This window comes from Pleurodeles waltl, chromosome 4_2 (assembly GCF_031143425.1).
Source record: "Pleurodeles waltl isolate 20211129_DDA chromosome 4_2, aPleWal1.hap1.20221129, whole genome shotgun sequence".
In the NCBI taxonomy this organism is placed as follows: Eukaryota; Metazoa; Chordata; class Amphibia; order Caudata; family Salamandridae; genus Pleurodeles; species Pleurodeles waltl.
Window position 1 is genome coordinate 154914772 of NC_090443.1, and position 144179 is coordinate 155058950.

Below are 144179 nucleotides of genomic sequence, written 5' to 3' on the forward strand. Positions count from 1 at the left end.
CGTGGTTTTTTTCCACGCACACCAGGCAGCGCCGGTCTGCTAGCGCCGGCTAACGCCATTCCATAAATACGGCGCCCGCATGGCGCTTCAGAATGGCGTTAGACGGCGCTAAATTTTTTGACGCTAAACTGCGTTAGCGCAGTTTAGCGTCAAAAAGTATAAATATGGGCCACAATGTCTCAAGCCAATGGCAGGAAATGGCGGAAGGTTCTATAGTCAAACAGGTTAATGGCTGAACCAAAGTCCCTTAGACACATCGTATGTTCACAATGAATGGTTCAAGTTATACATCAAAACTAGAAAGAGTGCATTGGATTGTAGGTTAATCAGTTACTATAAGCACAGTCTTAGAACACTGGACAGATTTTTTGTGAATGGTAGATTTCTGAAGAAAAGCATTAACCCCTTCGCTGCCAGGCCTTTTCCCCCTCAGGTGCCAAGCCTTTTTTTGGCTATTTGGGGCAGTTCGCGCTTAGGCCCTCATAACTTTTTGTCCGCATAAGCTAGCCAAGCCACATTTGCGTCCTTTTTTTCCAACATCCTAGGGATTCTAGAGGTACCCAGACTTTGTGGGTTCCCCAGAAGGAGATCAAGAAATTAGCCAAAATACAGTGAAAATTTCGTTTTTTTTTTTAAAATGGGAAAAATGGGCTGCAGAAGAAGGCTTGTGGTTTTTTCCCTGAAAAGGGCATCAACAAAGGGTTTGCGGTGCTAAAATCACCAGCTTCCCAGCTACAGGAACAGGCAGACTTGAATCAGAAAACCCAATTTTTAAACACAATTTTGGCATTTTACTGGGACATACCCCATTTTTACGATTTTTTGTGCTTTCAGCCTCCTTCCAGTCAGTGACAGAAATGGGCATGAAACCAACACTGGATCCCAGAAACCGCAACATTTCTGAAAAGTAGACAAAATTCTGAATTCAGCAAGCGGTAATTTGTGCAGATCCTACAAGGGTTTCCTACAGAAAATAACAACTGAAAAAGAAAAATATTGAAATTGAGGTGAAAAAAACATAATTTTTTTTCTATGTTTTATTCTGTAACTTTTTTCTGCAATGTCAGATTTTCGAAAGCAATATACCGTTACGTCTGCTGGACTCTTCTGGTTGCGGGGATATATAGGGCTTGTAGGTTCATCAAGAACTCTAGGTACCCAGAGCCAATAAATGACCTGCACCCTGCAGTGGGTTTTCATTCTATACCGGGTATACAGCAATTCATTTGCTGAAATATAAAGAGTAAAAAATAGCTAGCAAGAAAACCTTTGTATTTCCAAAATGGGCACAAGATAAGGTGTTGAGAAGCAGTGGTTATTTGCACATCTCTGAATTCCCGGGTGCCCATACTAGCATGTGAATTACAGGGCATTTCTCAAATAGACGTCTTTTTTACACACTGTCTTACATTTGGAAGGGAAAAATGTAGAGAAAGACAAGGGGCAATAACACTTGTTTTGCTATTCTATGTTCCCCCAAGTCTCCCGATAAAAATTATACCTCACTTGTGTGGGTAGACCTAGCGCCCGCGACAGGATATGCCCCAAAACACAACGTGGACACATCACAGAAAACAGAGCTGTTTTTTGCAAAGTGCCTACCTGTAGATTTTGGCCTCTAGCACAGCTGGCACCTAGGGAAACCTGTGCATTTTTGAGACCTAGGAGAATCCAAGATGGGGTGACTTGTGGGGCTCTGACCAGGTTCTGTTACCCAGAATCCTTTGCAAACCTCAAAATTAGGCTAAAAAAAACACATTTTCCTCACATTTCGGTGACAGAAAGTTCTGGAATCTGAGAGGAGCCACAAATTTCCTTCCACCCAGCGTTCCCCCAAGTCTCCCGATAAAAATGACACCTCACTTGTGTGGGTAGGCCTAGCGCCAGGGACAGGAAATGGCCCAAAACACAACATGGACACATCACATTTTTTCATAGAAAACAGTGCCTACCTGTGGATTTTGGCCTCTAGCTCAGCCGGCACCTAGGGAAACCTAGCAAACCAGCGCATTTTTGAAAACTAGAAACCCAGGGGAATCCAAGATGGGGTAAATTGTGGGGCTCTGACCAGGTTCTGTTACCCAGAATCCTTTGCAAACCTCAAAATTTGGCTAAAAAAACACATTTTCCTCACATTTCGGTGACAGAAAGTTCTGGAATCTGTGAGGACCCACAAATTTCCTTCCACTTAGCGTTCATGGGGGGCAGAAATGGCCTAAATTAAATTTGCCCCCCAGGGGAACGACCCTTGCCTAAGGGGTCGCTCCCCTTACGTGAAAAACAAACAAACAAAAAAAACTCCCTGATGTCTAGTGGTTTCTGCCCCCCTTGAGGGCAGATTGGCCTCATAAAAATAGGCCAATCTGCCCCCAAGGGGGGCAGAAATGGCCTAAATATAATTTTCCCCCTATGGGAGCGACCCTTGCCTAAGGGGTCGCTCCCCACACCTAAAACACAAAAGAAAACAAAAAAAAAAAGAAAAGAAAAAAGTATCCCTGGTGTCTAGAGGTTTCTGCCCCCCCTGGGGGCAGATCGGCCTAATAATAGGCCGATCTGCCCCCAGGGGGGGCAGAAAAGGCCTTCAAAAAGAATGCCCCCCTGGGAGCGACCCTTGCCCAAGGGGTCGCTCCCTTTTTGTCACTTTCCCCCCCAAAAAAATATCCCTGGTGTCTAGTGGGCGTTTCAAAAGCCGGATTGCAAGCAATCCGGCTTTTGAAACACCTTGGAGAGACTTCAAAGGAAAGGAAATACATTTCCTTCCCTTTAAAGCCTCTCCTTGCCGCCCCAACGTGATCGAAAGAGAAATGCTGAGCATTTCTCTTTCGATCGCGCTGGAAGCTCTGCTTCCAGCGCGATGGGGGAGGTTCTGTGATTGTCAGCACGCGCTCGTGCGCTGACGTCACAGGGGGGGTGGGAGGGGGTCGGGGGTTGAAGGGGAAGGGATTCCCCTTTCAGCCCTGACCTGTGGGGGTGGGGGGGGCGGCCCGGGGGCGGCCCTCTGGGGGAGCGCTAGCGCTTCTCCCGAGGGCAGCATGCAGGACGTAATGGTTACGTCCATGGCGCCACACGGGCGCTGCCATGGACGTAACCATTACGTCCGTGGCTGGGAAGGGGTTAAAGTAAATTAGCTTACAACAAAACAAATGATAACACTAAGGGGGACAAAAGAGATCCACCCAAGACATAAAGTGATATGTAGAAATGAAAAGCATAACAAAGCAGATGCATAAATGAAAAGCTCAAGGAACAGTACTCGGGAAGGCTTTTCCATTCTCATTTAGGCCCAGATTTACAAGAATATGCGCAGTACTGATGCACCAGATTTCTTGCGCCCCCCACCGCCACCTAACGACACCATGGTGCACCATGGTGCATGTTAGGCCAATAGCGTCAACGTTTTTGATGCTATTGTGTTGCCTTGCTGCATTAGCATAAAAAATTTTGACACTACTGCAGCAAAGTGCAAGGAGGCCCATTGACTTTGATGGCTCCATAATTTTAACACCAGTTTTGAGCATTAAAAATTATGCCAAAAATGGCGCAACAAAATCTTGTAGATTTCACTGCGCCAGTTTTTGAGGGCCCCTAAAAACGGAACGCCCAGTTCATGCATTATGCCTGGCGCAGGTATAATATGACGCAAGGGGTCGCAAAGTGGTGGAACGCATGCATTGCGCCAATTTGGAACTATGGCACAGCGATTTTTGCCTCCTTGAGCCACATTAGCGTAAAAAAATACGCAAATGTGGCACAAGGTGGCACTAGGGCCTTGTAAATTTGGGCCTTAGTGTCTCTATATCTAGACAACTAATATCACACGAAAAAATAAACAGCAGGAAGGAAACACTGTGGAGCCTTCTAATAAAAGCAACACCCGCCCCAATAAATACATGTATACGGTACTGTTCAACCCATTAGAATCTCACTTCCTTGCATCAGAGGTACCTAGTGGTGTAAAAGAGATATACACAGGCACAATAGTGATCCTCAGTGATCATTCCACGCATCACACTGGTTTAAGTTATGGTGAATGGGCAAGGTGCTGTACAAATTCTGATAAAAAACATAATATCCATGTCATGGTCTCTGACACCCCTCTGGTAATCTTCTCTGACCTCACTATTTGAAGAACCCCTTCTACTGAACAGAATCTTCACTGACACTCTCATCAGATAACCTAGATAAAGTATCCAAGATAGTTTACTCATAGACAATTAAAAAAGCCTTAAGCCAAAAAAGGACTTGTGCCTTCAACGTGTTTTAAAACCGTGAATGTTTCAAGCAAGCCCCTATACCATGCTGCTCCCTGCTGATGATGGGCTAAACCCAGAAACACGTGTACAGGGATAAACAGCACTTGCTGCGCCTACAGAGGTGAAAGACTTTATTACTTTCGGAATGGACTACGAATTCGACTGCATTTACCATGATGCATTGGGGTTGGAATTTGTTTCTGGAGTGTAGGCAGTGTGCTCCCTTTCTTTGTAATTTTGTCTTTGGACGGCTCCCTTGAGCCACGGCTGACGAGCCTTGGGAGGCACCTGTGCGTCATGAGAGGTACATAAACCTGAGAAAACATTTGGCGGCATTTCAAGCAAGCCCCTATACCATGCTGCTCCCTGCTGATGATGGGCTAAACCCAGAAACACGTGTACAGGGATAAACAGCACTTGCTGCGCCTACAGAGGTGAAAGACTTTATTACTTTCGGAATGGACTACGAATTCGACTGCATTTACCATGATGCATTGGGGTTGGAATTTGTTGCTGGAGTGTAGGCAGTGTGCTCCCTTTCTTTGTAATTTTGTCTTTGGACGGCTCCCTTGAGCCACGGCTGACGAGCCTTGGGAGGCACCTGTGCGTCATGAGAGGTACATAAACCTGAGAAAACATTTGGCGGCATTTCAAGCAAGCCCCTATACCATGCTGCTCCCTGCTGATGATGGGCTAAACCCAGAAACACGTGTACAGGGATAAACAGCACTTGCTGCGCCTACAGAGGTGAAAGACTTTATTACTTTCGGAATGGACTACGAATTCGACTGCATTTACCATGATGCATTGGGGTTGGAATTTGTTGCTGGAGTGTAGGCAGTGTGCTCCCTTTCTTTGTAATTTTGTCTTTGGACGGCTCCCTTGAGCCACGGCTGACGAGCCTTGGGAGGCACCTGTGCGTCATGAGAGGTACATAAACCTGAGAAAACATTTGGCGGCATTTCAAGCAAGCCCCTATACCATGCTGCTCCCTGCTGATGATGGGCTAAACCCAGAAACACGTGTACAGGGATAAACAGCACTTGCTGCGCCTACAGAGGTGAAAGACTTTATTACTTTCGGAATGGACTACGAATTCGACTGCATTTACCATGATGCATTGGGGTTGGAATTTGTTGCTGGAGTGTAGGCAGTGTGCTCCCTTTCTTTGTAATGTTTATTAGATCTTTAAAGTGCAATACAAAAGGCAAAATAAAAGTTAGTCATATTGCATGCTAAATCAACATAGGGAACTAGCATAACGCTCAGCTGCATCAAAACAGTCTGACATGCAGTCAGTCTGACAGCAAAAGTATTCTAAGTCAAAATCAAGAGACAGACTAACATGGGCCTGCTCTCTACAGTCGTGGCAAACCAGACTTGGCTTATCTCCAAAAAAACACTCCTTATATTAAAAAAGATACATAGAGGAAATCACATTGTCAGCATAAAGTGATTTGAGTCATAGCACAAATTGACAAATCAGAATACCAAATATAATGTAGCATTCTCTAACATCATCCTAACTCCATCCCCTAAATTAATTATGTCATCGCCATCCCCTAAATTAATCATTAAATCATGTCTATTGACCAAATGTCATTAAATAGTTACACACAAAACAATGGCAGTCTCATACATGAATAGCCCCACAGTAGCACAGGCAGGAAGTGAAATGTAGCAAAAGGCTTTGTCCAACGTTATTGAAGAACAGCATTTTAACACAGAGCATGGTTTTGATGCACATTGTGTTATGTGCGATGAGTGGAGAAATTAAATCACAGATCATGGCTGTATTGCTTGCAGCGCTTTAAATGGAAAAATAGAAGTGCGGGTACTCTGTACCAGAGTACCTGCTTATTTCTGAGGAGTACTGGTACTCTCCAATTAAAAGTATCACGTTTTTCTTGAAAAGTTCAGGTACGCTCCCTTTCAAAATAAACAAGCATTTGCAATGCAAAGGGTCTCGCATTTCGTCGAGTTGGAGTAAAAGCGTTGTAAACTCCTAACCAGACTTTTTTTGCCACATTAAATGGAAAAAACAAGCGTGATCGTGCTATGTAAAACACAGCGCGATCGCGCTGCAAAATAAAGAGAAAAAGTAGTCAAGAAGCCATATGGAAAACATGGAGCTTCAAATGTTTCCAGTAGTTGGTCGGTGCGCTTGAGGAGGGTGAAACACCGGAAAAGGCATGACATATGCATGCCTTACACTAATCAAAGCAAGAGGATTTTAAAAGGCAAGCTCACGAACCAATGTAAGGGACTGACGTAACATGGGTGTGGTTAGAAGCCCAAAGAGAGATTATGTCAGGGGAAGGAGCGCTTTGAGTTGGCCCCTAAAGAGTGCTGGTACCCTGTGCCGGACAGTACTGGTCCATTTAAAAGCACTGCTTAGGCCTATTTCGGACCTAGTTTTGTCAAACACAGAAGTATAGTTTTGCAGAGTGATGTGTTTCCGTTTTAGTGCAATTATGCCTATAACGTTAGGCACACAATTTTAATAGATCAAAATCATCTCTTTCACTATTTTCACACGACCTGCCAGTCAGAAGTGTCCTTCATTCACACAAGCCCTGTCCCTTCCAGAAAGCCCCATCTGGCTTCACATGTCCTGTGTCCTAGACACAGCCTTCTAGGTCTCCAGTACAGGGCCCACTTTCCGCACAGGGCCTGTGCAATAGCCTCTCCCTCTGTCCTTATGTGTCCAGACCCAAATACAGAGCTCTTCTGCTCTTACAGGTGTGCTCTCTATAGAAGACCATACCAGGCCTTAGGTGTCGTCAGAGTATGTTGTTTCCTTATAAAGGCCTTTCTCTAGCCACTACACAAAACCCTAGAGTCTAGCCTGACCTGGCCTGTGTCCTATAACGAGCCTCATCAAACGTCACATGCCCCGTCCTCTACACATGCCTAGCCGTCCTTATGCATACTGTCCCTGTAGAATGAAACCTCTGTCCTCCGATGCCATCTCCCCTAGAAAGGGCGCCATCTATTCTTGCATCCAGCACAGGACACCGTCTTCCCGTCATCGCCGCCCCAGCCGCTGAACAGGGCCCGAGTCCTTCTCCTCACATGGATGCCTTTGACAGTGACAGACCGGCTCCCTGGGGGCAGCTGAATCCATTAGCATCTGTGCAAAGACATTTAGTACGCCACCAGGAGGTCCCAATTCCAATTATCTTTACTGGAGAAGACAAACATGTTTGCATGCAGCCTCCTCCTTGTGATCTGACTAGGTCTGCTGCACTCTCTTCACTTTGTAAATCCACCCCTCCCTCGCCCCACTTCCTTTCGCCATTCCCTATTTTCCCATGCTCAGCTTTACCCCATCATGCTTCTAGAAGGGTTCATTTTCACCTTCACCTCGACCCTCTTGTCGTCCTCATACAGCTTCCCCTTCCCCCATTTCTTCATGTCGTTTCACACTTCCCTGGTGAGAACGTATCCCCTACACTCCACCCTGTTCTTGACTCTACCTCTTTCCATATTCATTCTATACTTCCATCTTCTTTATTGTCTTTTCTATTTGACATGTCATCATATTTGGTGTTTTCTGATTATTCTCATATCCCCTTATCCTTTCCCCCCCCTCCTTTGCCACGTTTCTCCCCTTTTTACCCTACTGTTCTGCTTGGTCGCGTTCTCATCTTCCTTAACTCCATTTGCTTCCACTTCTTTACTTCTTCCACGTCACTCCCCTATCTTTTACGTCTGCTATTTACATTCAACTTATGACCTTATCGCCTTATCTGTAGGGCCTGATATCGAGCTGACCTGATCGCTGCTGTTTCATATTATCAGTCTGCTATTGAGGAAGTGTTTTAACATTGCTGTCATGTGTCTCATGCACACAGCTCTCCGTGGGGACCTCATGGTATGCACACAGTTCTCCGTGGGGACCTCATATGGTTCATACCGCTTTCTGTGGGGCTCTTATGTTGCTCATATAGTTAACTCTGAGGACTTCATGCTACACACACAGCCCACAAGGAGCTTTACACTGTTCACATAGCTCCTTGTAGGGTCATGTGTTGCCTCGAGGTACATGGGTACCTCATGTTGGTCACAAACCTCTTTGTTGGCTCATCATATTGTTCACACAGCTCCCCATCGGGCCTAAAACTGGTCATTGATCTTACCTGGGGCCCTCGGTCGCTCAGTTCTCCATTGCAACCTCACGTTGTTCATGCTGCTCTTCGTGGGAGCCTCGTGTTGCTCACGCGCATCTCCATAGGGGAGTCATACTGTATGTGCAGCTGTCCTTCGGGAATTGTGTTGCTTACATGGCTCACTAAGTGTAGGAAAGTACCATCTTTCTTGGCATGTTACCCCCAATTTCTGCCTGTTTGTCACTATGTTTTGCCTGTCTCACTGGGATCCTGCTAACCAGGACCCCAGGGATCATAGTTTGTGGCCTATGTGTGTGTTGTCAGTATGCTTAACTGTGTCACTGAAGTTCTGCTAGCCAGAACTCCAGTGCTTCTGCTCGCTCTACATACTAAAGTTGTCACTATAGTGTAGTGACTCCATATTCCAATTCTAATTGGCACACTGGAGCCCCCTTATAAGTACCTAGTATGTGGTACCTAGGTAACCAGGGCACTGGGGTTCCAGGAGATCTTTATGGGCTGCAGCATTTCTTTTGCCACCCATAAGGAGCTCAGACAAACCTTTCTTCAGGACTGCCACTGCAGCCTAAGTGAAAATGTGCACACACTATTTCACAGCCATGTTCACCGCACTTAAGTAACTTATAAGTCACCTACTTGTCCAACCTTCATTTACTGAAGGCTAGGTGCAAAGTTACTGTTTGTGAGGACCCCCTTGAACTAGCAAAGGTGACCCCACATTGTCCAGGGCCAATTCCCCGAACTTCGTGAGTGCGGAGACACCATTACACACATGCACTACATATATGTCAATACATATATATAGCTTCACAGTGGTAACCCCGAATATGGCCATGTGAGGTGTCTAAGAAGATGGAATTGTCCACCCATTCCAAATGTGGTATTGGGGACCAATCCCATGCACCCTGGGGGCTCCTCCATAGAGCCCAGTACAGCCAAACCAGCTCTCTGAAGGTTCCACTGCAGCGCCAATCCCAGGAAGGGAAAACAATGCATTTCCTTTGGGAGGAGGGTGTTACACCCTCTTCCTTTGGAAATAGGTGTTACCGGCTTGGGAGGGGTAGCCTCCCAGAGCCTCTGGAAATACTTTGAAGGGCACAGATGGTGTCCTCCTTGCATAAGCCAGTCTTCACCGGTTCAGAGACGCCCAGTTCCTGCTCTGGCGCAAAACTGGAAAAGGAAAGGGGAGTGACTACTCCCCTATCCTTTACCACCCCAGGAGTGGTGACCAGAGCTCCTCCAGTGTGTCCCTGATGTTAGCCATCTTGGATTCCAAGGTTGGGGACACTCTGGAGACCTCTGAGTGGCAAGGGCCAGCAGGTGACGTCAGAGACCCATCCTGATAGGTTTATACCTGGGTAGGTAGCCAATCCCCCTCTCAGGGCTATTTAAGGTCTCTCCTCTGGGTGTTTCCTCAGATTCAGCTTGCAAGACTCCTCCAAGAATCCTCTGCATCCTCTGCTTCAGCTTCTGACCATCGGATCAACCGCAGACTGCTCCAGGAACCGCTGTAACTGCAACTAAGTATCCAGGACGACTCCTTTGACCTGCACCTTCAGCCATTATTTGCAACGGTTTCCAAAGTGCACACGCTCCGAAGACTACCTGTCTTCATCCTGCACCAGAAGAACCAAAGGAATCCCCAGTGGAGTGAAGAAGTCACTTCCCTGCAACTGCAGGCACCCTTCTGCGATGATGACCGGTACCCTGGGACTCCTTTCCTGACGACAAGCGTGCACCTTAGAACACAGGTGGAGGACCGACGTGACCCAGACTGTCCTAAGATCCAGCTGTCCAAATTTGGTGGAGGTAAGAGCTTGCCTCTCCATGCTGCAACAGTGCCCCTGTGCACTGCGTCTTCTCCAGCTCCTTGGGCTTTTGTGCACTTCTTTTAAGAATCCTTCATGCACAGTGTAGCCCAGGTCCCCAGCACTCCATCCTGCGATACACAACTCCTTGAGTTGTTCTCCTGCGATGTGGGGCCTTCCTTTGTAATGCTGCGACGACCGCACTTTGCATCTTCTTTGTCCCCATGTTCTGGGACTCCCGTGGGTCCTGCCTGGTCTTCTTGGGGCTCCATGGAGTGCTGAGAGCCTCCTCTGTCTTCCCAGTCTGAGTTGAGACCTCCAGGTCCCTCCTGGGTCCAGGCAGCTTCATTTTGATGCAAACCGCGTACTAGCGTGATCCAAGGCTTGTTGGCGGAATCCAGTGATACAAACAGCCTGCATCCAACAACTCAACGTGGTACTTCACCTGCACCAAGCACGAACCCGCAGCCATCTTCTGTGGTGCTCTTCTATACTCTTCTTCTAATCAGAGAATCCACTTTTGCACCATCTTCTAGGTTGGCAGGGGCTCCTGTCCTTCCTGGACTCTTCTTTGACTTCTGGACTTGGTCTCCTCTCTCCACCGGTCTTCAGGTCCAGGAATACATTGTTTGTTGATTGCAGTCTTGCTTAGTTCTTGCAAAACCTCTTATCACAACTTGTAGTGTGTCCTGAGGAAACTTGCTGTATTTTACTCCTACTTTCCTGGGCTCTGGGGTGGTGTACTTTACTTACCTACACTCCCAGCGCCCCTCTACACACTACACTTGCCTAGGGGGGAATTCGTGATTCGCATTCCACTATTTTAGTATATGGTTTATGTTGCCCCTAGGCCCATTGCAATCTATTGTATTTTCTACTGTTTGCACTATTCTATGACTGTTTACTTACCTGATTTTGGTTACTAGTGTATATATTGTGTATAATACTTACCTCCAGAAGGACTATTGCCTCTGAGATATTTATGGCCTTGTGTCACTAAAATAAAGTACCTTCATTTTTGGTAACATTGAGTATTGACTTTTATTGTGTATAAGTACTCTGTATCTTTAGTGGTATTGCAGGAGCTTTGTATGTCTCCTAGTTCAGACTAAGCTGCTCTGCTATAGCTACCTCTAGACAGCCTAAGCTGCTAGAACACTGTCTACATTTCACTAATAAGGGATAACTGTACCTGGTATAAGGTGTAAGTACCTTAGTTATCCAGTACATACCAGACGAGCCTCCTACACTAAGTGGTCTCATGTTGTTCACTTAGCACTGTACGGGACTCAAGTTGTCCTGAAAGCAGTGTTGTCTTAAGGATTTGGGGGGCCCTGGGCAAGAAATATTTTGAGGGCCCATTTAGAAGAACTTTGAATGTTATCACCCATTTTCTGCTAACTCATGCCCCATGGCGGTACACAAAACTGAATCTTATCGTAAAGGCTGAGCTATAGAAGTAGACAAATGTAAAACTGAATAAACGTTCACTTTCCCTTGGAAAGCAGGGGCCCTCCACACTTGCCCACTTCCTAAGACATGTCTGCCACAAACTTCCTTTCAGGATCTATTATTCTCGCTGCTCTCTGTAGCTTCCTGATGCTTGTGGAGTTCTGCTCAGGCCTCTCAACGGGAGGGCAGCGGGGGAGGCTCTTCATCCCAAACATTTTTTTTTTTGCATTATACACAGAGTTCACAACTTGGTGTGAAAGCTGAAGCTGCAAAAATGTAATATATTTTTATTATATTTAAGGTAACTAACTCTGCATGCTATTGTGTAAGAGAATCAAAGGTCATACTTCCCCAGTGCTATTCTTCTTTTTGCCGTTCTTAAAGTCCCTTCCAGGAATCAACCTTTCATCCCAAACCTGGATTTTGCACAAGTGGTTCAATCCCTTGTACTTTCGAGGTTGGACCATAATAACTCACTACTTCAAGAGTGTTGTATAAATCCACCTGACTCCTCTAAAACTGCACTCCAGCCAGCTGACAGGCTCCCAGGCTATCTCGGTGATTCGAGTCATACTGAAGTAGCTTTCCATGGACACAAGATATATCTTCAAATAGGTATACATTACACACAAGGCATTTCAATTTGGCATACTAACTTGTCTTTCACACAGGAATCCAGTTAGAGCTGAAGGCAGAGGGATTCAGAGCTGTGAATGTCACAATGAGCTACGCACGTTCCTTTGAAAGTGAGAAGTAGAGCTACCAGTGCAAAGTTAGAAGAGCAAGAGATAATGGAGTCAGGATATTCAGGTTATGAAGTGGTTTCACAATTGCATTCTGGGTGTTCTGTTGAGTGCTGCTCCAATGTGTTCTATCTGGAAGAATATTAGTTTGATAGTGGTTAGTACCCTTTGAGGGACAGTGAAATAAAGGAAACATCAACTCATTCATCTCATTGCATTAAATGATCTTCTTGTAACTTAATCCACTTGAGGAACCACAGAGAATTTCTAACCATAATCACATGCAGATTTCTTTCATGGCACAATGAGTATGAGAAAAGCCTAGCTCTTTTGGCCAGATGGTGGGGGGGGGGGCAGGAAAGGGGTGACCCATATACCACATGCCAGCATCTCTTTTGTAAATGTATTCAGCTTGCTTTGATTCATTAACTGATAGGAGGCAATGGATGATGGCACTGGTTCTCAAGCTTTTGGATATTTCAACTTGCCAAGTTTGAAGCAGTGAGTGAGTTCCAGTAGTTTGTAGATGTCCATGATGAACCCTCAGGAACTCTTGAGGGGAAAAGGAGCAAAGACAATAGGGGACAGTGGTCATGTGAGGGATCTCTTAGTAAGGAAGCAATGCAGCAAAGGATGGTGTTTAAAGTCCTTGTACAATCATGCTTTTGAAGCAAAATAGAATGATGAATTGTATCAAAGGTGCCAAAAAGATACAATAGCTGACATGCTATAGTTTCATTTAAGTCAACTCGTTGCCAGCAGTAGAACACTGCTTCCTTTCCACATTTGGCTGCTCTGCTCCCTTCACAACTCTGCTGCTTTCACATCTGATTTTCCTTTGCACTTCCCTATGTGCAGGGTCTACCAGCAGGGTCTACAATGACAGAACCACACAGCAAGTGTGCAATTAGTCACCAGCATGTCAATACAGTTGGAACGACCTCAAACCAACCTGAAGACCAGAGTGGTAGGCAGTGTGCTTTATATGTGTGCCTCTAAGGGGAGTCATGTGTTTGTGCTACTCAGAACTATAACTGGGCACCCCACACAGATTCAGATGAGGTGGACTCACCCAACAATTAAAAAAACAATATTTACACCTATGCAAATCAGTTCCATTTAGTTTAAATGCACCTATGTAATTTTGCTAAACAAACGATGTGGAACCAGCTGACCTGGACACGTTTAATTTATAAAATTGTATTGGGTCTTTTGAGGTCCTAAAAGAAAACTATACATAATATGCGATGTCAGATTGAGCTGAGCATCGGTGAAAATAGTATGCTCCATGACCGGGAGAGTCAGATACATGGCTATGTCGTGGAAATACCAAGACCCATGTAATCAGTATTACGGGAAAAGCGCCCTCCAAGAAGGGAGGGTGGGGCCCGTGGGGCCCGTTAGGAGACGGGGCCACCGAAGCCAAGAGCCCCTACGCACTAGTTGTGCGTTGTGCTGGCCTTTGACTTCCGCCCCCGAGCCTCACGAGGGGCAGGGGCGGAAGTCCAGGGGGCTTTGGTAAACGTCGCAGCTGTGTTGTGCCGCCGGCCGGTTTCAGCTGCCGCGTACTGGTGGGGGGCTACTTAAGCGCCCCCCCAGACGGCTCGGCCTTCTCATTTTTTTGGTGCGCGGCAGCTGGGCTGACGGACGGCCCGCAGTTGAGTTTCACGTTCGAAGGGTCGCATTTCCGGAGTCGGAGGTTCCAGGTTCCAGAGGTGTGATCGGGGCTTGGAACAAGGGAGCTGAGGACATGTTTGCCAGCGGCCGCACGTGAGTGTAACAAGGAGATTTTGGGGCCTGGTGAGTGATTACCTCGGGGTCCTCGTGTTTAAAGGGGGGCCTGAGGCTGGGTGCGGTGCTGATTTGGTTTCGCTTTTTTGAAGCGTTGTTAATGGTTTGCCACGCATAAATGGTGTGAGCTTTGGGCCCTTTTCAATTATGTCCCGTTTTTTAAAGGTGCTATGATCTAGTTACGGTGACCTTGCGCTTGTGCAGGAGAACGGAACAAGCACAGTTTGCTCCAGTCCCCGCCACTAAAAGATTTCTTTGTCACTTTTAAATTTAAAAAAAAAGTTATAGAATCTTTGTGACGTATACAATGTGCAATTTGTACTTAAGACTCATTTTCCCAGTGCTCTATGAGATTTTTGGCAAATAAACCCGAGTCGTGGATACCCTGTGTGAAGAAATAGAACTGATTTGTGCACTGTTTTCGCTTATTCCCTCACATTTTGTGACGGGCTCACTTTGATTATTGCTGAGGCGGTTTGGCTGTTGGGGTTATAGGTACGGGCTCATTATTCCACAGCTGGATGAGTTTGATTAATGTAACTGTGTGAAGGTGGTTTAGATCCGGCATCTCACCGGGAAGGTTATTTAAGGCATCATTGTTTCTCTTCAATTTGGTGTTACTAAGACAGTGACTGCAGATATTTTGGCCTGGTTTATTGCTTGGTAAATGCAAGCAGGTCGTAGTGTTTGGTAATGTTGAATGTAGAACGGTCCTAAATGTTGTCATTTTTAATTACAGGTACGTTGCTTTTACCTTTGCATACACTGCTTTCAGTATAATATAGTGTCTTCAGCATCTCAGTTAACTACTTGAGTGGAGGAAAGGCCACAATTTCGGTAGGGTTTAAAAAAAAAACATTAAAAAAATTATAATAATCTGCGCTGCAGTATAGGCGTTGTTCATTTCCTTAGCCATGCCATCTAACAGGGCTAGTGCCGGTAAAAGAAAGGGGAGGGACCCAGAGTTGTCCCAACTTTTGAAGCTGGTTCTCACAAAATTGGGAAATGACGATTCAGACAGTACTGATGCAGCATCTGATAATGAGGTTAATGAGGCGAGTAGTAGTTGCCCAAAGCGGTCTCATGTTGCTCCTCGCGCTACGTTCCCCCCAGTAAAACGTAGGACTAAAGGAAATGCGCTGGTCGCACACACTTCTCCTACAGTCGTTCTTACTACTGAGCAGTCTCCTATGCCCGAGTCTTTGGTTCCTTGCTGATGTGTTAGTTGATATACGCAAATCCCTGTCCTCCTTGGCTACATTTTCAACTGTGCCAGTAGTCTCACCGTCACCGATGTCGGTGATTTCAACACCAGCAGCACTACCCTTGGTTCCCCTTACACCTCAAGTAACCGCGCAGGCCACGTGGGCACAGGACCCAACCGCGCAAGCCTTAGGGGAAATCTCTAGGCTACTAGCAACTATTAATGTCCCAGCTAGTAGCCCCTCCGCCTAAAACTCCCTGGGATTTGCTGATTCTTTACAGAAATCATTAGCAGAGCTGAAGCGACAGGTAGAGGCGTTAACAGCGGCGCATAATGTTACGACAATGCAAGCAGCGGCCGGTAGCTTGAGTGTCTCCCCGGCACCAGGCGTGGTGACCCCTGCTGCTCCTCTGGATAAAGATAGGTTAAAGGAGTCTAGCACTGCTCCAGCAAAAGCTAATGCAGCAACAGAGGGATCAGGCATCGACGCACTGCTGTCAAGACCAGGTAAGCTGGCGGCGCATGTTAGTGCTGAAGTGAAAGAAAAAATACGGAAAGGAGAATTTGTCGAAATTTTTTCTCTGATCAGGGCAAAAAGGAGGGGAGTAGAGAGTAAAGACAAGGAAGCCAAAGCATCTTCAACTGGGGACAAAAAACCCAGGGTGGAGGAGAACATTACTAATTGGCATTTCAGTTTTAATGTATTTATGTCAGTGAGGCTGGAAAAGAAACCGGATTTGGGTATTGCCATGATTTGTTACTCAAACAAAATATTGAGAGCGCACCACATATATGGAGGTATCGCTTGGTTGGAATACGACAGGGATTTCCGTTGGGCGAAAGTAGAGGATCTTCGATTGGGTGGGATCAGACAGAGGTAAACGTTTGGCTAGAATGCGTGAACAACAAATGACCTGGGAGGCAGCCCTTTCGGGCACAGTACTCAAGTGAGAGGAAAGGGTCTTGCTGGGCTTTCCCATTTAGGGGTTGTTCCCAAAAAGAAGCCGGGACAGTTCAGGTTAATTCATAATCTGTCTGCTCCTCGGGGAGCTTCGGTGAATGAGGCTATCGATCCCCAACTGTGCTCAGTTCGCTATGTGACTGTCGACCAGGATTTAGTAAAGTTGAGGGCCTTGGGGAAGGGTGCCTTGTTAGCAAAAACAGGCATAGAATCAGCCTTCAGACTTCTCCCTGTGCATCCCGATGATTACCACCTACTGGGTTTCCAATTCCAAGGAGAATACTTCTATGATAGGTGTATGCTCATGGGTTGTAGTGTGTCATGCAGCTACTTTGAGCAGTTTAGCACCTTCTTGCAGTGGGTCTTCTCAAACCTTACCGGACATTTGGATGTGATACATTACTTTAATGATTTCTTGGCATTGAGCTCTCCAGGGTCAGGAAAATGCAGGTGGGCCCTTGAGGCCTTGACCGCAATGTTTAAGGACTTTGGGGTTCCGTTGGCTCCTGACAAAACAGAGGGGCCCTCCACTTGCATCACTTTCTTAGGAATTGAGATTGACTCTGTGGCAGGGGAGTGTTGCCTGCCTGGGGATAGTTGCAGGTTCTGGTGGGGTAGATTAATTTCACTCTAAGAATCATTCCCATGGCTCGCCCTTTTTCTAGGTCCATCGCTAGGTCAATGGCTGGTCTGCCTGAAAAGTACCATCACACCCGGTTGTCAGCTGAAGTCAGGAGTGACTTAAAATTGTGGGACGTTTTTCTGCAGGAATTTAATGGGACAGTAATTTGGCCTCATCCGGAGGTCTCCAGCCCTACATTGGGGTTATACACGGACTCAGCGGGCAGCATGGGTTTCGGTGAGATCTTGGGGCCATTATGGTGCAGGGCGGACTGGCCAACAGACTGGGTTAGCAGGGGCATCACAAGGAACATAGCCTTTTTGGAACTATTCCCTATCATTGTCGCTGTCACCATCTGGGTTGAGAAATTTAAGGACAGGGCGGTGATCGTCTGGTCTGACAACATCGCTGTGGTGGAGGCCTCCTCAAGCACTTGATTTTAACATGATTAAGGTACAACATTACATTTCAAGCTAAACATGTGCCGGGGATATATAACAATGCCGCTGATGCCTTATCTCATTCATTGATGCAGGACTTCCTGCGGTACCACCCTCAGGAGGCAGAGAAGATGTCGGAGTTCCCAGCATCTCTGTGGAAGATTGGTGTCCCGCCCTCCCATTCTTAGTAGCTACATCTCTGGCAGCACGTACCAAAGGGGCATATGAGAAAGCATTTCACCAATACAGGCTGTTCTTAGGATCACAAAAAATCTCAGACTTGTTTTCAGAATCAGCTATATGTGCCTTTTTACAGCATTTGAGGGACAGAGGTAGGCTGGTCTCTTGCGCAAAAGCTTCCCTGACAGCAATCCGTTTTTTCGCTAAACTCAGAAACTTGGAGTCTCAGCTAAACTATTTTATCATTAAACGGTCTATAAGCCAGTTGGGCTAGGGTGGACACTACTAAGGCAGACGGGAGGCACCCGGTAACAGCAGTATTATTAGTGAATCTTTTACACACTCTTCCTTCGGGGTGTTCCTCTCATTTTGAGTCAGCTTTGCTTGCGGCAGCATTCACGGTAGCCTTTTACGGTGCCTTCCACATAGGGGGACTAGTGGGCTCTTCCAGGGACTATCACATTGGGGCGCTTCAGCAGGGAGACATGCGGGTCAGTACAGAATTTTTGTCAATAATGCTGCGTAAGTCAAACACAGACCAGCTTAAAAAAGGAGCGGGAATCACACTCAGCGCTGCTAGCGGGTCATCCCTTTGTCCTGTGAAACTAGTAAGAACCTACCTGACTGTCAGGCCGCCGGCAGAGTCTACCACTTTATTTATTCACGCAAACGGGGAATGCCTATCTCAATACCAATTCTCTGAGGTTTTCAAGGTATCGCTGAGGGCAGCAGGGGTAGACCCACAGGGATACTCCCCTCATTCCTTTCGGATTGGGGCAGCTACATTGGCAGCCAGCGCACGGCTGCCAGTGACCAATATGAAGGGCATTGGGCGCTGGTCATCTAATTGTTACAAACGGTATAACAGGCCTGAATTGATCTAGGGGTACTTCCTTGTTGAGCCTGTTTTAGAAGTATGGTTTTCTCATGCAATTTTCGTTTATTTCAGTTCAATGGCACCACGTGTGGTATGGGTCTTGGGGTACTCGTTCGTTCGGTGGGCGGCCTACAGGGTGCAACAGCTCCGTATGCCGAATCCGGCGGACCAAAGCGTGGCTTTCAGATGGTGCGGGGTTGGCGGAATGGGAATCGCACTACTTCAACAACTCGTCACATTGGCCAGAGGATCAGAGGGACTCCAGTTCCCAGATGTCATCATTATCCACCTAGGAGGCAATGATTTGGTGCACATGGGCCGTAAGGCATTGAGAGAAGCGGTATTTGTGGAAATCACGAAGTTGGCAGAACAATACCGAACGCGGCCATTCCATGGTCTCATATGGTGCCTCGCCGCAAGTGGGGCACAGGAATTAAGTCAAGAACAATTAATGTGTCCGTGCCACGGCTTAATGCAGAAATGGTGAAATTATGCCCTGGCCCGGGGCGATTATGGAACATTCTGCACAGTCTTTTGAAGGGCCACAAAATGTTTCACAGGGACATGGTGCACTTGTCTGACGCCGGTACTGACCAGTTTATTTCTGACATGCAGTTTTTCGCTCACAGCCTCTTTGCAGGTGGGGAGGGCGAAGGACCTTTATGGCCCTGGTCGCCCTTGTGGCGGGAAGTGAGGTATTAAAGTAACCTGAAGCAACAGAGGGGTCCCCAAGGCTGGGGCCCCGGGAGAACACCAAGGATGGGATCCTGAAGTCCTGACCCAACCTGCAGATGTACACTCCAGATTAAGGGGGAAGGGAGCCCAGATCGCTGGGGGGGGGCCATGGGGCTCCCGCTCCTGGTCACCACGTTACACCCCGTGGCAGCTTGGTGTTTGGAGGGGGGGCCGAACCCTGAGCGGGTGGTAAGGAACGGTGTACTCAGGACAACCGCCCCTCCTAGGGATACAGGTTATGTATGGTTCACTTGTGTGGTCCAGTGGGAGTTCAGGACAGGAAGGGATCCTGCCAAAAGTAAATGATTTATGGTTACTGAATTATATCTCAAAGATGTGATTTATGTTTTTGTAACTATGACTAACGTTTTAATTGAAGTGACTTATGTTCTACATATGCATAAAAATATCATTAAAAAATTGATGATAAAACTTCTTCCAACAAGATAATTTGTCGGTCGGCGTGTAGCTGGTGTGGGGGTGAGGGTTGCTGGCGGTCTCCAGATCCTATGGTTGCAGGCAGTACTTGAAATGGAAAAATAGAAGTGCAGGTACTCTGTACCAGAGTACCTGTTTATTTCTGAGAAGTGGCGGTATTTTCCAATTAAAAGCATTACGTTTTTCTCGAAGTGCAGGTGCTTTGCCTCTAAAAATAAAAAAAAGTACCGGTACTCCGTACCAGACAGTGCCAGCCCATTTAAAGCACTGGTTGCAGGAACACCAAGTCGGTATTTCCGGTCCAAAAAGAATGAGGACCTAGCAGCAGGCGATGCCTCCATTTCCAGAGAACACATGTGACAAACCTTCCAACTGTAGCCTGGAAACAGAAGGACGGACACTAAACTCCCAGGTGAGCTGACCGATATTATTCAAAACATTCAACTCTTCTGATTCCATTAGCCCTTGGCTAGTGCCCCATAAGTTCGATTTCAAGTTAAGAGGGAGTAAAACATTTTCTAGCTTACGTGTCAAGAATTTTCAATTCTATTAAGGACACGGAGGCGAGGATTATGCTATCTCTTTCTTTACTGAAATAATCACAGCAGCCAATGAAATCACAACAAACAAAAAACTACATTTCCCAAGATGCTCAAGTCCTTGCATCACATGCACCAATCACCGAATGTGACCTTAGCCTTCATAAGTCTTAACCTCAAACGTCATATCCTCTTACTTTGATCAAACCAATAACTTTTAAACTCTTTTCCAACGAACTTCTTCTGAAATGGATGATTCGAAACTTCACCCTTGAATGGAACGTCCAACGAAAGATAAACCAGACTGATCCTCAAGTCGGCTTCTTACTCATGGAAGGAATGAACTTCTAAAGCGCAGATACCAGGATGAAACCATCATGAATTCTTCTGATCCGAACCTGGAATAGGTGATAAATAAAGGAAGGTAATATCTCACAGTGGCAGAAAAAATCAACCACAAAACTTTCCCAATTCAGTCCCCAATATACCACACTGGGAGGGTATAAATGAATAGGGTTCATAAACATATAAATACAAAAACCTTTATTCATTAGAGGGTAGGATAATCCTCGCCTCCGTGTCCTTAATAGAATTGAAAATTCTTGACGCGTAAGCTAGAATTTTTTTTATTCTATATCAGGACCGGAGGCTCGGATTATGCTAGTTCAAAGCTGACCCATAACAACAGAGGCCACATCCATCACAGGCTTAAAATAAAACTTACGAAAAGTACCTTCAGACGACCAGTCTGCTGTTTTCATAACGTCCTCCAGACTAGAACCTAAAGTAAATGATTTTGACGCCATGGCTCCTCTAACTGAATGAGCTCCGAAATGACTGGTATCAATACCTGCTTCATTCATTAACCACTTTATCCATCTCGCAAGAGTTGCAGAGGAAACTGGTTTAAATGGCTTCTGTAAGGCAATTAACACTTGTCCATTCATGTTTTGTCTAAACTCCTCTGTAACCAATTCATAATCTTTAAGGCATTTTACCACACATAACTTTGAATTGTCTGGAAACCAAGGATAGGATACTGACCTGCAATTAGTCTAGGTTCTCCTGGAAATATTGAAGGTAACACCTTCCGGAGAGTAAATTCTACCATATAAGTCTAATGCTCTAACATCTGAAACCCTCTTACATGAGACTAAACATAACAACATAGTCAACTTGGCTGAAAGCTGTTTGTGAGATAAATATTTGTTACTGGGCCAAGAATCTATAAATTTTAACACAATGTTCACATCCCAAAGAACAGAATATTTGGCCTGGGGGGGTTCGAAAAACGAATACCTCTCAACAGCTTACATACAAGGGGGTGTTCTCCTACCGGTTTACCATCAATGTGTTTATGACCCGAAGAAATCGCCGATCTGAAATTATTAATTGTCCTATAGGTCAGACCTGAAGAAGCTAGTTCAGCTAAAAAATTGAGAATTAAATCAATACCTGACTCAAAGGGATTAACACCCCTTCCATTGCACCAACTATCCCATCTCCGCCATGCAGATGCATACCTCTTGCGGGTGCTAGATGCCCGGGCCTGTTTGATATAGTTTTCAGCTTGTTGCGAAAGTCCTGGGGTTTTCCATCTTGTCCTGAAACCCTCCATGCTATCAGCATTAGAGTCCCTGATACAATCAAGGGATGTTGAAGGCCCTCCGGACTCAACAACAGGTTCTGACGAGGAGGAATGAGCAACGGCAGAGCACATGCTAATTGAAGTGCAATAGGGAACCAAGGCTGAGACCTCAACAATGGGGTCACCAAGATCAGATCTGCCTTCTGCCTCCGAACTTGAGACAGGACCCTGAGAATCAAGAGAAATGGAGGGAACGCATAACCCAGAACACGGCACCAATTCTGTAAAAAGGCATCTGTCGCTATAGCCAGTGGATCTGGTCTCCAACTGTAGAACTTCGGGGTCTGAGTGTTGAGGTGAGACGCAAAGAGATCTATCCCCATTCCTGGACTATCTGTTGGTAAATCATTGGATCCAGTCTCCAATCGCTGGGATCCGTCAGGTATCTGGAGTTCCAATCTGCTATTGTGTTCTGATCTCCCGGAAGATATTCTGCCAGTACCACTAACCTGTGACTCAAACAGTAATGCCAGAACTCCTTGGCTATCTCCGCAAGAACCCTGGATTTCGTTCCCCCCCAACTTCTCGACATAACGCACTGCCGAAATATTGTTCATCCTCAGAAGAATGCAGCAGTCTGTCTTGTGAGGGGATAAGCTCTTTATCGCAAAAGAGCCCGCTAGAAGTTCTAAGCAATTGATGTGGAGATCTTGCTCCTTCATCCTGTCACTACCGAGCCGCAGCGGGCTCCCCAACCCCACTGGCTGGCGTCTGATTCTATGACAATTTCTGGATGAGATCCGAATATGGCTCTGCCATTCCATGCTTCCATGTGGTGAAGCCACCACTGAATCTCTTCCTTGACCACCAGACGAGCAATGTTCCTTAGAGAAATTGTCGGACTGATTAACGCCGATCTCAACTCCCTCTTGATGTTGCGAATTTTTAACGCAGGAAGAATCAATTGCGAGTGAATCGAATCGATCTTGAAACCCAAAAACTCTATCACTTGGGATGGTTTCAACAATGACTTCTGCGCATTGATAAGGAAACCTAAATCCTGTAACAAACTGATTGTCCAATTCAAATGCGTCAACAAAGTCAGGGAGTCTTGAGCCATCAATAAGATGTCGTCCAGATAGATGATAAGGCGAACACCCTTGGTTCTCAACCATTCCACCACTGGTCTCAACAGTTTTGTGAAACACCATGGCGCCGACGAAAGGCCGAAAGGGAGAGCCGTGAACTCCATCCAATGATCCTTCCACTGAAATTGGAGAAATCTCCTGTGAGGGGAAAAAATCGGAATTGAAAGGTACGCATCCTTTAGATCTAACCGAACCATCCAGTCCCCTTCTAAAAGGATATCTCTCAACATGTGAATCACTTCCATCTTGAAGTGTCTGTACACTATCCAAGAATTTAAGTCTTTTAGATTCAACACCAGACGATGACTTCCTCCCTTCTTGTCTACTACAAAGATGGGATGGCAGAACCCGGAAGGGTGAGGGGTTGAAAAAAATTACTGCTCCTTTGTTTAGTAAAGCTTGCACCTCTAAATCTATAAAAGTCTGTTTTTCTCGGGAAAAACTCATATTTACAGGAGGGGATAATTGGATCAGAGTGCTGATAAACTCCAGATGAAAACCTGTCACAGTCTGAAGAACCCAAGGATCCCCAGAGATCTCTTTCCATTTGCCCACAAACCGTCTCACTCTTCCTCCAAGCATAACTTGAGAATGGTGAATAATGCTTACCGGTAAAGGAGGAGTCTTGTATAGCTCCTTGTTGACCTCTGCGGTGCCCCCTGCGGAATCTGGACCTCCCTCCTCTGGGGCGGGAGGGGTAGAAAGTGGCATCTGATTGGTCTCCAGACCAGTTACCTCTACCTCTCGGGTAATAGTTTTGGGGACTGACAAAACTACCTCGGCCAGGCATTCGTCCGCCATAACGCCCAGCCCTGAGAAAAAGGCCTCTCCTAAAAACGTTTATGAGGGACAACTGAGCCTTTTCAAGGGTGGAGAAAGTAGAGCAAAATTTCGCCAGTTCTTTAATGAAGGACGAGCCAAAAAGAAGGCCTTCTGCCGCCGGTCCCGCTTCTGAAGATGCTAAATCTACTAATTTAGGATCCATCCTCATAAGGATGGACTTTCTGCGCTCGGTGGAAATAGCACAATTAGGGTTACCTAACTGGCACACCGCTCTCTGAGCCCAGCCTAAAAGGACGTCTGTGTTAACAGGGGTGCCCGACTCTTTGGAAGCGACGGACAAATCTAAAATTTTTGTTAGCGGGCGTGATATGTCGAGCAATTTGTCTTGACAGAGGCGCCAAGATCTGTCTAAACCTTTTTTGGGATCCTTCGCGAATTTTTTCAAAAAGGTTACCATAGTTGGGTCAATTTCTGGAGTGTCCGTCACATTATTGTCCAGATCTGGTCTAGGGCATTCCGCCTTAAGGCGAGAGCGAACCTCCTTATCAAAGCTTCTTCTTATGTTTGCATGTGCATATTCACCAACTTCCGAAGTTGGAACCCAATTAGAGGACCTAGGGTGCATAATATCTGAAGGGTCAAAGTCTAACACATGAAGGGTCTGAGGTTGTTTTTTCGCTTCTTTACTAGGAGCTGGTTCGTTTAAGTCATCCGAATCAGGATCGTCAGAATCCCCAGAAGAGGAGGAATCCTGTCGAGTGCTATAGTTATGTTCCGCACTCCTTTTCTTACGCAGTTTTTCAAACATATCTGCATGTAAATCTCCAGAAGGATCATCCCTTACCAGGTTCTTAGATTTAGCCTTGGACTTTGAGGGTACCTTAGGAATAGTCTCTTCTGAGAGGGGGGAGGCATTGCCAGCCATCCAGCCCTGAGATTGGGCGTATTCTAACAATTGCCCTGAGAAAGGGCCAAGCGCTCTCACCAAGGCATCATTAACTGACTGTTGCACTCTGGAATCTAGTGCCTCAACCAAATTCACCTCCAATTGGTTGTCAGTATCATCAGGGTAGTACCCTGTGTCCTGGTCACTCCACTGAGCCATAGGTATTATTAATAAGCTCACCACACAGTCAGAATAAACAAAGGGGGAGTGAAAAAAAACCTTACAGGCACTTTAAAATATAAATATATATATAAACAGTGCTTTAAATGGGCCGGTACTGAGTACCGGCACTTTTTTATTTTGAGAGGGTGAGTACCGGCACATCTCAGGAAAAACGTAATACTTTTAATTGGAGAGTACCGGCACTTCTCAGAAACAAGCAGGTACTCTGGCACAGAGTACCGGCACTTTATTTTTTCCATTTCAAGCACTGTATATAAATATATATATATATATATATATATATAAATGTAAATGTGGAGGAAGCTGCCTGCAAATAACACTCTAGGCACAGCCTTATATAGATTTTACAACCCAGCAAGGATTTAAGCTGGGCGTCAGGGAGGTGCCTTAACTCTCTGTATGCTAATAGAAACAACTGTTAATGCCCAGCACGCTGCTCAGAACGAGCCGATCTCCTCGAAGAACACAGGGAAAGGATATCGGCTCGTCAGAAACGTGCGTGCATGCCAACCCTTGTTGCCAAAGTAAACAGACTACGCGTTAAGCGCGTAGAGCACTCCCGCTCCACAACAAAAGGGGCAATCAATCAATGTCAAAAATCGGCGGTGAGACGATTGAAAGTCAAGAAACAAAGCGGAAAGCGAGCAAAATCGAGTCGCTTGCACAGTAAATAAATACTAATATAAGATTGACTCAAAGCATACAATATAATATAATGACTCAAAGCATACAACATAAGCCAGAGATAGAGAAAATGTTACTTACCTGCTGCGAAGCAGCAAAGAAAGAGGATATGACGTTTGAGGTTAAGACTTATGAAGGCTAAGGTCACATTCGGTGATTGGTGCATGTGATGCAAGGACTTGAGCATCTTGGGAAATGTAGTTTTTTGTTTGTTGTGATTTCATTGGCTGCTGTGATTATTTCAGTAAAGAAAGAGATAGCATAATCCGAGCTTCCGGTCCTGATATAGAATTCTGAGGGCACTATCACTAACAAATAAATGTTTAGGCATACTCATTCTGAGACTCAAAGACCGAGCAGGAGACTAAATGGGAGCAGTGTTTATGATGGGTGGGGAAGGACAAGCTACACCAGGGGGCTCCAAACTGGGGGACCTCAAGTGATCCCAGTGGGGGCGCCAGGCTCTGTCCAAAAGAAGCAATATGTTAATAACTGGTTTTGTTTTGAGGTGAAAAAACGAGCAGCAGTAAACTGCTCTGTATTGGGCCATCACTCATACTCTTCAAAACCCTCACTTCTAATAATCACGCCGTGAATGCTTACATGTTAGTAAAGCCTACTTCACCAGAATAGAATGTTTGGCATTACAAATCTGATTGCATTTTTTAAAACAGTAGCATAACTTAACTGCAATGCTTAAATGCGTGTAGACATATTTAAACACTGCCAATTTGATAGAATAAGTGTGAAAATTGGGAGGGGGCCCTGATGATTTTTATGTTAGTGGCAGGCTACGCGGCATTAAAAAGTTTGAAAATCACTGAGCTAGACAGACTTGGTGGACTTCATCTGCCATCAACAGATCTCTGTATTATTCTACACCTATTATTTGAGGGCATCTTTATTTTTTTATTTTTTTTTAACAAAGATTAGTTTCACGTTTTCACTCCACTTTAAATACACTGTACTGGGCGGTTCCAGCGGAGGTACGCCACTCTCTGGCCACGCCCTAGCTCTAGGGAACGCACGCAGGGCGCGCGGCGGTCACAGGGTGAAAGCACGTCAGTATTGACAGAAAAAGCAGATCAATGCCAGTGACGGGCAAGGGTAATTAACCTGTCCATCCGTCTCCTAGGCAGGAAACCGCGCAGGCTGAGGAGATAAAGAGCAGTAGGCTAGGGTGGGAGATTTCGCCCGAGCGGAGATCAAAGTCATCAGACGACGGGGTTTGGCTCAATCCAGACAGGCTCCAGCGCTATCCTATTATGCTTAAATCTTAAATCTCCTTTCGGTGTTTCTGACTTTCCAGTGTATATTTGGCGTGTAATTATTTTAAAAGATTGAAAAAGCGGAAAATATATCACATGGTACTCTCAATGCTGTCTATTACGACTGACAAGCTATACTTGTGCTGAGTGGATGGCATGGGCGTTAAAATAGATATTTCTGTAGTAAGGTTTCATAGCTTTAGGTGTGCATACCCGTTAGTACTACACTGCTTTTGTCGAGTGACGGGCAGTGTTGCAATACATATGAATACTATACAAAGATGAGTGAACATTTTCTGGTTAAATAAATGTTAAAAATACTAATTGTGCCTTTTTTTTACAAGCACTCAAAATATACATGGGACCAGAAGTCAATGGCGCAGCACATGCACTGGTCCCGAGGCAAAGGCATCTGAGGGCCAGTTGCACCCCTAATTATGATTGGGAAGTGGGAGCTTTTTCCTTGCTTGCACTGTCCCAAGCTAGACCACTGAATATGAACACTTGTAGCTACAGAGAAGATCAGTAAACGACAAACATTAACTGTGAGAGGCTGCTATTCTCCATTACACTCAACTTTACTTTCACCCTTTCAGGAATCCTATTGTATAGGCCTCCTGGCCCCCACGCCCACTTCCTACAGGCTTTTCCTGAACGGGTCACTAGTCTGGCTCTGAACAGGGCCAGTTTTACATTGTTCAGCAACTTCAGTATACATGTTGGCAACACCAATAATAGTGCCTCTAAGAATCTTTTACTAGACCTAGCCTCTCTACAATTATCGCAACTAGTTGAGGGCCACAACCTTGATTAAGTTCATACTATTGACCTAGTATTTAGTAATATCACAAACTTACAGGTACAAAGCCCCCTACCCCTTAGCTGGTCACATCATTTTCTGCTCCCCAAAACCCTGTCTGCCCTTTCCTCCTCTATCCCACTCCCACCGGCCAGGCATAAAGAACAATGCTGGTCAGAGCTAAACGTCAATGACTGGTCAGCTGCCCTGGATACCCCCAGACCAGACCCTTCTTACCACATTTCCTTGTCTTCTCACAGGTTCAATGAGTGGATCAACAATTCTATAGATATGGTGTTACCGGCCAGGTGGCACAAGATTTCCCTGCAAGATAATAAATCTCCTTGGTTCAATCCCTGCCTCATGGCTTTTAAATAAAGAGTGCAGGCATTTCGAGAGGAATTGGAGGAAGTCCTATGATGATGCGAGCATATCCAAAAATAGGAAAGCTATTAGGAAATACCACACAGAAATCAAAACCTCACAGACTCCTATTACTCTGCAAAGGTTGAAAACGCCTCCAATTCCCCCAAAGAGATCGTTCAGATCCTCAAAGCCATCACTGACACGAACCCTGCCAGCTCCACCCCAGCAGCTTCCGTGGAGCACAGTAACAACCTGGCACACTTTTTCCAAAAGAAGACAACTGACATATACTCTGCCTTCTTTGATGCACCAAACCTGGCTGATCCTCCATATAGTAAGAGCCCCCTGAGCGACTGGAAGGTAGCATATTGGCCTTCCATGACCTCCTCTCAGATGTACTCAGCATGGTGAAATCAGAACCCCCCTTAGACCTGGCCCCTCTCCACATCCTTGCTCAAGAGTCAGAAAGTATTTTTCCTGTATTGCTGGACCTGCTTAACACGTCTCTTATTAGTAGACCATCTCCTCTCAATGGAAGCAGGCAGTGGTAAAACCACTTCTAAAAATGCCCAGCCTTGACCCCTTCTGTTTGGGTAACTCAAGGAAGATGTCCCTGCTGCCTGGAGCTTCCAAACTCCTGGAGAAGCACTTAAATAAACATCCCTCCACCTTCCCCGAATGCAAATAAGTCCTCCACCCTACTCAAATGGGGTTCACACTACAACACCTCTGCTGGCTGTGGTGGAGGAATTGAGACAGCTACTGGACCAAGATGGCTCTACAGCTATCATTCACTTAAATATCAGTGCAACCATTCTCACTGTTGAAGACCCCATACTCATTCAGAGAATATATAATGCTGGTATCGGAGGCAGGGCACTGAAATGGCTCACCTCTTTCCTAAAGAATAGAACCTTCCAGGTAGGAGACTATTCCTGCTATTCTGCCTTTGAGCTGTGGGGTGCAATGGGGCTCAGCCCTGAGCCCCACCCTCTTTATGATATATGTGCCCCTTGGCTGAAATTGTACATTCCTATGGGCTGTCGTTGGTCTCCTATGCTGACAACACACAGTTAGTCATGTCACTCTCCCCTGACCCTATCTCGAATCACCTCTCATTAGCCCCCTGTCTTTTGGTTGTGGCCAGCCGGGTGGCTAACTGTTGGCTGAAGTTGAACGAAGACAAGACTGAGGTCATTTTGTTGGGCAACATCAGAAGCCAGGCTCCGATTTCCTGGCCTGACTGTTTGGGGAACCGGCCAAACACATAAAGCCAGATAAAGAGTGTGGGGATGTGGCTAGAGGACAAGCTCCACAACAAACTGGTGTGTATGAAGCACCCAGACACCAAGGCGCCCAGCTGAAATTCAAAGCAATCTATTAAGAATCCAGTTTCATCCAGGTAATCCAATCTTCTGTTCTTTATTCAATGTTCACCATATTACGGCGTAGGCAGTGTATCCAGTCTTTAAATGAATAGGAAATGCACACGTTTTTTTCCTAACATGTTGGAATTCACTTTTCAAAACCCAGCTGGTGTAAACTCAATGCATTTTTGTCTGAAAACCCTTCGTCAGGGGTAACTACAAAGTAAACCCATAAGCAACCATTAACCTCTTCATTCTTCATCTCATTGCACATAATATCACATTTAAATGAGAACGACTTACACTCCGAAAAAAAAACCATAAAATTGTACTTATCTTCCCGATATGTAATAAAGAAAAAAAAAACATAAAATTTTACTTATCTTCCCGATATGTAATAAAGAGGTTACAGGTCATCCAAAATACCGCTGGTCGCCTCCTGATGAACATCCTGAGGCATCAGTCCGTTAAGAAGACTTTGTTGGAACTACACTGTTTACTGGCAGAGCAGCGGTGCAGTTTAAGGCCCTGTGCATCTTGCACAGAGCACTTCATAACAAAGGCCCCTCAATGCTACAACCTTCAGCCTTCCCCTTACACCACTGTTAGGCCACTCAGATCATCTTCGGCACACCTGCTGAATGTCCCCAACATTCTCGGAACTAGATGAGGAGGCCGCTCAATGGCCTACTTGGTCCCCAAACTGTGGAACACCCTACCAACAGAGCTCCGCCGACTGGAACATGAACTGTGTTTCTTTAAGGCCCTAAAGAATTGGCTATTTAAGAATTTGTCCCCCACTGCCTGTGACGGTTCTGCCGGTTCAGTGTTGGTTCTAGTGCTGGGAGGCCTCTGGGTAGGCATGTGCTTTACAAGAACTACAGAATAGAATCAAACATGCATAAATAAGTTAAAACATACAAATATAACCATAGGCAATACATATATACTGAAACCTCTGGGGTGTAAAATGTGCTTTAAAAGAGAGAGTGACCATCTTTGTCTTTTCACTCAGTTTCACTGGGAAGACGAGAGACAGTTGAGTCTCAACCATCTCTTTTTCTAGTCAATAATAATCTCAAAGATTCTGTTTTGCACCAACATATGAAAAGGGCTCTACCATCTACTTTGTCTGCAAAAAAGTCTCCCAAAACAACTTCTAGAAGAATGGAAAGCTCTTGAGTGATAGAAAGTACCTGGTGCCAGTGCACATCAGAACAAACCTTTGATAAATTACAGCTCAAACACAATGAATAATAAAAACCACATCTGCAAGCCAAAGGCTGCATTTTTCGGAACAAAAGTTAACAGGACAAGAAAATAGAGTTTTTTTACCTCATCAAGAATTCTATCAATATTCTGTTGATATACCCAACACTAAAGAAAACCAACATATTTTCCATAAGCTTTCAAAGGAAAAAAAAAACATTTGAGTTCTCTCTCCTGATAACAAAAGCATCGGAAGGTCCAAAGGTGGGTGGTCCTCTTTTAAACATACTGGTAAGAACTACCTCTGCAACCACACGATCTACCCATATTGCAGACCTTTCAGCCACAATTATGAAAACATATCATCCCACAGCACCTACCTAAAGTTGGTGATCAACTCCTCCATAATTCAAGGTGTAGTGCCCGGCAGCCTCAAAATCAGGCAAGTCACCCATCCTAAAAACATATGCTGACTCCTCTGTTAGCTACCTCCACCCAACATCAAAGCTTCAATTCCTAGCCAAAGTGCTTAAAAAGTGCTTAAAAGACCTGTTATTGAAACACGTAAAAGATAACCACCTCCTCGATAACCACCAATCAGGATTCAGAACTGGCTGCACCACAGGAACAGCAATGCTACATATGGTGCATGATGCACGACACACCCTGGACAAAAATGAACCCTGCCTACTATTAATTCTTGTCATTTCCTCAGCATTTTGACACCGTTAATCACACCTTTCTCCTAAATCTTCTTCAAGATCAGGCTGGAATAAAGGGCACGGTTTTTAGTTTGTTTGAAAATTACCTCTCAAATCAGTCACAACAAATTAAATTTTCACACTCTCTCTTCAGCCCTTTGACTTTTTGCCAAGGAGTACTCCAAGGCTTCACACTCTCCCTGTCACTTTTCAGTTTGAACAAGGAAACCCCTGGTCTCCTCTGTGAAGATCCACTATGTCCTTTCATCTCTACACAGATGACACACAGGTGAACTTGAAGATCTTTCTGTCAGAGGGCTATCTTGCGAAGACACAAGTGACCTCCAATCATGGACTTCACTCCAACATTTTAGGATAAACCACCAGAAATCTGAATCTCTTCTACTCTTACCACCACATGTGCAACCCTGGCTGAATACTTCAAACATACTCAAATGCAAACCATTCATCATGGAAAACGCAAAATCACTTGGCTTTACTCTTGACAAACACTTAAATCTATATGCATGGCACCAAATTAGATCCTCAGGGGAATCAATTATCTTATGCCAGATGATCACTTCAAAACAGTCTATCTAGTCCTATATAAACTTGATTATGGTAACTAGTTACTAACTGGCATTCCCAGGGTTTGTTATCTCCACTTGAACCTTAACCACTGCAGCACATTTAGGCCCATATTCTGAGAGGTGACAGGCAATGCAGTGCAGCGCCAAAGTTACTGCGCTGCATTGCGTGACGGGGGGAGCAGGAGAGCGCCATATTCACATAGAAATGGCACTCTGCTCCCCTCTTCCTAGCGCTGGCACTGATTTAATCTGCTGTGCGCCATGCACACACCTTAGTCCTACAATGCTCTGGTGTGCGCGTGTGGTGAGCATAGTTTTGGTACTGGAAGGGTGCTCTTCCTGTACAAACTACTATGCCTAGACAAATGGAAATGCTTTTCCTAGTTTGTTTGTGTGCTGTACAGTGCAGCACACATGCAATGTTGGAAAAGCACGCAGAAATAAAAACATTTCTCTGTTTAAGGCCTGCTTTTCAATTGTGTTAATTTTGGCGCTAATCCCTTTCTACTGATGTTTCAGAATAGGGTTTAGTGTTATAAAGCATGGGTGGTAGCACAGGTATGCCAATGTACCACCGATGTTACACCCCCTTGATGCAAAGTAATGCAAAACAGCGTTTGGTACTGCTTTGCGTTACTTTGCCACACAAATACCAATTTGCTTTGGTTTGTAAATCCCCAAAAAAGTTTAGCGTTAGTTTAGCCTAGGAAAAGTAACGCTAAAGTGCCGCTAAATCTTTGAGAATCTGGGCCTTAGTCTCCAGCTCCAGTAGATCCATTTCGCTTGTTGATCTCTCTAATCATTTCCTGCTAAAGTACCATGTTTTTTAGGTTTTTGTGATGCCTATGTACAGTACTGTGCCATCTCAGGAGTCTGATTTACATTATATAAAGCTGCATAAATTAATGAGTGAGTGAATGAAGGTGAACCAAGAAACTTCCGAGAGGCCCTGCTTCATTTTACTCATGTCATTAGTGATGGCAGCTATTATGCTGGACTAACAAGCAGTTCGATGGTCCAATCAATTAACTACTTTTCCATCCAAGGTGGGTATAGGCTAGCGCAGGCCAGGCACTCAATTTTCTTTCACTCATACCCAAGCTTGGCAAATGGCATTTGTGGATGCGGTTATTCAGATGTGGTGCACTGTTCATTAAACCCACATTTAACCAGTTGTGTGAAACCGAACATTCTATGTAACTAACTTGTGTAAACAAATTCCCAGCATCTCTATCTTTCTGTGTGGACCTCTTCAGAGAGAATTTAGCTGGTAACACTAGCATAATTTGGGTTAATATGGCTTAATCTGAGGTCTATGTACACCCTACAGGCAAAAGGTCAGAACCGTGTGGAAGAGCTTAGACTTTCACATTTCTTTGGTGCATAGAGAGAACCACAGTTCTCTGTAAATTCACTGAAGTAAGTTATTCCTTACTCAAAAAGAAAATTTCACTTGAAATCTGTCAGCACTTTCTTGCTGACCACTGGGTTAGTAAACTCAAATAGACATCTGTCATGCCCCCCCAAGAAGCATGAATACACAAGGCACCCCATGTGCCTTTATACCTTTCTTCCTGACTTAGTGAATTTTATGGAAAGATGCTTCTTCGATTGGTTTGCACTCTTTTTTGCAGAACTAAACACATAAAGGCACACATGACTTCTTCTGCTCCAAAAGAGCTGCTATCCCTTGTAAAGCACCACAAAACTCAGTTTCTCCCCCAAGCTTCTCCAAGAAGCACGCATCTCTGGCTCAGATCAACAACTCATACAATAAAGGCTTTCTTGTGTATGCTGGCAACACAACAACAGCAAAAGCTTGAAGGAGGTTTTATTTCAAACAGTTATGTCGAATGGGAACAGAAGCCTGGCCCAGTACCTTCAAAAACTCTCGAACAAACAAAGGTGATGAGTAGAATGCTTGAAAAGGCCCCAGTTGCTGACAAATGCTTAGGCTGCATTTCAGTCCATCGTGTCTTTTTACCGTTGCTCTAATTCTAATCGGGGGCAACCATATGCCACACAGTCTTCGCCCTGTTCCAATAGGAAAAGTCCAGTCTGAACTGCCAGACAACATCCCCTCTGAACGAGAACCCTACACTGGTTTCATAATTGTTGGGACTCTTTCGTGAGTTACAGCTTGGATCCTAATGGACAGTGATCACATTTATTGTATTTAAGGCATCAGATTACAACAACAAAAGTCGAAAATGCTCATCTGACTATCCAATGCAAACAGGCTTCCTCTCTGTGTCTACTTTTAATCTACCTCCTTCAAGATCAACAGACAGGCTAGGAACAATTTTCAGTGAGCACGAAAAGGAATCATAGGAAGCTGAACACTACCTAACTTAATTGAAGTAGTCCTTTGAAACCTTATCCAGACTGGGATACTGCAAAGGCATATTCTTGGGATGGACAAATGTCCCCTGCATGTATTTGCACAGTGTGCCCCTGTCTATAGTTTGTCATAACAAGCTGCAGCTTTTTGACCCCAGCCTCAGAATACATAATGGTCATGCAAGTGCACTGAAGGTATTTTTGTAATACAGTAAGATACCCCGAGCAGCACTCTGTGGTCATGAGTGATCCATCATTTGTTTTGGCTAGGCGTGACCACTGTTAACTTTCTGGGCTGGAGAGGACTGACTGCGGTGACAGCAATACTATTCACATTGTCAAGGCAAATTTTCAAGTGCTTTTTCATTATCAGTAGAGTTGCCTACTAGCTTCTCCCACCTTTTGGTAAACTGGTCTACCAGTCCCCTGCAATGGGATCCATCACCTATCCATGTGGGACATGGCTGTTACATGTGTACACCTTCATGGGTGTGCAAAGAATCAGTTGATGGAGCGTATCAGATTATGTTGCCATGATTACTGGAATCTATTTCATATTTGTTAAATCCAAGTGGCACCTAAGATAGAGTGGTGGAGAGATACCAGACAGCCCACGGAGACTCCAGAGCATTCTAAGGATCCTTTATAGTCGTTAAGGCTTTTGGGTGGGGAGGTGAGAAAGATGACCCTTTGCAAGCAAGGGAGCTTCCCCTGCCCTTTACTGATTCATTGGTCTCTGTAACGGCTACTTCACACAGGTTAACAGGTAATTAATAGGGACAAGCTATCTTGCATGTCAACCCTTGATTTGGGTTTCTCCTACCTGAAGACTCACAGCTCCTCACACCATCCTGATAGCACCTCATAACAAAGGCCTTGGCTGGACCAGTTTGAGTAGAACAGCCCAAAAAACTGCCTAGAATCAGTCTCAGATCTGACTGTTGAAATACACAACTAGGGTCTGCAACTTATTAAGATGGGCAAAATGTCTAACCTTTGTCCCAGAATTTCTACATCAAAATCCGGCATTTCCACATCAGTGCTGACTAAGAAACCTTTTGTGCTTGAGGGTTGGGGTATTCATTGCCAACTCTCTAGCCAGGTTTGGGGTCAGAACCTAGGAAACGTCAATGAGGCTTCCAGCAGGCACAGTCTAGAACCTTCTTTGAGGGAAAGAGCTGACTGACATCTCAGGAGTGGTACTGGAGGTACTCTAACCAGAGAAAGATGCTGTTCAGCACAGGGTTCAGCAGGAGATCAGGCGGGAAGAACCAGTGATGCCCACTGCCTTAACAGGGAGGAGGTACTTGTACTGATGTTCAGTGGTGGAGCCCAGGGATCCCGAAGTGACATCAAAGAATAAGCAGAACTATGCACCCAAATGGGAAGAGGGTACTGAGGAACTTTTATCCAGTTGAGCTAAGAGAGGGGAAGCAGCACTGAAGAGGATTGACAGCAGTTTGTGGTAGCCACAAAATAAAAATAAGTGTACCAGATCACAACCATATCACATGCATCTAGAAGTTAGGGCCAGATTTACAAGACCCTAGCACCACCGGAGCGTCACTTTATGTGACGCTCCAGTGGCGCTATCCACTTCTCCATATTTACAAGGAGATGTAACGCCAATTTTGTGGCTTCATGCATCCTTGTAAATATGGGCCCCTCTGATGCAGTTTTCTGCGCCAGAGAAGAGTGCAATGGGTGTTGCTGTGTGTGTTCCACCGCAACACCCATTGCTTTTGACGCTGCCTCAGATTTACGATAAATCATAAATCTGTGACAGCGCCAAAAACTAAAGCCAGCCCAGGGATGGCGCTAGCTTGGTACAACAAGGAGGAATACTGTTATTCCTCGTTTTTTGCTTTTTCCACGTGTGCTGCAATCTGCAGCACACATAGAAGAAGCAAAATGCCATGGATGATTGTTTATGTGCAGGAAGGAGTATCTTCATGCACATAAACAATCATTAAAAAATGAAGCTTTGGTACTTCTATGTGCGCTGCATTTTGCAGCACACATAGAAGTGCCAAATCACGATTGTAGATTGTTTACACGCAGGAAGAAATTCATGTACATAAACAATCGCACCCCTCAACACAGACATCCTTGCACTGTGGTGCTAGAATGCCTGCGTTAGTGCAGGCTGCTTAATTAAGTGGAGGCGCAGGGGGAAACACAGGGGTTGTAACACATATGCTTGTAAATACAGTCTAGCCCTGTGTTGCAAAACTGGTGCAGCGCAACCCTACTGATTTTGGTGCAGCACCGTGCTGCAACAGTTTCTTGTAAATCTGTCCCTAAGTGTTCACCAAAACTAACAGGGTTGGGCACCTAGCGTGTTTTTAGGTTTTGAATTTTGGCTCAAGGAAGCACCCAAGTTGCAAGATCTGTGAAGCCACACTCACCTGAACTTAACCTCAGCCTCAACTACCCTTGTTCTGGTACTAGCTATGGTGATCATCCACCAATTGGTAGGCCTGGGGTAAGATCACAGCTCTTTGTGGACTGAAGGCAAATTACTGCACACCATGCCAAGTAGCACAACCTGCCAGCAAAACGCAGGCTAAGCCTGCACCTCCATCAAAGTGACAAGACAGAAAAAATGCACATGAAATTCAGGAGGAGGGGCGCAAGATCTCCATCAATGGGTGGAACAAATATGTCAGCACACTGGTCCACAACTTGGTCAGCACTTCACTGTGCCCCTCTGAAGAAGGCCCCAGACACTTGAACTACTGCACAAAGAGGATCATAGGAGGATGTTCCACAGGAGATGCATATGATGCCTCCCTAGAAGTTACTGAAATGTATTAGTATTACACCTTATAATTATTTGCTTCTGGAACATTATGTACAATATAACGTTGTGTGTCATTTGAGTAAAATACGTTTTTCCAAAAGAACAAACATTGGCTGGACATTGAATTATTGTTATTGGTTGTTTATAGAGTTCTCTAACCCCAGGCAGCCCTCCCTGAGTAAGCCTTGTACTGTTTGGCTTCACTACCTTGAGGGTCAATCACTAAAGGTATGTACTTGGTGCTCAGTTTTGGGCTCAACATTGAGTTAAATCCCTAGGAGACCAGTGGAAGACTGTGATTGACACACTCTGAGTCCGGTAACCCCTGACTGATAGGGACCACTGAAAAACATTGTAAACATACACCAGGCTGCCAGCTAAAAACACTTGTAAACTACACCAAGCTCAGAGCAATACTGATGGCCTCATTCTCCGAAAGTGGTGATACCATTACATTACATCAGCAATGAAGTATTTAAATGGCTACCATTTGGGGACCCGAAAAGCATTTGTCAAAAGGCTCTGTATGAAAGGACCACAATTTCTCCATTTTATTTTCTTTGACAAAGCCAGAAGGCATCAGATCACTTTACACAGAAGCACTGAAATATAAAGCATAATTATACATTGTCAGGATAAAGTAGATTCAATAATACAGTTTCAGAACCAAGCATGGCAAAATATGTGTCTCAGAAACTGAAGTACAGCTTAGAGTTGAATAATTAAATAACATATAATGAAGTGACACTTCAGGAAGACACACTTGGGACACACAAAGGTAAGTGTCTCTTATTGAACACCTCAGCCATCAACTGATTCCATAACTGTCAATCTCAACATTCCTATTCCAGGTTTCCTAGCAACATTAGAGATTCTAAGAAGGAATCTTGTGATGCTAGGTCCATATCATGGGACATCACACATTTCCCTTATTTACAAACAACAAACATTTACAATTTAAATGACATAAGGAAAAACTCACAAACCTGGGAATACTAATAAAAATTATGCTGTATGCTGATACAGATACAACAAACGTACAAAAAAATGTATTGAAACTGCCATCCCTCATTTGCTGACATATACGTCTAAATAAGTTGGTCCTCTACGCGATCCGGTGCTTCTCTTTACTGATCCCACACCATCCATCACTGAACCTTCATTTTTTTCACATCACTCAATTTCCTCTCTTACTTGCTCACTTTCGTTGCTTCCAGATCCACCAGGATTGAGACTCACCATCTGATTTTTGTTTCATATCCTGTCATCTTCCGTTTTGATAGCATTCTTAAACACTTTTGTGACTTTTTGGGCATTGGTAAACCTTGACCTTTGAGCACACCCACCCAGCGCTCTTATTTTTACCCAATCCCCAACCTGAACATCAACAAAGTTGACACATTTTTTAAAATAATACTTCCTCTTGTGCTGTAAGTCTATCCTATGCATTCTCTAGGTACCCACACCTTGACATTCACACATTTTCCCCAGTTCATCCAAACAAGACATAAAAAGGTATTGGGAATTGTTAGAAATTGGGTCTTTGGTTGGCAGTCAGGTTATCCCCTGTCTAAGCAAGGACCCTCACTCTAGTCAGGGTAAAGGAGAATCACACTCAGCTAACCCCCACTCACCCCCTTGGTAGCTTGGCACAAGCAGCCAGGCTTAACTTCAGAAGCAATGTGTAAAGTATTTGGACCAACACACACAGTAATACAGTAAAACACTTCAAAATGGACACCACACCAGTGTAGAAAAATAGGCAATATTTATCTAAATCAAACAAGTCCAGAACGACAAAAATCCAACATACACAAGTGGAGATATAAATTTTAAAAATAATAATAGTCTTAATCCTTAGAAAACAGTGAGAATGCTGTTAATACACAATTGCCTGGTTAGTGTTAAAAATAAAAATGCATGGGCGAGCGTGCATCATAAAAGGCAGTGATGGGTCGATTTCTTCCTCGCAAGGGAAGGCGTGCATCGTTTTCTTCTCCGGTCAGATCAGCGATGCATCGTTTCTTCTCCCTCGCAAGACAGCAATGTGTTGATTTCCGAACGGGGCACCTCGGATTCGCGCAGAGTTGGGTTGACTTTGATGCCCAGGGAGCATGCGTGGAAAATTCTGTTGCATGGTGTTAGAAAATTGTGCTGCGTGGGGCTTGTGTCGTTTTCAGCAGGTGCAAGCCGGTGTTGCGCATTGTTTCTCTAGCCAAGAGGCGTCAATCTCACAGCCAAAATTCAGGTGGAGTGTTGATTTTAGCCACGAGGCCGGCGGTGCGTCTTTTACCAGCCACGTTGCAGATGGTGCATCGTAAATTTCCATGCACGGCCTTCTGTGCCCGGATTTTCAGCTCTTGTCTGCCAACTTCACCTTTCAAGTGCTGAGGGACTGACTAGGCCACCAGTTGGCTGGGCAGGAATTTCAGCAGAGAGTCTAGTTGTTAGGAGAAGAAGTCTTTGATGGCCCTGAGACTTCAGCCACAAGCGGCAAGCTCAGTTCAAGCCCTTGGAGATTCTTTTCAAGCAGGAATACACAACAAAGTCCACTCTTTGTCCCCTTTCACAGGCAGAAGCAGCAACTGCAGGATAGCCCAACAAAGCACAGTCACAGGCAGGAGCAGAACGTATCCTCAGTTCTTCAGCTCTTCTCCTTGGCAGAGGAGAGATCTAATTTTCAGGGGTTTAGGGTCCACTACTTATACCCCTTTCTGCCTTTGAAGTAGGCAAACTTCAAAGGAAAGTCTCTTGTTTGTAAGATCCTGCCTTGCCCAGGCCAGGCCCCAGACACACACCAGGGGATTGGAGACTGCATTGTGTGCGGGCAGGCACAGCCATTTCAGGTGTGAGTTACCACTCCTACCATCCCTCGCAGCCGAGTTGGCTCGTTCGGATATGCAGGCTACACCCCAGCTTCCTTTGTGTCACTGTCTAGAGAAGAGATGCAAACAGCCCAACTGTCACACAGACCCAGACAGGGAATCCACAAACCGGCAGAGCTACAGAATGGTTTAAGTAAGAAAATGCCTACTTTCTAAAAGTGGCATTTCCAAACTAACAATCTAAAAACCAACTTCACCAAAAGATGTATTTTTAAACTGTGAGTTCAGAGCCCCTAAGCTCCATATTTCTGCTCTCAAAGGAATCTGCACTTTAAAGTTATTTAATAGCCCCCCATGTTAACCTATGAGAGGGATAGGCCTTCCAACAGCGAAAACAGAATGTAGCAGTATTTCGCTGTTAGGACATGTTAAACACATCAGTACATGTCCCACCTTTAACATACACTACACCCTGCCCATGGGGCTACCTAGGGCCTACCTTAGGGGTGTCTTACATGTATAAAAAGGGAAGGTTTAGGCCTGGCAAGTGGGTACACTTGCCAAGTTGAATTGGCAGTTTAAAACTGCACACTCAGACACTGCAGTGGCAGGTCTGATCCATGTTTACGGGGCCACTTGTGTGGGTCACAACCAGTGCTGCAGCGCTACTAGTAGCATTTCATTTACAGGCCCTTGGCACCTCTAGTGCACTTTACTAGGGACTTAATAGTAAATCAAATATGCTAATCATGGATAGACAACTACACATACATTTTACATAGGAGCTCTTGCACTTTAGCACTGGATAGCAGTGGTAGAGTGCACAGACTATCAAAAACAGAGTCCAGCACACATCAACGATCTGGGAAACAGAGGCAAAAAGTTAGGGGAGACCAGGCAATGGATGCCAAGTCTAACAGGAGTTCTCCCCTTAAATAATTCAAAAGGGACATTTACCTGTGGAAGAATGCTTAGTCATGCGATATGTAGTGACTCTATGTTGTAGCTCCTCCCTCCAGTCAAGACTGTTCACTTTGACCAGCTTTCAAAGTCCTAATTATTCTCTCAACAGTCCTATTTGTTTCTGAATGATAAATTGAACTTCTCTTGTGAATGACACTCCTTGAAGAAAATAATGTCTCTATTTCATGGGAACAAAATTGAGGTCTGTTGTCTTAGACAATGGCCCGTATTTATACTTTTTTTTAGCGCCGCATTTGCGCCGCTTTTTGACGCAAAACGGCGCAAACCTACAAAATACAATGGTATTTTGCAAGTTTGCGCCGTTTTTGCGTCAAAAAACGACGCAAATGCGGCGCAAAAAAAGTATAAATACGGGCCAATGTACTTATGTAGACTTTCTCACTATGACAGCTCTTCCAAAAATCTAAACCCACTAGAGGAGGCAATGTCTTGCACACACACCACTTCCACCAGCCTAGAATAAAGATCCAACAAAATACAGGGTACGATACGCACCTCTGACTGGTCTACCTAGTGGTTACATTTTTATCACTGTTCTTACATTCCTGACACTCACGCCCGTCCTTTCTACCTGTATATCCACTCCTGGCAACCAAAACTCTGCATGCAATCTTTCTTTGGTCTTAATTATGCCTAAATGCCAAAGATGAGCTTTTGTCACCAGTTTATTTCTCAAACTCAGAAGGGGCACCAACCAAGTGCCTCTTAATAATATATCTCTATCCACGGATAAGTCATCCTTGATCATAACCCGTTATTTGTCCATTGAACCAAAACTACCACCCTTACATGCTGTTACCACCTTTTATTAATTCTACGTCCTTCAACAATTCATCCTTCCATTACTCCTCAATTAATCACACCCAATGAGACTTCACAGACGTCCACTTCTCAAAAAAAATTCATCCTAAACTTCTTCCAAGTCTTCATTATTGACCAGTCTAGACAAACAATTAGTGGACACATTGTTGACTCCAAGAATATCCTCAACTTCAAAACAAATTTTTTGCAACCCCCGGATCCTCGATGAAATGGAACCTCCGGATCCTTGACAAAATGGAATACAAACCTTTATATATAAATACCTCCTTTGAAGGTTTAGGATCCAAACAAACCTTACATTTGGTATCGCAAATCAAAATCTGGAACTTTCTCAATGCAAAGGCCAAAGCTTCTTTTTCAATCATTGAGTGGTTAATTTCCGACCAACCCAAGCATTTGAACGCACATGCCATCCTTAAGTCTCCTCACCCTGAACATATGCATGTAAACATGGTGCAGTCTTCAATTCCCACTTTTTCACGCTTCAAACTCTTCCTGACATTCTTGACTTCACCAAAATTCCACATCCAACCCCACAAGAGTTCCCAGCTGTACGCTAACAATCAAAATTACCTCTTCCTTAGAGCAAGGTTCTTTCAATCCTACAATTGTTTCAACCAATCCTTTTTTGCAGCGCAATTCCTTTCTCGGAAATATCATGCCCCAAATAAGTCACCTCACGCACACCAAGCTTACTCTTATCCTTCCTAAGTGTCAAACCAGCCTCGAGGAGCCTTCGCAACAAAGCACGTACCCAATCTTGTTCTTCCACAGTAGATCTATAGATTAGCGCATCATCCTAGTAGCAACTTACACCTTTCATTCCGGTCAACACTTTAGCCCTGGTTTAGAGTTTGGCAGAGAGGTTCCTTCGTTGCAACGGTGACAGATATCTTGTCCTCCGAAATCTATATCCCATTACATCCAATGGGATTTAGATTTCGGAGGATGGGATATCCATCACCGTTGTGACGGAGTAACCCCGCCAAACTCTAAATCAGGCCCATTGTTCATCACACGTAGAAACAGTGGGGCAGCAGAAACAAGCCCAAAGTTCATTCTCAAATGAGTAATTTTGCATTGCTGTTATTAACTCAGTAAGCTCCTGGGAGCAGGAATCCACCTCCACCTGGTGATAAACTGCTGTCAAATCTAAAGTTGAAAAATACTTTGTACCAGCCGAGGTTGTATTAATTTAATCTAAGCTGGATAATGTAAATCTATCCACTGTCACTTCTTTATTGAGTGCTCTTAAATCTACACATAACCAAATACTCCCATTGGGCTTTTTGGCAACCATTAAGGAGGCAAGCCACTCAGTAGCTTCAACTGTTTAACTTACACCAAAGTCCATCAATGTTTGCAACTCAGATTCCACACAGCTCTGAACACTGACTGGAATACGTCTGACTTTTGCTGTCACCGACATGGCACCTCTCTTGAGTCTGTATTTACACCCTCTCAAACTTCCTAACTTGTCAACAAACAATTATTCATACTCTTTGATAAAATGTGTTGAAGGTGATCCCACCTCTTGTATCCAAACTTGAGGATTCACATTTGTATTCAGCATCACACCGAAACATTTCTGATTTGGCCAATCTATTATATCATCTACTTTTTTATATAAATACTTTCCCCACAATGTACCTTTTGCCTAATTCCATGCAATCCTCAAAGAACCCTAACATCTTAATAGGTTCTCCACCATACCCGCCAGGTTGCACATTCATACTTTTAAACTTGACCTTGTTCTGAAACATTTGATTGAATGTTCCCTTAGATACTATTATTAGATGAGAACTAGAGTCAAACTTAATTAGGATCCTCACACCATCAACTCTCGCCACTCATTTTGACCACTGGCCTTAAAAAACTATTTCCTGTGACACCTCTTTCATTTCTCTTCTTCCTTTGTTGCTACAGCACTTTAGATAATGTATTCTTTTCAGAACCCTGCCCCCCAGGATATTGCAATGTTGCAATAAGCAAGAGAATTGCAATATCAGCACTTTTGTAAAAATCACACCATTTTTACAAAAGCACCATTTAAAAAATGATGCTGATCTTCCTTTTATTGGTTCTGCCTGCTGCTGGATCAGTAAAAGGAGGGTGAGCAACAAACCAGAAGGCAGAAGAGGTGTTAAGTACTGTTGTTGCCTGCTGGTTATCACTTTACAAATGCCCAAACCTCCTCCCTGCAGACCTCCCAAGATACCGACGAGGGTATACCCAAACGACAGGGGCTTCTTCCACTTGGGTATGAGCATGGCATGGCCCTGAGGCAGCAGGCGTTCAGTGACTGTATCACTGGGTGGTGATTGCTGCAAACACAAAGTATCTCTGCTTTAATGACATGGTTCTTATGCAGCACATCATAGAGACAGGAATTGTAGACAGCCAATTATTTACATCTAAAAAAGACGCAAATAATCACCTTCTTCAAAGCCATAGGACATTAGTGACTGTGTTGTGCTGCAGAATAGCAGTGTACATAGCTGTTGTTCAAGCTGTGCTGCATAATCAATATCTGTGCTGATTTGCAGTTGGTAAGAACTCTTTGTTACAAAGCAGCTAATTAAAAAAAAAAACTTTTCAGGCCTCTATGCAACACCTCCAAACAGAATTTCAATCTCTCGCACGTGTAGTGTATACCCACACTAACTATAAATGGTGCACACATAGCCATATGATTTTGCGTATTCACAACTTTTGATTCGGCATTGATTCTAGACAAGACATTTTCTAAATCATGGCAGTATGTGATCTTCATGGTAAAGGGGACTACGTTGTTGGTGGATATCATGGAAAATGCTATACCCCATTTTAGCTTGTTTCTTATTTGAAGCTGAATTGTATTTTTTGTTGGTATAACGGCAGTCTTTAAACTTGAAGTTTGGATACCTCATGAGTGTTTATCAAGCTATCTAGACAACCAAGAACATGGCAGGTTTATTTTCTATTTTATAATTACTTCTTCCACCTCTATCACCAGGACACACTTCTGTTCCGTTTCCCCCTTCCTGAGTCACCTGTGGCAATGCCCCATTCCCACAACTGCATTCACCCCCTGGTGCTCATTTGGAATGAAAGTGATTGGGTGCCATGGAGAGTAGTTTTTTTAAATTTAAATCTGTACTTTTTGGCATCAGACACCATCCTATTCCAAGGTGTGCTGCAGCTGGATAATGTGTGGGGTCACAGACTGTGACTTCACAAAGTGTGCAGAAGTGTCAGACCAATGATGGAGCAGTATTTTCAGACATACCGCAAATTATGGTGTGTGGGACAACAAATGTTGGCTTTTAGTATCGCAAAATTTGCCATCCATGGCAGCAAATTCCTGGGGTAGGGGGGTTGTTTTTTCGAACAACCATTACAAAAAACCTTCAGTGTAGGGCATTCTCTAGCAAAGCCTAAAACGTTCTCTTATAACTTTAGTTCTCACATCTTCATTCACAGCCATGTTTTTACCTCATAAACTATTTCTTCCACATTCTTCGACAGCGACAAACTCTTGTTCTTATCAATGCTCAATTCACTTACACATTAAAACATGTGTTCAACCCTTTCCGCTATTATTAACACCTCTTCTAAAGGTGGCTCGGCCTTAATCCATAACTCCTCTTTCATTTCGTCACTCTTGCATTTGAGAACAAATTGATCTGTTCATCAAAAGAAACTTCAAAGCAGTAATGTAATACTCCACTGACTTCCTTTTCTTGTTACCTCATGCCAAAGTGGTATCTTTCCATGATGGTACTCACATGTGGAAGATAATGTCAATCTAGTTGTAGTAGACAAAGCTCATACTTATTAAGATCCCTCTTTTCTTCCAAGCTCATATCAGGCAAGGTCCCTACATCTTCCCGCTCTTCCCCATCTAGACAATGCAATAACAGACAGTATTTCTTTTCAGCACTAAGATTTGTTCCACATATCTTAGCATAATGCCCAAACATTATTTTCCACTTGCTCCACCTAATGTAATGGGTGGATCACCTGGACTAATCACGATAAACTGCGGTGATGTTATATTCTGCATTTTTTTAAACTAATTTGAAATTCCCACATATTAAACAAAAGACAAACTTGAAGGATGTTGCTATCCTACCACCAATACTGATAAGGCATGTAGATATATTATGTCCTTGACTGTTAATACTGCCCTTGACAATTAATCAAAACCTTCACATGGCTGGATTCAGCATACTTAATTCTACTTCTCAGAAGTGTTAAAGTCTTACATGGCTTGAGCTTGTACTGACCAAAAACCAAGTTCAGGAGAGCCTGTCATCGCAATAGACAGGACTTCCCCTCAACAGAGAGGAATGAAATGAATAAAGTATGACAAGTACCTTATTTCCAAATAGTTCAGTGAAAGCACTCTTCCCTTTGCGAATTTACATTATGAATGCGCTATATGCTGACAAAAACAGACCTGGAATCACCAAATACATTGGTTTGCCCATGACCATTCCAGACAAGCACCAACTTTCCTCATCCAAGAAAGACTTATACCAAGATAAACCAAATGGGGAGTATGTCACCATTTCAAACAGACACCATGGGCCTGATTACAACTTTGGAGGAAGGTGTTAATCCGTCCCAAATGTGACGGATATACCACCAGCCGTATTACGAGTCCATTATATCCTATGGAATTCGTAATACGGCTGGTGGTATATCCGTCACATTTGGGACGGATTAACACCTCCTCCAAAGTTGTAATCAGGCCCCATGTCTTCACCTATATTGGGCTGAGTTGTCCGACGCCGATGTGTACACCATTAAACCAATCACCAGAGATGGCCACCTAGACATCATTCTGCTTCAGTTTTTAGGGGCGATTGGTCTTGTTTTTAAACAATTGGACCAATGTCTATGGTGCTTGGGGCCAGCATCAAACCTTGAATGCATGCACATTTGATGAGATATTCTACCGGCGACTGAGCTGGTTTTTCTCATGCTTCAGCTGTTTTCTGGAGAAGAATGGTTCTTCAACTTTAGTGAAATGCAGAGGCACCCCACCAACAGAAGAGGCTCCTCATTTACTGAACGATGCACTTTTACTTTACCATGACCATTGCCGTAACTCACTTTTCATTGCCCCTCACTCTCTCACTCGTTTTTTCATTCATCCTCAGCAGCTGTGGCAGTATTTTCATTCTCCGAGCACATTTTCCTCAAAACGTCATGTCTTAGCCAACAACAAATACTCATTGAGACATCTCCATCTTGTGGTGTTATTCCTTCATAAGCAGCACCCCATCCTCCTCGCCAGTGTAACAAAGTGACACTTCAGGAAGACACACTTGGGACATACAAAGATAAGTGTCTTTTCTTGAACGCCTCAGCCATCAACTGATTTCATTACAAGACCAGAGGCTATCACCATGCATTAATATCCTTTAATGCCACTCCAAGCAGCAGTTTTTTAAAGAAAACAAAAAGTTCTGGAATAGCACCCTTAACCCATAAATAGCCCATTAACAGAATTTTCTTCCTCTTTTAATCGCTGTACCTGAACAGATAAGTAGCAGTTTTTTTCTGGTTAATTTATATGGAACTGTTAGCCTTATTAAAGTTTCCAGTTTTTGGAAACATGCTTCATAGGCATTGCTTTCTTACATAGGTATTCTGTGCAAGTGACTTTTATGATTTATTTATTTTTTTTAAATATTGTTTATATGGGTTTTAATATTATGTTGATTATTGTTGCATTCTTGCCAGTGGTTTTGGTGACCTTGAAAGGGGTTGCTTTTAGCAGCGGACCTCAGTTTAGGTTGGCGGTTTGTGGTGTGAATCATTTTTAACAGCCTCGCCCACGCTGAGGGTTTGCATGTGCCACCCAGAAATGTCTTGTTTTCCCAGGTCACGTGCAGTCTTAGTTTGAACATGCCGTTTTTTCACACCGCCTAGGCATTCTCTGTTGTACCAGGTCAGACGCAGTGCAAGTCTTGAGCATGCCGTTCTCACACACCACCGGGACATCAGTTCAGGTGCGGTTTTCCTTGTGAGCACACCGTTGTTTTCATTTTTAGAAAATATTTTTCTGCCCCTGGACACAGCGCACTGATGATTAGAGGAAAGTTGTTAGATGTAACCTCTGTTTCTATCACAAGATTGCAGCCATCATAGTTTGGGCCAACAATAATTCATTTTTAATAGATATACGCTAGTGTTTTAAAGTGATTCCTTGATGACAGTTGATCGTTTTTATTGTTACCTTATTGTACGATTGGTTTGATTTGCATGTCAGGAGATGTCTGTTAAAGACGCATTTTTCTTATTAATTTGATTTGGTGGTTCTTATTGACATTTGTATTAGAATGTCTAATTCTGAAGTAGAGACCATGGAGATTCCTGAAGGAAAGATCAGTGAGGAGATAATTAGAAAACAAATTTAATCTGAAATGAGAAGTTATATTCAAGAAACTATTGAAAAGGTAATGGATCAGAATAAGAAAAAGGCAAGTTCGAAAAATGAGTTTTGGTCTCTGTGAGATGAGGATAGTGACAAAGAAGTAAAACAAGGCAAGAGAAAGATGAAGTCTAAGCATTTGAATGAGTAGCCAAGAGGCTCAGGTAGATTGGTTGGTCAAAGCACCAAAAGTATGTGAGGTTCCCTTTGCAACACACAACAAAAGAGAGGTGTCCTTAGCGGTGCAAAAGATATGAGTTCAAAGAACGATGTAATTGATTCCGATTTTGTTTTCAAGGAAGGATGAGGAAAATTTTTACGAGTATGATTTGGATGTGGATAAAGCTGATGAGGATAAAGATGAGTTGTTTGAAGTTGATGAAGGTCCTCTACGTCAAAGGATACAACTAAAAATCCCCTTGGTGAGGAGATGTTTTCTCCATTTGATATTCGCCATCCCAGGAGTGCAGATTGGTGGCCGTTAGAGCACGTGGCTCAGTTTATAAACAAATGGATTAGAACTTCATTGGATTAAGAGGTTAGAAATATTTTGAGAGCTGAGAATTCAATAACAGTTCTTGAGGGGAAAGTTTGTGTGATACCAAACTTGGATCTAGAATTAATTACCTTCTTATTTAAGACGGGATGGATTCCAAGAAAAGGACGTGAAGGGTCTCTGAAACAAGTGCAAGACAAAGTTTTGGATCTGTTAGGCCTACTAGCTTGAATTTTGAATATGGCTGAGGAGGCCTATTTAAATAAGACTCCTTTGGACCTCGACTTGGTCAGAGGTTGGAGTCAAAGGGCCATGATTTTGTTAGGCAATTCTAATGCAGCACTTAATGCAGAGAGACGGAAAGCAATTCTGATGAAAACTAATCGAAAATTATGTGATTTGGCGACTTAAGAGACCAGTGATGATCAAAAAGGGTTGTTGTTGGGGGAGAATTTGTTCAAGAGCATAGGAAAGTATGTTTCTACTTTTACCGCTTTAGAAAAGGTGCAGTGTATTATGCGTAGGAAGCTCAGCAGGAGTGTTTTTGAAAGTGCCGGCGGAACGGGGCTATCTGTCAGCTGGGGATTTCAAAAGTCCCATGTTGGACAAAGAGGAGGTCGAAAATTATCAAGGAGGTGCGAGCTCCAATTTTTTCCCTGAAAGTGGTACAGTTCAACGAGGTAGAGGAAACAGGACTCAAGGACAAAGTTCATCAGGATTTGAAGGTGAACACAGCAATTATTTCAGTTTTTTTCCAAGAAAAGATAGGAGGTTGTTTAAGGTTCTTCGAGAAAGAGTGGGAAAAGATTATTCGAGATCCTTGGGTGTTAGAGACTATTCAGGGCTACAAAATAGTATTTTTAGAAACTCTGTGTCAAAGGAGAAAACCAAAGGAACTGTTTCTGAACAAAGATCAAGAGTTGATAGTGGAGAGCAAAATTGCAAGTTTAAAAAAAAAAAAAGTCAGTAGCAACGGAAGACATTGGCCCTCATTATGACATTGGTGGTAAATCCCACTTACCGCCACGCTGACGGCCACCGCGATGGAAATCCGTTCACGATATTATGACATACACACACCAACCCAACAGAATTCAGCCACACACACAAATCCGCCAGCCCAAAGGTCAGTGATAAAGTGGGGGTATCAAAACCCACACCTTTACGTCAACAGAACAATGCCCACCACATTATGACACACGAACCACCACGGCGAACATTCAATGGCGGTACTTACCGATGCGCTCAAAATGGGCACCCACAAAAAAAACACCATCACATTGGACAATTCAAACAACACACACCTGACACCCATACACACACCACACACACCCAAACCACTATAAAACACACACACACCTTACCCACAACCCTTTACGACTGCAAATCATTGCCACCAGGGAAACACCAAGACCCCTGACACAACTAGAGCAACACACTACTCAAACCTATGCACCACTAACGCACTCCACATCACACACCCCAACACATTACCCAACACATCCTCACCAACACACATCACATAACACCCATGGCACCACAAACATACCACTGTTTAACAGAGGAGGAGCTAAGGGTCATGGTGGAGGAATTCGTCAGGGTAGATCCACAGCTATTTGGTGCACGGGTGCAGCAGATATCAATAGCCAGGAAGATGGAGCTGTGGCGGAGAATCGTGGACAGGGTCATCGCCGTGGGACAGCACCCCAGAACTAGGGATGACATCAAGAAGAGGTGGAATGACCTACAGGGGAAGGTACGTTCCATAGCAGCAAGACACCAGCTTGCTATCCAGAGGACTGTCGGTGGACCCCCGCCTCCTCCCCCACAACTCACGGCATGGGCAGAGCAAGTCTTGGTAATACTGCATCCTGAGGGACGGGCCGGAGTCGGAAGAGGACTGGACTCTGGTAAGTTAACTCTCTACTACTATCACCCCCCTACCTTCATGCCATTACATACCCTCACCCTCACTCCCATTACTCCAGTACATCCCACACACCCAGCCATCACATCTCACTCATCCCAATGCCAAGCCCTGCATGCTGTACCAATGCATGGACACCCCTCAAAGCCCTGCATGGGCACTCACCACTAAAGCATGCACACCATAGAAAACTAACAATCCCACCATACACCAACATACACAAGTGAAAGCTTGCAGGACAAATCCAACCATAGAGGGGAAGCCACAGCTGTACAATATGTCAGACTCATAAACCATAACACATAATTTACATCCCCACAGGTACCCCAGCCAATGTCAGCGGAGAGGAGGTGCCGGCACTAGCCATTCCCCCAACTGAAGAGGCCCACAGTGATGGAAGCAACTCTGGTCTTCAGGATCTGGATGACCTACCTGGCCCATCAGGGACCACTGGACAGCCAGTTACCCAGGCCCAGACACACACCACAACAGAGCCTCCCCCATCTGGAAATAACACTCCCCCATCTGGAAATAACACCACAGCATCCACCCAGCATACCCACTCCTCTGTCCCCAGGACACGTCAATCAGCAGTGTGTCCACCTCTACAGGGACCCCAGGCCATACCTCCTACCCAAAACCATCAGGGACCTGGGGTCAATAGCAGTGGGCACACGGTTCAGGGGACAGAGGCACGGGCCACCAGGGACACTGGGAGGACTGCTGTGCGCCAGGGGGAGGACAGGCCCAGGGAACTGACTCTCCAGGAGGCACTTGCAGACATCCTGGGATCCTATCAACATTCCCAGGAGACAATGGGCCAGATCCTGGACAAAGTGCAGGAGAACTGGCAGCTGCAGGAGGGACAGTACCAAGGGATCCGGGAGGACTTTCAGGCCATCAACAACACCCTGATCTCCATAGCAGGGGTGCTGGCAGACATGGCCAACATTATGAGGGAGGCAGTCTCACACCAGTGGGCCCCTGCCACTAGCCAGACATCTGAACAGCCTTCCACCTCCGCTGCCGCTGGTGGCCAGGAGGCCCCGCCACAGGACTCAAAGGCCACCAGCACCCAATCCTTTGCAGAAGGAGAACCACCCCGCAAATGGTCCCTGCGATCCAGGCAGAGGCCAGAGAACATTGCCAAGACCCCCGCCAGGAAATAAGACTCTCCTGATTGTCACCCTTGGGTCCCACTCAGTCACCCTGTCCACCTTGAACTGCCATTGCTCCCCTTCCTATGGCCCCTTGGACAATGCACCTGTGCTACAAACAGACTGGAACGATACCCTGCACTTTCCTCCATCACCCCATCCCATTGCCCTTTCCCCCTATAAGTTAGCACTTCAATAAACACCCTTTGAAAAAAATCTATTTGGAGTATGTCATGTATATCAAATATGTATTCATTGAAACAGGTTCAAACATTGTAAATTAACTGTACATTGAATAAGGATAGATTAATGACCTGTAGCTGGCTGTAGTGATCACAACAGGAGTATATATCCGGTCACCGACATCTGAAAATGAATTGCCAGAGGGAATAGTAAGTGGGCTTGGAAGAGGGAAATATCAGCATGCCATTGCCACACAGATTACCACCAAAGTAATTGAAATGTAAAGTTTCGCTGTCCTACCTGTGTGTCATTGGAATAATTGATGGATCACAGATGTTTTGTTGTCCTCATACTCTGCCTCCTCATCCTCACTGTCCACAGGGTCTACTGCTGCCACAGGGCCATCTCCAGTCTGCTCCTCCTTCAGAAAAGGGACATGGCGTCTGAGGGCCAGGCTGTGCAACATGCAGCATGCCACTACTATTTGGCAGACCTTCTTGGGTGAGTAGCACAGGGATCCACCTATTAGATGGAGGCACCGGAACCTGGCCTTCTGGAGGCCAAAGGTCCTTTCAATGCTCCTTCTGGTTCGCCCATGTGCCTCATTATAACGTTCTTCTGCACTTGTCCTGGGATTCCTCACAGGAGTCAGCAGCCATGATAGGTTTGGGTAACCAGAGTCATCTGCAAATACTGAGGGACAACATTTAGCCGCACACTATCCTATATGGCCCACACCACACCCATATACCAACATCTACTTGGCGGTAACCAGGGCTCACCTATTAGCCACACCCTATGCCGCTGTAGTTGGGCCATCACATTTGGGATGCTGCTATTCCTCAGGACAAAGGCATCATGCACCGACCCAGGATACTTAGCATTGACGTTGGAGATGTAGTGGTCCGCCAAGCACACCATCTGAACATTCATGGACTGAAAGCTCTTACAATTCCTGAACACCTGTTCATTCTGCTTGGGGGGGACAAATGCAATATGTGTTCCATCAGTCACCCCAATTCTGTTGGGGAAAAGTCCCATTGCATAAAACTCGGCCTTCACTGTGGCCAAATCCTCAACCTGGGGGAAAACAATGAAGTTGCACATGTGCTTTATCAGGGCAGACAACACTCTTGTCAGCGCATTTGAGAACATTGGCTGTGACATTCCTGCTGCCAAGCCCATTGTCACTTGGAAAGAACCAGTTGTCAGGAGATGGAGTACTGATAGCACTTGCACAAGAGCGGGGATCCCAGTGGGGTGACGGATAGCAGATATCAGGTCAGGCTCCAATTGGGCACACAGCTCTGTGATTGTGGCCCTGTCAAGTATATAGGTGAGGATAATGTGCCTGTCCTCCAGTGTTGCCAAATCCAGCAGGAGTCTGTACACTGGGGAATGTCTCAAGCTCCTATTCATCCGCAGCGCTAGGAATCTAAGGGACAAAAGAGTGAGGAGCCTGTCACAAACTGAACAATGGAGCTACAACAGTAGTTTGCATTATTTAAACATGTAATGGGTCAGTGTGATTTGTCTAGAATGTGCTACTTTCTCTTGTGACGCAGCATAAATCCAGATGCCCCCCCCTTGAAACAGCAACTACCTGTCCTGTGTGGAGGGATAGGTGGAAGTGAGATAATTCCGCTGACATTGTGCACCGTGGCAGGAGGTGGTTGGGAACCGACATGCAACTCCTCATTGAATGACATTGGGCCCTATGGGTTACATTGGCCAATGGTGATCTACGCCGACGGTGACGGAATGCAGCGCCGTGGACGTGACCGCCATTTTCTACCAAATTAATCACTTGCTACCTGACCTTCCATAGGAGAGGACCTATACTGCACGTGCTGCTGTGAGCTGTGTCTGGAACCTACCATGGCCCCTGTGACCAGGGAAAGGGCCCCAGCCTTCACTTAAGAGGAGTTGGAGAGACTGGTGGATGGGGTCCTACCCCAGTACGGACTGCTGTATGGGCTTCTAGACCAACAGGTGGGTACACTGTGGACACAATTCATGTGGCATGAATGAGTGGTGTGTGTGAAGGCCTCGTGCAAGGGGGGTGGGTGGATGCCTTCTTTGCGGCGTACAGCTTGTGTGCTGGGCTATGTGTGTGCCAATGGTGATGGGAACGGGTATGGTGGGCCATATGTGTAACAGGCTGGACTGTTTCGAAAGAAGGGTATATGGCGTGCCATCGCCAAGGAGGTGCGGACCCTGGGGGCTATGGCAGGCAGAGCACACACTGTTGCAAACGGTGGGAGGAAATGAGACACAGGGCACAGAAGAGGCCAGAGGCCCAGCTGGGGATTTCCTCCCAACAAGGAAGGGGTGCCCGTCGAACCCTGACTCCCCTGATGGCCTGCAAAATGACAGTGGACTATCCAGAGCTGGATGGGTGCCTGTGGGCATTACAGCAGCCACAAGGGTTTGAGTACAGTGCCCATCATTACAACTTACGCATGGTACGGTGGTATCTGGGTGATGGCTGTGTGTCAGTGGGTGCCCCTAGGCCAGGCCTGACATAGCAGTGTAGGTCCTGTGGTGGCTAGGGTTCTAAAGGGATAATCCTGCTACCTAGCTTGCAGGCATCCACTAGTGGTCAGGGCTGCGTGGGTCCCAGGTGTGCTGCAGATGGTGGTGTGTGCCCCTCCTCATGCCTTGGTGGCCAGCGAGATCAGTAGTGGAGCAATGCATAGTGCAAAGGCCTGTTTCCTGTGTGCGAGTATGCTGTGTACACCAACCCAGTGTATCCTTTGTCTCTTCCCCCCCTTTTTTGTTTTGTCATCCTGTCCTTATGTGCATTAGCATCATCTGGCAGAGGAGCAGAGGCACCGGCGACAGAGGGAGCTGCATCCCACAGGACCCAGGAGGCAGAGCCCACTGACGCTGAGGGCCCCAGTGGGACGGAGGGCGAGGGGAGCACCACAGCGGAGACTGGAGGGGACAATACAGACTCTGATACCTCCTCTGATGGAAGCTCCCTGGTTGTGGCAGACACTTCTGTGACCACCCCAGCTACAGGTACAGCCGCCACTCCGTACCAGCACCACCCTCCCAGCAGCCCCTCAGCGAGTTGCCCGTGCCCACTCACCCAGGAGGGTGGGCATCTCCTTCGCCCCAGGCACCTCAGTCCCTGCCCCAGTAAGCCCTGCTGCCCTGATTGAGGAGGCTATTGACCTCCTGAGGTTCATCTCTGTAGGGCAGTCAACCATTGTGAATGCCATCCAGGCGCTGGCAGCCCAGATGCAACGATCTAATGCATTCCTGGAGGGCATTCACACTGGATTGGCGGCCCAACAGAGATGGAGTCAGGCTCTGGCCTCCTCTCTGATGGCAGCCATTATCCCTGCTTCTACCGCCCACCCTCCAACTACCACTTCCCTGTCCCATTCTCCTCAACCCTAACCCATCCCAGGCACACATACAGATGACCATGCACACAAGACAATACCCAAGAGTGTCACAGGCAAACACAAGCACCACACTTCATCCCACAGGCACTCACACAAACACCATCCAGTTGCAGACACAACAACATCCACTATTCCCACTGTCTCCCCCTCCTTCCCCTACACCACCTCCCTCCCAGCCATGTCCACACTCACACCTGCATGCACTACATCATCATCCACTATCTGCATCATCACCACACCAAGCAGAACACACATCTCACTGGCAGAGACCTCCACAACATCCATGCACACGTCCCCTGTGTCCTCTCCCACTGTGTCTGTCCTACCTCCTAAAGTACACACACGCAAGCACTCAGACACCCAACAGCCATCCACCTCACAACAGCATACAGCCCATGCACCTGCACCAAATTCCAGCAGACACCTCCAACAACCACTCCCTCATCCTCCACTCCCATTCCTTCTCCCTCTTCATGCCCCAATGTCCCTAAAAAACTGTTCCTATCCACCATTGACCTCTTCCCTACCCCTCCCACTGTCCTGCACATATGGCCATGGTATCACAATCCCAGCCAAGCACCTCAGTCACCTCAGTCACATAGTCCACAGGCCCAGTTCCATCAGCACCTACTCGTGGTGGAAAATAATCCAGGCCACATTTACTGAAGGGGAAGGAGCCTTCACCAGTCAGCCTAAAGGGGAAGGATCATGCACCAGTAGGCAAGAAGGGCAAGGAGCCTGCACCTGCCACCACAAAGGGCAAGGAGCCTGCACCTGCCACCACAAAGGGCAAGGAGCCTGCACCAGCAGGCAGGAAGGGCAAGGAGCCTGCACCAGCAGCTGTGACAGAGCCCCCACCACCAACCATGGTTGTGCATCCATTTGAGGGTGCAAGGGGTGTTCTGAAGCCTCCGACCACTAGCAGCACCATGACAGTGTATCCGTCCGAGGGTGCAGGAGCCTCCCACCACCAGCAACACAACCACAGTGCATCCGTCCAAGGGTGCAGGGGATATACAGGAGCCTCCCACCAACACAGTGCAGCCGTCACCACCGGCGGACACAATGTAATCCTACGTTCATGGGCTGCTGTGTGGCCTGTCCACCCCAGAACCAGTGGGGTTTTCACCCACTTGAGAGACTGTGGCCTATCACTCCCCAGGACCAAGCACAGGGCATTTTGCCCCCTCTAGAACCAGTGGGTAAGACACCCACTCGACAGACTGTGGCCTTGCACTCCCCAGGACCAAGCGCAGGTCATGTTGCCCACTCCAGAACCAGTGGGTAAGACACCCAATCGAGAAACTGTGACCTATCACTCCCCAGAACCAAGCACAGGGCATGTTGCCCCCTCCAGAACTAGTGGATAAGAAACCCACTTGAGAGACTGGTCTTGCACTCCCCAGGACCAAGCAAAGGGCATGTTGCCCCCTCCAGAACCAGTTGGTAAGACACGCACTCGAGAGACTGTGGCCTATCACTCCCCAGAACCAAGCACAGGGCATGTTGCCTCCTCTAGAACCAGAGAGTAGAACACCCACTCGAGAGACCATGGCCTAATACTCCCCAGGACCAAGCAGAGGGCATGTTGCCCCTTCCAGAACCAGTGGGTAAGACACCCACTCGAGAGACTGTGGCCTATCACTCCACAGGACCAAGCAAAGGGCATGTTGCCCATTCCAGAACCAGTGGGTAAGACACCCACTAGAGGGACTGTGCCCTATCACTCCCCAGGGCCAAGCACAGGGCATGTTGCCCCCTCCAGAACCAGTGGTCTTGTTTCAGGTCCCGGCTGAGGTACCCCCACCCCTCCCCCTGAGGTGCCTGCCTGTTTACCAACTGATGCCCCTGCAGTGTTCTCTCTGTGTTAATGCAGGTGACAAGTGGGGCCTTGGACTTTGGGCTGTGGTCATGTGGCCCACGCAAACTGAGGACTGGCCAGTGTCCTTTGTTCTGTAAATTTGTAAATATCTGTTACATTGCCTAAATTATTATTTATACTGTGTTGATCTTATTACAATCACTTTGGTAACTTTGTTTTGTCCTTGCATTATTCAGCTGGTTTAGGGGGATTAACTTGTTTTCTTGTACATCTGGTTGTGTGTATGGTGTGTGTGTTGTACATGTGTTTCACTCTCTTTTACCTCCCCCCTCCCTTGTGTGCTAGGCGGCTGTACTCACCATCGTCGTCTTCACCGGCTTTGGTGTTCATGGTGGAGCACAACGTAGAATATCATCGGAAATACATGCAGTTTTGGTTCCATGGTGGAGTGGTTCTTCCCTGTGTCTCCAAAGGTGAGTCCTTTCACTTCTGAGGTCTGTTTCCGCCAGGCTTTTGATGTCATTGGTACCGCCCCGGAAAAGGTGACGGATTGTGTTGTTGTAATATGGTGGACGGATCTTTGACTTCCGCCTGGCTGAAGGCAGCTACTGCCATGGTGGCTGTTGTTTCCACCCTGGCGGTTGGTGTGGTGCATTGGCTGTCTTTCGGAGATCTTTCTGCCATGGTCAGAATTTGGCAGTAATTATCGCCAGCCTGTTGGCGGTATTACCACCACTTTATCACCGACCGCCAGGGTCGTAATGAGGGCCTTTGTGTTTTTAAGCAACCTTTTCTTAGTAGAGAAAAAAAAAAAAAGGATGGAGACCTGCAATAAATTTAAGGGACTTGAACAGATTCCTGGTATACAGACATTTCAAGATGGAGGGTATCCATCTGTTGAGGAACATGTTGTTAAGGAACGTGAAAATTAGACTTCAAATATGCTTATTCTTCTATCCCAATGTCCAAGGACAGCCAGGTTTATCTTCAATGTAGATGCAAAGGTCCAATATCTGAGTTTTGTTGTCTCCCTTTTGGTTTATCTTCAGCTCCTTGGTGTTTCACCAAGGTCATAAGAGTAGTGGTTGCTTTTCTGAGAGAGAGAGAGAGAGAGAGAGAGAGAGAGAGAGAGGAGTGCATTTGATTGTTTATTTGGACAACATTTTAATAATTTCCCAGAGTGTGGACCAGCTTGTCAGTGATCTACAGTTGACGCAGGAGGTCCTGGAATCTTAAGGTTTCATAATGAATCTAGAAAAGTCTGTTCTGAGTCCATCCCTGATTTGGAGGTTTTAGGTTTTTCAATAGATACTGTGAAGGTGATATTGTGTTTACCAGTAAGGAAGGTGAACAAGATGAAAAAAGAGATTTGTTATGTGTTTCTAAAGGAAAGTTTAACTTTGAGAGAGGTGGTGAGATTGCTGGGTTTGCTGTCATCTTCAATACAAGAGTTTTTTCCAGGAGCGTTGCATTATTTTGCTCATCAAAGGTTAAAGGCATGAGCTCTACAAGCAGGCTTGTGGTATGGAGACAGAATATGTCTGGCTTTGGAGGTAAAGAAGGAATTAGGTTGTTGGTTGGACAATCTTGATGCTTGGAATGGACTAGCAATTTTTGGGTGCATGCCGGATTTTGTTTTAGATTCAGATGGAAGCCTTTCAGGTTGGGGTGCCCGCTTGGGTGCTCAGGAGACTGGTGGTTTATGGTCAGATTTGGAAAACAAATTTCATACCAACTGTTTATAAATGATGGCAGCTTTATATGTGCTCATGAGTTTCAAGAATGTTTTGAAGAACAGCGTAGTACAGTTGAAGATGGACAATGTTTCTGCAGTAACTTCTATAAGTTGGTTAGGGGGCTCTCGATCCGGTGCTCTTTCTGATTTAGCAAAGGAGATTTGTTTTTTTTTTGTTGTAGAGCGAAAGATCAGTTTGAGAGCAGTATAGTTGCCTGGGAAGGACAATGTTGCTGTGGATTGGAATTCAAGGAATTTGTGAGACATTTCAGATTGGAAGCTTTACAGATCATATTTTCTGAAAATAGGTAAGATATGCGCCGTTTAGATGTGGACCTATTTGCCAGCAGATTAACTTACCTGACTCAGAGGTATTACAGTTGTTTTTTTGATCCAGGAGAATCTGGAATATGTGGGACTGTTGGTGCCCAAAAAGAGGTATGGATCCAGTGGATGCACCTGTTGTGAATGCAGTGATTTTTTTTTAGTAAAACAGTTTGAGAGAGGTTTGTCTTACAGGGCCATTAATTACTATAGGTCAGCTGTTTTTGTGGGTCTTAATCTTGTTGGCGGTCGTAGGGTAGGCAATAAAATTTTGGTCTGTAGAGTTATGAAAAGCATCAGGTTGAGGAGACCACCTGTGGTGAGCTATAAGGTTTTATGGTATGTAAACAGAGAACTCTCTTTGTTTAATTCATGGCCTAGTAACAAGTACTTGGGGTTTAGGAAGTTATCAATGAAACTGGCGTCTTTATTGTCCTTGACCTCCTGTAGTAAAATATCTTATGTGAAGGCTTTGGAGGTAAGTGATAAACTTTCTGATCCCTTTGGGGTAACTTTTGAGATAATGAAAACAATAAAAATGATGTTGGAAACTATTTTTTATCCAAAATTTGACTCATGTAAAGAACGTTGTGTGGTATGATGTTTGAAGGAATACAAGACTTGAACTGAACTAAGACTTGAGATCTCATGAAAAGAATCAATTGTTAATTTCTTTGGTAAAACCTTATAACACTGTGACAACAGCAACTATTGCTAGATGAATGCAATGGGCAATGCAATGCAAGAGGCGGGCATTGATTTACAAAACCTTACTCATCATTCCATGAGAGATGTCATGGCCAGTAAGGCATTTTGGAAGGGTGGTAGGTTGGAAGACATATTAAAAGCTGATGATTAGTCAAATACTGAAACTTTTTTAAGACATTGCTGTAAGCCCAATTGAGCATATGACTGAAATAGTGTTGGAAGACTATCAACAGGCATAATGATAGCCTCCAGTCTTGTAATCAAATGACGATTTTCCAAGTGTAATGAATAGAGAATCTAAATTTCAGGAGCCTAGCATTATCCACCCTCCACTCCCTTAATTCATGAGTACAAAAAAAGTGTGTGTATAGATATATATATATCATGAATTAGCTGAAAGGGGTGGTTTAAAGTTGATTTATTATTTAAGAAATATTACAATGGATGTTTTTAGTAAGTTAATTTTGATTATTTGGAGTATGAGTAATTTAATGGAAAGAAACTAATATTTGTGTTGATTTGTAGAGAACAACCGAGGACGTCTTTGTGGTGTGCAGATGGTGTGAGATCTGGACTTACTGGGTGAAGCTTGGATTGGCAATTAAAAGGTGAAGAGTATTCTGTTCATGGACTATTTATGTGTTAAGAGTTCTATTCTGGAATGTTCTTTTGTGTTCTTTAAAAGACTGCTGCTTGGAGTGGCATTCAAGGATATTAATGCATAATGCTAGCCTCAGTGTCTCTTTAATGAAATCTAGATTATCTATTCATTAACTTGGACAATTTCCATTCCATAACTCTCTATCTCAAAATTCCAATTCCAAGTTTCCCAGCAACATTAGAGATTTTAAGAAGGAATCTTGTGGCACTAGGTCCATATCATATGACACATCATAGGACATGACATAGAATACATTAGTAAGCAAGAACATTTAGAGAGAAAATGATCATTAACCTGTTGTGGGGTCATCAGAGAGAAACTTTGAATCGAAATTACATGACTGTTGTCGTACAAGATGTGCAAGAGATATGTGTGTGCCATAGTTGCAAAGCAATAACAGAGAACTTTAGGAGATGTCAAACAAAACTTAAACTCAAATTAAGCAATTTACTCTTATGCACAATATTGGGATAACCGAGTAAGGAGTTTCAGAGTGATTGAGAAATAGGCAATTCTTAGGAAGTTAGAGTGATAACCTAGTACTAAAGGTGTGTAATTAAGTATATTTTACGTCTTTCTTGAAAACATCATGGGAGGAGGTTAGCCATATTGTGATGATGAGAGGCTATTCCTCAAAATAACCTTAATTGAAACTGTGCATTCTTTTCCATGTTGCTTTTGCAGCTGCAAAGGCTGGTGATCTCCTGCAGGGTGACATCTAGATATTTGGTGCAATCAGTGGTGTCAGGTTTGCAATCCAGAAGAGTGAAGGAGGCTAGCCAATTTAGGATGGGTAAATTAGCCTAGGGAGCCATATATCCACAATTATACTCCGCACCTACCTCTGATGTTTGATTAGATGTGATTTGATGAAGCAACAATCGAGGTGTGCACTTTTGGTTTTCTCAGGTTGTCGCTTTAATGTCAGAGTGAAATCTTAATTATGTAAAAGAGTTTTATGAGGCGTTTTTTGCAGAGATATCTTACCCTTTTATGAATATATCCTGATAATTTTGAATATGTGTTTGTTGTCCATTTTACTTTCTGAGCTTTAGTTCTGCAACAAAGATATTAAAGTTTTTTTTTTGCCATTTTCGCCTGCTCTACCGAGTATCCCAGAACCTGCTTGCTTTCTTACTGATGAAAAACAAGTCATACAGGGGAACCTCTCCACACAAGTCCCCAGCTCCGTGCAGTTCAGTTCACCACAGGCTTGAAGAGGAGTACCAGTATTCCCATAGAAGCCTTCTCTAGTTGACATAATCGTCACTCAAATACTCCAAGAATGACACCAAGATTTACCACACACTTCTCTTGAAGACAAACAGTGGTAACCTTTCTCTGCACGTTCTCTCCCCAGGTATGTGTTTTATTTGACAATAAGAAACGTGTCTGCTTTAGAAAGAGAACATTAAAAAGGTTAACTAAGTTGTGAGAGAAATCATACCGCTTTTTTTGACAGTGCTTTAAAGTAGCATTGCAGAGCTACATTATTATAAATGTTATAACTTGAAAATAGAGTGAACGCAGACCATGGTCCCACCTCTCTGTATGAAGCGGTTGCACTGCGCATTTGCCAAACATATATATATATATATATATATATATATATATATATATATATATATCTCAACCAATACGTGGTATACACTGCCTTTTACCTGGCTTTTGGCTGCTGATGGAACCCAGCCAGAGCCAAGTTCTTCTCCAAATGTTATTAAAATCAAACATGAGACAAAACAAGTAAACACCATTAACACCCATCACGCAAACCGAATTGGCACTCAATGATCTAGTTGGCACATCTGACGAAAAGACACATTACGCTCTCTGCTGAAGTACGCCTGGCCACCTTGTGTGATTTCACAAGCTTTCTGGCATGCATTCATGGCATAGGCCAGGTATTTGCACAGGGGAGAAAAAATGCTCTTGCATTTAGTTCCTGGAGAAACATCCTCCAACTCAACATACACAAGAAAACAGGTCTCACTTGGAGAAGGGTAGTGAGAGGGTGACAAATTACTTGAGTAGAAGTAGGGATGTTTACTACCTAAATGCGTCAGATTTGTTGTCAGATTCAGGTAGTAAGCAGTAGCACCTTTGTTTTTGCTTATGCAATGTCCATAATCAGAATTCTTCATTTTAAATACTACCTTATTACACATCTTGTCCTGGGAGGACGCCTTACACCTAGGAAGCCTCTTTGCTCACATAACCGCTATCATATCTTTGTATCCATATTTTTCATTTCAAAAGTCACCTTTTCATTTGAAATGCTTCAAACAACCCTTCATGTTGTAGCTGTAAGCCACCACCATAGTTGGCGCTAAGGACTGTTATGAGCTGAAGTAAAGTAAGAAAGAATTATATACGAAAGAAACACGTAGGATTGATCAGGTGACATTTAAGGTGCTGTACTGCGGTGTACTCAAAAGACAGGCAAGTTACACAAAAAAGACGCCTTTACCAAACTGGACTAGCAACAGTGCTTAAAGCAACCAGAGTAACAATAGACAGAAAGTATTCTGGCTGATGTGATGTCTGTCATGGAAACGTGAGAGCAGATAAGGTGAGAAAAGTGCACGAAATTCAGGAAAGGGATTTAGGGGCACATGTACGTACCATTTTTCCTGTCACAAACGGTCCGATTCGCAGAATTGGACCGTTTCGACAGGAAAAAAACATTTTGGTATGGACAGAGCCTATTTTGCGATTCGGTAATCGATTTATCGAATCGCAAAATAGGTTTGCGAGTCGCAATTAGGAAGGGGCGTTCCCTTCCTAATTGCGAGGCGCATCGCGATGTAGCATTGTTATGTGGCCGTGAATGCGGTCACAAAACAATCGCATTTAGCACCAGTTTCAAACTGGTGCTAACCCATTCGCAAACGGGAAGGGGTCCCCAGGGGACCCCTTTTCCCCTTTGTGAATAGCAGCAAAAATATTTTTTCAGAGCAGGCTGTGGTCCCACGGACCACTGCCTGCTCTGAAAAAATGAAAACAAAACTTTTCATTTTTGTTTTTGAAATGCATCTCGTTTTACTTTAAGGAAAACGGGTTGCATTTAAAAAACAAAAAAATGCATTATTTAAAAGCAGTCACAGACATGGTGGTCTGCTGTCTCCAGCAAGACACCATCCCTGTGAGGGCAGCCATTCCCAATGGGGTCACAAATTACGACCTACCTCATGAATATTCATGAGGTAGGTCATTTGTGACCCCATTGGGAATCGCAAACAGTGTAAAGTACACTTGTGTACATCCAGTTTTGCGAGTCGCTAAGACTCGCAGTTTGCGAGTCGCAAAACCGGATCTTTGTACATGTGGCCCTTAGTCTCCAGCAGTACGCACTATGGAAGATGGTATTGTATATAAAAGGTAAATGTATTTGCAAGATAAACCATATGGTCCAGTTTATTATTGCCACACATTGAACCAGTGCAAAATACATTTTTAAATAGAAATAAAATAAGTGCAGGTTCCCAAAGAGTTTCATGGTAGTCTGCTGCCAGTGCTGTTGAATGCTCTGATCGCCAACTACCAAAGCTGGCTGATTTTGATTCCACCTCAACTCTTTTTGTACTACACCCTATAGTTCCTGTCTATATCACTAGTGCAGGGCCCTTTTATATTGCTTTAACCCTTTGTCACTGTTTTCCTATATGTGTCTTCCTCCATCCTTTTCTACCTCTCTCTTGCTGGGCCATTGCCTGATGATAAAAAATAAGCTATGGTTCCCAAAAATAGGTGCTGGCGCTGACCACCTGCCACCACTGGCCTAAATTCAGCCATCTAAGTGCTTCGAAAGCTACCGGTATGAAAATTGCGGAAAGGTGAACACTATTTTAGTCAAGTAGGGATGCAAGATAACTTCATGCCCTAAAGCCAGCAACTTAACCAATTACAGAAGGTCACAATGAGGGAATGTATAGGTGAAGTATCTAGGGATTCGTAGAGGATCAATGCAGAATCAACAGATCCTAAAACCAGAAGAAAGCACCAACCATGTTATCAACTCAACTTAAGATCGCAAGTACCCAACTCCTGTGGGGCAACAAAAACAAACCATGGTTTAATGTAAAACCAACACCTTCCTTCATGCAGAATGCATGTAAGCTAAGGGTCTCGAGGAGAATCCTGGTTAGGCTGTTTTGTAGTTCTTAGTAATCCAGCAACAAATGCTGCCTCCAAACACTTATGTTTGCACATGCAGAGTGTGTTTCTAGTAGACATGATGGACCCTGTTACAAAAAGGAGTCCAAAGTGTGTGGTTGGTACCAGTGTCCCCATTCAGTCCTATACAGAGCCCTATAGCACTAATTCACCCAGGTTATTTATACTCAAAATGCTTTCCAACATGCCCTCTTTGGTGGCCTAGGTGCAAAAAGATGATAGGCTCGGTTTAGCTCTTGATGGACTTAAAGACTAATGGATTCACAACTGGCCCACATTGCCCACTGATTGTTAGTCTCAGTCATGAGGCAAAGAGTTGTTCTTGCAATTCTCTTATCATGAACTGCAAGAATGACTCATAAACAGGTACGTGGGGACTTGTTCTGTATTTGCTTCGCATTCAATTACAGACAGGCCATCTTGATCCCTTCTCACAAAGTTTCCGGTCCAGGGCAAGTCCTTGTTCCCTCAGTGGCTTAACCCATCCAGTCTCTTCCACGTGCGACCCTTGGTGTGAGGAGCCCTGGTCCCAAGCCTCCCTCAGGTTCCTGGCTTTTTGCTCAACAACAAGCACTCAGTTCTTTTCACGCCAGTTAATAGTTAAGGTATCGCATGCTTGTGGTTAGCTGAGGCACATTTAGCAGCCTGTTAAATCTTACCTTCCTGCAAAGAGCACTTGTGCCTGCAAATCCGTGCACTCCACTAGCACCCAGGTTTACTAGCACCCAGGTTTGGCTTATTTTGCCCCCCAAAAATATCCCTCCTCCTAGTGCTCAGAAAAAGAAGTTCTGTGTGACATCTAGATGTACCATGGAGGCGCCAGACACACATTTTCGAAATACTGCAGCAGCGAAATGATTACAGAAAGGCGCGCAGTTAAAGTTTTAGCAGTAATTATGTCTAATTAAAATAAGCGTACATCGCCATTAAACCTACAACATTTCAATGAAGGTGTTCTCACTGTGTTATTCCGAGTGAGCACAGGTTCGTTCACAGTAAGGTGTTTTACATAAATTGCGACTGTGGTGTTTAAAAACCCACAGCTGTCCTGGAGGAGAATTAAAAAGACGCCATGGTCAGTAAAATGTGCAATTGTGTAACATATAATTAAACATGATGCATGTTTATATCAAGACTCAACACTACAAAACCTACATATTTTAAATTCAACCACAATGAGCAACTGCAGCCGGAGTTCAGAACCAGTTCTAGGTTACACGGGGCAGAAGTAAAGAAATTGTTTTTTTTTTCAGTAGTACCCATCTCCAATTCCGGTGTTGTGATCACAACATCTACAAATAAAATAGTCATGGCATGAACTCTTCTCTATAGAGATCGTGCATTATCACAGCAGGAAGAACCTTAGAGATATATATATATATATATATATATATATATATATATTCCACAAGGCCTGGACAAAATCTGTGAATTCTGGTTACAATTTTCCACTAAATACCGATATACTACAGGAATTGTACATTACTTTAAAACCGAAGTGCTCCCTTACATAAAAGTTACACTTGAGACACTGGCTAACCATGTTTCTGCAAAATTTCCTAAAATATCAGAAAAAAATAGATAATTTCGCATACCTCTGTTCGGAACCTAAACACTGAATGAAAAAGCCTGAATAAGAAACCATATAAATAACAATTGTCTTTTATCGAGTTTCCGATTTATCATAATTTTCGGCAGAGGAGTAAAAAAAACATTCCAGAAGAATCAATTACAAGTTCGGGTTTCAGTATAACCACTAAGTACATAAATGATTCTTATTGAAATTAAGGTTATGGGTCCCAAATGTATGTCCTGAGAGTCTTTCACAGATCCTGAACATTGTGAATCAACGTTGGACACCTCTGAAGTCACTGTGGCAATGGCGGTCGCACCACCGCTGGGTGAAGACCGCCATATTATGACCATGGCGGCGTTCCCAACAGAACACAGCCAAAACACCGCTAGTATCACTAGTGCGGGCAGACCGCCGCAGCCAGCGGTAGGCATCTCCAGTCAGTCAGGGACATGTTTCCGCCAACCATATTACGACCCAGCACACCGGCAGGATTTCTGGAGCAGTCTCACCGCCATGAAAATGCTGGTGGAAACGACCAACATAAAAGGAGACACTCACCTTCAGGAACGCAGACACGTCTGCAGCTGCCTTGGAACCCGAACTGGAAGTCTTCCCACTGTTCCTGCTGGCCATACAACACCTGTAAGTACACCCACCTAGCACACACTGGAGGGAAGGCCATTAGTACACACCCACATACAACACACAACCCTGCCATGGCTAACCACGCCGACACACACATGCAAACATACACTCGTACCAACAATTACATCTACATACACACAAACAACACACACCACGGCCAACATACACATGTCATACACACACCACACCGCACACACACCCACCACCGCCACTGTCAGAAACATCCACACACAACACCACCAAGCCTGCAGGTAAGGGGGATGTGCTGCATGTGGGGGTGTCATTAGTAATGGTGAGTGCACATGTGGTCAATGTATGCAGGTCTGCTATTGTGGTGACAGTGGGCATGTTGTTGATGAATCTGGGAGTGATGATGTGGTGAAAGTAGGTGTGAGCGGTGTAGTGACTGTGAGAGAGGAGTGAGTCTGTGTAGGGAGTTGATGTTGTTGTGTGTGCATGTGTCTGTTGGCTGTGTGCATGGCAGAGGTGGGACTTGTGGTGCCTGTGTTTGTCTTTGCAAACCATGTCTGGTGAGGTGGATGAAAGCTGGTCTGACTTTGTGCTCTGAATGGATGTGGGGAGAGGGGTGTGGGATTGAGCACAGGTAGCGCTGGAGGAGGGAAGGATGACAAAGGAACACTGGCTGCCATCAATGAAAAGGGCAGAGCTTGAAAGGATCTCTGCAGGCCAGTCAGGGCACCGGAAGGCATTGGTCTGCTGCATCTGTGATGCCTGACCATGGATGGCATTCACAATGGCTGACTTGTCCCACAGATATGGACCTCAGGAGGTCAAAAGGCTCCTCACTGAGGGCAGCGGGCTGGCAAGGGCAGGGGCGCCTATGGCAAAGGAGATGCCCACCCTCCTAGGTGAGCGGGCATGGGCAACTGGGTGGGGAGCTACAGGGTGAGCAGTGCTGGTAAGGGGGGTGGTGGGTATGGATGGTGCTGGGCTGGTCCAAGTTGGGTCTGCCACTACCAGGGAGTGACCATCGGAGGAGGAATCTGAAGAGGATGTTGTAAATCCAGTCTCCCCATGGCACTCCCCTTGTCCTCTGTCCCACTGGTCGCCTCGGCTCCGCTGGACTCAGCCTCCTGGGTCCCGTGGGCTGCAGCTTCCCCACTAGCCAGTGCTCCTTCTCCTTCGCCTGATGATGCTGATGTACACAAAGACAGAGGAGGAGAGGGAGGGATGGAGGGTGGGCGAGAAAGAAAGGGTGCAATGGGTCAATACCTACACATCATTCACACAGACTGACAACCAAATGAACTGCTGGTATGCCATGCCATTGTATACCTTTACACTGTAATGCTCAACTTTGGGAAATCAGAGGGGAAACAGAAGCTATGCACTCTAATCCAAATAATGTGGGAACATTAGCACCTTTGAAAACTTGAAGGGTCATACAATGCACAGTACTTGGCACACACCCATTGCTGTTTACCCTGTACTCTTTAGTCTACAGATTCCTGCATGACAAGGTAGCATGCCAAAAAATCCATCGATGATGTGGCCAGTCACGTTTTGCCTCTGCAGCCATCTATGCCTACAATCTGAGACAGTTGATTGAGATTGTACCAATTACCTCTGTCATAGTGGCAAACTATTAGTGATGGCAATGCCCTGACATCGCAGATATACTGATGCTGATGGAAGGAGCTGGTCACCCAAAAGATGACAAATGTCAGGAGACAATATCCCAATTTTTTTTTCCTACCTGCATGAGTCACCTTCTGCATGGATCTGGCAAACATAACCGATGAAATTCCTGCCAGGGTGGCCAATACCCATAGCCGATGTGGCACTACCAATGATCTACCTAGAAGGCTACCCAAACCCATACATGCCTACCATTAGGGAAGTGTGAGTGTGTACTTACCCCCTTGTGGCTGCTGCGCTGCCCTCAAGCGCCTATCCACCTCAGGGCAGGCCACCGCCACAATGAGGGCCATTAGGGGGGGTCAGGGTCCAATGGGCAACCCTCCCTCATTGGGAGGACATGGGTCCTGCCACTGCTTTCTGCAGTGGGTGCTCCGCTGGGCATGGACCCCCAGGGTCCGCATTTGCTTGACGATGGCAAACACAATCCCCTTCTTCTGATGGGCGCTGACCTGCATGGGTGACACAGACAGAAGGAGAAAGTCATGTAGCGTGGCATCACACCAACAGCAGTGGACTTCACACATCAGACACATCTCATGACCACTCAAACGTGTCTTTATGGCACTTCTGCATCCTTTGCCATCTGCATGCATCAACTCCGTGTGCGTCATCTCCAAGCCTTTCAACCCCACACACATCACCATCAGAGAGGACAGGAACACTGGACTCACCTGCTGCTCTGGTGCCCCATACAACTGTCCTTACAGGGTAGGACCCCGTAAACAAGCTTTTCCAGTTTCTCCTTGGTGAAGGCAGGGGCCCTATCTCCTGCAGAAGGCGGCATAATGGCTCCCAGAGACCGAACACAGCAGTTCACGCAGTGGAGGTCTTGCTTGCACGAGTGTCAGGAGTCAAGTGAGCTATGCAACACAAAATGGCAGTCACGGTCGCTGCATACATGACCGTCACCGCCGGCGGTGATCATCATTGGTCGCAGTCTCCCATAGGAAACAATGTTAGGCAATGAGGAGTTGCACGGCGGTTGCGACCGCCTACCGCAATGACGACTAACACCGGCAGAATTAGGTCACTTCCATCTGTCCTGTTCTTGCAGGACAGGCATCTGACATTTTACATGTAGCTAGTGTATTGTAGGTGAATGATAAGTGCATCATGTATGATTTTTAGTGACGTGTATAGATTAACCATGTTCATACATCATAGCAAGGTTCACACATGTGACATTCACAAATAGTCAAGTGTGTGTACTGATAACTACGACACAACATGTACAGTCACTTGCAGCATTGTAGATGGCCTAACCAAATGTGTGTGTTACCAAGGTACATGTAAAGTGTTAGGTTCATGCTAACTGATGACATCTTCATGTGGATTTTCCTCGCTCATATTTCCAGATACTGTGCAATGGTGAGAATGAGATTTGCACTGGTATACCAGCCACTAGTACACCTTACTACCCTGAAAGAGAGACACATTATTCAGACCTATCATCTGAACTGTCAGACCATCATAGAAGTGTGTACACAGTTGGAACCAGATCTCTTGCCACCCATTCGTATCCCTATGCCATCCCTCCCACAGTACAGGTCTTATCTGTCCTACACTTCCTTGCCTCAGACTTGGTCCAGATGACAGTGGGCTTGGCAGCAGGGATGTCACAGCCTATGTTCAGTATAGAGTTCAACGATGTACTGTGTGCTTTATTGAAACACCTGGAAAGCTACATCAGGTTCCCCCAATGTGCAGATTTGGACACTGTTAAATCAGACTTCTATGCTATGGCACATGTCCCTCATGTGATAGGGGCCATTGATAGCACCCACATTGCTTTCGTACCTCCCAGGGTGAATGATCAAGTGTACAGGAACAGGAAAAGCTTTCACTCCATCAATGTCCAGGTGGTGTGTCTCGCTGACAAGTACATCTAACAAGATTCCTGGATCTGTGCATGACTCTTATATCCTGAGGAACAGCAATGTGCCACACATGATGGCACAACTATAGAGAGAGAGAGAGGGTCTGGCTCTTTGGTATGTATCAAATAGTATGTGTGCAACTGTTATGACACCTCTCGTCACATTCTACCCTGTGTCTCTACCGGTTTTGTGATCAGTCCAACCTTTGTGCACACAGGTAACTCCGGCTATCCTAACCTACCATGGCTGCTGACACCAGTGAGATATCCAACAACAGATGGTGAAACCCGTTTCAATGAGGTCCACGGCAGGGCTAGGTGTGTCACTGAGATGACCTTTGGCCTGCTAAAGGCCAGATTTCTGTGTCTACACGTCCCAGGAGTTGCCCTTCTCTACAGACCACTGAAGGTCTGCCAGATCATAGTTGACTGCTGCATGCTGCACAATCTGCCTCTGAGATGTCACATACCAATACTGGATGTTTAGAAGGTGGCAGCTGGATCTGTGGCCGATGATGGCGACATAGACACTGATGAGGAGGCAGATGATGCTAGGACAAAGTTGATCCAAAAATACTTCCAATGATCTACAGCTATGTGTCAAGTGTCTTGTAGGTGAACTGTACTCCCGTCTGCCTTGTGACATAGCTCATCCTGGTGTGTGCCATCAGTGGAGGTGTTAAGTGCACTATCCCTCTGTCCGAGTTTGTGGCAATGACGTATTGCCTATCAGGGGAGGTGTCACTGTTCATATGTCAGTGCTATGTTTACTGTGCTGTTGGCTGCCATCACATCTGCAAAGGAATGGCCACGATGTATAGTCCAAGTAGTACAGTGTAAACTGCTGAAGGACTGGCAACCAAGGTTGTGTCAACAGTATAGCAACTTATCCTCACTGTACACATTGGACGGATTTGATAGGTAACTCATTTTGACAGTAGAACTCGGCTTTAGTTGGGTACTGAGAGCTGTGAGAAATAGACCATTGGGAATGGATGTCTAGAAAATGTGTGGATCTGCTGTGGTCATTTGTGTTCACATGCCACTTGGGTACTCGCACTAGGGATGAACACAATGTACTGCATGTGTGTTGGCTGGACAGCAGTGACTCCTATTGTGATGGTTGTCCCTGTCTTGTTCTATTTGTAGGTAATTTTGATGGCGCTATTCTGGTTCCTGCCTTGATTGGTGTCTCCCTTGACACAGGATTTGAGGATGAGTCTGTTCTACTACCACGCTTGCTGCACGTGCCTCTCCCTTCCATTCATCTTATAGACTTTTGCTGGTCAGTGGTTTAAGTAAGCTGATATATTCTACAACAGTTAATTTATTGTTACAATAAATACAGGTAAGCAGTGCAATGGATGATGAGTGGGGTCATGGTGGTTGAAATCATCAGAGCAGTTTGCCCAGCTGTAGGTAGTACAGGTCCAGAATCAAAGGACCATGGGGAAATGCACACAAGGGAGAATGTCTCACTTCCTGGCAGTGGTCTTGTCATCAGCTCCTGCAGGATGTCTGGATAGACTACCTCGTTTGCGGGGGGTTCCTCAGCTACAGAGGGAGGGGTGCTAGTGCCTGGGGGTCCTCTGGAAGTGCCTCCATTCCACTGGCTGAGGGGGAAGTGGATGGCATAGCTGGTATGTGGCTAGTGGAAGGGGCCTGCTGGTGGGAGGAGGACACACGCTGGATGGATGCGAGTTCCTTTAGCACCCCTGCTATGGAGGCCATGGTGGCACTGTGAGCCTGCCATTGCTGCATGGCTTTCTGGTGGTATTCTCTCTGCAGCTTCTGGTTCTCCTGCAACCTATCTGGCCCATCAAGTCCTGGAATTGCTGGTATGCTCCCGGGACTTGGGAGATGGCCTCCTGGCCAGTCCTTTCCCTTGGGGGCCTCATCCCTCGGTGAACAGATGCCCTCCCACTGTTTCTGGCTCCCCTGTGGCTGTGCCCCTGGCACTGTGTGCCCACTCCCAGCTACACCAGGACCTTCTTCGTCTTCGGTGTGAGGGGTAGACTCATTTCCCTGTAATGCGGGGCACACTGCTGTTTGAACATTCCTTGGGACACAGGTTTGGGGACGAGGGGTTGCCTGTGTTGTTGTTACCACAGGGGTGGGGGTTCACATGTGGACAGGGTGAGGCTGGTGGTAGTGGACTGACCAGATGTCCCAGATGGGCCAGGTAAGTCGTCAATGTCCAGACATCCAAAGCTGTAGTCCTCACTGGGCCCTCCATCCTGGGGAGGGCTGTCTGTATCTGGCATCCTCTGCAGGGTGGCAGTGGCAAGGGTACCTGGGGATGGAGAGGGAGAGAGTTGCATTGTGGAGGTGTACTTGTTCGTATCATTGTATGATGCATACAGTGGCTTGACTTGCTTTGCCGTGATGGCACTGACATATGCAAAAACAACAGATGATGGACGGAATGCAGAGCAAATCAAACATTCATCCCCAGTCACAGATCTGGGTTTAATGTATAATTTTTTTTGCTTGCCATGCCATTTCAGTTTGGACCCAGCCATATGCAAATCAGTCTTGCCCCAGTTCCCCATGGCAACAGTCCAGACTGAACTGCCAGGCCAGGTTCTCCCTGGACCAAAAACAAGTATCCTGGGACTGGTTTCAGGGTATCATGCTTCAGCAGCCAGGCTAGCTTGAATCTGGTGGCATAGCAAGCACGGGACCCACATCTGGGCATACCCTTCCCAGTTGGAACGACAAATGCAAAAACAACAGATGATGGACGGAATGCAGAGCAAATCAAACATTCACCCCCAGTCACAGATCTGGGTTTAATCCATCATTTTTTTTGCTTGCCATGTCATTCTTGTTTGGACCTAGCCATATGTAAATCACTCTTGACCCTGTTCCCCATGGGAACAGTCCAACCCAAAGTGCCAGGCCAGGTCCTCCCTGGACCAAAAACAAGCATCCTGGGACCGGTTTCAGGGTATCACCCTTCATCAGCCAGACTCGCTTGAATCTGGTGGTGTAGCAAGCATGGCACACACGTCTCGGCATACCCTTCCAACTTGGGGCGACAAATGAAAAAACAACAGATGATGGACAGAATGCAGAGCAAATAAAACATTCAACCCCAGTCACAGATCTGGGTATAATCAATAATTTTTTTTTGCTTGCCATGCCATTACAGTTTGGACCCAGCCATATGCAAATCAGACATATGCGGCACTGCAGACTTTGTTAGTGGGTAATGGATTGTGGAATTGGTTCCATGCTCCATGGAGGGTTGTGGATTGTGGATAGCATACCTGTCATTGCCATGTAGTGGTACGCAATTTAAGCACCCAGTTATTGCAGCTGGTGCAATTGTTTTAGGTGCAGGTGTTCCACTGTGAAGTGGGACTGGCAGCTTTTCATGTGTGGGAAGTCAAGCATTGTGGGAGTTATAGTGCTTGCCATTGTGAGTGGTAGCTGGGCAATAGGGGTGGACTGTGTGGGGATGGTGGCAGTGGGGTGGTGTGGCATGCAGGGGAGGGGCACTGGGTGGGGGAGGAAGTGTGAGGTGGGTTGAATTAGGGAGTGATAGGGTGGTGAGGATGCATGCTGTACAGGAGCCGGTGGTAGCAGGGGAGTGTTAGTGACTTACCGGACTCCAGTCCTCTGATTAATCCTGTCAGGCCCTCTCAATGCAGTATGTCCAAGACCTTCTCCTCCCACAATGTGAACTCTGGGAGAGGAGGTGGGGGCCCACCGCCAGTCTTGTTGATTGCAATGTGGTGTCATGATGCCATGGTACGCACCTTCACACCTAGGTCATTCTACCTCTTCCTGATATCCTCCCTTGTGCATGGATGGTTGCCCACTAAATTGACCCTGACGACGATTCTCCACCATAACTCAATTTTCTTGGCTAGGGGTGTATGCTGGACCTGTGCTCCGAACAGTTGTAGCTCTACTCTGACAATTTCATCGACCATGACCCTCAACTCTTCATCTGTGAATCGTGGGTGCTTGTGAGGGGACATTGTGGTAGTCAAGTGGATTGTGGAGGAGGGTGTTGTGCACAAGGGTGATGTGTTTGGTGATAGGGTGTGTGGGGTATTTCGGTTGATGTGGTGGTGGGCTGTGGTGTTTGTGTGCAGTTGTGCTGTGTGTGTGCCAATTGTGTATGTGTGCAATATATATTGGGTACAGCAGTATCTCCGGGTCTGTGTGAATCGTTCCTTTTTGCCAAGGATTGTGGGATGTGTGTGTGGGGGGGTTTGTAGGGGTGTGTGTGCATGTGTCTGATGTGTGCATGTGTCTCATGTGTGGGGTGTTTGTACTGTCCAATGTGGCTTTGGGTTCTTTTGGAGGTGTATTTTTTAGCGCGGCGGGTGGCACCTCCAATGGTTCACCACCGTGGAAGGACCACTGAGCTGATCTGTGGGTCATATTTTGGAAGGTGGAATGTTGTGAGCATGGCCGTGCTGGTGGTGGGATCTCTTCTTTCCCTTCCTCGTGCGGCCTGGTGGTGTTGGATTTTTGGATGTTTTTGGACGATCTTCTGTCCGTGACTCGTGATATAGAGGTTGTGAGACCGCCAGCATGGGTGATCTTTTGGAAGCCGCCACCACGGTGGTCTTCAGATAAGACTGCCAACGTCGTAATGAGGGCCTATATGTCATGCTTGATCTCTCTCAATCTGTGTCAGTTCCACTGAAGCTCTGGCAGCCTGTTTACACATCTCTTACAAACAGCATTAAGCAGACGGACAACATTTCTGTTGAATGTCCTCTTCTACACAAAACAGTGTCCAATGATCCACAACTGTGCGACCCATATCCAATTTTTAGGACCATCGTTGATTATGTAAAGAATTTAAAGTTAGATTCATTATATTTAAAATTGCCCCAAGTGGATAACTTGAGAATTTACCACGTATCCTGCAATGCGTAAAAGACACTTCCTTGCTGGTGTGAAACACTTAAAACAACCATGCCCGAAACATAAGTGGAAGCGAGTTTTGTGTTGAGATAAGAGATCAGTGCTTTAGAAGCCTGATCCTACTTACGTGAAACTCTTTAGGGATCAATCAATTAGCAGAGAGCTTTCAACCCTGCATCTTTCATTGTATTTGGCAACCTACGAGCACTGCAACATCTTCATAGTAAGAGAGACCAGGCTTTTCCATTTATGTACCCCAGACGTGGGATGACAGCCCCATATCCATCTGGACGTTTCCTAATGTGCGGCATTTAAGAACAACACATTAAGGTCACTGTGTCATGAATACAGTCACAGTTTAACTTTTTTTCTTCGAATTCAGCTACCCTTCCAATCGCAGGGGTTGTGACTTTGTACAGCACTCTTTTGGCTTTGGCTGGGTGTGTGCTATACAAATACAATATCCAAGCATCACATTCTCTGAGAGGTCTATTGTAGATCCAAGTCAGACTAAGGCTCACCCACTACAGGAACTGCAAGGAGATTCACGGTAGGCCAGGATTAACCCCAATGCCAAGATAGCCACAGTTTGGGTAGATAAATGAGCACATAATGTATCCCTTTGACAGGAAGTGGGGGAGCACAGGCACTTATTTTTGGGGACCAGGACTATTTTTCATAATCACACAATGACCCGCTTCCCTGCAAGAGAGAGAAAAAGTCATAAGACGGAGCAAGTAAGAAGAGAAAGATAAGGAAACAGTGACAAAAGGAGAAGGCAAGGGTGAAAAAAGCGCAAGAATGAGATAGAGATAGAAAGGGTAGAATGGTAGAAGAAAAAGGAATCAATACTAGTGAGGGGTGGTATTTGGCAACCCGGGTATTTGGCCTCACCAGTGCTGGACTTCTAGAAAATCTTTGACTCTGGTGTAGCACTGCACTTCCCTCTACAAGTGTCTATTGTTAAAAGCATTTGTAGAGGGCATTTCTACCATAACACTTTTGGAATGCAGGTGCCCTGTAAATCTTAGAGAATCATATAGGAAATAATAATATAGTATAGCGGAGAGTAACACTGCAATTACCTGATGTCTTCCGTAGTGTTGGATTTTATGAGATAGTGGCCAGCAAGATCCTGTGATGTATCTGTTACTGCATTGAGTACTGATGCTTACACTAAATGGATTTTCTATATTCTGTCGTTCTGCATGTGTGCATGGTCATCTATGAATTGGCTTATGAAAGTTGTTTAGCCTGAAGGGCTCCTTACTGATTTTGTGGCTTTGATGCACTGTGTACATGTGGATGTGGTATATTTAAGTTAACTTGTTCCAAGTGATTGACACACAAATTGGCAAAAGGACATGTTTATGCTAGTGAGGAACCAATACTTAGCCAACCATATTGCTTTGGTGCTGCATTGGCCACAAGATGGCAGGTGCCGTGTTCAACGTGTTCTGTGGGTGTGGGGTGAAATACGATGGATAATCACATTGGTATCAACCCACTTCAGTGGATCTGCAACTATCTTCATGAACGGCCTTCTGTTGCACTACCTACTAGAGATATTTACTCTACTTAGATCTTCTCTGGGGCCGATTATCCGGACACTGACAGTGGTACTAAAACTATTTTTTGAGTGGGGATGCCGTCCATCACTGTCACTTGACGTAAATGTCTTGATTGTTCTTTGTATCCTGCGGATATACATCTATATTAAGAGACAGTTGTACTTTTACTTTGTAATCAACTACATCTTTATTTATCATGTGCTTTAAAACATCTAGAATGCTATGGGATTTACCTTTCACCCGCACCCCAGCAAAAAATCCACTGCTTAAAAATTACAAATTAACATACACAGGCAGTAAGAGAATGGAATAGTGTTTGGAGTGCAAACATTATTAATAAAAAATTGTGTCATTAAAATATATTGTGAAATAACGTATCAAAAGGCCTACCTGAAATAATGTATTAGTAAATAAAAACGTGCAACTGATATGGTGGACACCACAAACAACATACATTCACATAAAAATCAATGTCTAATGAAAATGTATTTTGCTTAAATATAATTAAATCTACTGAAAAATGAGCATTAATATGTACTAAAAGGATTAATAGTTTAAATATTATGAAATGTTTTATTCTTCATGCTTAGCACTAGTTTAAAGGCCTTATGTTTTAGTAATTTTCCAAAGGCACGATGCCTAAAGAGTGTTAACTCTGCAAAACAATGTTTCTTTAAGCATCCTTTGTGACTTGTTCACTGTGTAGAGTTATGTTCCTTGCTTGTAGCTTTTGTTTCCTGAGATGAGATGAGATAATCACATACGAACTAAATAATAGACATGAGTGCACAATGTCTTGTTTCATGTTACAATATCTGTACTTGCTTGAGTTTTAGTTTTTTGGAGGGAAGCATAGGTAAGGCTTTTCTACACTGTTTAAATGTAATTTATGAGAGGAAACTGTTGATCAGGAGCAAAAGAAAAAAAGCCAATCATTGCTGGTGCACAAAATGAAGAAAAATACTTCTGAAACTTGGATCAGTTTATTGGTTAAATAACCATATGTGCATTTGTTTTTCTTGCAGATTTTTATGTTTCTCTCCTTAGAAAATCCAACCGCTATTTTTGGTTAGCGCCATAGGCAGATGTTTTCCAAATTAATTTCTGTCATCTTTTTCTTTTAGTATGGAGCCCAAACATGCTTATCAAATTAGAGTACTAGTTAGGGATGCCAAAATCTAAATTTGACTGTTATACATAATTTGATTGTAAATAATTCATCTGCGATAACTAAATGTATTCTGTTTCAATTATTCCTGTTTTTGTGGTTCTTGAAAGTTTAATAATGTCTAAACTAAGATTCTTCAGAAAATTTGGTCAGCTGTGTTGTTCTTGTATCTCTGTCACTGGTCTTGCATTTGATTTACATGACTTTAGCATTGTTAATCTAAAGCACAATAAATGTTTCACCTTTACTAAACTAGTGTGGTGATTGATGGCCACATAGGTCATGGTGCGTATAAATTACTGACTCCAAAATTGAAATTGATGTTTATTGATTTGATATTGTTAATGTTGATTGTTAGGACGTTATCTCAGTCCTATCAGAGTCAAAAGGTTCAGATCGATCTCTAAGGGTAATAGATGGTTACTCTATCCATGTCACCTTATAATTAAAATATCCAAAAAAATATAAGGCTGTACTGAGAGAGCATAACTTGGCTGTGACGTTAGCGTTCCAGAAGGGGAAATAAAACCCATTCAACAACATACATAATGTGTGTTTAAATGTACTCATGTAGGAGAAGAAACAGACAGTCATGAACTGAAATGCATGTGTAAGTAGAGGCATAGAATGATCATGTGCAAGTCACATGTATGCAATATTATTTCATGAATGCATATTATGATTTTTAGTTAATCCACATTTTCATAGTTATTCCTCATTTATATTGTTTAAGTGAAATGCACGTACAATCATGTATTCGAATGTGCATTAAGGGTTATGCTAGCTTAGGCTGAGATGAGGCCTGAGAATGTTCTCCTTGTGGTTAATCTTCAACGTGAAAGTTTGCTTTTGCTGTGTATTTATTTGCTTGCATGTGCATAAACAAGCCTCCTTTTAATGAACAGCTTATTGTTAGCCATTGATGAGGGGGTTTCAGGAGACAGGGACGAGAGTGTTATCAAGGAGTTGTGCAGGAGAACTCCCCCTCCAGATTACTGAAGAAAAAATCCAAGGTCGTACCGATGGCCGAACCAAGAGATGAAAGCCTCATTGAAGGATACTATTCACGACTTTGCATGGACTATGGGAAGTTACTGGTGGCGATGTCAGCCATCTAAAGTTTGAGAAGATTCAAGTTTTTATCTAGTTAGAGATTCAGGCCGTTTTTGCCCTTTGACTAGAGTAGACCTTTGGAAACTTAGAGAGGTCCAGACCTCTATTTCCTTACTGCTTGGTTGATGTGGCTTTATTCTACACACATCTCTCTTGCTGAAACTTCTACTGACGTTTCTACCATGCTGATACTTTGCTTTATTTTTCATATTACAAATTAGATCATTTTGGAGTTTCCTGTAGCTGATTGGAGTAGTTAGGTAGATATTGGTTGTATGGTCAGGCAGGAGAACCAAAGCTTGAACTCAGGGCACCAAGTATTATTCCTTATTTTCTGTATTGTTGTTGCTACTGAAACCTTGGTTTGTTTGACGCCTTTGTGTTTCAATTTTGTTCTATGCTTTAACTCACCTTTGGTAATTCTAGACTTGTATAGCATGTTTTTGAGAGTCATTTTTATATGTTTGGCTTTGAATTTGTAATAAATCTTTTAAGCGTTCAGTTTGTCTCTGAGATTCAATGGGTGACATAAACGGGTTGCACTGTAATTTTGTGTTGAATGGTTTAATGTGTTTCTCTTCACCCTTCGGAACTTAAAAAAAGATTAATTGGGCCTAAGACATTAGTATTAATGCCAGACGCCGGGTCAAGACTCTGCTGCAGCGCATGACTGAAGATCCAGAATGCTCATCTACCAAAGGGTGCGAGAAGGCACTCACATGTGATCTTTGGAGCTTCACAACAATCCACCCGGGAAGTGTACCTGTGCCTTAGCTGCAATCCACATTCATCTACACAGGGACACTGCAATCTCAGACCTGTTAACTCACACAATGCCACCGTGTGACACACTATCAGCTCCAATCACACGGTCACCCTGTGAGTAGCTGATAGCACATGGTGGCAGGGAAAATTAGCTGAAAACCACTGCAAACAGTGGTTTTCACCTCATTTTCAGAGGCTTTGAATTGCCGACGTCCATTAATGGGTATGGAAACACCCCATGACATTGGCAGCAGCCTCAGCTTTTTTTTTGGGGGGGGGGCGGGCAGTTTTGGGAGGAGAGCGGGGGCAAAAGTGCAGCTTATGTATTTCTCAGCACAAGGCCCTGCCTCCTTCAAGGCCCATCCTCCTCTCACGGTGAAATTTGTATTCAAGTTGGCAGGTCTGCAATCTCGCTAGGCACTGGTGGGATTGCTGGGATCGGAATGTTTGATTCCTGTACTCCATGCGAGTCTGAACCAATGTACCGACAGCTGGGATATGGCCAATGAGAGGCTCACACTCTCCTCTTCCTATTGTAATTCTGATGCTCAGCCACAAGACGTGCTACGGAGGTAGGGAGATGAGGGTGATCCACACTTACCTACTGCAGTTTTGCTAGGAGGGTGATGAGCACAAGGCTGCAGGAAGCCGGGATAGGAGGTATATGCAATGTACACATCAATCCCTTGAATGGCAGTAGAGCTTAGCCACATGTGGTACAGACAGTTGCTTTAAGGTACCATACCTTTCCACCAGTGGCAGCCGCTGCATATGTCAAGGGGGTGGCGCCGATGGGGGAAACAGAAAAAAAAAAGAAAACACACATACCAGTTCTCCTCGTCGTCACCGCCTCCCGATGACATCATGTTGCCTCATTTGTTGCTCCTCTTTGTCTGGTGTTCCAACATTCACTGGGGCACCAGCACATGTGTCCCAGCAATACTGATGCTGCTTTCATGCTAAACATAGCGTGAAATCAGTGTCAGGATTGGTCTGAGCGGCTCGGACTGCCGCTCAGACACAAGCCTACGGTCTGTGCTGTTTCTCCAATGCAGCTGTGTATACAGCCGGGTTGGAGAAACCTAAGTGTGCATGTGTGTTGGGCCGGCCTGAGATGGCCAGCCAAACACACATGCGCGCTTAGTGCACTCTCCCCTCCTCCCACCTCTTGTGACCCAGTCCTGCCCCTCCCTGTACACGCTGCTGGCTGAGCCACCAGATGAAAAATGATTAAAATGTTTTATTTTTCATCTGGTGGCTCAGCCAGGGGGGAGACGCCTCTCCACCACTGTGGAGGAGCCCCCCCCCCCCCCCCCTACTTTCTACCCTAAGAGTGTCTAGAAGCTCACATAATAGCGGCACTGCAGAATATGGGATCAAAAGAAGTCTGCACTTGTCAGCCTCACCTGTTCCCCAACAACAAACTACCTGAATGGGTACGTAAACAGACCTCACTAACATACCACAGGTGCACGCCATGTCCTTACATGCAGGAGGCACTGCTGAGACAGGGCATCTAGGCACTCCAGACTCATATATCCCAGAAAAGAGCCAAGGGCGCACCCACAGGTGGCAGGCAATAGGCATTTACTCCAGCAGTGTCACAAGTGCTTATTTGTAGGCCTTTGTGAGGTAAGTGTGTATGCTACAATAACTAGTTGAGGCCAAATTACAAGAAAAGGCCAGAAAACTGATTTTCTTATTAGTTGATAGGGAGCACTTTTACAACAAATGCCTATTTTGCATGAAGCATTTAAAAAGCGTGCACCATTCTTGTGCAAGAGGCTGGGAAAGAGGATGAAGATCTTGCGTACTGTGCATTTCCAATCCACAAATTCCCTAAGGAAAGATAGATGTAGGGATCCTGAGCACAGGTCACTCCACTACTGCAGGTGCCCCAGAACTGTCTGCGTAGTAGTAATTCTGAAATGTAGGCAAATTTAATGTCAGCAATGTGTCATACCACGATTAACCTTTCTAAGTACTTCTGCTTTTTGTTTCTAAATTTTAGGATCCGTATGGTCAGCAGTAGTCCTTTCCTCCATAGTAAAGCCATTTTCCAAATTCCTTTGTGTCGACATGTGTTTTGCTCCAAGTGTTGTCACCTATGAGCTTTTTCAAGGCATATATATGTTGAACTCGAGCATGTACTATAACAAGCATCATATGCCATCGATTCGATATTGTTCAAAAATAGTATGTTCACCAGCACTGCCAGGCAGAATTTTAAAAAACTCGGATTGTCAGCAAAAGTGAGTTGTAAAACATATAAAAAAGCTTACTTTTTAGGTAGATCTCCCTGTTTGTGTATTACACTCAAGACAAGCAGACACTTATACACCAGAATCCATGCATTCCGTGCAATCTCTTTACAGGTGTTGGCATCTCCAAGTTCACAGAACAGTTTTTTTGCTACTGGTATTATTATTAATAATAATTCAATACTCGGTTCACACGCAGGTGCCGCCAGTAGCAGGAGGAGCATCCTTCAATCAACAGCACATTCCTTTAGTGGACCCCGCTCTGACCCGCAGGCAGGGGCTTCTCTGGGCCTGAGAGAGATGGCGCTTGTGTACCTGGCAGCGGACAGTGTCAAATGCCTGAATGGAGAGAAATACATTGTGGGGAGTCTGGGAAGGAACCAGACGCACCCAGAGCAGGATAATAAATTGGACCCTTCAAGAAAAGTCCTTGTGATGTAAGCTGTAATAAATCAGCAACAGAACATCTGCAGGGGAGGCAGGGAGGCCTGCTGACTGTGACTGTACCTGTACCTGCTCCGCAGGGAAAGCTGCTGTGAGGAGTATGGTGTCTAACTTACTGATGCAAGCAACAAAGTACCTGGCATAAGTAGGGAAAAGAGTATTGGGACTGCGTTAAGAGAGCTTGATACCCAGACGGAAAAAGCCCCAATCTAATCATCTCCCATAAAAAGGTCGAAGGTCCTCACGCACCAAGATGGCATTATAAGGCATGGTAGATTAATGGGTGTCCCTTCTCACCTCCTGATTACCTTAATAAGGCTCCACCAATGTAATTATGCCGAAGTACTCTCAGGAAGGTAGGAAGACCTGACTAGCCATATACCTATTCGTAGAGGTCTTAGAAAAGGCTGTGTCTTAGCTTCCCATTTTTCTCAGTGTACATTAATGATGTTTTAAGCCATCATAATGACTGTGTCACTGATTCTTCTAAACTAGATTGCATAAAAATGCCAGATCGTCTTGCCGATGATACACTATTACTTCACAAAACCTCTGTGGGTCTTAGGAATCTTTTAAATGAATTGACTGAATTGTGCGATCTATGAGGACTAGAAATAACTACTTAAAAGACCAAATATGTGGTCTTTGATTTGCATAAAACGCATAGGGGTAGATTGGCGTTAGGATATAGTCTCCTCGGAAAAATGAACACTTCAACTACCTCGGTGTAAAGGTGGCTAGTTCACAATCATGGAGCCCTCATATACAAAAGAGTAGTGTAAGGGTGCAACTTAGAGCTGCACCAGTGCCCAGAATGCATAGGTCCACTCTTTCCAGACCAATGTCTTTGGCACTACAAGTATACATGGGTTATGCTCAAGCTGGCCCCCTTATATAGAGCCGTAATTTTAGTTATGGCCAATGTGAGTAATATAATATTGTATGAAAGCCCATTTTGTTAGATCCTAACTTGAACTTCCCTAAAACACCCACATTTAACCCTTTTTCTTTAATATTGCCATTAAAAGAATATAACACGACGCCGGCATCCGAGATAAAGTACTGGAATGGAATGGAATTATATAAACAATTCCCTGAAATGGTACATTATGTTACTGTTGCACAAAATGGGTAAGTACATGATGTGAATACCTACGTATCTCATTTATCTTTGAAGCTGATCATGCAGGAAGCCTTACAGAGAGGCACTACGTGAAACTAAAACATCTTCCTAACTATAAACATGGCAGCCATCTTGGAAGAAACAATTAAATAAATATGCTAAAATAGAGCAAGCTAAGTAGGTTAAAAGTCACTAGGTGACTGGGGCGCAGAACTGCAATCCAAAGGCTAAGCTAAACTCCTGATTACCATTAAAGCTAAATAGGATCCACTACAAGCCTACTATTATGAAGGGCTCAACTCCCACTGAATCCCTTTGATATTGTATCTCAAAATTGGATTTTTGTTTCTAAGAAACATTCTTCCTTAATCTTATTCTGCAGGATTTTCTTCACTCTTTCTTCCAAGATGCTGAGTCGCCCAGTTAAGGACCCTCTCACAGAGACACCCAAGCACTTGTGTTGCACTAACACCACAGCACAGTCTAAATGTGCAAGACTGCAGTTTCACACTGACAGAGCAGTCCACATGTTTCTCTCCTACTGCAAACCTCTCCAATCTTGGGCCAAAGCCTGAACAGTTGCTTTGTGTATAAAGAAATCCGATGCAAGATTGTCCAATTTTTAGTGACTCAGCCTTGCACTACAGAGTCCACCTAGGCTTCATCTTTTGTTGCCTATCCAGTATTTGAAGTGATCCGTGGTTTTTGATGCATTCTGCAACATACTACACCAAGACATCACCCCCAAACACAAGAGAAACTGGTTTGGGTAACTGAAAAGCTCATTGGTGATTTCCCATACCCAGCGCGTTTTTCATAATTAATCCACACAGTGGCGCCCTATAGCTGGGGAAAGAGGTGTGGGAAGGGGAGGTAGGGAACTCTGTGTTACCAACATGCACCCTTGCATATTCTGCAAAAAGGTGGTATGGCCGGTGAAAGGAGCCTATTCCCACTGGCAGGTCGAGTGAATTTAGGAGAGATGTGGTGGCATCTGAAAGCATGCTGCAGATAGGGTTGCTACCTGGAAGATTTTATACTGACATGACCAGCATTGCAATGTCCTGGCCAGTACAAAATATATATTTTTTTTAATTACCCAAAGCCGATTTTCCCTCTTATCTGCCCATTAATTAAACATCACATATAAGAAGAAAACTGTGAAAATGTTTCTACAGCTGCCCTATTGACCCCTGATAATTTAAGTAAACAGAGACAGAAAGGCCATGTTAAAATGAATAAAGATGCTTTCATATAAAGTTCTAATTAAGAAACAGGTTTTCCTTTGCAGAATGTTAAAAGGTGAACATAACCATTGTTCTCTGGGAAAGGTGGCAACCCTACCTGCAGAAGAGGTTTAGAGGCAAATGCTCCCTAAATGCAAAACATATGGGGCTTGTAAAAAGTACACTTTCCATCTGGAGAACCAAACCACCTCAAAAACTACATTCCACCAAATATTTAGAGTGGTTTCTCAGTTAGGCCTGGAGTCTCAATGGTGGGTGAGCTGTTTGTTGCATCCTATAAATAGCATTTCTTGGCGGAGGTATTAAGCAAGTGCAATAAAGCCCTCGTTATGAAAGAGTTTATTTTTGGAAATGAGGCATAACATTTAGAATCAGTATTCAACACACCAAATTCTTCTTGTCTTGACTCTTTTCTGGCTCCCCCTCCCCAAAACACTCTTCACTGCTTTGACTTGACAAAATATATCAGGGCATAACAGCAGTGGTTCCATAATTATCACACAACTTGGAATTCTGATCCTTGTTCAAACTGCTCTATCATTACCCCCCGCTTAATTCATATCCAGGGTGATGAGTAGTATTCCGTCTGCTTGTTAATAATCTCAGTCGGGACACAGGGGGGCTACGGTTCTACAAATCCCGCCTCCTTCACCTCTCACTGGTAACACCTCCTTATGTAATTAGAGTCTCCGGACGTTTCCCTTCAATAGGTTTCATTTATGAGACTCGTTAGCATACCGATCACCCATATTTAAGAGAAAAGTATTGTCAATTATGCATCAATTATTTCTTGCGTATGAAGTAAGTATCTCCATTTAAGAATAATACAAGGGTGTGCTCGCAATTTCTGTACAACTCCCAAAGTTTCAGACATCTCCTGCCAACTTTAAGGGCGTCATTCTTGCCACTGGAACAAACCTGTGGCGCTGTGAGGCTGCAACTAAGTTACAAAAATAAGCGCCTTTGAAGCAACAAAGTCCCGAGCGACAAAGCAGTGCGCTCTGAGAATGCATCTGTGCACTAATAATAAGAAACCAAAAACCATCCTGGTGGCAAAAAAGTGATCCATCCACACACAAGCTGATCCAGTGCTTAATTTGCAAATAAAACCATGCTGGTGCCCAAAGCTCTCATTTGAAACAAGCGGCTGCTGTATTTAACAGTGCGAGCACAGAATACTGAGGCAGCAATCCTAAAGCCAGCTCTGGCCTCTTTAATCCGTTTACAGCCACCCCCTGCCTCTTCAGCTCACTCTTGCATCTTTCTGCTTTCTCCCTTTGTGACGCTTTCTCGTTTTTCGCATCCTCCATCTTTCCCATATGTGTCTTTTGCTCGTAGTAAATGCCTGATGCAGAAAAATAAGTGCCGGCCCTCAAAAATAATTGCCGGTGCCCCCCACCGGAAACCACCGACTTCGTATTAGCACTGGACTGATCGTACTGCAACTAAGGTTTAAAAAGAAGATCCTGATACATTAATGGTACAGTCCTCTGCAATACTCCTCAAGGATTGTGGGGTATGTATTTTACACTATTGTATTCTAATTAAGACAGGGTCAAATGTCTTTTCCAAAGGCATAATTTTCCGTAATTTTTATGCCTTTGTGGTGTGTCATGTAAACGAGATTTCATCATATTGAGAGGGCACAAGAACAATGGTGTTCGAGTCATGAACTATTCATCCTCCCGTTGATTTTGAACGTGAAGTGGCAGACTGGCATTTCTCATAATAACACCTTTTTTAAGTAATTATTTGGCATTACGTCATTTTCGCCTGTGCTTAATCCTAATTAAATGTGTATACAGTATTCCATGTCAATTCGGAAGCACTGCAGCACATTGTCAGGTGTGCGTATCACCATACACAGTGGGAGAGTGCTTGGTTGGAAGATTGCTAACTTGGTGTTGTACGTGAGTGAACAGATTGGCACACGTCTTTGGAGCTACATTTAGGCGTGTAATAGCTGCGAGCAGTGTGAGACAGAGCCCATGCACTTTACATTCATTTAAAGGGTGCCGGATTGAGCAGGTCCCGACTGAATCCTTCCATAATAGACAGATAAAGTGTACATAATGTGAAAGGCTGGTGAAATGTGCTTGCATCTTGTGGCTACATCTAGACACAGAAGCAAGGTTACTCATCGGTCTTTGTTTTTAATTATGTGAACATTGTCACAGTGTCACTTGCTTTGCTGGTGACAGGATGCAATATTAATCTCCTGTAAGGCTGCCTGGGGAATGTGATATAGTTCATGATAATAAAAGTGCATCAGGGTTGTAATCCTGGATGGAGATTTGTTGATGATATCTGTGACGTGGAAGGGCATCTCAACCTCTGCTTTTCCCTTGGTCCCACTCCTAAAGATTTGACTGCTTTGCTCGAATCCATAGATCAGTATTAAGGGAACTGGAGGAAAATACCACTTTATGACCAACACTATACACAGAGGGGAGCCAGACATGGGTGGTAACCCTAGCAGTACTACACCACTAAGACATGCTCCTGTCATCCTCAGCCCTGAAAGAGTGGAGGTGTTGAAAATCCTGTATAATGCAACCTTAATCCCCCCACTGGTTCGGACAAGTTCAATGAGACCGAAAAGAACGTGGAAAAATATACATCCACAGAAACGTAGAGAGAACAAGGCAGGTAGGTGCCAATAATATTTGCGTTCTGGGGCGTGGCAGGAGAACAGAATACTCGGGGGGCCTCTATTGGGAGGCAGTGACCTCATTTTATCATGACTGGAAACGGGAAGGGGACGAGAACAAATGTTGTTTCTACTCTGGCCGAGTAGTGGCCCTTCAAGGAACAAAATTCGAGCATAAGCACACTTCCTATTTCATTGCTTCCTGGCCGTGTCAACGCCGTGCCAACACCCCCGCATCACGTGCCCCCTCCCCTCCCAACTCCCCCCTCCACCCCCGGGCCTTACTTGTCTTTTCTGGTTCTACCTTCCTATCTGGCCAAACGGATGCCTAAAACAGGCGACCCATTTCCTCTGCTAGTGTGGTTTTGGCCATCTCTTTCTGTTAAGAACAAGGGCCCTCGGTCCTCCCTCTCCTCTCCGCAGTGCGCTGAAGTATCCTTAGGGCTTCATTAAGCACATTACAATCAACCAACATAACGTAATGTATGGTTTCGTTCATTTTAATGGGCGAGTTTATGACGCTTAGAGAATTCAATACATTTCGGCCGCTGTAACGATTCTACAGTAAAGAGGATCGCGGATTAAATTCGAGAGAGATTTTAGGAAGCGCGGATTGACAGACTGCACGCTTTGGCGCGGAGTTATAAATAGTACGTGCAGAAGCAGAGCGATGATCTATTTGCAGCCATGCTTGTAATGTGGGCTGTGCTCTTATGCACATCACATCTACCTTGAGCGCCACTACCCCGAAGAGCTGCCTGTCCGCTATCATCAGACGGGCTAGCGGAGATCGCTCTTCTACCGGGACCCCCCGGGCACTGGCCCAATCAGAGAAACGAGGAGGCAGGCTCGACCCAGTTACATTTCATTTTCTGCTGGGAAGCATCGGCGCAAGGCACTGCTGCAGCTGCCCATGTCCTAATGAGGGCTAAGCGAAGGCAGATTGGACAACGGAGGCTGGAGGGATATTTCCCATCGGGTTGTGCCTTCGTAGAAGCGTTAGGCCTGAAACTGTACATCCCTGCCTCAGCTCTAGCGTACTTCTCTGAGGCACTAGGCCATGGGGAAGGATGTGAGCCAGTGTAGAGGCTCTGGGTCTGCAATATTGGTTGTAACTGGTATGTCAAACTGTGTATAAAGTAAGGAAGAGGCGTAGCCAATCACAAAGTTCCAAAGTCTTTGTCCAGCGACCTCTCATCATCAGACAAGGGAGGATCATAATACTTGAGAGTCTAAAAGACGACAACAAATATGCAGACCAGTGATACAAGAAACAAGAGTTACGCGGAGCTGCGCCGTTTCATATGTGGCATCTTACGCTAACGGAACTAAAGAACAAGCATTGGCAAAGCCAATAGGTCTCCCCTCTACAAGAGCTATTGGCTTTGCCAGTATGATTTAGCCACGTTGTACACCAGCTGTTAGCATGGCTAAAAGTGGGGTAAAGGAGAGTGGCGTGGAATCCAGTGTTGTAAAGTAGAATGTCATGGAGTACAGTGGGGTGTTATGGAGTGGCATAGAGAGGGGTGGAGTGGTGTAGATTTGAGATGAGTAGAATTGAGTGGCATAGAGTGGAGTAAATATGTAAGTACGCGACCAGCTTATAAGGTACTCAAATGCCCGAGGGCATCTTCGCACTAGTCTTCCCAATACAAATGCAAAGGCAGGTAATATTTAATTGGAGGCCTGAGAAAGAAACAGGGCAAAGATTTAAGAGGGCCTATTGCCTCATTGCGCCACAGTAGTGTCATTTTTTGTTACACTATTGTGGCCTAACGAGGCCAAATTTGCCACGCCAAATTTACAAAAGTGGCTCAATGCATGCATTGCGCCACTTTGTAACCCCTTGCATAAAAATATGCCTGCGCCAGGTATAATGTATGAAAGGGGGTGTTCCACCGTTAAAGGCCGAAAAAATGCTGCAAATATATCTCTTAAGATTTCTTTGCACTATTTTTTGTTTGTTTGCGTTTTTAACTCCTGGTCAGAGCAGGCATTAAAATGGGGCACGCGATTATTTATAAGGGGCCCCTATGTACTGTTCAGGGTTAACCCCCAAATTTTGGTGCTAACCCTGAACAGTACATCAATAGCGTCAAAAATGTTGACTGTATTGCCCCATACCATGCGCCATGGTGCGCCGTATTTTAAATACAGCACAACATGGTGGCAGTATGGGGCGTTAAGGGGTGCAAGAAAAGTGGCGCTGCATGGATGCAGCGCCACTTTTCTTAAATCCGTCCCCAGGTTTTTAGCCCTTCCCTAAAGGCAAGCAGGTTGGATTGGGATCTCAATGTTCAGGGCAGCAAATTCCATAGTTTATAGGCATGAAAGAAAAGCTCAGTAGGCGCATCTTGCCTTCTTTAGTCACGGAACCACAACTAATTTAGCTGGGCCTGATCTAATTGTACGACCAGGGTTGTGCCAAATGAACATCTTTTGAAAGACCTGTCTGATGGACGCCTTTATGCACCACATACAAAGCTTTAAAATGGATCCTTTCCCAGACTGGGAGCCAATGAAAGCTTCAAAAGGACTGAGAAACAGATGTCAATTTCAGAATTTTCAAAAGCAGCCTGGCAACTGAATTTCGAAGATACTGAAGTTTATGTAATAACCACTGTTGCAAGCCTAAATATGAGGCATTGCAGTAGTCATTTTTTGAGGTGACTCATGCCACAATGACAGACTTTTGAAGATCTGGAGGAATGAAAGGGAAGATTTCTTTTTAAATCTAAGTAGAAAAAAGCAGGATGAAGTGATCTGATTGTTCTGATGAAAGAACCACAATTTCCTGTCAAAAGTCACTCCCAGATTTTTTGCCATCTGCACCAGAGAGGGAAGTGAGCCTACGTTAGACTGCCAACAGGTAGAATTCCAGAAGGAGGCATCATTCCCAAAGAGGAATTCCTCAGTTTTATTTGAGTTAATTTCAAACTGTTTTTCTCCATCCAGCTCACAATAGGAGCCATACACGTCCTGACATTTTTGCCCTCTTCCTCCACTTTAGATGTTATTGACACCACAATTTGTGTGTCGTCAGCATAAGACAGCAAACCCAGAGCTGTGGATAAGAATGGGGTGACAAAGATATTAAAAACAGTAGAGGTCCGGATTGGTATTAGGATCATATTTAGCAGAGTGCTAAGTCTTACGGTCTTTGCATAGTTCCAAAAGTGCTTCCCTAGAGTATGACCAGGTGGGAAAATGGACAGGGGTCCTGGTGCACAGCGCAGTCCGGCTGCGGACAGTCGCAGATGGGCTTGCCTTTGGCATGCCTTCAGGCCACCTCTGGTATCCAGGGTGCGTGGCTGAGCTCCGAAGTGTGGAGACACGCTTCAGAGGAAAATAGGTGGACCAAGAAAGAGGCCAAACTGGGGTCCAGCAACCCCCTTCTCGACAAGCAGACTCCCCTGCAGGTTAGAATTACTGGTAACTTAGAGATAATTAACAGAAAAGGGAGAAAACATAGTGTTGTGGATTGTTGTGTAGGGAGTACAGTGTCGAAGTGTGGAAGGGTGCAGAGTGTTGTACAGCTGGATGGTGTAAAATGCAGTAGATTGTCAGAGTGAAGGAGAGTGTCATAGATTGGAGTGACAGAGTGTTGTTGACTGGTATAGAACAGATTAGAGTGGCGTAGTTGGTGTTGCGTAGAGTGGAGTACTGTAGAGCAGCGTGGCATAAAGCGAAGTAGAGTGTCACAGAGTGGAGTAGTGTAGTAAAGTGGAGTGGCATACAGTGGCATAGTGTGGAGTACAGTGTCATAGAGTGTATTGGCATAGAGTGTGGGGTGGCAAAGAGTGGCGTGGAGTGGAGTGGCGAATAGTAGAGTACTGGAGTGGCTTAGGATGCAATAGTGGAGGTAGACTGGAGTAGTGTATTGTAGAATAGAGTGGAGTAAAGTGGCATGGAGTGCCGTAGCGGGAGTTGTGTAGAGCGTCATAGAGTGGAGTAGTGTTATTAAGTAGCACAGAGTGGAGGAGAGTGGCATAGAGTGAAATAGAGTTTAATGGAGAAGAGAGTCACAGAGTGGAGTGTTGTAGAGTGAAATGACACAAAGTACATAGGCGAAGAGTAGACTGGCTTAGAGTGCTCTGTTTTTTTTAGTAAAGTGGTGTAGAGTGCATTGGCATTGAGTCAGTGGGGTAGAGTACGTAGAGTGGCGGATATTAGTGGTTCAGCATGGAGTAGAGTGGAGTGTCATAGAGTGCAATGGCACAAAGCAGAGTGGCGCAGGGTGTAGTATAGTGGTGTAGAGTGCAGTGGCATAGAGTAGATTGTTTCAGAGTAGAGCAAAGTTGTGCAGGGTTAAATGGAATAGTTCAGGATAGGGTGCAGAGGTGTATCATAGAGTGTAATAGAGTGCAGCGGCGTGGAGTGCAGAATAGATTACAGTGGTGTAGAGTGTAGTGGCATCAACTGCACTGGTGTAGAGATGAGTGGTGCAGAGTAGAGTGCAATGGCATAGAGTTAAGTGGTGTAGAGTAGCATAGAGTTCAGTGGCTGAGAGTGCCGTCATATAGAGTAGAGTGCAGTGGTGTAGAGTGCATTGGCAAAGTGGCAAAGAGTGTTGCAGAGTAGAGTGCTTTAGAAAGCAGTGGCATACAGTACAGAGGTGCAGAGTAGAATAGAGTGGCATTGTTAGAAATTGGGTCTCTAGTTGGTGGAGGTAGGCACCCTGTCCAAGTAGGGACCACTATCCTAGTCAGGGTAAGTAGGTTACACACCATAAATTAACCTGTGCTCACCCTCTGGTAGCTTGTCGCCGAGCAGGCAGGCTTAACTTAAGTGGTAATGTGTACAGTATTTGTGCAACACTTAATACAGTAAAACATTGAAAACACTACACTACACAGAAAGAATCCACATCAGATTAGAAAAATAGATCCTAATTTGATGAAGAAAACAAGACCAAAATCACAAAAATCCAATAAATGGCATTGAAATCTGAAATTTTAAAGAACATCTGCAATTGTAGTGCTTAAATGCTTAAAGTGCCAACCTGGGAGATCTCGTCACGCCAGGGCGGGGTAAATCAAAAGTTCAGGCTGACTGCAATGGAGCATCAGCTGGCTACAGGGACAACCTTGTCCAGCTGAAACAATACCTTGTGTGGAGGGTGGTGTTGATGTTGAAGATCCGGTGTGAGGAGCAGAGGAGACGTTCGGAACCACGCAGTTAGGGGATGTCTCATCACTGATCCACACAGTCATTGATCCTTAAGCAGTGGTGCGGTGTCAGACTCCCTTTGTGAAGGCAATGCATAGTCGTCGAGCTGCACAACCAGGTGATGCGAAGGTAAGGCGTCAAGGCGTAGGCAATGCTCTGGGTCCAAGTCATGCAGTGGGTGCTGCAAAGTCTCTGTCCTTGGTGGCAACGGCAATGCATCAGTGCCGGAAGGTGTTGCGGCAGTTCCGTTCAGCGCAACAGCAGCAGTGTGTCAATATCAAGAGATGCAGCACAGAAGAATCCACTTCCATGGGCCCCGCTATGGATTGGCACCACTACCATCCAGCCCAGATGTATGCTGGAGGCAGGCAGCAGGCAAACAGGGAGTAAGAGCAGAAAAAGGCCAACTTTCTAAAAGTGGCAATTTTAAAGTTGTAATCATAAATCTAAGTTTACCATTAAGAAAGATTTTTTATTACAAGTCCATTGGTACCAAATACGACAGTCCCACTCCTTCTTAATCAGGAATTACATTTAGCAGGTGTATTAAGGAATCCCCAATGTTATCCTATGAGAGAAGTAGGTCTCACAGTAGTGAAAAACGAATCAGGGAGTTTTTCACTACCAGGACATGCAAAACCAAAAAGAGTATGTCCTGCCTCTTACACCGCACTATACCCTATGGGCTACCTAGGACCTATCTTCGGGGTGCCTTAGATGTAATCAAAGGGGAGTTTAAGGCTTGGCAAGGGATTTTAGATGCCAAGTTGACATGGCAGTGAAACTGCCCATACAGGCTCTGCAGTGGCAGGCCTGAGGCATGTTTAAAGGACCACTTAAGTGGGTGTCACAATCACTGCTGCAGGTCACTACTAGAATGTAATTTACAAGTCCTGGGCATGTATAGTGCACTTTAATAGGGACTTATAAGTAAATTATATAAGCCAATTGTGGATACACCAATGTTATCATGTTTTAGGGGACAGAACACATGCCCTTTAACACTGGTTAGCAGCGGTAAAGCGCCAAGAGTCCTAAGGCCAACAAAAACAGATCTGCAAAAGTGAGGCAAGGTAGGCAAAAAGTTTGGGGGAAGATCACCCCAAGGCTGTCAGGTCTAAAAGGTGTCCCCCTGACTGAAAGTGGGGAGGGTTACCCAACACCCTTGGGAGCTCTCATCACTAAGGCGGAAGAACCTAGCGAGATCACCAGAATTTGCGTGGTCTGACACAGGTCTTTGTTTCACTCTAAAGTCCATTTCATGCAGGGAGATGGATCACCTCAACAATTTCGTATTCTCACCCCTCATTTGCATTAGCTACCTGAGGGGTCTGTGTTTGGACTGAACACAGAAGTGAGTCGCCAACAGGTATGTTCTCAACTTCTTCAGTGCCCAGACCAGAGCAAAGGCTTCCCGTTCAACAGCACTCCACCTCTGTTCCGGGGTAGTAACCTCCTGGAGATGAAAGCTACAGGTTGTTCCAGGTCCTCCTCATTAATCTGTGACAGTATTGTCCCTATGCCATGCCTTGAAGCATCAGTTTGAACTATGAACTCCTTGGAAAAGTCAGGGGCTTTGAGCACAGGGGTTGTGCACCTGGCTTGTTTTAGGGAGTTGAATGCTTTCTGGCATGTCTCTGTCCAGATCACATTTCTTGGTTGTTTCTTTGATGTTAGTTCAGTCAAGGGGGTCACAATGGTGCCATAGCCTTTGACAAACCTGTAATATCCAGAGAGGCCTAGGCAGGCTCTCATCTTAGTCTCAGTCTTTGAGGGATCCCAGGCCATGATGGTTTGTATCCTGGCCTGGTGAGGTTGCACCTTACCTCTGCCCACTAGATGTCCCAAGTAGACCACAGTCCCCTGCCCTATCTGGCACTTACTGGTCTTGATAGTAAGGCCTTCACCTCGCAGGGCCAGAAGCACACTTCCTGGGTGGAAGAGGTGGTCCTTTACTGGGTGGAAGAGGCGGTCCTTCCAGCTGCTGCTGAAGACAGCTGGGTCATCCAGATACGCAGCATTGAAAGCCTCCATCCTAATCAAAACATGGTTTACCGACCTCTAGAAGGTAGCAAGGGTGTTCTTGAGCCCAAAGGGCATTACCCTAAACTGGTAGTGGGCCTCTAGGGTGGAGAAGGCTGACCTCTCCTTTAATCCTTTATTCAGGGCAATCAGCCAAAATCCTGAAGTGAGGTCAAAAGTATTCAGGTACTGAACATCCCCTAATCTGTCAATCAGCTCATCTGCCCATTGGATTGGATGAGCACCAGGTTTAGGCCCATATTTATACTTTTTGGCGCACAACTGCGCCAACGCAGTGTGCGTCAAAAATTTTACCGCCGGCTAATGCCATTCCAACGCGCCATGCAGGCGCCTTATTAATGGAATGACGTTAGCAGGCGCTGCGGACTGGTGTGCGTTAAAAAAAATTACTCACACCAGGCAGCGCCGGCGTATGGGAAAATGGGGGTTGTGCGTCAAAAAATGGTGCAAGTCAGGTCTGAGGCAAAATTCAGGCCTCAAACCGGATTTGCGCCATTTTTTGTGACGCCCAACCTCCATTGACATGACTCCTGTCTTAGCAAAGACAGGAGTCATGCCCCCTTGCCCAATGGCCATGCCCAGGCGACTTATGTCCCCTGGGCATAGTGGCATTAGGGGGGCCAAATCAGGCCCCCCTATGCCACAAAAAAAATCGGAAAAAAATACTTACCCGAACTTACCTTTACTTCCCTGGGATGGGTCCCTCCATCCTTGGGTGTCCTCCTGGGGTGGGCAAGGGTGGCAGGGGGTGTCCCTGGGGGCAGGGGAGGGCACCTCTGGGCTCCTTCCGAGCCCACAGGTCCCTTAACGCCTGCCCTGACCCAGGCGTTAAAAAACGGCGCACATCAGGCTGTGCGCCGTTTTTTAAGGCCCACCCCCTCCTGTGCGTCAAAATGACGCCAGAGTATAAATAAGGGGCACAGGCCTTAAAGTAATTTTTTGGAAGGGAATGCCTACCTTGCATATAATTAACGCAAGGCTGGTTCCCCCTTCCAAAAAATGACGCACATGGTGGAATTTTGACGCCCGCGGTGTCGGGCGTCAAAGTATAAATATGGGGCAGGGTTTGCGCCGATTGTGCGTCAATTTTTTTGATGCACATTCGGCGCAAACAGAGTATAAATATGCCCCTTAGTGACTGAATGGAGCCCCCCATATTCTACGCAGAACCTGAGTCCTTGTGTAATGCCCTTTGGGGCAGCGTTTGGCACCAGCACCACAGGGCTGGACCAGGGGCTACTGGAAGGCTCTTTCACCCACAATTCCATCATTTTAGAAATGTCTTCCTTAATGCTGACCCTTACTTTGTCTGACAGCCGGTACATTTTATTCTTGATGGGGGGGCAGTCTCCTGTATCTATGTTGTGGGTACATAAGTGTGTAACCCCAGGGGTGAGGGAAAACCGAGAGGAAAACTGTCTCAAAAACTGGTGATAGTCCCTCTGCTCTTTAGGAGTCAGGGTAGGGGAAAGGTTTACACCTTCCACTGACCCATCCTTCTCTTTGGAGGCTGACAGGTCAGGGAGAGGATCATCCCCCTCTTTCTCCCCTCAATCAGTTACCAACAGCATGGTGACCTCAGACCTCTCATAATGGGGCTTGAGATGGTTGAGGTGGATAACTCTCAAGGGGTGTCTGGGGATCTTGAGGTCCACCAAGCCCTCCAGCTCATCAATCTCATGGAGCCCAGTCCAATGGTCTTGGAGGGCCTCCACCACCGACACTTTCTGTCCAGGTTGCAAGTCCACACGGGTGGCCTCTAAGTTGTCTGAAGCTTGCTTCCACAACTTGGCCATTTGGCTTCTGAAGGCCAGCGTGAAGTTCACTACATGTAGGGGAGGATTTCCGGGAGGCTGCTCCCACTCTTTCGTTACCAGTTTGAGAGGTTCTCTTACAGGGTGCTGGTACATAAGCACAAAGGGGCTAAACCCAACCCCCTCTATAGTACCTCTCTGTTTACAAAAAGTAGGCATGGCAGCAGGATGTCCCACTTACACCTCAGAGCCTCAGACAAGCTCCTGATCATGCCTTCCAGGGTCTTGCTGAATCTCTCAACAAGCCCATTGGTTTGTGGATGATAGGGATGGAGAACTTATAAGTAACTCCACATTCCTTCCATATTGACTGCATATAAGCAGGCATGAAGTTGGTGTCCCTGTTAGACACCCCTTCTTTGGGAAAACCTCTTGGATAAAAATCCCCACCAGGGCCCTAGCCAATGCAAGTGCATTAGTAGTCCTCAGAGGTATGGCCTCTGGGTACCTAGTAGCGTGATCCACCAGAACCAGGATGTACCTGTAACCAGAAGAGGTCTGGGCATCTATGGGCCCTACAGTGTTGATGCCCTCCCTCTCGAAGGAAGTGCCAATGACAGGTAAGGGAGACAGGGGAGCCTTTAGCTTCTGTCTTGTCTTCCCACTGGCCTGGAAGGTCACACATGTCCTATATAATGTATCTGAAGATATCATCATCTGGTGCTATTGAAAGTGGGGGACAAACCTGACAAAGGCCTTGTCCTAGCCCAGATGTCCTGGCCAGTAAATGTGGTAATTACCAAAGGCATTACCTGCTGCCTGGGTTTCAGCCTGTCACCTCATGCCCTCTAAGGTTAGGCACTATGAGCCTTGCTGAAGTCCTCCCTGGTGGGTCCTCCTTCTACCTGCCATCCAGCAAGGTACATTTGGTCACTAAGGGAGACCGTGACCTTTCCACAGGGCTCCAGGATAGCCTCCTCATGCGCCCCATCCAACTCAGTTGCGAGACACTCAGGGGCTGGCCCTCTAGTCCTCTCACCCTTCCCTGACTTGACAGCTGTTTGTCAATTGTTATAAGCTCCAGACGTTTTTGACTCCCTCTCTGGGTAACTTTGGACCTTGTGGTAGCACAAGCACACTCAGGTACCCCCAACCTTTCCAGGTATGACCTGAGCTCCACTTCCTTCCAGGCAGTGTGGTCTAGGTCATTCCCTAGCAAACAGTCCACAGGCATGGCAGGGCTCACAGCTACTTGCAAAAGACCTGAGACTCCACCAACTCAAAGGGAACAAGGGCCACTGGGTATTGACCCTCACAGTTGTCTGCTACCACAACCTGGTGGAATACATTGGGCAAAATCTGCTCCAAGGCCACCAGATGACCCCTTACCATACTGGCATCTGTGTCCCTCAGCGCCTCCATACCTTGCCCATTGATGGTAAACCATTGTCTATACTTGGAAGTCTTGGAGGGCACATTGGTCTTTGGAACCATCTCTGCATCACCCAGGGACACTAGGGTAACCCTAGTAAGTGGGACAAACTCCTACCCCAGCTCTACACTTGCCATTCCTGGGGTTCTTTCCTTCAGAGGAATTGGTGCTCCTTTTGGGCACTCGGGATCCCCCTTGATATGCCCATACTCACATCACTCATAGCACTTGGGGGGGGGGGGGGGGGGGTTTACTGACTTGTTAGGGAAGCTCTTTTTCTAGTGGCCGGATTGAGTATGGGACTCTTCCACTGAGAACTGTTTTGGGGATCGTGAGAGCTCTCCTTTTTTTTACCTCTCCTCTCTTTCTTCTGGTGGGAGCCCTGACCACCCTTTTATGAGCCCCTCCTGCTGCTTTTGTTGACACTGTGGTACTGACCCAGAGGTACCTCTGTTCAGCAAGCATCCTGGGATAAGTCAGCTTGCTAACCACTAAGTGCTGGCATAGCTTGGGAAAACAAACTTCAAGCATGTGCTCCCTCATTATCAGGTTGTACAGCCCTTCAGTCACCTACCTTACTGCTCCTCATCCAGCCATTCACTGCCTTGCTAGAATATGGTTTGAATGGGGAGGTTTTAGCTCTTCCTGAACCTCAGGCAGTATCTCCCTGAAGTTAACCCAAACTTGCTGATGAGTATAACCTTCATGGGAGTGTATTGTGTCTGGTCCTCTGCATCTAGTGTCAGGAGTGTGTCCCTAACTAAAGTGGGCATATACTTTCACAAGCTATCCCCCCAATCCTCTTCAGGAACCTTGAACACTCTGAATGCCCCTTATAGGCAGCAAACCACCTCTCTATGTCATCCCCCACCATTTAACTGGATACCAAATCCTTTGGTATGCAGACCCTCTCATCACAGGCAGACACTGTAGGTATGCTGCCTTCCACACTGCTGGCCTCAGCCTGCCTGTCCTTAATGTCCATCTTCTTTAGATTCACTTCATGAGCCAGCATGAGTTTCCTCTGTTCCATAGTCCACCTGTTTTCTGCTCCTCCTCCTTTATGGACAGCCTTTTCCCACTCTAAAGCCCTCTCTTTCTCCAACTTGAGCTTATCCAATTCTAATTTTAATTTCCTCTCCTTCTTCCTGTCCTCCAGCTCCTCTGGGGACAGGCCTCTGGATGACACACTGCTTTCTGCCTGGGTTGGAATTTCCAATCCTGGAAGGATGTTGTGCACCTCCTCCACAAGTAGCAGCCCAAGTCCCTCCCCTGGACCCTGGCCCGAATCATCCTCCACATCCTGCACCTGCTCTGGGTCCACATTCAATGCAGCATGGGCTTCTGACCAGACTCTCAGTGCTGTTTGCAGCTCCACCTGCCTGGTGGAGCTCTTTATAGGAAGCCCTTTCAGATAACTCTGCGCTGGGCCACAGTATACCCCTGAAGTTTGGCCAGCACAAAATCCATTTTTGCAGGTGCAGAATTAGGATCTCCAGTTAGATATATGATTTTAGGAAAAATAAAAAATGCCAATTAGGGAGAATTAGAAAAATCAAAAATGCTGATTGAAGAGAGTAGGGAAAAAAACAGATGCCAAATGAGGAACAGAAACAATTCATTCGAATTGGTCTTAGAAGTGGATAGTAGTGTCCACCAAATTACTGTAAGGCAAAGCACAAATAAAAGTCCTATACTCAATGATGATCACCAATGTTAGAAACTGAGGCAGTCATTATGAACATAGGAGGTCCGGACCGCCATATATTGTTCGAATGGAGACCGCCACAGGCGGAACTCTGCCACCGCCAGGCTACCGCCGCCAGGCAGCCTGACGATGGCGGAGTTCCTTATCCGACAGGGCAGCGCTGCAAGTAGCACTGCACGCTGGATAAAGAACCTGTGTTCCACCAGCCTTTCCCTGACGGTTTCCTCCGCCAGGGAAAGGTTGGCGGAATAGGTGCCCAGGGGCCCCCGTGCACAGCCCTGTTGCACATGTCACTGCCCGATTTACAGGCAGTGATATGCGTGACGGGTGCTACTGCACCTGCGGCACTGCTACATTGACGGGGGAGTTGTTGGCAATGTCCAGGCCCAGCATTTTGCTGGGCTGGCTGGCGGCTCGGCAGAATGATGTTTATTGGGCCGGAGAGGTCCTCAACGGGCTGACGGTCTGTGTTTAGACCGCCAGCCAGAACTCAGCGGGAGATCCCGCTGAGTTAATAATGAGGGCCTGAGTCTCTAGTTGGCAGAGGTAGGCATCCTGTCCAAGTAGGGACGACAATCCCAGTCAAGGTAATTCAGATACACACCATAAATTAACCTGTGCTCATCCTATGGTAGCTTGGCATAGAGAAGGCAGGCTGAACTTAATAGGCAATGTTTACAGTATTTGTGCAACACTTCAAACAGTAACAGAGTGAAAACACCACAAAAAGACTTCACACCAAGTTAGCAAAATACGGTATATCTCATGAATAAAACAAGACCAAAACAACATGAATCCAATAAGTACAAATCGAGATATACATTTTTAAAGAATATCAGCAAATATGGTGCTTAGAAGCTTAAGATACCAATTGGGGCTATCTGGTCACACAAGAAGAGGGTAAATCCAAATGTTCAGTCTGACTGCAATGGCGCGCAGGCTAGCTACAGGGAACAACCCTGTCCCGCTGAAAAAGTATCTTGTATGGAGGGTTGCATTGATGTTGAAGATCCCATGTGAGGAGCAGGGGGGGCTAAGCGAGTGCGACGCATCGGTTTTGATCCACGCAGTTCAGAATGCACCATTGTTGAGCCATGCGGTCATACATATGATGCCCTTGAGCAGTGGTAATGCGTTGAATCCTTTGTAATGAGGGTGATGCATTGTCGAGCGCAAACGGCGATGAGATGTACTTGAGCAGCAGTGAGGCTCCAGTGTTGAAGAGAGATGCGTCAATTCCCACCGGTGCAACAGCGGTGATGTGTGAATTCTGCTTATTCAGAACAGAAAACCCACTATCAAGGGCTCAGGACTGTATTGGCAGCACTTGGCAAGAGGGACTCACAATTAGCAGGAGTGAGAGTGCTGGTTTAACGTTGCTGGAAGTCTTTGATGCCCCTGAAACATCAGGACAGGAGGCAAGCAGACAAGCCCTTGGAGTCACTCTGGGTTTGATCTCTGTAGGTACAATCCTTCTTACTTGGCAAAGAGGGCAGCAGACAGGTCAGCACAGCAGAAAAGCAGTTCTTCTAGAGCAGCAGTTCAGCAGACAAGCAGTCCTTGTAGAAGACAAGCAGTCATTCTTCCTGGCAGATTATCCATAGGTCCACAAGTGTACTACTTTGGTTGAGTCACAGGTCCAGTACTTATACCCAGTTGCGCCATTTGAGTGGGGGTGACTTTGAAGAAGGGTGTTTGAAGTGCACAGAGGTCCATTGTTTTGCCCTGCCTACAGACTCACTACAAGGGGTTAAGCATTCCTTTGTGTAGGAGCTGGTCACTGCCTAATCAGGTGTGTCAGCTCCTCCCTCCCATTCTGCCCAGGATGGCCCATCATAATGCAGATGGCCACTCTGTCACACCTACCTTCCTTTGTGTGAGGTTCCCTAGAGGGAATGCAGGAAACCAGCTGTCACCCCACCCCAGACATGCACTGGAGATAGCTGGAACGCATACAGGGCTAAGAGCAGGAAAATGCAAACTTTCTAAAAGTGGCATTTTCAAAACTGTAATAATAAATTTGACTTTACCATTAAAGAAGATTTGTCTTTACAATTCCATAGTTACTAAACATGACATAACAACTCCTTCTCAATTAGGTATTACACCGTATTAAATGTAATAAAGAATCCCTGATGTAAACCTATGAGGGGTAGGCCTCACAATAGAGAAAAACAAATTTGGGAGTTTTTCACTACCAGAACATGTAGAACCTAAAAGTACATGTCGCACCTTTTAGTTACACAGCACCCTGTCCTATTGGCTACCTAGGGCCTAACTTAGGGGTGGCATATGTAATTAAAGGGGAGTTTAAGGCTGGGCAAGAGGTTTTAAACGCCAAGTTGAGATGGCTGTGTAAACTGCACACGCCGGCTCTGCAATGGCAGGCCTGAGATATGTTTAAGAGCTACATGTGAGGGTGCCACAAGTAATGCTGCAGTCCCACTTGTAGCATTTAATTTACAGACCCTGGGCACCGACAGTGCACTTTACTAGGGACTTATACGTCAATTAAATTTGCCAATTGTGGATACATCAATCAAACCATATTTTCGGAGGAACACATGCACCTTAATGCTGGTTATTAGTGGTAAGGTGCTCAGAGGCCTAAGGCCAACAAAAAGAATCAGCAAAAATATGAGGAAAGCAGGCAAAACGTTTAGGGGAAGACCATCATAAGGCTGACAGGGTTAACACAAGCCTTCTCAAGCAAGTGCAAAACCTTTAATGCTACTCTGGAATGGGTAGGGGCATGATGGGAAGAAGGAAGGGTTGTAGTTGGGTGAAGTCTTCACACCCCAAAAGTATCCTTAGTAGCAAAAGTTGTTATTATTCACCAGCTATATTTGACATGGTGTTCCAACTCCTATTCAGCAAAAGTAATAAAGAATGCTCACTTGCAGAGAACGATATTGTAAGATTCCATATGAAATAACACTACATTAAGTGGTAACATTCTACAAAAGATCAAATTCAGCATAAAAAAGCACACAATGTTGTGTGGCATGATATGTCCTAGTAGAGTGAAAACAGGAGACACACAGCTTTGGATTTGGGTTTAGGGATAGTGATAGTGTGAACCACACTGCTGTGTGAACCACACAGCTGGGGGCGGTGGAAGGGTAACTAGTGTTGTGGGACTTGGATTCTCTCCTTGATGTACTTTGTGGTCTAGAATAACCTCTCCGTCTGCTCCCTGAGTCTGCTGATAAATCATCACAACATATCACAGCAAAATTAAAAAGCTACCAATGTGGCATGGCACTGTGTTCTCATCTGCCTCCTCTCATACCCTCGCTCCCTGGTTTTCCCTCCTTCCTCTTGTTCTGTAGCATCCATGCCTCTCTCATGCACTCTTTCCTTTTCCCCTGTAACTGTCTATCTGGGGTACCCCCATCTTCCTCTCCTACAGTTTCCTTGCCTTTCCTAGCCCATTATTCCTCCTCTCATTAACCTACATTCTCCTTGAATCCCTCTTTACTCCTCTCGCCTCATTCCCTCTCATGCTCCCCTTTCTCCTCTTCTCTGCTCTTCCCTCTTGCATCCCATCCTTTTACTTCTCATACACTATCCATTCCACATGCCAGCTCCTTCCGCCTCTCATATTTGTTTATTTAAAGTATTTATACTGCATACCATCATCCTCTAGGGGATATCCCAGTGCTGGACCAAAGACAACGATCTCTACATACTCATTTCCACTATAGGGGGAATAGCCAGGTCTTCAATTATTTCTGAAATGCAGGGAGGTCCTACATAAGACACATTTCCAGGGGTAAAGAATTCCAATGGAGTGCCGACAGGTAGTTAAGAGTGGCCATCCATTCTGTCTTTCTCAACCAAGGCCTGACTTGAAGATCGAAGAGCTCCTGTGCAGTTCTAGAAAGTCACTGTCATGCAATATAGCTGGCCCTGAATTATGGTGTGACTTATGGAAATAGCATAGTAACTTAAACTCGGCTTTCTTCCGCACTGGGAACCAGTGCAGTGAATTGAGATAGGCCAAGGTTCTTATGCAGCTATCACAAATCAGTCTAGCTGCCTCATTCTTTATGAGTTGCAGATGATTAAACTAATAGTCGGACATTCCTAAATACAAGGTCTTGAGCCTGTTGTGTAGCCCTTTTAGCTATAGTTTTATACATGTTATTTTAGCAAACTAGGCCTGCCACTGTGCACTTTAAATTAGATATATTTTATTTAGCTCTGTTATATTATTATTTTAACATTAGCCACATTTGCGGTCTTGTTTTATTTTCTCTATCTAGCTGTTCTTCGCCTAGGTCAGCACTGCGTTCTTAAACAACACATTTCTTTCACTCTGTGCTTTTCTCCAGGCTGCAGTAAGATAGGTTGCTGGCAAAAGTGGTACACTTTGTCTCCAATGTTCACAGAAAAATACATACTCTTACGTGGGGATCCTTTCTTGGAGCATCAGCTGTTTTATTACAAAACACTACTTTGGCCCATGTACGTTAGAGGGAGATTCCAGCCAGATGACCACAACTGTATGCTGATGTCTGATTGCTTCATTACAGTTGCTTATGTAGACTACAGGGTTCTTGCTCAGGTCTGAGGGATGATATCTTCCCAGGGGGAACCTGAACAGCAGAATTAGAACTTAGTATGCTGTGCTCTAACATAGCTTAGGTAGGAACCATTCCTACAACCCTTAGTGACAGTATGGTAGCGTTATCCTTGTTTTTTACTCTCCTTGTCACAATTTTAATCTTATTGTGCTTCATCGTCCTAGTTATTGCAATACATGCTTTACTATCTAAGATGCAGTTACTTCAATAAAACCTTATGGAACTATACTCTGCCTCTGATTGCCCTTGCATATGTGAGATTAATGTAACTGAGAGAAACGGATGAGATCTGAGTGACCATGATCCCCCTGAGGAGTCATGTATGTTATGCGCTCGGTTACCCCAATCATCCCTGCTCTTGGGTGGAGATGAGGCACTGCTAGTTAGCTGGAACAAACCTGGATTAGGCTGACAGGTGTCACATGGTGCGGGATCAGACTCAGTCCCCCGCAGTATAGGTGATTCTGCAGCCCAAATCCAGTAGTCTCATTAGGATAATGAGAACCTACGGGATGTGGCACCTTCAACGTTTGGTCAGGCACTAATTTTTCGGGTCCTCCTGAGTATCTCTGTCTCACTGTATGCAAAAGACACCTCAGTACCACATATGGAGACGTCTGTGGTATTGTGGGTTCTTTCCTCCTCAGCTAAGTAGGGAGTAACTAACTCATGCTATACGTTGTTCAAGCTTGAACCCTGAAAGGAAAATCCCCATTAGGTGTGCTTATCTCTGAACAAAATTTACCATTTACCATGACGAACCCGCAAGAGGTAGCAATTGCAGTCAATATGCAACCACCCCTTATTGCACATTTATTGCTACATGGCCTAACGGCCCAAGGGGGTCCAGTTACATTTGTTGTTGAAGCTCATGAAGCATACAGAACAGAAATTTCTATTCTTGGGTCACATTTCCAGCAGTTGATGGGAACACAAATATGTTTCACCACTATACACCTGCAAACATACCTGCACAATGTAGATGTTATGCATATTTAGAAATACCTCTATCTTATCAAGACCATGATAATTGGCTTGATGGTGCCCACCCTACCAGATACAATCCTACATATGAGTTTAGGTCCTCTAAGTAATGATGTTCCTACATGGCCTTTATTGGCCACATATACACCGCACCCTGATGCAGCAACCTTGGCGGTAGCTGAGGTTTGCAGCTTATATACTGAGCTTACGACAATATACAGACTGTTAGTACAGTTTGTAATGCAAACATTAAATACAAACCCAGCACGTCCTGCCCCCAATGCAACCACATGCAGCAACAACAGGCATTAATCCTGCAACTGTACATTCGATCATGGGTAAGGTACCCGCCAAATGGGAAGAGATTCCGTTTTGGTTAGCTCCAAAAATAAATGCACTGGAAGCAGTATTTCCCCATACGGGTCCTCAGGATAAGCATAGAATATTAACTATGTGCTTGCCATTTGGGATGGTTCCCACAGTAGGTAACTGCAATACTTGGGGCACAGTATTTGCCACGATCTATACTGCCGCACACAGTTTACCAACACTTGCCAATCTTCCGGAAGTGTTGAAACAAATTCAAGATGAATGCAGGGCTGCCCCAGCCTGGGATATGGGGATGCAATTTATGGGCAATTTTGCCACTGTACCTTCCATTACATTAAGTAACCTTAAAGGGGAAGCAGTAGCAGTAGCAGTGCGTATGCGGCTCCGGGACATTCCTGCACAGCATCAAAAACGTGAGCTGTCAAAGATTATCGCGGAGACCTATTCCAGTATTGGTCGAGATAGTCTGGGGGCCAGACCCATAAAACCATAGTTTCAGGGTAAATCTAATAAAGATTCTACCAAGCAAGCACCTGATGGTTCTAAAAAACGCTGAGATAAAAAATAACAAACACCTAAAAAAGAAAGTGGAGAATCTCCGTATTCGGAGACCCTTCAGAATAGATATAATCTCAGAAACAGAGATAATATAAAAATGCCTGACAGATATCAATATACTGATACACGCCAATCTCGTTCCTTTCAGGACTCACTGTAAAAAAAGAGGTGGGCGGTCAGAGTGGAGAACTGAAACCGAGACAGGAATCACAACGTTCTATAGAAGTTTCTGTTAAAAAAGAAGAGAAACTTCCCCAAAACCCCAATTTAAAAAGAAAAAAGTGGCAGCAGTTGCCATTTATCATGCCACTCAGGAAGAGGGCTCTATTAAAGAACAAGACGTGGGCACTAGCTCTGCTAGACAGCGCAGCAGAGGTCACAATAGTTCACCAGAATCTTCAAGAGCATATGGATGTGAAAGCAACTGATTACTTCTTACAAGTTGAAACTGCGGACATGCGTGTCTTCACACCTGACAGGGTGTACAAAGTAGCAATACAGTTAGAAGGAGACACTGGATGCACAATTGACGCAATCTTTTGGGACCGTGTCGTCAACATTTATGATATTTTACTGGCTGAAAAGGATTGGCCAACTGAATTTGTCCATACTTGCCCATATGGGGAAGAGGTTATCAATCCTTCCTTCTCACCTCTTGTTCCAGACGAGCTTGTAGAATCCTACGCCATTGATTGGGCATTGGCGCAGGCACGCGCGTTATACCGCAACAACGTAGGGTGGGATAAAGATTCCCCCTATTATGTAATTCCAATTAAGAATCAACCCCAACCCCAAAACCCAATAAAACATGATGCTAAAGCACCTGTGAGGGAAATCCTCACACAACTAGAGCACCAGGGCGTGATCGAACCCTGTGTCTCACCAATGAATAATCCTTTATTCCCTGTAGCTGAACCGGACCATTCATACAGAATAGTCTTAGACTACAGACTCTTAAATAGTCATACACACACATATGCTATACAGAACTCTCATAGCACAGCACTTATGAACAACATAGTGTGCAAAAAATATAAAACAACATTGAATATTTCCAATGGCTTCTTCTGCCAAAATATAGTGCCTGAGAGTAGAGACCTAACAAGTTTCAGTGCACTAGGCTCCCAGAAAAAATTCTGTCGTTTAGCACAGAGGTATAAGAACAGTCCAGGACTGTTCGCGGCTCATGTAACTTCAATATTGCATTACATTGACCCTGAAGCATTGTCGTATGTCGATTATATCTACCTTACGGACGATGAATTACTGCAACATCTAAGACAGGTTGCCCGCATTGTTGTAGGATTTGCCAAATTCAGCTACAAATTCAACTTAAAAAAAAAATAGCCTTCCTTAGTGTCCTGTTTCTGGGATATGAATTATCAAGTGAAAGAAAGTGCCTAGCGCCACAATTCTTTGAAACATGTGCACAGTTACAACCTCCAAATACCATTAAAAAACTGCAATCACTACTGGGTTTTCTAAATTTTGGCAGAATTTACATTCCAGATTATGCATCACGCATCAAACCCTTATACGACTTGATACGTCCTGACTTTTCCAGTAAATTCTGGACAGTCAAACACTCATCGTCAAAGCATTGAAACAAGACATGCTTGCAGCACAACACTTATACACAAGGGACAATAAAAAACATCTGGTCATCAGAGGAATTGCTTGTACTATTGGTTTCACCTATTTAACATTCAATGAGGATGAGACAGTCCCGATTGGATACAAATCACATTTGTACTCAACAGCAGAACAACGCTTTACTCCGACTGAGAAAATTCTCACTGCTGTTCAGATGGCTGTCATTAAAGAGAGACCACCAGGCCAGGGGAAACGCATTATTGTTTTATCTCCAATCCCATTCCTTGAGGCTGTTACTAAAGCCAGCAATCCAAATGCTAAAGCATTACATCCACGTTGGATCCAATGGTCAACGCCTCTGACAGCCAATCATGTTCACTATATTTTTAACCCAAAGTTACAATCTCAAGAATGTTTGCAATATGAACTAGAATACCCAGCTCCAGCAAATACATTACCTATTGATCAATATCAAAGAGTCATGTACACCGATGGCTCAGCACAACCTGCTATTGGCACAAAGCATCAATACTCCACTGCTTCTGCAGTCGTAAGCGGCCATATGAAGGGTAGTAAATTCTATCCACAACATACCTTTTACGCAAACACTAGGGGAATGCACTACACAACTAGCAAAGCTAAAGGCTCTGGTGATGGCACTTGAACATACGGATACTGACCAGCTAACACTGATTGTCTGTGATTCATACTATTGTGTCCAGTCCTTCAATGAATACCTGCATTACTGGCGCCAGAATGGGTTCAGAGATTCCAAAGGTAACACCATCAAACACAGACTTCTCTGGGGAAAAGTAGCGGATCTGAAGGAAATGCTACCAAATGTCCATGTTGTACATACACTTGGACACCAGCGTGTTGGAATACACGTTGCGGGGAATACACTGGCTGATGAAGCAGCCAAATCAGCAGTAGCTACGGCTTCTGTTGCTGCAGTAACTCATTCAAGGACGAAACCGGACAATGAAATACTGGCTGCTGCGAATGCCTCGGCCGATGGCACACCTTTACCTAAAGGATATCCCACTAAATATTCCTCCCGGATGGGAGGCATGCTTGTCGCAGAAGTAAAAATACCAGGAGTGGGAGTTCAAGTGATTCCCCAACAAAGACCTAAGACCAGAGTTGATCAAAGCAGCGCATCAGAGAGTTGCTTCTGCCCATGCCGGTGTGGCGGCTACAATATCATTGTTTCAGGCTCGTTATTGGTGGCCAGGCTATACCAACAGACCAAGCAGTATGTCCTTTGTTGTTACCTGCCAACAAATTAAGAGGTCCACCGTTAAACGCCCACCGCAGACAGCCCTCCCAAATTCTAACAAACCATTACAATGTGTGTACCTGGACCATTGCAGTCCTTTGACACCTGACAATGCATACAAATACATCTTAGTCGCTATTGACTCCTACTCCAGATTTCTAGGGGTGTGGCCACAACGCTGGCTGATGCTCGGACTGTTATTAAAGATTTTCAAGTCGGCACATATGCAGTTGCAACTTTCCACTCGGACCAGGGCCCTGCTTTCGCCTCAGGGCATTCAGTGACCCCATGGCTTTGTCAGGGGTCCAACTCCATTGCTCGTCTCCATTTCATCCCGAGGTAAATAGTGTTGTGGAGCAACAAAACCGAGATTTAAACCAATCCTTAGCAGCCTGAGTACTAGGTACGGGTCGTAGTTGACTTAATCACCTGTATGGAGTCCAGAGAGCACTAGGTCGTACTTCATACGAGTGCCTGTTTGGAACTCGAATGTATGTTCCAGATCTTGATGGTCCTGCCAGGGAGGCGGCAGAAACATCATTTGACATAACTGAACGTGTCACTGTCTTGCAGGAATTACAACAGTTCTGTGATGGCAACACTTCTGCCAGTGCTGTCTCCTCAGGAATTAAGGATGTACCAATAATATCTACTGGCTGGATTCCAAAGGTTGGGGATCTAGTATGTGAAAAGGTTGCTGTGAAAAAGGAGTTCAGTCCTTCTCATCGTGCACCGGTTCCAGTCCTGGGGATACACTGTACCAGAACTGTTATTCTACCACCGCTGCCTGGTTCTAAAGAAAACTACTTTGTCTCTATCGGCAATGTCAAGCTACACCATGTGGCCGATCCTGCACAGCAGACCAAGAGGAGCAACCAGTAGTAGCCAAATCCCTCTCACTACTGGTCAAAATGTTCCTCTGCAAGTTTTGAGCAGCAACGCTGACACCTCTCTGAGCTTGGAGAGGGTAGAAAATAATCTTTCATTAGTTCCACTAGCATCTTTTACAACAAGTTATACAGAAAATGTTGACTGATCTTTCTCACATTCTACACAAATGGATGGCATCATCTATTATGAACCACCGCGGGAGACCACTGTTAGTTCTCCTCTTCAAAATACAGCTCCTTGTTTTGCACAAACTGCTTCTGGATACTTTTCTGACATCACTGACACTTTTTCGGACTCATCTGCGTCTTCTGCATCTGAACTGTCAAAAACACATAAGCTGATAATTTGGCTCAAAACAAATTACTTAATTATCCCATGGAACTATCTTTGGCTTTCCTTGACTGTATTAGCTTTCCTCCTTTGAATTGGTTTTGTTATTACTTTCTTTCTACTGATATATGGTCATTACCTTCCTGAAAGATCAACAGTTGAACTGGTGGCTGTGGTCCTGAAACCCCACTTCTCTTCTCTCAAGATCCACAGAGACTTGTCTTTTGTGAACATTTCCGCTATACCATTTCCTGATGGGATTGTTTGGGATAAAGTCACAGTTGATATATATGGCCCAAGGGAGGTCATTCAAATTCCATATGTGTTTAAACTTTCTATGAATGATGTAACAATACTCAGAGTTGTTTCTGATGATGGGGATGTGAAAACAATTGATTCTATGATGACTGCGTTGCAGTAATTTACTGTAAGTGAGGATGTTTATCAATCCAAAGAAAAGTTTGGAAACATGTTCTGTTATAATTATTATGGACACCATTTCATTCACAGAGCAAGTACCCCGAAAACTATTTTTAATTACACACAATGGGAATATTGTCCAACTCCACCACAACGAAGTTCTAAAACATATTCTGAGAAATTTGCATATTTTTCTGGGCACAATGTTAAAAATGCTGAGTCATATTATTTCAAATTGCCATTTATGGAAACTGTACATGTTTAATTGACATATACAAAATTCATTTATTCAGATTCCTTTGTTTCCCGATTGGCTATAGAAGGCCATGAATATTGGTTGAAGTCGATTGACTTAAAAATGTATGGGGAACAAAAAAATTGGCAAATAAGAGCAAACAAAGCTTTATTTAGAGCATGTCTGATACCTGTTCAAATGATATTTTTAAATGAAACTGTACAACAGACAAGTTGTTTAGGCTTAGCAAAAATTAAGGATCTGAATGCACCCAGTATTCCTGCCCCTGCAAAATTTTACATATGACAAACATTTATCAATGCAACAGAAGATCAGCTCGATGAATGGGTCCATAAAGGCACATTTAATGCTTCACTTTCACGTCCTGGTGGGTGGTTATTGTGGCCAATAGATACCAATGGGTGTCATAAACTTTTAGTAAACTTCACAGGTTTTTTAAGAACAAGTAGGCCTGACCCTCACTATGTGTCATCTAAACACGCGGGTATAGTGACAACATACAGTGTAGGGAAACTATGCCAGCAATGGTTGAAGAGTTCCTCACTATATGCTGTTAAAGAACACCGCAGTCTCCTGTCTAATAATACTGATGTACAGGATTTCCTGTTAGGCCAAAGAAAACAATGCAGAAAGCGCTTCTTATATGCAGTCTATAATGAAATTTGGAAGCTTTCTCAACAAGAAGCTGCTGCCTGGTTAAGGCAAATAGCTCAGGAAAATTTACAGAAGGCATTAGCTGTTGTAGATAATGGGATTAACACCCCGACCGACCGAATATACACCTTAAACAACATTGTTTCCTCTGTAGTAGACATAGTACAGAGCGACATGTCCTCTTTACACCATGGAGTGAGTCAACTAAGATCCATTATGCAGTTAGGTTGGACATTACAAACACTGAAAGCAGGTCACATTCCCTGGCAACACGTTAGTGCGAGGGACATATTTTCCACATTTAATTTAATGCAACAACAACAACTAATGGCGAAAAAGGAAGCGACTTATGTCCTGTTAAATATTGAGAAATTAGAAAAGTTGCCTTTCACTGCGGCTGAAATACCATCTGCTGAGTGGTTAGTACACAGGGTCAGCAATCTGCCTATTTTAACACTTCAATTCACATCCTGCTTAAAACACATTCCAGTGGGCAGATATGAAAGGCTAGGAGATAGCTACATACATGAGGTGTGGGAGCTGCCCTTCCCATACAAATTTCTCAGTGTCATGAAAGAGGTGTTTCTTAGCGGTAGTGAATGTGAGACTTCTATCACCCATTCGATGGTTTGTAAACAGCTGTCCTTGCATGGGGTGTGTAACGCTTCAGCAGCAAATTTGGCTTGTTATCTGAAGGGAGCCTCAGTCCCCTTGATTAGACCGGCGTTCCAGGTGCTCTCGAATGGCAGCTATGTGCTCCTTAATAGTGAGAGCTGTTGTGGGATGCGAGCCGGAATAGTTTATGTCGTTTCGGTCTCCAAAATTGTGACACGGTGCGGGAATGTACTTTTTCCTCCTACAAGACAGAGGGAAGTAGATGAGCTTTGACCCCATATCGCTACTTCAAATGTGAATTTTAACAAGTTGAGCAGACTCAAGGCTTTATTGTTTCAAAACATGTGGCGCTTACATCTACATGCAAGACCTATGAGCTTCAGGTTGCAAGGTCATCCGCAGAGATACGGTCCTTTATAAGTACCAACTTTTCGAGACACTTTGAACTCGTGGGTCAGATATTTAATGCGTCCAGTGCTACTGGAGTCGCACATTTCTTAAAGGCTGTTGGTTCTGGATTCATTCACACTTTTTCCTCTATATTTGGCTTAATACATTCAGCCATACACTCAATATTTTCCAGCATTTTCGTGGGATTTCTGATAACTTTGGCTATAATAGGTGCCTTTTGCCATTGCTACTTTTTCTGCACAATGGCTGTCCCTTTACAACAAAGAGGACTGAAAGCTCTTTCACCAGCGCAGCTGTGTCGTGAACGCATGATGCAGTACTTTAGAGCACCACTCCTGGAGCGATTGGAGCGTGACTGGTCTCTGTCATTCAGACTGGTTTTGCTTTGTGTGCAGCCTCTGTTTTGGTGCCCTTGGTGCCCCTGGTGCCCTTTTAAATGTGCACTGAACATTTGTCTTTCTATGCAGCTCTTGCTTTCATTGGGCGCTGATCGGTTGATGTTCTCGTGAGGGCTCATTACCAGACATGCACGTTGAGGGTGCGTTTGCTACGGGAAGCTGTTTATGAGTTGCCCTTTGTGGATCAAGCAGCTCTAAACCCACTGTTGGGCACACCACGGAATGCTGCTGCGTCGGCTGGAGCTAAGGCTTCGGAACACAAATGCTCTTCGTTTTCCTTGGCGAGGAACTTCCTACTTTACCACCTGCCAAAGTGGAATATTTCTTATCTTCAATTATCCTGGATTCCATTGGCGACTTTAAAACTGACTCTGGCTTTTGAAATTCGGCTTTCTCGACTCCACTGTTAATATTTTAAATTATCCTTTTCATACATGCTCAAGTATCTTTTAACTTGTCAGCATTGACATTTCCACAAATATAGGCTTTAAGATTAATTTTAGTAGCTTTTACATATTAAATTAGGCTTTGAACAACCTTTGAACTGTCAAGGGGAGGGTGTTGTGTAGCCATTTTAGCTATTGTTTTATGCACGTTATTTTAGCAAACTAGGCCTGCCACTGTGCACTTTAACCTAGATATATTTTATTTAGGTTTGTTATATTATTTTAACATTAGCCACATTTGTGGGCTTGTTTTATTTTCTCTATCTAGCTGTTCTTCGCCTAGGTCAGCACTGCGTTCTTAAACAAGACATTTCTTTCACTTTGCGCTTTTCTCAAGGCTGCAGTAAGATAGGTTGTCGGCAAATATGGTACGCTTTGTCTCCAATGTTCACAGAAACATACACACACTAACTTGGAACATCAGCTGTTTTATTATAAAAACATTACTTTGACCCATGTACGTTAGAGGGAGATTCCAGCCAGATGACCACGACTGTATGCTGAGGGCTGATTGCTTCCCTACAGCTGCTTATGTAGACTACAGGCCTCTTGCTCAGGTATGAGGGATAATGTCTTCCCAGGGGGAACCTGAAAGGCAGAATTAGCGCTTAACATGCTGTGCTCTAACATAGCTTAGGTAGGAACCATCCCTACAACCCCTAGTGACAGTAAGGTAGCGTTATTCTTGTGTTTTACTCTCCTTGTTGCAATTTTAATCTTATTGTGCTTCATCGTCCTAGCTCTTGCAATACATGCTTTACTACCTTAGATGCAGTTACTTCAATAAAACCTTATGGAACTATACTCTGCCTGTGATTGTCCTTGCATATGTGAGACTAATGTAACTGAGAGAAACGGATGAGATCTGAGTGACCACAATTCCCCTGAGGAGTCATGTATGTCATCTGCCCGGTTGCCCCAATCATACCTGCTCTTGGGTGGAGATGAGGCACTGCTAGTTAGCCGGAACAAACCCCGATTAGGTCGAGTGGTGTCACATGGTGCAGGATCAGACTCAGTCCCCCGCAGAACAGACTGCCGCCCTAATCCAGTAGTCTCATTAGGAAAATGAGAACCTACACAACACGCCTATTCCTACGCCATGCTGTCAAGATCCAACGAAACATCTTTCTCAGCATTTGTAGGAGTCCAAAACATCTCCCACACATCAAATTTACCTGACCTTTGCTCAAAAGGGAATCATCTAGTAGAAATCCCAAGTTCTTAGGCACTCTTTTTGGCATGTGGTTGGTAATGAGGAAGGTTGGCTATAGGAAGCTGGGTTCTGGTTGTAGAACTCCCTCCTCCCACTTTTTGCCTGGTGTCAGTATGTTTTGACTGTAGTACACGGGGATCCTGCTAATCACGACCCCAGTGTCTGTGCTCTCTCCTCCAACTTTGGTTGTTGATAAACTTTTACACCCCACAATTGGCATACTGGTGCACCCTTGTTAGTCCCTGGTGTATGGTACTTAGGTGCCCAGGGCACTGGTACACAGGGGACACCCATGGGCTGTACCATGTATTGTGCCACCCATTGGAGCCAATGCAAACTGTGTCTGCAGGCCTGCCAATGCAGCATGCGTGAAATGGTGCATGCACTATTCAATTCAGATATAAGGCTTGCCTTAGAGCACGGTCACAGCACTTAGACGCTGTAAGTCACCCCTCTGGTAGGCCTTTCAGCCCAAGGGCAGTGTGCTTGTCCCTAAGTGTGAGGGTACCCCTGCATGAGCAGAGCACCCCTATGAACCCCCGACTCCATTCCCTGGACTTTGTAAGTGTGGGGAAGCCATCTTAAGGGATGTACAGGAAACTGGTCAACACAAGTGGTCCAACTACATAATGGCTTCTCTGAACCTAGGCATTTTTGATATCAAACATGTGGGAATCATGCAACTACACCGATTTCAGTACAAGTTGCATGATCCCATGTACTCTGGGGGTTCCTTACAGGATCCCCCAGTTCTGCTTGTGCAGCCTCATGGGGTCAGGCTGCCGGCCCACGTTGCAGGCGACCCCAGACACCCTTTCTGCCCTCATGCTGATGAGCCTAACTCGAGCAGGGGAAGACAGAATAAAGGATCTTCTGTAAGGGAGAGGTGTGATCACTTTTCCCTTTGAATTAGGTGTCTCTGAGCTGGGGTGGGAGGGCCTCTGAGCACCACCATACTGCTTTGACGGGCACATTTGGTGCCCTCCTTGCATAATCTGGTTTGTACCAGTTCAGGAACCTCTGGCTCCCACTCTGGCACAAAACTACACATAGGACAGAGGAGTGACCACCCTCCTGTCCCACTCCTCCAATAGGAAGGTGCACAGGGCTCTGCCAGGTGGCCGGTTGGTTCTGCGATTTCGAAAATAAGGTGGGCAGAGGCCCATGGGAGCATCTGACTGGTTAGGCCAGGTAGATTACGTCCCTGACCCCTCTGATAGGAGGGTCACTACAAGAGAGTAACAACCCTTTTAGGGTTACTTAAGGGCTCCCCTGAGGGTGGATCCTCAGATTCTTCAAGCAGGACACTTTAAAGAAAACTCTGCAAGGCATCGTCTGCTCCTGGCCTCTGGAACAGCTCCTGGCCTGCTTTTGGAACTGAAACAACACTGGATCCAGTTGGGAGGCCTCCCACTGTAACATTGTTTCTCCAGCTCCTGCAAGATTTCTGCAACATCCAGGACTGTGTATACTCCAGGGACACAAAGACTCTGCCTGCATCCAAGAAGCAAGAAGGAATCTCCCTTGGAGTGAAGGAGTCACTCCACTACATCCTAAGGCACCTAAAGAAGACAACGACCAGCTGGTGGATCCTGCTGACCCACGGAAATCAAAAAGGCTCTGCCCACAGGTTCTGTGGTCCTCTCCATGTCAAACCTGTCTTCTGACCAACTTGGGAGACAGTGAACTCTTGCTGCAGCCACTGGAACGGAATCCCTCTACACCAAGACTGTTGCTCTTGCCAAGGCTTGTTGGCTCTTTCTCCAAGAGATTTTAGAGCTGCTAGAAGCCCCAGCCTCCAGCACTGTGCATCTCTAGATTCAGCTTCCACTCTGCAGTTCCTGCGACGTGGGACTCCAGTTTGTTGTGCTGCTGAGGCCTTCCTGTGCCTGCTGCCAGTAGGTCTCTAGTGGGGCTCCTCTAACTTGGGCAGGATTTCCTTCATGCTGAAGGCCTGTCATGACTCCCCTCTAAGGGTCGAGTCACTAGGTCCTTGCTGGTCTTCCAAAACCTGTAATCTTCCTTGCATCAGCTATTTGCATTAGGCAAAGCATGTTTGTGGTCCTGCTGGCCACTGACCCTCCTGCAAACCAGCGACTGACATGGGACGGCTCATGTGGACTTCAAGGATCTCCTGCATCCCCCTGGACTCTGCAGCTGGACTTCTTCCTTCACCGTCCTGCAGGAACTTCACCTCAAAAGGGTGGGCATTGCTTACCTGCACCACCTGGACATTTCCAAGTGATGACATTGTACCCTTCGTTTTCAGGTTCTTCACATCTGGACTCCACCTTTTGGTTCCACCGGCCTGGTCAAGAGGTCGTAACAACAGCTGGACAACCAAGTCCTCCACTGATGTCAACTAGGGTTTCTGACGCCACTTCACCCCTGCGCATCTGGGCTCCCTCGTGTAGGTACCCCAGTCTTCTGGGTATCCACTGATGGGGGCACCCTTCAACTTTCTTTGTGTCAACTGTTTTCCTCGGGATCCACTGAAAAAGGGTCCAGAATCCTTAAAACTCCAACCGCAACGGTCCTGTGTTATCCTATGGGACACCCGGCTCCATAACAACTCTGCATCCGGGAGCATGTGGGATTTCTAGTACTTACCGCTGGTAATTTCCTATTCCCACAGCTCTTGGGATCCTAACACACTTACTTTGGTTGGGGACCTCCATTCTTATTCCACTTTCTTAGTATATGGTTTGCCTCCCCCCCACCCTCCACAGGGCCCCATGTAAATCCATGCTTTATCTGATTGTTGCTAAGTGTATATTGTTGTGTGTAGATATCTTAAGGTGGAGATATGCCAATGTTAGTATAGCTTTGGTGTTATAATAAAGAAACATTTACTTTTGCAGCACTTGGTGTGATTCTTTCTTATGAATGGTTACTGACTGACTATTGTGGTTTTGCAAGTGCTTTAGACTCCTGCTAGATAAGATTTTGCTGCTCACCACATTTACCCCTAGAGAGATTTTGCTATCTTGACACTTAAACACAATCACTAAGGGTTACCTGGGCTCAATATAGAGTGTCACACCATATGTGTACACTATAAACTGAGTCAGCCTCCTACATTGGTGGGATAAAACACTTGCATTTCTTTACCACTTGGTCACCAGTGAATTTCCCTAAGAAAGATCATTTCTGACTGTTGGTTACATACTATACTAGTCACTTCAGGTACTTCAGAACTTTTAGGTTGGGTAGCCAGGGGTCTAGCATAGCCCTTTCTCCAAACGTTTTAAATATGTAGAACTGTAGAGTAGCATACACTACTCTAACACTATGGTGGTCATTATGACATTAGCTGTGAGTGATAAAGTGGTGATAATACTGTCAATAAGCTGGCAGTAATTCCTACCAAATCATGACCATGGCGGTGATACCTCCCATAGACAATGAATGTACCACACCAACCTCCAATGGCGTTAACACCACTGACCATGGCAGTAGCCATCAACAGCCAGGCGAAAGCCAAGGTACCGCCCACCATATTATGACATAGCAAACCGCAATGGTTTCCGGGGCAGTACCAACGCCATCACAAGCCTGGCGGACATGGAATGCAGAAAACAAAAGACTCACCAACAGGTACACAGAGGACTCCACGCCGCCGCCATGGAACGGGAACTTCAAGTCTTCCGGATGCTATTCTACGCCATGGCCTTCCTGAAACACCAACGCCGACAAAGACGACGACGGTGAGTACAGCCACCTTGCACACAAGGGAGGGAGGGAGGAAAAGGAGAGTGACACACACAATACAAACCAGACACACACCATACACAGAACCAGCTGCAGAGTTAAACAAATGGCACAGGACACTCATTAAAATAAAATAAGGACAACTATGCGAATCAGCAAACACTGTAATTTGATGCCAACAGCCACCACATTGTCCATTTGATTCCAAATGCAGGTGACAATGTTCAGAATGGGCCAGTCCGGAGTACAAAAGGGCCACATGGCCACAGGGCACAGTAAAAGGCCCAACTTGACTCCTGACAACTTCCGGAATCCACTGTTCAGGGCCATCATGTTGGAAATGAGCAGGCACCTCAGGGGAAGGGGGGAGGGGTGAGGGATCACCTCAGCTGAAGTGGAGAACTTGCCTACTGGTTGTGGAGGGGGCACCATGCCCATTTGTCTTTGCTGGGGAGTGCAAGGCCACAGTCTCTGAAGTGGGGAACCTGCCCACTGGTTTTGGAGGGGGCTCCTTGTACAACAGCTCCTGGTGGGTGGCCTACATGCCCTCTGCTGGAGTTGAGGGCGGCTGTGTCTCTGATGGAGGTGAGGGCTGCTGTGTCTCTGTTGGAAGTGATGGCTGCTGTGTCTCTGCTAGAGGTGGAGGCTCCTTGCCCTCTGCTAGATGAGTGGGCCTCTTGCCTTTCATTGGTGGTCGAGTGGGCCTCTTGCCTTTCATTGGTGGTTGAGTGGGAACCTTCACTTCCATTGGTGGTTGAGTGGGAACCTTCACTTTCTTTGGTGGTTGAGTGGGAACCTTCACCTTCATTGGTGGTTGAGTGGGAACCTTCTCTTTATTTGCTGGTGGAGGAGTGTCCATGTGTCCCCTCTTGTGATGGGTCCCCTTGGCCTCAGACATGTCACTTGTGTCCTTGCCTCTAGGACTAGGAGGTGCCTCCACTGTCCCGTCTCATGTCCCTTGCTTCTCACTACCCTAGTCCCCCCTTTCTGAGCCAGAGGTGTGCTCTCAGGAGGAATGGCAGCCGTCACACTCTAGGGCCCCTTTGTGCCAGAATCTGATGATTTGATGGGAGCAATGGCAGACTGTTTGACTGAGGTGCTGAGCTGGGTCGTTGGGACCCTGCTCTTATGGGCAGGACGGGGGGTGAAAGGGGAGGGAAGAGGTCAAGACGTGCAAGGAAAAGCTTCTTAGGGTGGGATGTGGGAGGAGGGATGTAAGTGGAGGTTGAGGGAGTGGTTGTCTGAGGTGTTCGTCTGCTGGACTTGGTTGTAGGTGCATGGACAGTGTGTGAGGTGGATGGCTGTTGGGTGTCTGTGTGCGTGCGTTTGTGTCTCTCAGGAGGGGGGACAGACAGGCTGGGAGAGGACAAAGGAGACGCGTGGATGGATGATGTGGAGGTTTCTACAAGTGAGGTGTGTGTGCTGCATGATGTGGTGATGGTGGTGGTGGCTGTTCAATCGAATACCAACAATCCCAGGACAAGACGGGCTAGATTCTTGACATCATGCAGGAGAACGAGCGGTTGCAGGAGGTGCACCATCAGGAGATCAGGAAAGGTTTGCAGGCTATCAACACCATCATGGTCTCCATAGCAGGGGTGCTGTCTGACATGGGCAACATAATGAGGGAATATACAGCAAACCAGCGGGCCCCTTCCACTAGCCAGTCAAATGAACAGCCCACCACATCTGCTACACTAGTGGACAGGAGGCCCTGCCACAGGACCCACAGGCCACCAGCACCCCCCCCTGCAGAAGGTGAACCACCCTGCAAACGGTCCCTGCGACTCAGACAGATGCCAGAGACACTTGCCAAGACCACCACCAGGAAATGAGACCCTCCTGAATGTCCCACTTGTGTCCCACTCTGTCACCTTGTCCACTTTGAACTGCCTATGCTCCCCTTCCTATGGCCCCATGTACACTGGACCTGTGCTACAAACAGACTGGACTTACCTCTACCATCACCCCATTCCATTGCACTATTCCATCTATACATTTTACTACAATAAACACCCTTGAACACAGCTTGAGTGATAGTACTTTATGTGAAAAAAAAATGTGCAATTATGGTAGCAGTTACATCTTGTGCAAATGACCTGAACTTTGTCATAGCATACAAATAATTACCTGTAGCTGTCTGTAGTCAGTCATCGCATCAGTACACAGTAGTACTGAGAAGGCATAAGTGACAGTCAGTTAAGATGCAGAGGAATTGATTGCCATCATGCTACAGCCACACTGAAAGGATAAGTGATCAGAGGAATGTATAGTTCCACTGTCTCACCTGTGTGTCATTGAAAGTACTGCCGTATAACGGATGTTCTGTTGTCCACATCCTCATCCTCTGCCTCCTCATCTTCACTGTCCTCATGGTACACTGCTGCCACAGGGGTATTTCCAATCTCCTCCTCCTGCAAATAAGGCACATGTTGTCTGAGGGCCAGGTTGTGCAACATGCAGCATGCAACAACTATCTGGCAAACCTTCTCAGGGGAGTAGCACAGGGATCCGCCTGTCAGATTGAGGCATCTGAACCCGGCCTTCCGGAGTCCGAAGGTCATTGTATGATGTGCCTGGTTCACCCATGTGCATCATTAATCCAATTCTAAGCCCCTGTCCCGGCATTCCTCACAGAGGTCAGAAGCCACAATAGGTTTGGGTAGCCAGAGTCACCTGCAAGAATTGAGGGACAAACATTAGCCTTACACAATGGTATGGGGGATGTCTCCTGAAAGCATACACTGACATACAGTGGATGGGGACTCTGGCTAACCTATTAGCCACACCCTGTGCCTCTGTAGTTGTGCCATCAAATTTGGGATGCTGCTATTCCTCAGCATGAAGGTGTCATGCACCGACCCAGAATACTTGGCAGTGATGTGGGAGATGTACTGTTTAGTCAGGCACACCATTTGCACATTGAGTGAGTGGAAACTCTTCCGATTCCTGAATACCTGTTCATTGTGCCAGGGGGGGAGACAAATGCAATATGTGTTCCATCAATCGGCCCAATAATATTTGGTATATCTCCCATTGCATAGAATCCAGCCTTCACAGTGGCCAAATATTCCACTTGGGGAAAGGCGATGTAGCTGCACATGTGTTTGCGCAAGGCAGACAAAACCCTTGTCAGCACTATTGAGAACATTGGCTTTGACATTCCTGCTGCCAAGCCCACTGTCACTTGGTAAGAAGCAGTTGCCAGGAAATGGAGCACTGTAGAACTTGCGCAAGAGGGGGAATCCCAGTGGGATGACAGATAGCTGATATCAGAGCAGGCTCCAATTGAGTACACAGCTTTGTGATGGTGGCCCTGTCCAGTCTATAGGTCAGTATTATGTGCCTGTCCTCCAGTGTCGCCAAGTCTACAAGGGATCTGTACACCAGCTTTTGCCTCCTCCTCCTACTATTCCTCCGCAGTGATAGGTATCTAAGGGACATAAGAGTGTATAGGGTGTCACAATCTGAATAATGGAACCACCACCTCAGTGTACATAGAGCATGTATGTAATCTGACAATTTGAATGGCAATGTATGTGTAATTTATAGCAATGACACAGTTTCCTATTTCTGAATGTTGTCCACCACCATAAAATGGCGATCGCCTGTCCTGTAAGTATGGACAGTTGGAAGCGATGTAACTCCACCGGCGTTGGCCGTCATGGCGGAAGGCGGTCTTGCACCACCGTGCTATTCCTCATTGGCTAAAATGGGGGTCTATGGAGTACATAGTGGGGATCACTGGCGGCGGTGACGGTGTACACCGCATCGGATGTGACTGCTATTTTCTGTCTAAAACCTCACTTGATTCCTCACTTTCCACAGAGACAACATCTCCACTGTGTGTGCTGCTGTGACCTGTGTCTGGATCCTGCCATGGCCCGTGTGACAGGGGAAAGGGCCCCTGCCTTCACTTTGGAGGAGTTAGAGCGCCTGGTGGATGGGGTCCTACCCCTGTATGGACAGCTGTATAGGCCTCAAGACCAACAGGTGAGTACACCATGGGCATGATGCATGTGACAGGGTTGCATGGAGATGTGTGTGCTAGCAGTGTGTAATTTGGGTGGGGGGTATGTCTGGTGGTAGTGTACATGCAGTGCTCCAGGTGAATTGTGTGCCAATGTAGATGGAAATTGTATTTTTGGGCCATACGTGTGACTGGCTGGATTGTATGGTTAATGGTGTCCTCCTGTCTGTATTACCTCTGCAGGTCAGCACCCATCAGAAGAAGGGATTGTGGCATGCCATCGCCAAGGACGTGTGGGCCCTGGGGGTCTATAGCAGGCAGAGCACCCACTGTAGGAAAAGGTGGGAGGACCTGAGATGCTGGGCCCGGAAGACCGCGGAGGCCCAACTGGGGATGGCCTACCAACGAGGGAGGGGTGCCCGTCGGAACCTGAACCCCTGATGGCCCGCAAACTGGTGGTGGCCTACCCAGAGCTGGATGGGTTCTTGAGGGTAGCACAGCAGCCACAAGGGGGTGAGTACACTGAGCGTGACAACAATTATTTTTGGGTGGCATGGGATCCTGGTGGTGGGTTTCAGTTAGTGAGTGAGCATGCGGCTATTAAAGAGGCTCGTTGTAGGTATGCTAATGCCCTGAAGCGAGCCAAAAGAGACTGGGAGAATGAGACATGGCAGAAACTGCTTGCAGCAGTCCAAAGTAAAGATGATAGCTCTTTTTGGCGGTTGTTGACCTCCAGTTCGAAAAGGGGTAAGGATGATATTGGGTTGCATATACAGCCCGAAAGATGGGTGTCCTACTTTTCTGAAATCTATGCTTTGCCTGTACAGCAAGCTCTGGAGGACCCTGCACATGTCGAGTGTTGGGCTGCTAATAAGATCTCATCTGAGAGAATTGTTTTTACCTTAGCTGAAACCACAGCTGCTATTGATTCTCTGAGGCCAGCAAAAGCCCCTGGCCCGGATAAGATTCCAGGGGACTTGTTCAAATCAGAACCTAAGATATGGGCATGGTATATCAATTTATTGTCTAATGCCATAGCAGCTGGCAGCCCTATTCCAGAGTCTTGGCGTGGTGCTGAAATAATACCGATTTACAAAAAGGGTGATACAGGGTTGCCTGTAAATTATCGACCAATTAGCCTTATTGATATCCTTCAGAAGACGTTTGCCAAACAAGTCTTAGAGAGGCTTACTGATTGGATTCAAGACCAGCAAATTTTATCTCCCTTACAGGCTGGGTTTCGGCCCAAAACTAATACTATGGACCAAGTTTTCAGGCTGTCACTACTGTTCTGGAAGTATGTCACCTTATCTAAGCAAAAACTCTATGTGGCTTTCGTAGACTTAAGATCTGCATTTGATCTTGTCCCAAGAGAGAAACTGTGGGAAGTACTAAACAAAATTGGTATCCCAGGGAACTTAGTGCATTTAATCCAAAGATTACATGAAAAAACATTTGCACAAGTAAGATGGGGCAATCAGGGGGAACTCACAGACAAAATAGACATCAAGAGAGGAGTGCGCCAGGGTTGCGTTCTTGCCCCAACGCTATTTACACTGTTCATCAATGAGGTGGTGCAAGTCGTGTCCAATTGTCAAAATGATGCCCCATCTTTGAATCACCATAAAATTCCAATTTTGTTATTTGCCGATGATTCTCTCTTGATCTCCAGAACCCCTATGGGCCTCCAGGTACTCATGGACAAGTTCAGTTCGTTTTGCGGTGACTATGGTCTGGAACTTAACCATAGCAAAACTAAACTTATGACTTTGGGTTGTGGCCCCACTAAGAGATATTCAATATTTTACAATGGAACGCCCCTAGGTTTGGTAAGCTCTATAGATTACTTGGGGGTGAGAATTAGCAACAATCTGCATTGGGGGGCCCAAATTGACAAAAGTTTGGCTCGCCTGGTACAGTCATCTGGAGCCATTCTTCGTTTTCATAAGTCTACTTCTGAGAGAGTGATTACTCCAATTATTAAAATTTATAGAGCAAAGGCACAAAGTGCTGCGGTCTATGGGGCAGAAATTTGGGGGTCCTCAAACACTGGCAGGCTTGCAGTGGGGGAAAACAATTTCGTGAGGTCTACTTTGGCCTGCTCTCGCAGTACCCCACTGCTGCCATTGTTCTGGGACCTTGGCCTTTCACGCATCTCAGATGTAGTTGCCCTACGACCTCTGCTTTTTTGGGTCCGTGTTTGGTCCACCCCTGAGTTATCTACATACAAGGAGTCTATCCAAGACATCTTGGATAGACCAAATGTACTCACCATTCCCTGGTTCAATCACATCTCTAAATGGTTTCATAAATTGGGTCTCAGTGAGCTATGGAGTCATCCAGAAAGTATAAGGAAGGAGCAGAAGAATCATTTGAAAACTGTATACTGGACTTATGTCAGGGAAAACTATCTGCTGTGCCCTACTCACGGCAGATTGACCTCACAATTTTTTGATTTTAAATGGTATCCGTCTTTTGAATCTTTTATGGATATAATTCTTGACCCATTAAGTAAGAGTTTATATATCCAGTTCAGATATGGTTGTCTGCCTCTCAAATCATATGGCAGTAAGTGGAGTGCAACTACAAGATCTGATTTTTGTCCGAGCTGTAACCATAATTCAGAATCCATTTTACATTTTATGTTTTTATGTCCTGCCTATTTGATTGCGCGTCGAAAGTGGTTACGGCCAGTGTGTAGAAATATGGGGGTAAGACATTGTATTGTTGCCTTAAGAATTCTGATGAGGGAAAGTTCCCCCCCCTTACCCTGTGCGGTTAGTAAGTACATTACAGCTGCCTGGCATGTACGTATTAATCGCTTGGGGAAAATTGCTGATGCGGAACTTACTTCAAAAATAAGGACAATATGAAAATTGACAATGGAATGTTTTAGTCATCAAATCTTAACCACACACCTAGACTGGAACAAAACCCCATGATTAATTTAAATGACAGTCAGTAGGAGATTAGGTGTTTGGTTTTTATGTGTTTTAAGGCCGTAAAGGATGTTCTTTTTTACTCCTCTTATTTCCTTTTTTAACTTAATTTTTACTTATCTTTTATCTTTTTACCGGTGGTTGTTTTGCTTTTATGGTTGAAAGTAACCGAATAAAGCTATGTATTGATGATGATGATAAAATTAAAAAAAAGTTAGTGAGTGCCCTTTAATGCCAGCTCAGACATTGCTGCGTGATCCAGCTCAAGGTAAATGGGTGTATAGCAAAATTTGGTAACCTAGATAGGTAGCATTCTATGTCAGACAGGGCTTATGGCGGCCCAAGAGGGGTGAAGTTGGGAGTGGCTGGCTCTCATCTTGCTGTGGCATTTAGCCAATATAATGCCAGTGCGATGTATAGTGCTCAGTCCTGATCCCTGTGTGTGATGGTAATGTGTATGCTAACTGTGGTGTTGTTGCTGTAACTGACCCAGTGCTCTCTCCCCCCCACTATCTTCTGTCATCCTGTCCATGTGTGCATTAGCATAATCTGGCAGAGGAGCAGGGGAACCGGTGACTGAGGGAGCTGCATCCCACAGAACCCAGGAGGCAGAGTCCATCGATGCTGGGGGGACCAGTGGGACAGAGGGCGAGGGGAGCACCACGGCGGAGACAGGAGGTGACAACACTGACTCTGATTCCTCCTCCGATGGGAGCTCCCTGGTGGTGGCGGACACCTCTGGAACGACCCCAGCTACGGGTACAGATGGCACCCCCTCTACCACCACCGCCCTCCCAGTAGCCCCCCACAGAGTTGCCCGTGCCTGCTCACCAAGGTGGGTGGGCATCTCATTTGCCCCAGGCACCTCAGGCCCTGCCCCAGTGAGTCCTGCTGCCCTCAGTGAGGAGGCTATTGACCTCCTGAGATCCATCTCTGTAGGGCAGTCAAACATTGTGAATGTTATCCAGGGGCTGGCATCCCAGATGCAGCAATGCAGTGCATACCTGGAGGGCATTCACAGTGGGTTGGCCTCCCTACAGAGATCATTCCAGGCTCTGGTCTCCTCTCTGATGGCAGCCAGTGTCCCTGTTCCTACCATCCCCCCTCCAACTACCACTTCCCAGTCCCAGTCTCCTCAATCCCAACCCATCCAAGGCACAGATACAGACAAGCATGCACACAAAACATCACACAAGAGTAGCACAGTTAAACAAAGGCAGCACACTTCAGGCCACAATCACTCACACAAACAACAGACAGCTGCACACACAACCATATCCACTGCCTATACTGTCTCCCCCTCCTTCTCCTCCTCCCTCACAGTCACATCCACACTCACACCTGCATGCACTGCATTGACGTGTCTTGGAGACAGAGGTGCGGGGACGTTGGGTGGGTGCTGTGGTGTTGAATACTGAGGGGGAGGGTCTGTGGTGGACTGGGAGTGTGCTGGGGTGGCGAACTAACCAGTGGTCCCTGATGGACCAGGAAGTTCAGAGTTACTGTCATCAATGCGGGCATCTTCTGTTGGGGTCTGGATAGCCGTGGCACCTCCTCGAGGCTGGGATTGGCTGGGGCACCTGCTGGGATGTAGTGATGTATTATGCTTCATGTCTGTGACATACTGTACATCCCTAACTTCCCCTATATCATTGCTGTTGCCCTGCCACCTTTGTTTGTGTATGGTGATGTATTGTGGGATTGTTAGTTTTCCATGCTGTGCATGCATAGGTGGTGGGTGTACATGCAGGGCTGGGAGGGCTGTACATGCAGTGGGTATGGCGTGCAGGGCTTGACATTGGGGTTAGTCATATGAGTAGGTGCACTCTGTGGGATGGAGTGGAGTGATGGGTGTCAAGGTGAGCGGGTGAAATGGCATGCAGGTATGGGGGTGGGTGAAAGTTCGTAAATATTGACTCACCAGTGTCCAATCCTCCGGCAACTCCAGTGAGTCCCGCAGGATGCACTATTGCCAAGACTTGCTCCTCCCATGCTCTCAGCTGTGGGGGAGGAGGTGGGGGTCCACTGCCAGTTCTCTAGATCGCGAGCTGGTCCCTTGCTGCCATTTAATGTACCTTCCCCCATAGGTCACTCCACCTCTTCCTGATGTCATCCCTTGTTCTTGGATGCTGTCCCACGGCGTTCACCCGGTCCACAATTCTCCACCATAGCTCTATCTTCCTTGCAATGGATATTTGCGGTACCTGTGCTCCAAACAGCTGTGGCTCCACTCTGACTATTTCCTCCACCATGACCCCCAACTCCTCATCAGTGCAACGGGGGTGCCTTTGTGGTGACATGGGTGTTGTGTGGTGTGTGTTGTGCAGTGTGTGTTGAATAATGTGGTGGGGTGTGGGGTGCGTGACCAATGGCTGGGTGTTTGTGGTGTGTGTAGTTGTGTCTGTGATTTGCGTGTATGTCTCGTGGCTATTTTCCGTGCTCGTGAAGGGTTGTGGGTAATGTGGGTGTGTGTTTTATAGTGCTGTTGGTGGGTGTGTGTGGTGTGTGTATTGGCGTCATGTGTGTGTTTTTGGTATTGGCCAATGTTTGTATTTGGGTGGCCATTCTGACCGTGTCGGTATCTACCGCCTATGGTTTAAGATTGAAATCTCCTATCAGGTAAAAAGCACTCCAAATTTAGGATAAGAGGCGACAACAAAGTGGATAGCTTGGCAGCCAACTGCAGAATATAACCTGGGGGTCTACAGAGAATCACTCCCCCAAAGATGATCATTGACTTGAGGTAGAGCTGAAACAACAGAATTTCGCTATCTCCTACTGGAGTTTACTTACTTCTGAGCACTCTTAAATATCTCTAAAAATGATTGCAACTTCACCCCTCTGCCTGTCTTCCCGATTGCCCACTAGATCCCATAGCTAATCAGTACTGCCAATACAAGCTCAGACATATCTCTGAAAATGATTGCAACTCTACCCCTCTACCTGCTTTTTTGATTGCTCATCAGAATCTTATAACCATTGGTACTGCCAATGTTAGCTCAATCATAGAATGGCTATTAAGCCAAGTTTCTATGATTAAAAACTAAATCGGGCCTGGAGCTTTGAATGTTATCTTAAATTTCCATACAATGTGGGAGACGTGATCTAGCTTTAAAATAAATACAAATAATATGAGAATGGGAATCACCAGTGGCAAACGTAGGCTCCAACAACCCATTCACTTCCATCAGGTGCATAGGGAGTGGCGTATCAGTTCCCTTCCTACCTTGCCCAGAAGTCATAGGTGCCATCTCTAGGAGACCTGAGTAGCCCCATTTGCAACTTGAGCAGGAGAAGGGACCAAACGATGACCCAGGTGTACCTTTACAGCAAATAGACATATTCACACCTGGTGAAACAGGCAGGGGACATGGAGCCAACCAGGCGCAGGTGGGCGCAGGTGGGCTTGCCTTTGGTCCGCCTTTGGCAAAGCTGTGTAGCGTCTACCCTTAAATCCATACTCTAACACTAGATGGCTAACCACTCACACTTCTCCCTTTCACCCACTCCCAAAATGGCAGAGGCCAACAAAAACTCCACAGCAGAGGTTAGCGGTGAAACACAGTGGTCTAACTCAACACTGGTCCGCAACCCTGTGCACACTAAACAGATTCAATGTACACCTAAGAAACTCCCAAGTTACCCAAAGTTAGTGAGCATCACAAAACAATAAAAAGCACCATAAGCATTATCAAAAGGAATCCTCCAATAAAATCAATGTCCCAAGACCCCTAACAATAAAGTGCATTAACAAATTCATGCAGATTGGAGGCAGGTAACATAGCAAAGTGATATTAGTCATTTAGGCCCTCATTACAACATTGGCGGTAAAAGCCGCTTACCGCCGTGCAGAAGAAAGCCAACACACCGCCGCGGCCGCGGAATTCCGCCACAACAATTATGACCCACAGTTCTGAATCCGCCAAAATTTAGACACCCACACAACTCCGCCACACCAAAGGTCAGTGATAAACTGGCGAAAACAAAACCTCCACCGTCACGCCAACAGAAATACGCCCACACTATCACGACCCACGAATCCACGCGGCGGTCTTTCAACCGCGGTATTCCATTGGCGGTACACACCGCCGCGCTCAAAATACACACACATTAACAAAACACAGCCACATTGGACAAATAAAAATACACACACCTGATACACATACACACACCACTCCCACACACCCAATACAATATAAAACACACACCCACATCACCCACAAACCCTTACGACAACAAATCACGAATGAAAGCCAGAGAGAGACAGCACCAGCAAGAACAACAGCATCTACAGGCACACAACACCATCACACACAGAACTTCCATGCACCTCACACAACACCTCACTACATATCAGCACACTCATCACCCCACACTCCACCCCACACATCACCTACACCACCCCATGGCACGGCAAAGACACCCCAGGTTCTCGGAGGAGGAGCTCAGGGTCAAGGTGGAGGAAATCGTCCGGGTAGAGCCACAGCTATTCGGATCACAGGTGCAGCACACCTCAATTTGAAGGAAGATGGAGCTATGGCGAAGAATAGTGGACAGGGTCAACGCAGTGGGAAAGCACCCAAGAAATCGGGAGGACATCAGGAAGAGGTGGAACAACCTACGGGGGAAGGTGCGTTCCGTGGTCTCAAGACACCACCTGGCGGTTCAACGGACTGGCGGCGGACCCCCACCTCCTCCCCCACAACTAACAACATGGGAGGAGCAGGTCTTGGCGATTCTGCATCCTGAGGGCCTCGCAGGAGTAGGTGGAGGAATGGACTCTGGTAAGACAAATCTTAACTATTACATCCCCCACCCTACCTGCATGCCAGCACATACCCCCACCCTCACCTTCACCCCCAGCACTCCAACTCCTCACATATGCCCCAACATCACAAACCACACATCCCAACACCAAGCCCTGCATGCAACAACAAAGCATGGACACCCATCACTAAAGCATGCCCACTGCACATACCCATACACCCCCCTAAACCATCATCACACAAGGGCCCACACAGGAATGCAAGCACTGGAGTACACGGTCACCCACCCAATGCACACCATGCCACACACAGATGTAATAAACATCCTTTTATACCCCTGCAGGACCCCTACCCAACGTCACCGGACAAGAGGGTCAACACATGTCCACACCACCAACAGAAGAAGCCCCCAGTGATGACAGCACCTCTGTCCAACTGGATCTAGATGACCAGCCCGGCCCATCGGGGACCTCGGGACAGTCGGTTCACATCACACAGTCACAGGCCACTACAGAGCTCCCCCCCTCTGGAAACACCAGCACAGCACCCAACCAGCGGGCCCATACCTCCGTCCCCAGGCCACGTCAATCAGCTGTGTGTCCACCACTACAGGGAACCCAGGCTAACCCACCACCCCAACAACAACAGGGACCTGGGGGCAGTGGGCACACGGTCCAGGGGACGGAGGCCCAGGAACACAGGGGAACTGGGAGGGCTGCCTTGCGACAGGGGGCGGACAGGCCAAGGGAACCCACTCTCAAGAGGCCCTCTCCTCCATCATGGGAGCCTACCACCACTCCCAGGAGATGATGGCAACGGTACTGGCCAAGTTTCAGGAGACCCAGCGCCTGCAGGAGGAACAGTATATGGGCTTCAGGGAGGAACTCAGAACCATCAGCTCCACCACCACCCTGGGCACCATCGTAGGGGTGCTGAAGGAAGTACTCAAAACCAGGAGGGACACTGTGGCACTACAAGGGGCCCCTGACACTAGCATGGACGATGAACTGCCCACCACCTCCGCCGGAGCTAGTGGACAGGATGCCCCGCCACAGGACCACCACACCAGCACCCCACCCCCTGCAGAGGGAGCACCACCCTTCAAACGGTCCCTGAGATCCAGGAACAAGACAGAGCACGATGCCAAGACCCCCGCCAAGAAATGAGACCCCCCTGATTGTCCCACTTTGTCACCCTGTCCATACTGAAACTGCCCCAGCTCCACTTCCTATGCCCATATGGGCAATGCACTTGTGAGACTAATAGACTGGACTCTGCCATGGACATTCCTCCGCCATCACCCCTCACCATTTTAATACCCCCTCCAATATTGAGCACTTAAATAAACACACAGAAAGCACAAAACAATCTGGAGTCTGTCTGTGATTTTGAAATAGTGTATTAGCAATTACAGTGACAAAATGCTCTTTCAATTGTAATGTCAACATACCTATGTCACACAGCTCTAGTCCATGAGGAATCTAAGCAGATGTCACACAGTGGGACCCACATCTGTGAAATCGTAAGGGAAAGTGACAACTCAGTGACCATACACTGGGTGAAAACGACAGACAGTAGAGAGGCAGTAGTGTATAAGTACATGTAGTAGGCAGGTCTGTACTCTTACCTGTGTCTCACTGGAAATATTGCTGTATCACTGAGTCCCTGTTGTTCATGTCTTCTTCCTCTGCTTCCTCGTCTTCACTGTCCACAGGCTCCACAGCTGCCACAACACCGCCATCTGGACCATCCTCCTGCAGAAAAGGCACCTGTCGTCGCAAAGCCAAGTTGTGAAGCATACAGCAGGCCACAATGATCTGGCACACCTTCTTTAGTGAGTAGAATAGGGATCCACCTGTCATATGGAGGCACCGGAACCTTCCCTTCAGGAGACCGAAGGGCCGCTCGATCACCCTCCTAGTTTGCCCATGGGCCTCATTGTAGCGTTCCTCTGCCCTTGTTCTGGGATTCCTCACTGGGGTCAGTAGCCATGACAGGTTGGGGTAACCAGAGTCACCTGCAAATGGCGAGGGACAACTGTTAGACACGCACTAACCTGTAGGGATATCCCCAGACCCAGACAACCATTCCCACTGTCTTGCTTCCAGGTGCTCAACTAATAGCCACACACGGTCCCTCTGCAGTTGACCCATCACATAAGGGATGCTGCTATTCCGCAGGAGGTAGGCGTCATGCACTGAGCCAGGGAACATGGTATTCACATGGGAGATGTACTGGTCTGCCAAACATACCATCTGTACATTCATTGAATGATAACTCTTCCGGTTTCTGTACACCTGTTCACTCCTGTGGGGGGTACCAAATCCACATGGGTCCCATCAATGGCACCTATGATGTTGGGGATATGTCCCAGGGCATAGAAATCACCTTTCACTGTAGGCAAATCCTCCACCTGAGGGAAAACGATGTAGCTCTGCATGTGTTTCAGAAGGGCAGACAACACTGGACAACACGTTGGAAAACATGGGCTGGGACCTCCCTGATGCTATGGCCACAGTTGTTTGAAATGACCCACTTGCAAGGAAATGGAGCACTGACAGCACCTGCACTTGAGGGGGGATTCCTGTGGGATGGCGGATTTCTGACATCAGGTCTGGCTTCAACTGGGTACACAGTTCATGGATTGTGGCACGGTCAAGCCTGTATGTGATAATCACATGTCTTTCCTCCATTGTCGACAGGTCTACCAACGGTCGGTACACCGGAGGATGCCGCCATCTCCTCACATGTCCCAGCGGACGGTGCCTATGAAGGACAACAGGGAGCACAGAGTCAAACAACTCAGAGGTACGTACCCACAGTTTACACAGAACACCATTCATACACAAAAAGTGGCCTGTATGTGTGTTGAGTCTAGGCCTAGGTATGTGTGACGCAGTTGAAAATGAAGCCATGTGGGCCCCTGAAATGGCGGCTGCCTGACCTCTAAAGTGGGACAATGGGATGTGAGGTAACTGCGCTGGCGTTGTACACCGTTGCGGTAGGCGGTCGAAGACCGCGGCGCAATGCTGCATTGGTTAACATTGGATCCTATGGGTCCCAGGAGCCAATGACGATGTACGCCGGCGGTGACGGTACGCACCGCCGTGGACGTGACCGCCATTTCTATCTGTTCAATCACTCGATACCTGATCTTCGACAGGAGAGGACCTACACTGCAAGTGCTGCTGTGACCTCGGTCTGGAAGAGACAATGGCTCGAGTGTCTGGGGAAAGGGCCCCTGCCTTCACATCGGAGGGGTTGGAGAAACTCGTAGATGGGGTCCTCCCCCAGTACACGCTACTCTACGGTCCTCCAGACAAACAGGTAAGTACACAGGGAGCATGATGTATGGGCTATGCATGTGTGGAGAGGGCTGGATGTAAGAAGGAAGGGGGGAGAGTGCGGCGTGCATGAAACAACAGTGAATGCATGTGCCACATGGCAAGGGTAGAGATAGGGGCCAATCACTTTGACGGTGCAGTTGGTAATAACTTACTCTTCCCCCTGTACATTTCATGTAGGTCAGCGCCCACCAGAAAAAACGTATTTGGCTAGCCATCGCCAAGGACCTTCGGACCCTGGGGGGTCTACCACAGACAGAGCACCCACTGCCGGAACAGATGGGAGGACATTCGCCGCTGGCGCAAGAAGACGGCGGAGGCTCAGCTGGGGATGGCCTCCCAACGTGGGAGGGGTGCCCATTGCACCATGACCCCCCTGATGTTCAGGATCCTGGCGGTGGCCTACCCGGAGTTGGATGGGCGCTTGAGGGCATCACAGCAGCAACAAGGGGGTGAGTACACTCTCATTCTGCTGACTTTGCGCGCAGTGGAGGGGTCTGGGTGGGGGAGGTGGGCTGTGGGTTTCCCTAGGCCAGGGCGCGTTCCGTAGGCAAGGTCCCTCTGTAAGGCAGGCCATGTGGCACCCCACCCCACCTCTGTAGAGTGTCAAGTACACCTAGTCATGCCCCTGTGTCATCTATGTGTGCAGATGTCGTCCATAGCCTTGTAGGCCATTTCCAAGGAATTGAACAGTGGAGCCCAAGAGCGCTGCGTAGTGCAGGGGGCTTCTGTGTCTGTCGTGTCCGCCAACGGTAGCGGTATTGCATGCACTCAACATGTCTTTCTTCTGTTGCCCCCCCCCCTCTTTGTGGTCTCCCTGTTCTTGTGTGCATTAGCATAATCAGGCGGAGGAGCAGTGGCACCGGAGCACCAGGGGGCTGCATCCCACATGGCCATGGAGGGCCACACTACGGACTCGGACTTCACCAGTGGGACGGAGTGCGAGGGGAACTCCACGGCGGACACAGGAGCTGATTCCAGTGACACGGACTCGTCCTCTGATGGGAGCTCCCTTGTGGTGGCGGCAACATCTGTGCCACCCCCATCTACAGGTACAGCCGCCACCACCCCTTCCAGCACCACCCTCCCAGTAGCCCCTCAGCCTTAGCCCTGTGCCCGCTCACCCGGGAGGGTGGGCATCACCTTCGCCCCAGGCACCTCAGGCCCTGCCCCAGTCACCCCTGCTGCCCTCAGTGAGGAGGCCATTGACCTCCTCAGGTCCCTCACTGTTAGGCAGTCTACCATTTTGAATGCCATCCAGGGTGTAGATAGGCAGTTGCAACAAACAAATGCATTCCTGGAGGGCATTCATTCTGGTCAGACGGCCCTTCAGCAAGCTTTTCAGACTCTGGCCTCAGCACTGATGGCAGCCATTGTCCCTGTGTCTAGCCTCCCCCCTCCAACTTCCTCCACCCAGACCCAATCCCCTGTACCTCAGCCTATCCCAAGCCCACCTACAGATCAGCATGCACACACGTCAACACACAAGGGAAGCTCAGGCAAACATAAGCACCACACATCCCACAGGCACTCACTCAAGCATCACACACATGCAGACACACCAACATCCACTGCCTCCACTGTGTCCCCCTCCTCCTCGTCTCCCTCCTCCCTCCCAGTCTCGTCTACACTCACACCTGCATGCACTACCTCTACAGCCACTACGTCCCTCTCAAGCACACCCACCACCACACCCCGCTCACGTGCAGTCACCACCCCCACTACCATTCACACGTCCCCAGTGTCCTCTCCCAGTGTGTCTGTGACGCCCCCTCCCAAGATACACAAACGCAGGCACACACCCACCCAACAGCCATCCACCTCACGACAGCCTCCAGCGCATGCACCTTCACCCAAAGTCAGCAAACGAACACCTACTACAACCACCACCTCCTCCTCCACTCCCAAACCCCCTCCAGCTACCCGTCCCAGTGTGTCAAAAAAACTTTTCCTGTCCAACCTTGACCTCTTTCCCACACCTCCCCCACCCCGTCCGTCTCATAGGTCCCGAACTAGCACCTCAGCCACAACATCTCCGGGACCAGTGGTGCCTGTAGTCACCGGAATCTGGAGTGCACCGGCCACCAGGGCAGCCAGTGTGGCACGGAGCCACAGCACAGACAGTCCCCCACCTGGGAAGCATCAGAAGTTGGCCAGTGCCCGGCGGGAGAGGGGGAAGACCCCAGCCACCAAAGCCACTCCCAGGGGTCCTGGTGGGAGGGTGGAGTCAGCTGTGACACCTTCCAAGGTGGGGAAGGGCCACAAGAAACCCGGCAAGTCTGGGAAGAGCAGCACGGTGGAGAAGACCGCCATCATCCACGCTGCCTAGGAGGCCACCTCCAGCACCAGCCCAGCTGCCCAGGACAGGACCGCCAGCACAGGCCCAGCTGCCCAGGAGGCCACCGCCAGCACAGGCCCACCTGCCCGGGAGGCCACCGCCAGCACAGGCCCAGCTGCCCAGCAGGCCACCGCCAGCGCAAGCCCCGCTGGGCCATGAAGGACCGCCAGCAAAAGCCCCGCTGGGCCATGAAGGACCGCCACCAAAAGCCCCGCTGGGCCATGAAGGACCGCCAGCAGCTGAGTCCATGCAATGGAGACCGCTGCCTCTAGCACCGCTGCACAGGGCACCGCCGTCTCAAGCACCGCTGAACAGGGCACCGCCGTCTCAAGCACCGCTGTCTCAAGCACCGCTGGCCCATGAGCGGCAAGGGCACTGACGCAACTGAGTCCGTCACGGTGTGAATGATGCGCTCTGGGCACAAAGCACCCTCAAGAACCAGTGGAGACTGTCATCCACTACCTCTGTCCTTAGCAGGATGAAGCACTGTGGGCACAGAGCCCCCTCCAGAACCAGTGGAGACTGTCATCCACTTGAGAGACTGTGGCTTTGCACTCCCCAGGATTGAACAGTGGGCAACCCACCCACTGTAGAGACTTGAGAGACTGTGGCTTTGCACTCCCCAGGATTGAACAGTGGGCAAACCACCCACTGTAGAGACTTGAGAGACTGTGGCTTTGCACTCCCCAGGATGGAACAGTGGGCATGTGTGGATTTGGCGTCGTGCACTCAAGCGGCTGAGGTGCCCCCCCTTTCCCGCCCCCTGAGGTGCCTGTTTAGTTGCTCTCTGATGCCCCTGCAGTGTTCTCTCCGTCATGGTCGGGGATCTTGTGTGGGCCTCGCCCATACCGTGTGGTCCCAGTGTTCCACGGATTTTATTAGAGCACTACCTGGACTACTATGTTTGGTATATATTTTGTACATGGTGTATATATATATTTCTGCCTACTTGCTTTTAATATATTACAATGGTTACACTCATTTTCTATTGTCTTTGTCTTTGCATTCTTCCAGGGGGTTTGGGGGGGTGTAACTGTGATGTATTGATATGCATTAGTGTGTGTGTTGTAGTGGGTGAGGGTGGGGGTGTTGCGTGTGTATGTCCCTGTTTTTTCCCTCCCCTGTTTGGTAGGTGCAGTACTCACCGTGGTCTTCGCGGCCGGCGTTCGTGCTCCTGGTAGAGGAGCAGGAAGACTATTGCAGGTAGAATTTGGAGTTCCGGATCCATGGCATCCTCGTTCCTCGTGGGGTGTGTAGAGGTAAGCGTTTTTCCTTCGGTATTCCTGTTTCTGCCGTGTTTTTATCCACGGTGAATCCGCCCCGGAAAAGGTGGCGGATTGGCCTGTTGTGATACTGTGGGCGGTACATTGTCCTCCGCCTCTCTGTTGGCGGTGACCGCCAAGCTGTTTGTTTGTACCGCCGGGGCGGTCGGAGTGTTAAAGTGGCTGTCTTTGTTGGCAGTTTCCGCCAATGTCGTAATGGCAAATGTTTTTCCGCCGGCCTGTTGGCGGTCTTACCGCCGCTTTATCACCGTCCGCCTGGGTTGTAATGACCACCATAGTCTGCTCCCTCTTGCCCCAATCCTTCTTACTATCCTATATTCTTCTTGTGCATGTTCCCTTCTTCTCTCACTCTCCTATAGTCCCATTCCTCCTCTCTCAAGTCCACTCCATCCATCTTGTGTTCCTTGACTGTCTCGTCTTTCCCTCTCATGTCCCAGTTTTCCCTCGCTCCTAAAATCTCCTTCCTTTTCATGCCTCATTCTTTCTCCTTTATGAAAGCCACCTTCTTTGCACTCCTTCCCTCACATCCTCTCCTACCATCGAATGTGCCCTTATGTTCTCTTCAGTCTCGCCTATATACTTCTTACCTCACATCCCCTTGCTCCCCCTCTTCTATACCTTTTCCATCATACGTCCCTGCTACCTTCTCTCCTCCTTTCTCATGACTTCTCCTTTCTTTTTATTGTATTGTCCTCGTCCCTCTTATGACCCCTAATCTCATTTACCCCCTACACCCTTAGAACAGCACAAGCATTCCAAAATCAACCAATAAAACACAACAAAACATATTCAAAAAGACATTGATTCCAGGTAGTATATTTGAAAGGTGAAGTGGAAAGAAAAAGGAGTGGTGGCTTTTGATGAGCGATGGCTTATCCTCCACTCTGCTCACAGTCCCAACATGGTGACCTCAAATAATGCTTGAACAACAAGGCACACAGCCTACCTAATGCAGTAGAAGGAAGATAATGGACGATACGGCATCTCAGATGGACACAGCCGAGGTCCCAAAAGCAACGACTGACACCCAATCTCACCAAATAAAAATCAAGAAAATGTTAACACTGAATATGTTCTGGGGTTTCTGTTAGTGAAGTTTGTCACACTGAGGTCTCCGAGTTTGTAATTTGTGGTGAAATTGCTCACAAAGTCTGGAGCAGCACTATGTAGTGGAACAGCAGGGATGACTATGAGGCGAGAATGAGTGCACTGATCGAATTGTCTGTGTCTACTAACTACCAAGACCCCAATGGCATGGTGTGTGCTATACAACTGCTGTCAGTCCTTAGGGGAGCTGGAGCTGTCTGCATTAAGATGCTGCAAGGAATAGCATCCTTCTCACTTGCCTCCAATGGTTCACTTAAAACTCAATTTAATCACGTTTAAGTCTTGACTACTGCACAGTGGATGTGCCATCTGTTGCAAGACAAATTGTTGGCTTACAGTGAGCTTCGATAGTGCCCACTGCTTACCACTGGTTGGCTTGTCACTCTAATTTGCTTGCTTTTTATTTATAGGCATGTGTGTGCTTTTCCTTCCTCTTTTTGTGTTTGTCCCTACCCTGGAACATGGACACATTACTGTGTACTTACACAGTTTGCTTTTTCATGTGCTACTTTTTTCTCTTTAAGTACTCTACAAAAGAGTGCATGTGTTTTCCAGCTGTCTCCGTTGTGTGCTTCTCTTCCCCTCACCCCACTGCTTTCTTGCCAGTGTGCTTCTCCTACATCCCCATCTTTGATGCCCTTGTGTGCTTCCTCCACCCATGTTACTCTCTCGCTCATGTGCTTCTACCCTAGCTCGAAATGCTCACACTCTTGTTTACTTTTCACCTGCTCCCATTTGCTACCCCTTGCCCCCCCATGTTGCTTCCAAACCACTGTGTTGCTCCAGCCCCCACCAGCTTTACCCCCACACTGCTTCCCTGTCCCCAGTTTTGCTTTCTACACTGATTTCCAAAAATGTTACTTTTATTTCCTATTCCAAGTTAAATTGTGAAATAAGTACTGGAACAACATTAAGTGCAGAAGGGTGGAATTCAGTTGCACTGGCAGAGCTGGTGTCTTATGCTAGCGCCATGGACCCCGTTCCCTCCCGGATGACCACCGTGACCACCAGGCACGGTGATCAACCGACAGGGGAGGGGGGGTGTTCAGTGTTGTATGCATGAATGGGGGGGGTGTCTGTGTGAATGGAGGGGGCTGGGGGGCGTTGTGTGTGTTTGTGTGTATGCAAGTGTATGTGTGCTTGTGTAAATGCGTGTATGCGGGGCGGGAGGGTGTCGTGGCCATGTGTGCATGTGTGTGTGAATGAGTGTATGTGTGCGTGTATGTATGTGTGATGTGTGCCTGCGTGGATGTACGGGGGTTCGGAGGTTCGGAATGGGGTGGCATGGTTCAAAATGGGGGTTCTGAATGGGGATCGGGGTGTCACTGCTTGGGGTGGGGGATTCGGATGGGGTCGGGGTGGTGGGTCCTACATGGAAGGGGGGTGGGGAGTCCTGCAGTGGTGACAGGAATAAGCATTCCTGTTGCCAGTATCGTTACCGCCTGGGATTCCGTGGCGGTAAGGATGCTCAAAATACCGTGGACGTCGTTAGGTGGACCGCCGGTTCGAAGGTGGTCAACCTTCGGCCAGTCAGTCCTACCCCCCCCTGGCGGTACAGGTGGTAAAGTGGCTGGAATGAAGCCATCTCGCTACCATTGTCATAATTTGGCTGTCATGCTGTCAGTGGTCTGGTCGCCACCACTGGCGTGGCGGAGCAGGACCGCCAGGGTCATAATGACCCCCTATATTTTAATTCAACCACCGCTGCACACAGCCTTTGACTGTCCATGGTGGGAGTTGGCCATAGGGCCTGGCCAGCCAACACCCTGCAATTACCCAATCCCACATCAATCATGTGCGGCGGGGTTGAGTCTCAGCAGCACTTGATAAGAAAGAACCCATTCGTCACAGTCACTACATGAGATACAACGCACGAAAAAGGCAAGGATGCAAACACCTCCATCAAGGATTACAAATAACTTTTCAAGGTGGAATTGCAGAGGAAACACACTTGCTTTGTCTTGGCCATATGCACGAAGTTAGGCTGATTAGTACTTTGCAAAAGCGGAGCTTCAAAGTGGGAACTTGCTTTGTTTGTATCTGTAAGTGTTTGCCACTGAGTTTCAATTTCTGTAAAATGAGCATCAAGCGAGAATTAATCCTGCCATGCGTATTTACCCATGTGTTTTGTTCAAAAAGTCTACCAAAATGCAATGCTTTCTACTGGCTAATTAGTGAGTGCTACATCCTTGGTTAAATGTATAGTGCATCTCCTACTATACAACTGCATGAAGAATGGCAAGAAAATGTCTCCAGTGACATTGTGGGCCGTATTTATACTTTTTGGCGCACAACTGCGCCAACGCAGTTGTGCGTCAAAAAATTTAACGCCGGCTAACGCCATTCCAAAGCGCCATGCGGGCGCCTTATTTATGGAATGACGTTAGCCGGCGGAGCTGACTGGTGTGCGTCAAAAAAAATGACTTACACCAGGCAGCGCCGGCGTAGGGGAAAATGGAGCTTGGGCGTCAAAAAATGGGGCAAGTCAGGCTGAGGCAAAATTTTGGCCTCAACCCGATTTGCGCCATGTTTTTTGACTCCCAATCCCCATTGAAATTACTCCTGTCTTAGCACAGACAGGAGTCATGCCCCCTTGCCCAATGGCCATGCCCAGGGGACTTATGTCCCTTGGGCATGGTCATTGGGCATAGTGGCATGTAGGGGGGCACAAATCAGGCCCCCCTATGCGACAAAAAAAAAAAATACTTACCTGAACTTACCTTAAGTTCCCTGGGATGGGTCCCTCCATCCTTAGGCTTCCTCCTGGGGTGGGCAAGGGTGGCAGGGGGTGTCCCTGGGGGCATGGGAGGGCACCTCTGGCTCCTTCCGAGCCCACAGGTCCCTAAACGCCTGCCCTGACCAGGCATTAAGAAATGACGCAAAAGCGCCTGGACGTCATTTTTTTTGACCCGTCCACTCCCGGGTGTCATTTTTGCCCGGGAGTGTAAATACGGCGCACATGCCTCGGAGTCATTTTTTAGAAGGGAACGCCTACCTTGCATATCATTAACGCAAGGAAGGTGTCCACGCTAAAAAATGATGCAAACTCCAAGATCTTTGGCGCTAGACGGGTCTAACGCCAAAGTATAAATATGGAGTTAGTTTTGCGTCGGATTTGCGTAAAAAAAAACGACGCAAATCCGGCGCAAACAGAGTATAAATATGCCCCTGTGTGCTGTAACTTTGCCAATGTGATTGTTCCTTGGTCTTCTTCGTCAGAAAATTTTCAAGGTGGAACTGCAGCTCTACAGTTCTACCTTGAATCCTACTGTTTTAAAAAAAAAGATTTTGGGACTGAAGGGGAGCCTCAAGGCCCCCGTGGTCTCAGCCAGCTCCCAACTCATGAGGGAGCCGGCATTGCTCCCATAAGCAGAGAGTCCCTTTAAATAGCAGCTGTCTGCTTGCGGAAGCATATTTGCATGCAGGAAAACAGATGAAAACTACGCTTTCTGCAAACGGGAGCTGTTTGACAACTCCCGCTTGCAGAAAGTGGAGTTATGTTTGCTTTTGCTTGGTGGTAGCTGTCAGCTTCCACCAAACAAAAGCAAACTGCTACCTCCCGAGAGTGGCCACCTCGGGGAGGTGGTGGTCCCCGGGTCTGGGGGGGTTGGGGGGGGGTGGGGGTGCGCTTCCTGGGAGGTTGCATCCACAGTGCCCTGCGATTTAAACAGCATTTTGCCACAGGGAGGTTCCTGGTGCCAGGGGGAGCCAAGCGGTCCCCTTGCATATAATACAAACTTAGCCCCAGGACGGTGGTGGTCCCCGGGGGTCTGCCAGACCCCCCTACTATTTTAAATGTATCTTGCCTCAGGTAGGATGATGATCCCCGATGCTACTATTAATCCTTCAAGGGGGGCCCTGAGCACCTCCCTCCTTCTATCTGCACCCAATGCACCCGGGACATGGCCACTAGGGTCCAAAAAAAAAGAAGAGCGCGGTAGACGGTTCTTTTATTTTAAAAATCTCCGAAAAATTTATGGATCCACCCGTGGATTTTTCAAATAAATATTTTTTTTTAATGCTTTTTTTTCACGGGGGTGGGCTCCCTGGAGGACCCCTAGACCAAGGCTCGGGCTCCCAGTATCCTTACCCTGGCCTCTTTTCTTTTTTTAATGTTTTTTTGTGGCTCTTGGCTGAAGCCGAGTCCCAAAATGGCTGCCAACACTTCCTTGTCGAAGTGTTGGCAGCCAATCAGATATCTGCACGGGGACAGTTGGATCTGCGGATCCTCCGCGATCCTAGATATGTATATTTTTAACCTCAAATATCTCTGAATTTACACCAGATCACAAAAAGCACTCTTTCTACACCAAGACTTAGCTTTCTTCAAAATGTGGATAATTCCGTCCAGCGATTCGGGCTGTAGATGTGTTCAAAATCCCTATCGGAAAATGCATGTGGAATAGGCGTTTTGGGACCCCCCTCTTTTTCTCGGGTCCCAGCTTGACGGATCACCCCATAACTTTCAAGACAGCAGATGAACCAACTGCAGTGTAATTTTTTTTAATTTCATGAAGATTTGTCAAGCAGCGCTAAAGTTATTGGCAAAACAAAAAATGCTCTTCCTATGGAAATTTGGTCCTAACTATAACTACCTACAGGTGGCCACCAATAGGTTTTATCTATCTATCTATCTATCTATATATATCTATATATATATATATATATTTGTATATATATATATATGTATAAATACTGGCGGTCGCCAGTAGGTGATTATAGTTAGGATCATGTTTCCATAGAAAAAGCATTTTTTGACTTGCCTATATCTTTGGCAAGGTTTGACACATTTTTGTGAAATTTTCAAAAAAAAAGTCTGCCGGTGATTCTTGTTGCACACAAAACGTTTTAGGGTTATCTGTCAAGTGGGAGGGGGGGCGAGAAAAAGGGGGGAGGGCATGCCTTTCCCATGTTTGTTCCAAATTTGGCAGAAAGCTATCTTTCGGTACTCAGATTGTGCTTTTGGTTATTTGGTGCAAATCCGTTCACTAGTTCTTGAGATATTAGAGGGAAAATACATTTGTCTAGGGCCACGGATTCTGCCCAATGACTTTGCGGGTAATAAGAGCTCGTGCACAGATCTGCAGAGATCTGATTGGCTGCCAACACTTTAAACCAGGAAGTGTTGGCAGTCATCTTAAGAGATGGCTTCAGCCAGGTCCCAGAAATAAAAGTGAAATAAAAAGAAAAGGGGTCAGGATAGGGACACACAGACCCCTTAGCTATGGTGCTGAGGTCCAAGAGGGAACCTGCCAGAGTAAAAAAACACTTGTAATTTATTTTTTTACTGCAATTTCGTTGCATCGTTGTGAATTTGCAGTATTTTTTTTTTTAATGCGCAGACTCCTGCACTTGTTGGATTAAAGCCTGAGAGCCGGACAGGGCTCAGGGTCATTTTTAAAATAAGGAGGGGGCACCTGCCCCCCCCCCTCTTAGGATTATTCCTGCTGCAGGGACTATCTCCTCTCCGGGACTTTTTTTTCATAATATACAAGGGCCATGCGGTCTCACTTTACCCCCAGGACCACCACCTCCCTGGGGCAAAATGTGTTTATTGTAACAGAGGGGGTCCTGTGGACCTCCAAGCCCCGGGGACCACCACCATCCTGGGGCTAAAGTAATTATGTATGTGGGGGGCGTGCGGACCCCCCCGACCACCAGCTCCCTGGGGCAAACAATCAGTTGTGTGCAGGGAGGCTGTGTGGCTCCCCATAGCCCCGAAACCACCATCTAACAAGGGCTAAAAAACAATGAGGGGGGGTCCGTCACGGACCCCTGCCCCCAGGCATCAACTTCTTCCCCGGGGCATTACATGTTGGAGGGGGGCCCTCGAAGAGCCAATTATGGCCCAGGGGACTGCCACTCCCCCAGGGCCTACTCCTGCTATGTCCCTGGGACATAGCTGTCAAACAGCTCCTGCTTGCAGAAAGTGGAGTTTTCATCTGTTTCTCTACATGCAAAAATGCGAGAAACAGATTAAAACATTGCTCCCGCAAACAGGGAACAGCTATTTAAAGCAGCTCCCTGCTTGCGGTAGCAATGCCAG

General features: G+C 46.2%; 1 long non-coding RNA gene across 2 annotated transcripts; it reads left to right on the top strand.

Moving 5' to 3' along the window:
- Window positions 1-13829: 13829 nt before the first annotated feature.
- Window positions 13830-79610, top strand: LOC138292430 (uncharacterized). Of its 2 annotated transcripts, none has more exons than XR_011202685.1 (3): window positions 13830-14189; window positions 60300-60382; window positions 77854-79610. It is a non-coding gene; the product is annotated as an uncharacterized lncRNA (long non-coding RNA). The 2 variants fall into 2 exon arrangements; XR_011202684.1 differs by having other exon boundaries at window positions 13854-14159.
- Window positions 79611-144179: the final 64569 nt, after the last annotated feature.